At 39.8% G+C, this 141,208-nt stretch overlaps 2 protein-coding genes across 6 annotated transcripts in view; one reads left to right on the top strand and one right to left on the bottom strand.

Annotated features, from left to right (window-relative positions):
• SACS (sacsin molecular chaperone) overlaps nucleotides 1-20,983 on the bottom strand; it is a 65,011-nt gene extending 44,028 nt beyond the window's left edge. For both annotated transcript variants that reach the window (XM_074569210.1, XM_074569231.1), the window contains exons 1-2: nucleotides 20,763-20,983; nucleotides 426-980 (exon numbers count right to left, since the gene is read on the bottom strand). In XM_074569210.1, the coding sequence (XP_074425311.1) occupies nucleotides 426-448 (23 nt within the window). In that variant the 5' untranslated portion in view covers nucleotides 449-980; nucleotides 20,763-20,983. The remainder of the gene's footprint in view (nucleotides 1-425; nucleotides 981-20,762) is intronic.
• A 55,400-nt stretch (nucleotides 20,984-76,383) lies between these two features.
• TNFRSF19 (TNF receptor superfamily member 19) lies at nucleotides 76,384-136,646 on the top strand. Of its 4 annotated transcripts, XM_074569192.1 has the most exons (11): nucleotides 76,384-76,409; nucleotides 78,054-78,141; nucleotides 89,615-89,703; nucleotides 91,138-91,248; nucleotides 101,507-101,685; nucleotides 105,008-105,093; nucleotides 126,065-126,229; nucleotides 127,501-127,626; nucleotides 128,400-128,502; nucleotides 130,675-131,075; nucleotides 134,278-136,644. In XM_074569192.1, the coding sequence occupies exons 3-10, from the start codon at nucleotides 89,638-89,640 to the stop codon at nucleotides 131,066-131,068; spliced, it is 1,230 nt and encodes a 409-aa protein (XP_074425293.1). In that variant the 5' UTR covers nucleotides 76,384-76,409; nucleotides 78,054-78,141; nucleotides 89,615-89,637; the 3' UTR covers nucleotides 131,069-131,075; nucleotides 134,278-136,644. The 4 variants fall into 4 exon arrangements, with proteins under 4 accessions (XP_074425293.1, XP_074425284.1, XP_074425275.1 ...); XM_074569183.1 differs by lacking the exon at nucleotides 76,384-76,409 and having other exon boundaries at nucleotides 77,699-78,141; XM_074569174.1 differs by lacking the exons at nucleotides 76,384-76,409; nucleotides 78,054-78,141 and adding an exon at nucleotides 83,572-83,691 and having other exon boundaries at nucleotides 134,278-136,646.
• The last annotated feature ends 4,562 nt before the right edge of the window (nucleotides 136,647-141,208 follow it).

Genomic DNA, 141,208 nt, shown 5'->3' with positions numbered 1-141,208 from the left:
CATTGTTCACACAAGGAACTTGCTTTGCTTGCTGTTAGCAAGATTATACATTCTTCACAGTAAAACAGTATGTTGAGTTCAAAGTTAGGCAAGTGCAGGAAGAAAACTTGTTTTCAAAAAATGCTATAGTGAATGTAGACTGTGTAGGTAAATTGAAAGTCAGACTATGAATCCATTACTCACCGGAGTGATGAATTTTTTCAAGCAGTTCTCGTTAATTTCACAGACACCATTCACAAGTAAATGCAGCAGAACCTGGCACCTATGTATGATTTTATAACTTCACAAATGAATTTCACCATTAAAAGTAGCAATTTTCTACAAACGCTAGGCAAATTTCAGACTCAGTCTTTAACTTACTGACCATGGGCATTCGAGCAAGAACATGTCAGAAGATTCTTTCAGGAGTTAATTATTTTTTTTACCTGTTCTTATCCTCGATCTCCATTGTCTCTTTTTCTTTGATATCTTCCTGATAAGTACATGAAGCAGATATTGGATTTATAAATTAGCAAATAATTATTTAATCTTCTATGCTTGGTGGCTCATCATCTCTTCAGTGGACACTAGAAAGCCCAAGCATGTGAAGCTCAACTCAGTGTTCACTCCACCCCTGAAACACCAAAGAAGTCTGTGTGCCTCACCATCTGCTACTTCTCCAGTCTTCTTTTAAACCACTTGCTTAAGTGTTCACAGAAGTTCATTCTCTTACAGTCAGGAACAGACTTAATAGGACAGGTCTCAGAAAGCACGGAGGTCTTGTTTAGTTTCTTTAATGTAATTCAGGCTATATTCTTGTGCAATCGTTTTATATTTATCCTCTGGAGAAGGAGAGGAATTCTGGAAGCTGCTGTTTCTGCTTTGTCTTCCTTTTTTCTGGAAGCAGGCACAGTTGGAAGAGTATTTGTGAGGGCCAAATTCTGACTTGTCTTCTCCCTCACACCTGCTAGAAGCCACTTCTTAACATCAGCTCAGGAGTTCTGGAAGAAGAGACACAAGAGAAAAGGAGTGGGTCATTAATAAAAAACACAGTTGAACCGAAGGGTATGGAAAAGTCATTTCCTCTGAGGGCATAGTTGCAGTTACTAGTATTAAGTGAGTCATGATGCTAATTATAAACTGCCTTGTGCATTACAGTACTTGTATGCGCATGGAGAACTGAAAAAGAGCAGTGAGGCTTCCTGCTTCTCCTCCACTACAGTATCATTCTATCAGCAAAATAACTAACACATGTAGCTGTAAGTATGCTGAATAAATGGGCAAGTTTTCAGTTTCTTCCTTTGCTTCAGTATCTGCTTTAAAAAAAAAGGCTCTAGGATATATACTACATCCTTGACATAAAATTATGCCATCAAAGAAAATATCAGGCTGGGCAGAACATTTATGGAGAAGGATTTTGCCCTTCTACTCAAATGGCTTGCAGCTAGGGGAAGAGATTAACTAGCTTGCATGACTTTCCATAGGGAGAATTCGAAGTCTTCCCAGCTAATCCCCTCTCCCAGCTATATAGGACAATAACTACCCTATGCTGCATATACCTTCAGGAACTCTTTCCTTCAAGCTGACACAGAGAATTTTTGTAGCACCACAATCGTATTTAAGTGAGGCAAGGCGTGTGCTGTCAAGCAGCAGAAACCCTTTGATTCAATATACATGTTGTTACCCAAGGACGATATGTTTGAGAGAGCCGGGAGGATGACAGTGGCATTCCGTTATTGTTCTGTCTCTGTGCAAATGTAAATCCTTCTCTGAGCCCCTGACAGTGTTGGCAAGTCTTTTCATAATGTGCAGTTGTGGATGTCCCTCTTCAAACAGTAAGAGAGACATTCTTTCCTGACCCAGAAAGGGAAACAACTGTGGCTAAATTGCAAAAGGTGAATTAGTTTCCTGCATAAGTATGATACTGAAATACAAATGGTATGAAAGAAAGGAGGGTGGAATTTGTGGCTTGAATACCTTTTTTTAATATTTGGGAATTTACTTACTCAGTTAGTAAGTCAAAGTATATAGACTGAAGATGAATTCTGAATGCATGTTTACCGTGAAAAGCATCATTGAGAATTTAACTTTGCATACTTTGTTACTCAATGGCTTCAATATAAATTTTTCTTTCTACAGATGCTGAAATGTATATCTAGCAGGTAATCCAAAGAAAAGTTCCACACTGAAGTCATACTTAAGTAATACAGACTTAAGCAAACAGCCATGCCAATCCAGCCTCATTTGCCCAGCTATGAATGATTCCACAGGGGGTAAAACCAGCGCAGCCTTGCCGCACACTGGGTTGCAGCTGGGAGGGGAGCACTAAGGAAAAGCACCTTGCCTGCAGTGGAAAGCCAGGCTCAAGGGGGTCCTGGCACTCCGTGGTGCGGCCATAGTTGGAAGACCAGGCCAGTTTATACTGTTTCCCCTCAAAAATCATTAGTAAAACCAGACATGAAAAATATTTAAAGTTATTTGAGCAGCTTCAATTGTCTTGGGGAATTAAAAAGAAAAACTAGGTTTATAATAGAGAGCTAATTACGACTTTAAGATACAGCCTCTCCATAATTAGTGAGTGACACACTTTCTCGGACTGCATTCTATTTCTAGGCTTGGCCTTTCAAAGATTGCCCTTTATTATGTTGCCGTGGGGAAGCTTTTTAACTCATTGCAATTTTGTGCATGATTTCGCACATAGCACTGTACATGACTTGCCTGCTGACAAGACTCTAGCTAAATCCATTATCTCAGTAAGTCAGTAATTGCTGTGTTTCTCCCAGGACACTGAAAAGCCCCTTGTTTCAAAAGAATTGATATGTTACTTGCTCTTGGTACCTATACACCCTAGGAACATAGGAATATCTTATAGGATTTTCGACAATGACACCTTGTCCAGAAAATGGATAGGTCCAAAGTACCCAAAAGTGGCCTAAAAATTAATTCAATAAATAGTTTGCTTAGCAGAAGAGCAAGCTGTATCACAGCATGAAGTGACATCTCGACAGTGGCAAATCATTCTGATAGTCCTCGAAGGAGCTTGGTCTTGCCAGTATGGATGCGACCAAATGGGGTTGTCAGTTTGCTACCAGATCACGTTACAATCCTAGAGAGATTTTGACACGGTCATCTCTCTGTTGTCTCCCATGGTAAGAAAGAGAGCCAACTTGGCTCTCAGATACCAGATACAGACTGACCCTGGCACACTGACTTCCTGACCCTGGCACTTCTTCAATGCCTGATGTGGTCATACAGGTTACCTTATAGCTTTATATGATATTGAGCAGCAATATCTGAGAACGTACCGTCATTGAATTCATTGGTAAAGACACAACCATAAATCTCTCCTGGGGAAAAAAACAGTTACGACCATTGCCAATGCCAATTTTCTACTGTGGGATTTATTAGTTTATAAAGGAAACACCTTTTCCTGGAGGATTTTATATCTGTGTTTAATTGAATTTTGGTGGGGGAGGTTTAGTAGTCAATCTGTAAAAACAATCTTCAGTTTTGTGGGTGCCTGTGATTAGCTGTAGGTATGAAGCCACAGGCATGGGTGCTAGTGCGTAGCTATGCAAATACCTAATTTTGCCTGCAAGTCAGGTAGATACATATATATTAATACTATTCCAGAAATTTCTGGTGTGAAAATCATTGGTAGTTATCTGACTATCTATCTATTTGCACCTCATCCATCCTTTTAATATTGTGATCAGTCTAAATTTCACATACTATAAAAGTTTATTTCCTCAAGAATAACAACTAAATCAAAACTGCTAGTTTTGCTGCTAGATTTTCCAGCAGCATGGAAAGCATGCAAGAACCACCAGAATTACCACAGTCCAAAGTTCAATTTGCAGTAGCAAATCCTCAATTTGTGTTTCATACAGTTTAAAAGCACAATCTGATCACAGAACCGTTATTGGTTATGCTGACTTCTATGGGAATAAACAAGACCACAACAACAGGAGGTATATATATCCTTGAGCAGCAGAGCTATAGTGAGCAGCAGAGCACAAGAGCAAGCCACCTGCCCAGAGCTGCAGTGGGATGTGCCCAGCCAAAGGTACCCTGTCCATCTGCTGCATTCATCAGTAAATTTGCCCGTACTTAGCACTTGTTTTCAAGGTTCAAGGATACACCGTGGCACAATCGCCTCATGCTAATCACAGCTTCTTGTGGCATCACAGATACAAATAGTCCACGTGTAAAGGGGATGGGGGAAAAGCACTTTTTTGTTTTAGGACATTTCACTCTCCCCAAAATGCTTCCTTAGTAAAGAGTAAATTCAATGAAAATTTACAACTCATCTCATTAACATGACATCAGATTGGTTTTACCAGTAATGGTTTCACCAGCAAATACAGGGAGATGTTCTTTACGGCACATATTAAGAAATTGTATTCTTCTATATTAAACCCATGAGCATGAGAGAAACATCCCTTTAAAAGGGAAAAAGCAAGGATACCTGGCAAAACTGAAGGCTGACAAAGGAGTGCCAAAAGACGCAGAACAAACTAGAAACCAAGCATGCCTGAGGCCTAATCTTTGATCTCAAGCAGTAAGGGGTCACCTCAGGGCTCATTTGTAATCTCCTCTATACCCTTATAAATACAGAATGGTTCCACTCTTTCACTTAAATTCTGCCTTCTCCTGGATTTATGAGGCAGAGCATATGACAGGTTTAATTCTCACAATTAAAATCCCACTCCATGAATTAGCAGCAGTAGGTCTGAATGAGCCTAAACCACACTCGCTATGAATCCAGCAAGGACGGGTGAACAGAATGGACAGGCGATGCTTTGTGCTGCCACACCGTCAACTTTTAACACTGTTAATGTGAACTCTACTATTGCACATTATGACACAGTGCTCTATGTGTAGATGTGGAACAGGATACAGAAACTTGTATAGAAATGAACCTGTATATAACCGTTCAGCAAATTTAGACTCCAGTGTTTCAATCATACAGGCTTAAAGACAGCCTGAAATAGAGCTATCTGTATACAGCCTGCATTCCAGAAAAAGCAGATAAACCTCGAAAAAAAGACCATCCAGGGGTCAAAAACCTGAGGAGACAAATACCTCTTAAATACAAATTCTTCCTGTCAGTGCACAAGTATACTAGCTGGGTTCAAAATGCATTTCTATCAAAGGTTAAATTAAATTCAAGGCTATCACACAACTGCAAGTACCACACAAACGTAGTTGCTTCTCGGAGATAGCTGTTCTGCAGAAATTTGATATGGACCTGATACAGTGTAATAATGTGCCAGCAAACTAGAAATGCTGGAAGTAAAGTAGATATGTCTTTCATATGTTTATTGTCTAGACAGTTCTGGTGCAGCAAATTCAACTGAAATGTCTAGTCCAGGCCATCAGCAGATATAAATCAGTGCCATCAGCGAAGTATAAGGCTCTGCATTTATATTGTTATGCACTACATGAGCTTTCATGCTTTATCACATACAATTTTAAAATTAAAAGTAAACTAAAAGCTTTCAAAAATGCCAATACTTCAATACTATTAATACTATTGATAGTATTTTTACTATTGATGGTATTAATACTAAATTATTAATGCTATTAATGTTATCATGAATAAAAATGCTGCACTTGTTGGTTTTTATATGGAGGAGAGATTGATAGTAGCTGTACAAAAGTGCTTCTTTTTCTAGAGTGTGATGGTGTTGATGCATTTGGCAAGTAGGCATTGTTCCTTTGTGATGAAACATGATAAATATATGTACAAGGATAAAAATATTTAACACATAAAAAATGGGGAAAATTTTGTAGTCATTGCTTTTTTTGGACCAAATGTTGTTGTTTATGCCTACCCCTTCCAAGGCCACACCAGCAATAGAAAGAGCTGCAACTATCCCTCTTAGATCCCATAGAGGGGTATAATCACTGGCCATCAACTCCTTAATTGCCACAGGTGCCTAGAATAGCAGAAAGTTTGATAAACAAAGAAAATTCCTAGCTAAACCTGAGTCGATGACTATATACCACGTAGGGATTGAGGCGGGTAAAACCCACAGAAGACTCTGCCAAGCTAATCACAAATCTGGGAATGTATTTAACCTTGACTGCATTGAACCAGATACCCAACCAGGTATTTGAGAGACTGTAATGACATACAACGTACCACTGTATCTTCATTTCCAGTCTGTCTGTAGTAAATCATCTCCAGTGCCTCAAATTAAAGCTAAAAGAAAACCCCAAAATGCACAGTCAGAAATCGTATCACACACCAAAAGGATGAAGGGAAGGATCCATCCTTCCTGATCCCTGCAGGGACCAGCAGAAACTCAGAAGCACGGCTTCAGCCACAGTAAGCCCAATCTCCTCTAAAACTGACTTATCATATACCAAAGATATGCCTGTATATATTCATATATTAATCATAGAATCATAGAATCATAGGGTTGGAAGGGGCCTCTGGAGATCATCTAGTCCAACCCCCCTGCCAGAGCAGGGTCACCCAGAGCAGGTTGCACAGTAACGCGTCCAGGCGGGTTTTGAATGTCTCCAGAGTTGGAGACTCCACCACCTCTCTGGGCAGCCTGTGCCAGTGCTCTGCCACCCTCAGGGTAAAGAAGTTCCTCCTCATCAATGTCTCTGAATGTATTATTTTTGACTTCTCTATCTGCTCAAAGGAAAAATCCTGAGGCAAAATTATTAGAATCATAGAATGTGCTGGGTTGAAAGGGACCTTTAAAGGTCATCTTGTCCAACCCCCCTGCAGTAAGCAGGGACATCTTCAACTAGATCAGGTTGCTCAGAGCCTCATCAAGCCTGGCCTTGAATGTCTCCAGGGATGGGGCCTCCACCACCTCTCTGGGCAACCTGGGCCAGTGTCTCACCCCCCTCATTGTAAAGAACTTCTTCCTAATGTCTAATCTAAACCTGCCCTGCTCTAGTTTAAAGCCATTGCCCCTCGTCCTATCGCTCCATGCCCTTGCAAACAGCCCCTCCCCAGCTTTCTTGTAGGCCCCCTTCAGCTACTTAAGTATCTTTCACTTCATTTTGATGCCAAAAATGGATAAACCAGAGAGAGCAAAGCCAAAGCCCTTACAGGCAGCAGGCCTTGTTCAAAGCGCCAGCTGTCAGTGGGCAGTTTAAACAACATTACAGCACTGATCTGCAAGTCCATGAAAGCAGTGGTTCAGGCTGTTTCTCAAAGTCGTTAGACCCAGCTCCCTACCTCTTCAAAGGACAGTATCACTAATGCATTAAGTCAGGCAGGTATAGCGAGGCAGTCTGATCATGGCACAGAAAGTTCTGTATTCATGTCTGCCTACCTCCAGAGTGTGCTAAGACCCGTCCGCAGAAAGAGGAAGCGCTCCCCAAGATAAAAATCTCCAGCAAAGATTTGAGCGATGGGAGTTTTGTCATAGAACAAAACCAAAACAATTTAGCTCAGTGCTCACATTTCTGAGGAAGCGCAGAAAAGATTGATTTATGAAGGTGTTCTAGGAATTAATTGCAACTGGTTTACATTTAGGCAGCTTTAACACCTACTCAAACCACAAGACTTCGAAAAGAAAAAAAAGCTGCACCAGCAAGAGTGTGGGTGAGCGCAGAGACAGACACAGTGCTCATCAAAACATACACCAGGGTCCACAGCAAGTTCAAAGCAACGTTGAGGTCTGTTGTCTGCAAGGTGACATTAGCTCCCTTACAGCTGAGGGAACCCCTTCTCCGGCTCTTTGCATCACAGCACGGTGGTCATCCGACAGTCACTGAAATTTATTAATTGTTAAAACTTCTTTATTACTGAAAGACAGGTGACGATGTCCAGCAGCAGAAAGTGAAGTTAGCCCATAACAGTAAATAGTAGATTTGGTATGGATACATCTATAGCACGTACTGGAAAACAGTTGAGAGTTACCTGAGCAAATGGAGAAGCTGCTGCCTCCCAAACCTGAAGCAGTGGATCAATAACGATCCAGCGCTGCAATAAGCAGAGCTGACGCCCCGATGGGTCTCAAGATGAAGGCAGTATCTCCTCACAGTTCAACACTGCGAGAATACATCAGCTAAGTTCACTGCTATCCCAAGCCATGGAGTAGACGATATTTGTCTCAGGGGCCAAAGAAAAAGTACTATACTTATTCTCAAGAATAAGGCTAAGTTAACTGAAACCAAAAAATAGGTCCCGTGCCAACTTCATCTGTTTCTTTCTCAAAGGAACAAAGGAAATGCAATTCTCAACAAGTAAAAGTGCTTAACAGAAGATTTGCAATACTTTAGTTACGGAAAAGGTGACTCAGGAAGTATGACTACATGCAACAATATGAAAGCTCTAAAAATGATTTAATAAATATGACTTATTTACTGACAATATTTGATAAATATGACTAACTCACAGTTTGAATCTGTGGTACTCAAATGATCTTACAGTAACCATTTGGGAATGTGTGGTTGAATTATGTATAAAGGATCCTTTTATCAGAGTTTGATGAAGCAAACTTAAGATACCCAATGAAAATGGCTCGGTGATTTCTTAGCAATCCATAGCAGCTGGAGAAAAAGGCTTAAAAAAAACCCGAGGGAAAGAGCCACGTGGTTAAAACCTCACCAGAACTGCTGTTCTCCAGAAACCTGGGGATATTTAGACCTCTCCTCTGAAACTGAATGCAGTGGGTGCCACACAAAAGGACAAGCTGTGCTTAGCGTTAGTTCTGAACCATTTGATGGGTTTTCCAATGAGACAGGAAACCGAGGCTGTCTATGAACCGTAATACAGAAACCTAAAGAGCTCCACAGTCAAAAACATGAACAATGGGGCTATTAAGCTGAGGAAAAAAATAGCAGGAATATGGGTTATGACTTGGCTGCACAATATGATGCCATTTAGAGATGCCCAGCTTAATTGATAAGCTCTGCTTGCCCTAAAGCAGCGTACACGAAGTCCAACCTGAACACTGGGCTAAATGCAGCTGCATAATTTCTAGTATCTGAGCGAGGCTGGAGCGTCTACCACAGCGACACATGGCTCTGTGCAGACTTGCCAATACAAGAGTTTATGAATTATCTAACAGCGGGATGTCAGTCTCGCGAGTCCCTGATGAGAAACCAGATTAAGGACTGGGTAAGAACTGAGCCCTTGTACATAAAATACTAACATTTCAGAATAGTTATGCCAGCAGCAGTTTTTGTTAAAGTCTCTTTAAGTGGCACGGGGTTGGAAGGAAAAGTAGTTGGTCAAGTGTTCTGAAAATATGAGTCCGCGGGGGGGAGCGAGTACTTTTACAGATTTCTTTCTCTTTGTTTCTGTTTTAATTAGATTTTGTTTGGATTGCTAGAATGATTCTTTTAGCTACAGAAGTATCTCCCTTGAGCACTTCTCTAGATGAGTAACCTGGAAAACTCACAAATTGTTTTGCAATAGTGCTAGTGGCTGAACTACAAAGAAAGCCAAATATCCTTCATGTTTACGTAAAGGCCTTTTACAGCGCGGTACACAGAACACCGTTGTAACAGATACAGGAAGCCTAAGAGTGCACCTGAAGCGCACGTTGCAGAAATGCACTTAAGATGAAACAGTAAATGAACTTATGTTAAAGATGAACTTAGGAAGAATATTTCTTTACCATGAAGTCAGTTATGCTTGAAATTCTGAATACCTAATCTTAGCATCGGAATTCTTTATCTGTTTTGCCTCCTACCTTGTAAACTACTAACAGGCAGTTCAGGCTTAAGTATACTGAATCAGAATACAGCTTGTGTTGTTATTTGTTTTAGATGATCATAAATAATTAAGTCTTTGTCTATGTTCAAATGTCTAAAGCAGAAAAAAATATACTTAGGAAGATTTCTTATCTATTAAGTAAATCAAACTCCAAATAATTTTCATAAGTAATCCATACAGATGGAAAGTTATCCTTTCACACAATGTTTTTAAAATATTTTTTTTTATTTTACCTTCAAGTGAAGGGTTTAGCTATATTCAAATCTTCCTGCTGATCTTACTTCAACATTTAAATTAAGAGCGGATGGGTTCAGATTTTTTAAAAAATTATCTTCAATCAGTAAAATGAATTGATGTTTGGTTTAGGCATTCCCGTTCCCTGAACACTGTGTCACCTCAGCAATCAATACGATAGCTGGCCTCGCTCCCTTCTCTTGCAGCACAGATGGCCAGGAAGGAAGGATGTTAGCCTGCTGTTCGGAGCCGTTGTGTTCTTAGTTGGACTTTCTGTCTTCTAAGGACAGTTCAGGGTCTTTTTCATTGTTATGACTGCAATGAAGGTTGGAAAGAATTGCTTATAACAGTAATTTGAAACTCCTGAGAAGTAAAGCTGTTTCAAGTGCTGAATTATTTTTTTTTTCTCTCATTAAATGAGTCTTTATTATTATATGGAGGTTCCCCCTTTTGTTTACAGATATTTAGATTCAGGCAAGATTGACAGCCACAAAACACTAACCTGTATCAGATATACATAAATGGGATTTATTTATTTATTGTATGAATGTATTTTGCAGTATCTCCTTTTTTAAGGTTTGAGGTAGATTGAAATTCTCAGACCTACAACTCAGAAATCTGCATTTGACTGACAAAAACCTGGCAAGGAAATTTCAAGTCTTCAGTTACAGAATATTACAATACTTTGACGGAGGGTAAGATATTAGCGGCTCTCAAAGGAGCATTCAAGAAGCCAAGTCGCCTTCTAATACTTATCCTGTCCTCAATTACTATTGCCTGTGATGAGATAATCTTGATAACATCATAATCCTGACAAGTCATTCTCTCCTTCAGGAGGTATGAGATATGCAGACAGCCTTGGTTGGAGGGATCTCCAGGTGAAACAAGTGTGTATTGCTGACATAACTGCGTCTAGCAAAACTGAGCTCTGATTCATCGTGTCAGGGACCTTCACAGCAGTTTTGGACTGCAGATTGTGTGCAGTGTACCACTTCATCGAACGATGCATCTCTTGCTCTGCAAAAGCTTCCAAATGATTTCTGGGCACAATTTGAGATATGGCCTTTTTATTTATAAATGCCTCATGCATAACTTATAACAGAGGTAAGGTAACAGAGGCAAGGAGCGTTGCCATTTATTTTTAGAGTTCAGTATGGGGACCAAGACGACATGGCTAGTAGAAAAAAACATGCAGAAACTGAATTTCCGTAACTGAGATAGGAGTTAAAGCTAACTCAGTCTAGTTGGCAGAAACTAGATTATCTCTGTCCAAGAACCCTGGAACACAAAATTGCAGCTTTAGTAGGAAATACTTTTAATAAATCAAATGGTGGTTAGTACTACGTGACTGGGAAAAAGTGATCTGGGCAACTACAGATCCTTTGTGCAACATAAATAGCATGCAAAGCTTTAGAAAGTAAAGACTAATTAAAGATGTGAAAGGAAATGCAAAATAAGTTAAAAGACAACAACATATGCAAAGTCAACCTAATATCTTCTGTCGAAAAATTAGTTTCCAGAGAAAGGATTGACATAAATCTCATCTTCTGAAGTTTAGAAACACTGACCACATTGAAAACTATCAATTTAGCAGGAAAAGATGGAAATTATTACAGTAATGTTAGATACAGAACCAGCTCTGTGACAGATGGTTATAAGAAACTAATGAGAGTTCCCCAAAGACATGCCTTGAAACCACAGGGACAGCCAAGAAAATCAACAGCCTGTCCTCTCAGCAGAGACTGAGAGAAACTGGCCTTTTTTAGCCAACGAGAATGAAAGAAAAGATAGCAAAGAAAAAGTGAGATTATCCTTTCTAAAGCTATTAGACAAGTGAGCACAGGAAAAGAAGTCATCCTATTTAACCTGTAAGATCCTGGAGGCACAAAAATATAGAGGTTTAAATTATCCCAGAGTCAATTGAGCCTAGAGTGGGGAAAAATGAATCATAACAGTGGTGAGGTTCTCAGGCAGTCCTCCAAAAGGAGATATAAGCAGAGAAAAGTGTCAGCTTTGGAGACGGATCAGCTTTCTTCCAAAAAAGACTCTCGGAGCCTATGACATCAGAGCACTGCTCTCTTCCAGGAGATCCCTTCCAACCCCATGGAGCTCCTCTGTGCACAGCCAAGCCCTGGGAATCACTTGGGACATCTAAGCTGACAGTGTCTAAATTTGTGTATCTGGGAAATGGCAGCTGAGAAGGGGTGGGACGAGCTCTCAACTCCGAAATTCACATCTACCCTCTTACCTGAGAGCAGCTGAGTTCACTGGCCTGCGCGGCATGTTACCAGGTCACTGTATTCACTCCTAATTTCTCCAACAGAAACAGAACAACTTTCTCCAACTAGACAGAATTAAATGATCTTGTATTTATGGTTTGGGAATACTTTTCTGTTGTCAACAAAGCATTATTTTAACGAAAGCTCACTCATGCATCTCATATTTGCTAAATGTATGGGTCTAAACCAAAAATGAATTGATACATTACATCAAAAATTGCTTTTAGTGTAGTCTCCTAAAACAGAAGCTCACTCTGATGTTCAGTCAGCCAGCAGGGAATTTCAATGTTGATGCTGAAGATTTTGCTCTATTTGCTTGCACCTGGACATACCAAAAGACTGCCCGATTTAAGGCAGAAGAGGGAAACACATCCATTTTGCCTTGCACCCAGAAATACCACAGGACTGCCTCATTTAGGGCAGGAAGAAAAATATTTTGTAATAGCTGTTTGTTTGGTATAGTTGCATAATAGTATCAAATCTAGAATAAAGGTACTATCTGCAACTATTAGGAATCATGTAATCAGCAACCAATCTGCAAATACATAAACTACTTGAATGAACAGACCAGACCTGTGAGAACAGGAGGTATTACTTCAGACCAGACCGGTCCTGACCTATGGAAAAGTGTATATAAACACCAGCAGTACCCAGCGGCACTTGGGGAAAACAGAAGAAGCCTTTGTTAATTCCGTCTTCCTTCTTTGAATGGCTCTCGAGTCTGGCCAACTCAGCCTCAGGGACTAAGCAATCAAAGATTGTGGCCATCAGGGCCAACCAGGCAGCATCAGATTGACAGTATCTTATCACAGAATCACAGAATGGCAGGGGTTGGAAGGGGCCTTTGGAGATCATCTAATCCAACCCCCCTGCAAAAGCAGGTTCACCTAGAGCAGGTTACACAGGAACGCATCCAGGCGGGTTTTGAATGTCTCCAGAGAAGGAGACTCCAGACCTCTCTGGGCAGCTTGTTCAGCGCTCCATCACCCTCAAAGTAAAGAAGTTTTTCCTCACATTCAGATGGAACTTTCTGTGTTCCAGTTTGTGCCTGTTGCCCCTTGTCCTGTTGCTGGGCACCAATGAAGAGTCTGGACCCATTCTCTTGACACCCGCCCTTTAGATATTTATAAGCATTGATGAGATCCCCTCTCAGTCTTCTCTTCTCTTCTCCAGCCTAAACAGAGCCAGGTCTCTCAGCCTTTCCTCATAAGAGAGGTGCTCCATTCCCTTGATCATCTTCGTATCGTCATCTTATACCTTGGGCTTGACTGGCATGTGTGATTAATACTTGGTATTTAGTCGTTACAGTACTTGTGTAAAAAATGGCTTGCTTGAAGTGTGGAGACTTGCCTGGTGTCTCAGAAAACTTCCTTCACAGCAGTTCCCATTTCCCTAATAATAACAGTCCAAACATCCCAGTACCAACCCCAGAATAACAAACCTAGAAACAGAGCCTGCAGCACCCATTAGCAGGACCTGGTGTTGCCGTAACACCGAAGTAGCTGAAAGATTGTCCATTTTTAATACTTCATTACTAAAATAGAGTTCTAAAATATTCTTGGAAGAGGGCAGTAATGAGGAAAGGCAGGGAGGAGATAAAGGCAACTGCGATTTCCTTACTTCCCGTTAGCACGAGCTGGTAGGGACGTAGGGCCGCGTTATGCGATGTGGTTGCAGACACAAGCTGCACAGTGCTTCCTCATCATCCTCATGTGATTCGGATCAGCGTGTAGCAACCTCTGAACTTTTGTGGGAGAAAATACCGAGAGGTTCACTTGAAAAAATAACGTGGGAACATTACAGACTGTTATTACTAGCCAGTCAAAAAGGGAGGTCAGCTTCATGGTGCCGTAGCAGAGCATGAACGAGGGCTGTAAAGGCTTTGAAAGTGAGGATAGGCAGCTCATGCTTCATGATGAGGAAAAGAGAGGAATCGAGCAAAGCACTGAGCAGGGCAGCCTTACTCTAGTGGTTAGTCAGGAAAACCATTTGCACAACAGCATCTGGGTCAGTATCAGCAGAGCAAGACTGCACAGAAAAGGATGTTGTAATATTTAAGATCCAGGACTGACAGAAAATTCACTTTATGCAACAAGGTAAAGCCAGAGGCAGCCATATGGCAGAGCAGAAGGGTTAAGAGTTCCCATCCTACCCATAAAAGACCACCTACGTTTACAGAAATGTATATAGCCTTTAGACCAGCTGGACACCATCTCTCTTGCCATCTTGGAAACACATACAGCGCTTAGACTGTATCTACAGTACTACAGCCCTCTGCCCCAAAAGCAGGATGTGGTTCCCAGTCTAAATGGTGCCTCTGACTCACGTGTGCTCAAGGTCAGGACCAGGCTAGATCTGGGCCACAGGCCCGGTGTGTACCCCTGCTCCTGGGTCTCTGTTCCCCATGTGACATCCCTACAGTCTTGGCAGATTTGCAGGAGTTTTGAGGGAACAGTAGGGCTCTTTTTAGGTCAAAAGGTCTGAAATAATGACAGTTAGGTTGTATAAAAATGGTACTTTTATAGCATAAAGTCACTACCACAGAGTTGGTGCTGCGTGCCTCCATAACTCATGTCAAGGAGAGAGGCAGGTCCATAAGAAAGAAGTGGGGAATATCTTTCAGGCTGTCTTCTTTCTCCAGAACGATTCCATATAGCAGCCAGACAAATCTTCTTGCAAAGTACAGGGAGCTGTTTCAGAAACAGACTCGGAAGTGACACGAGCTCCAACGAGTACTGTTCATTTACCTGGCAAGAGGTGTTGTTCAGATCAACAGATAAATACTTCTGAAGTATTTGTTGCAAGGCCAAATTTTATTTTCGGTTGCTAATATTAATAAAAAATAAATACATTTTCTTTCTTCTCTTCTGTTCCACCAAGCCTAGTTTCTTATAAAAGCAGCAGGAAGAGGCTCTGAAGATCACTACATACTTATACAAGTATGGAGAGAGTTTGACAGACATGACCAGAAGTATTTTCACCTCTATGCCATTTGTCAGCCAAAATTGACGACAAATGGTATGGCATTTTCTGTCTACGACTAGCATGCTTTTAAGCAGGGAATTTATCTATATGAATTTCTTCTTCATAAGTAGGAGGGCTTGTCTCTAAATTGGGACACACTATGCTGAAAATTTTCATCTAGGAATGCCAAATGTTGCAGAAGCAAGATTAACACAGAGATTTGGCTTGATATAGCATGCCAAGACAGTGGGGAGAAAATCTTTTAAAAGCTGAGAATACTTAACTCCTTTGCTGATGCTGCAAAGCAGTGTGAACGCTCTGAAATGCAGCCTGTTTGTTTAGCAGGTGTCATTGGCAACAGCAACTGTCGTTGAAAAATATTCGTAGAAGAACACCACCAAGATTTGGTGCGTCCATGATTTGACATCTCTTCCTTTTCTTCTATTGCTTCACAACATATCTAATTCTAGATATTACTTTCTAAACAGGTGTTTCAGTGCTCTTTTTTTTTTCCTAATTAGAAAGGTTAAAAAGGCAGCTTAACGCTGAAAGCAAATGACCAAGGGGCTGAATATGGATGTTTCAGCATACAAAACAGAAATATCATTATCCACGAACAGCTATCTTAAGCAACAGGGGTATCATAAACTTGCAATCATGAGTGTTTGCAGAGTGTTTTGAACTACTTGATTGAACAGCACCTTATTAGTGAAAATTATGATTAATGAGAAGCTTACAACAACAAAGCTCTCTCTGCAAGCACTGCAATAGAAAGAAAGAAATGAGAAGCACATTTCAGATTGGAGTTTCATAAATTAATAATTAATAAATAAAGCTCCCCTGAAAAAGTATTTGGAAGATTTTTATATTATAAAGTTTACGTTGGCCAAAAAGAACATGCACTTTGTGCTGTCATTTCTAGGTTGTTTTTTTCTAAAACCTTAAGAGCTTATTGTTATTTCTCTTAATCCAAGTAATATTTTACAACGTGATGAGAGAGATGCCAGAGATCAAGATGAAGGGGCAAGCAGGAGCCCCTGGGATCAATACACTCAACTGAGTCTGAGCAATGTTGTTACTCCATTACGTTCCATAAAGCAAGCTTCTTTCTATCCAGCTATAACACTGATCCATTAGAGAAAGAGAAGACATGGTCCTTCTCATTTATTATTTATAAGACAGGGCATGCACAACTTGTCTGACATCATCCTTGTCACAGCTAATGAGAAACTGAAATAAATCTGGTTTTGTGGCATCACAAAAGAGATGAAAAAGCTCTTTCAGGTCCAATGATCCATTTTTCTGCAGTAAGGGAGTGCTCTCTAACATACGTAAACAAATTATGTATTGTCTATAATTGTATATGTCCCAAAGTGATGATCTTTCCACCCAACTACTGCTGTTTGGGGGAAGGCCCCGTGTACATATACATGCATTGTATAAACATCAAACAACCAGTATGATTTAGAGAGATGTGTTTAGCATTGACACAAGTAACGAAAGCAAACCAGAAAGCACTTTAAGTTATTCAACTCTTAAATCTAATTTGCCTTGGTGGATCAACACCGTTAGGCTGAGCTACTGCACGGCACAGGACCCCTGGGGTAACACCAGCCTATGCCAAGAGCCAGGGAAGCGTTTCCAATGCCAGTCCAACATGATCATGAAGGTAATGAGGTGAAAATTACTTGTTAGTGCCTGGAAAGAGACTCCACATCACTCTACAGTGCAAAAAAAAATTGCCCTCCAGTGCACAGCCCGCTCCATCCCCTGTCTGTGGACTGCTCTAGACAGAGAACCTGGCTCAGCACATGCTTGTCCTGGTCCATGCAGGCAGGAGCTGGGCTGCACCTCTGAGCACAAAGGGGAGTGCTAAGGACCTAAGCAGGTTTTTCTTCCCTAGCTCTCGTATTTAGGAGCACAGATACAGCCAGGGCCTCCAAACTCACATTTGGGTAGTAGGAGAAATGTGAGATGCTGTTGGTGGATTGGGGGCAAGCCAGGAACACCGCTGTTACAAAAAGACCTCATGAGAGTTGATCAGAAGTGATAATTCACATAGGAATTGGCCTGGGGCAGAGAAAAAGAACAATATAGAAGGACAAATTTGAGAAGGAAGGGGAAGGTTTACAGGGGGCTGTTTATGGGGAAGGCACAGGTAGCATAAGCGAGGATTGAGAGCCCAGTACTGCAATTCCCCTTCTCTCCCAATGGGCTTCCAGACATCTCCTGACATTAGCAATTTCTTTCATAGTGCAAATTTTATGGAACAGGATTCGGCGACAGCTGGTGCCTAGTTGTAAAGCACATCAGACCACTCTGAAGCTACTATCATGTTGCTCAAGATCTCAGCTTACATTAGTTAAAACCTGACAATAATTTTGCTGTTAGTGCTGCAAAGCTCCACCGTGTACCATATATAACTAATGAAGAGACAGACAGGTAAATTAGCCTGTCCTAAAACAAGGTACAAGCTGCTCCTTTTGCTTCACTGAAGCTTTAACTAAAACAGGTAATTTAAATACTAACATTATTATTTCTTTCTTCATGGGAGACCAGAGCGTTAAATCTCTGACCTTTACTATTTTCCACCAGCTGTCTTATCTCAAATAGGTGGTGATTGGGATATGCAACCAGCTGTATCGCTCTCCTGTAAGAAAAGAGGCTAAACCTTACCATTGAGAGGAGCCTGGGGCACATTCATGCCTTCCTGAGAGGTCACCAGAGGAGCTCAAAACACCTGCCCCATAGTGTCCTAAATGTAATCATCGCCTACCAGAAATGTAGCCTTTAATTTTGTTTTCACCTGGGTTGAGAAAATTTCTACAGGTAAGTTTAGGGAAGACAACTAAGCCTCATTTATTTCTAGTCTGACATTCATGGCTGCTCATTTCTTCGTGCGTAAACACATGTAGGTCTTCACTGGCAGTGTGAAACCTTCCTTCCTCACACAGCTCTGGTGTACCTCCATCACAACCAACAGCATACTTGCTAAGAATTCCAAGCAATGACTATCTTCTATTGAGCTGGTCAAAAAGGAGGAGAAAAATGCTAATAAACTAGACCATCCCATTTAAAGATTTAGTTCAAGACTGCTAAAATGCAAATATATCCGTTAAATACACGCTTCTAAGAAAAATCTGAATATGGTCTACAGAGAAAATCTACTGCACCAGATTAATGTGCAACTTGTTATATTTCTTAGCTGAGGCAGAAATAATTGCTGAATAATTGTGTGTATAGCAAAAAATATTGCTGAACTAATTAACACTTATTTCTAAAAAGATTAAATCTTCCAAAAGATCATATGCTTCAAAATCTGGCACGTATTTTTTCCATTCTGTGCATTAATCCAAGGGTTCATACAAACTGGGCAGCTAGACACCATTTAAACTCTTCAAGAAAATGCTCTTTTGGATTATAAAAACCTACAGTTTTGTATATTTTAACATAAAAACTGATCCAGTATTTTAGAAACCGTGCTTTTGAGCGTAGGGTCCAACTTGTCCCCCAAACATTGTGAAGCGCAATGATCACTGGCTAATTTTATCAGTTTTCCTGGAAGTGCCCCTGTGTTTTCATTGAGTTTACAGGGAGCCTCAGGCAAGCATGGTCCTAACTTGGGCATCTTACTTCCTCCATATTATCTTTTTTATGAATCTGGGCCTGTTGCCCTGGAGGCCATTAAAAACTCACGTCTGAGAAACAGGCAAACAATTAAGAAAGAAGGACAGAGAAGGAAAAGGTTTTCCAGTTGGCCCAAAAAATGCCAAATTCACCCCGGTGTAATTCTGCTGAAAACAATGGAAGTACACATGAGCTGAACTTTTCCCACTGTCTTCACACGACAGTAGGCAGCCTATGAAACAATTTTATCTAATTAAATTATATCATGGTCCTGCACATTTCCAGTATGGGAACAGAAATTCTCTATGTGGCATTGGGGTTTTGTACCCTTTTTGTATTCTTACAACGCTCACATGACAATGCAAATGATCACTCTCTTTGGAAATGCTGTTCCCAACCAGAGATGCTGCTTGGTGTTGGGAGGGTGACAATCCTGACGGGGGAGAGGAAGGGGCAAGAATGAACACTAACAATACCACAGCCTCTGCATTCACATTCCTTGCTGGAGCACTCCCTGGGTAACGGTATTTTGTTATAAGCTCATTAAGGGCTAAATTGGGCCTCTTTTAATTCAGTTTCTGGTAGCAAGCAATAAGAAACTAGTTTGCAAATAAACAGCTGATGGACCTGTAATACCTCTGAGAATATGAGGTGAAGGCAACTCCAAGAGCAACGATGGGAAAACTTCCCTGTGGGTTTCTCAGTGTAAGGGAGGCTCTGCCTTATGTTCCCACGGAGGTGACCAGCATGATAGGGCCATAAGTGTGGAGTGACCTGCAGCTACATCACCATCAGGAGCTGCAGTTCTGCCAAGTCCCAAAACAGGTGCACAAAAGAAGACTTCTCCTGGCATCACCTACTCACCCTCCTTAGCACGCCGGCGCAGGCTGCTCATCACAGCTGCCCTGCTGGTACCTCCCCTGCTGCTGGAGAGAGGTCTCCCAGGGGTTTCTGCAGTGGCTGGGTAAGTACCAAGGTACAACCACAGAGGCCATCGAATAGGGGATATTCTTTGTTTTAGAGTGAATCACCACAGTCTTATGCTTAGATGAAAGCAAAATTAATATTCTCATAAAATAAAAAGGGAAATACTCATTACTTACTTTTTTACTCTGCTGACACACATAGTTTAGCTACAATAAAAAACATTGCCTGATTACCAAAAAAAATTTACTGAGAAACCCAGTGCTGTGAACTTGCTTTAGCTCTGCTTTTTTACTTGGTTTTAAAGCTGTACTAGATCATTAGGGCATATGCAGAATAAAAAGCATCAAATCATTCGACGAAGAACAAGACACTGTATTTCCATATGAACAAATGTTTACATTTAAAAATACATACAGCTACTTCAGCTAGAAACAGGCCAAAGACAGGAAAATATTCATTCCTTTGAGTAATAAATCATACTTGGCACTCTCTTTGGGAGAGCTGTGTTAAGAACCAGTCTCCCAATGGCAACACACAAAGCTATTGGAATTTCATAAGTTTATGCAATTGCATCCATAAGAAAAAATTAAGAATAGAGCATTTGGCATGAAGTAAGCTTGTGTAACAAATAATTCTAGGATTTTTTTTTTAAATCAAGTCAGCCATTGTAGCGTGAAAATATGTATTGTGTATCCCAGTGCTTGAAGGCAGCGCTGACACTGAGCGAGAGGCCTTTGCACAGGGAGGGTGGTACTGCAGCAATCTGCGAGCACGTCTCCGGAGTGGAGCCCAGACAAGCCACCAGGAGGGGAGAACAAGCTCATGTGTAAAAGTCCTACGCTTCACCCACCCTGACAGCGCCCTGCAGCTCGTGAGTCACCCAAAAATCCTGTAGAGACACAGACAATACAGCTATTTGCCTAAATGCACTGTTAAACGTGACACAGTCGATGCTCTCTCCACCTGTGAGTGTTAAAAGCATCGGGACACCCATAAAACATCTCCCACAAACAACTGCAGTGACCACGGGATCTGCTTATTGAGCTCATACTTACAGCATCGGCCGGGACAAAGCTCGGTATTTAACTATTTCTCCATAAACTGCTTCCACATGCTTGTCTGCTCATTGTGCCAGTTCTTCCATTGGTTCCTTGTGGTTGACAGCATCTGGCCCACAGAACGATGCTTTTCCCCCCCCCTCTTTTGCAAAATCAGCAGGCTGCGGAGGGATGCGTGACCACTGCTGCAGCAGCGATGTATCCAAACAGCCCAATGCAGCAGAGGCTTTGGCTCCCCCTTCCCAGCCTGGGTTTTTCCTTCTTTGTCTGTGGTTGTTTTTTTTTTAAAGAGATATGGTCCTGACTAACCTCAGGTTTCAGAAGCACCATACAAACTGCAGGCACAGGGTAGCTGTTAGATAGAGAAGGATACCGAGACGGATAACACATTTTGAAGATATGCTATTCCTGGCATAACTTGTGTTTGAAGTAAATGTCTCCCGTAACAGATCTAGTTTTGTGGTTTGTTCTATTTCATTCAAATTTACTTCCTGGTGTTATGCTGCATTATTTCTTCACTTTTTGCATTTCTTTCAGCTTATACAATAGAAGTAGCAGGTTTTCTATCTATTTATTTCATGCTTGAACTATCCATCTGTGTCAAAGAATGTTTACATTTAAAATATTCACATTTTGAAGAAGTCCCCTCTGAAAACTTCTGTCTGTGTAGCAGCTTTAGTAAAAACCCTTACTGTTCTGCTTCTCTCCTTTACCAACAGTGTGCAATGCTCGCACTCTTTAGGACTGCCTTGGATTAATTTTATTGGTGCTGATTACATCAAGACTCAGAAGTCTGTGTGCTACCAATAGCATCCTGAGTTTGGTGTCTCTTTTCCAAGTTGGCACAGGTAGCTGTTAGCACTTGCTCATTTTAAAACTTAGCTCCTTATGTACTTCGCACTCGTACTCCTATTCATGAGATCAGCGTGGCATGAAGCAGAGCTCAGACGCATTGGGGATCTCAGGTACAACCTTGAACAGAAACAAAGATCAGACTGAACTGTTTAAGGCATTTCTAAGATTTTTAGAGCTAAGATCTCTCACCTTAGTCACCCATGTTAACCTGTCAGGTTGTCCTCCAAGGAAAACCAAGAAAACTTTCTTTTGAGAGCTCTTCTAATCTTGCCAGTCCTGCTGCTTTGAATTCCACGTGTCAGTGCAGGGTCCTCTCCGTCCCCATGGGGCAGCAACCCACTGCCAAAAACACACCCTTCCAACCTCTCTCAGTCTTCATTTAAAATGCTATAGTAATATAGAACTTCACAAGAGCTTCAGGGCTGGCCAAAAGAATGAGATCAGGGATTTCTAGGGAATGTGGAGCTCTCTTTTGCCTCTGTAGTCCTTGGCTGCACAGATGATGCACTAGAAATAGCTTGTCTACAGGGTAATGCCTGCAGAGGCAGAGAAAACAAATACTGACAGGAAGAAAACACAGTGCTATTGCAGCTTCGTACAGAGGATGACTCCTTAGAGAACTCCTGGACTTTACTATGACTTTGCTGCTTTTGGTTAAAAAAACCTGTTTTCCTCACAAGAAGCTGAGGCTGACTTCTCTCATGTTGAAGGTTAAAGTGGCACTGGAAACACTGAGGCATCTGCAGCATTGTATAAAAGGATATATTAATCTTCCAAGGAAAAGCAGCCTGTTTCATGTTAAAGTACATCTGCTAGTAACTGAAATTATTTGTGTTATCCCAAGCAATAGACGGGAGGAGGCCAGCATCCTTCTATTTAGAGTCCTGATCGTGAAAGGTCAAGAGGTACTGAGCATAAATAAGCAAGAAAGCTGGCCTTACAACATTGCTTTCTGTAGCACAGAGATCAGGGAAAACACATTTTTCTGGTGATCGCATCACAGCTTTTCTGAAGTTCACCATGGTCACTCAATCCTCGCCAAGTTCAAGTAAACAAAAAGACGTCGTAACCAGGCAGAGCGGACTGTTTGGCCAGGAAAACATGCGGTGCCAGTCTCCACAACGTTGCCCCGCTGGATGAGCTCCTGCAGGACAATGATCTCACGCAGCTGTCGTGCTGCTCCTAAGTTTAGCTGCCGACAGCGTGGGCTCCACGGCGGTGGCATGCTGAGAATGAGGGCTCGCTCCCCGCGCGGGGCACGCGTGTCGGCTGCGACTGCCCGGGGCCCTGCTGGCCACAGAGGTCAGTAGGATGGCATCGGGCCTGTTTATCAATGTCAGACCCTGAAAGCATGAAAAAAATCCATATTGGGGGGTGGGAATGAAGCCACAGATGACACACAGGGAGCATCGCAAGGATAGGAGGCAATGGGGGGACAGGACATTGAAAAGAGAGTACTTAGAAAATATTCTCTCGCAAAGTGCTCAAATCCTTTTTAAAACAGCAGGCATGAAGAGTCCTCCTTTGAAATTCCCTTCCTAGAGTAAAAAAATAGATTGGGAACTGCTAGCATTGTTAGCAATCTTCTTATGGAAGAACACGAGCTGAGGGCGGCCCTGTGTCTGGAAACTGAGCCGGAAAGAGCAGCTGGGCTTCCCGCGGGGGAGGCAGGTGAAGGGCCAGTTTCCCTCCAGGGACATCTTAAAACAAAGGCGAAAATAAGTAGTCGATTGATGAATTCACCATCCCAGCTGTGAAAATCAAGTAAAATTAGAAGGCTCGTTGTTGTTGCTGAGTTTGGTGTGACTTTCATGGGCGCTGACAGGGGTGAAGTGCAGCCAGCCACTCAAACGCGTCGCCCACGAGGCTGATGCCTTATGAAATTCACCCGCCTCCTCCCACAGCCAGGACCGTTCTTCTTACTTCTGTGTCACTTTTATTTCACCTCCCTCCTCCCCAGACAGGACACCCCCCGCATCCCCTGCTGCCCCTGGGGTGCTCATGGCAGGGTGGGGAGAGATGGGCTCCTACCGGGCAGCGCCGGGCTGGGGACAGACAAAACCATGTGCCATCACCAACCCCTGCAACGCACCCTCAGAAGTTATGAGGCAGCTTGAACTGCTTTCAACGTTGTGTAAAAATCTCACTAGAGGTGACCCAGACATTACAAGAAACATGAAACAAAATTCAAACTCTTAGCCACAGTTAATTTTTGTAAAGAGAGCTCCGATTCCTCAATAATTTGATTAAATTTTTCCAGGCATTGCAATATCGCACTCCTCAGCTGTTGGAGGAAAAACGGCAATTTCCTGTTTAATCCATCTCCCCAGCCCTCTGCATTCCCACCTCAAATTAATGGGGATTGAAAACAAAGCTTGGCCATAAAATCTTCCTGCCGAATCCATCTGTTAGTGACCGTCACTACGTAACAGCAAAGATGAAGTGCACTCTTTGAAGTCAATGAATCTTCAACAGATTACTAATTAGTGGCATTTAAAGATAAGCCGAGTTGTTTACAAACCGAACTATGTTCTTGAAATAGAGGGTTTTTATCGTGTGAGGTAAAATATCTGGGACTGCATTAGTTGGATGTTGTAGTAAGTTCCTTAGAACACTTAGAACAGCAAACACTCCGGCACAGCCCACTCCAGCTCTCTCAAGTGACTCACATGTGGTTTAAAGGGGCTGCAGGGAAAAGAAGTTTAAAAAAAAAGAAGAAAGGTGGGAAAGAGGTGATATAACTGAAAAGTGTCCACTACTGTGAGTGCCAAGACTCCCCAAGTTTGATTCTTTTTAAGTTAAAATAGTGATTTCTGCATTTTGTAATTGATCATAGCTGCAGTAGACCTCTTGTTAACCTTGATAAAAAGCCAGAAATGTTAAAAATTAACATTTCTAGGCTGTGATCCAGGATGATTAAAATACCATCTTGCCCAGGCTATTAGTGCCATGACAATTATAATGACAGCAAGGCATCTATTAGTGTTTGGTTGGTTAGAATACCAGCCTGGTCTTCTAGAGCCAGAGTAATTAGTGTGTTGCCAGCCCAGGCTATTAGTGTTAGCACCACCAATGGTGTGGAATTGTATAGTCCTTTGAGAATTTAATTTAGGCTCAGATTAGCTTGACATGCTGCTTTTTCATTAACTATACTTTTCATAATTGAAATATATATATGCATATTTCAAATATTCATGGAATCACAAGAAAAACATATTTTGGTGCATTTGTACCACCATGATAATGAAAATTTACCATATCGTCTGGGTGGGAGGAGTCACAAAAAGACTGGATTATCAAGTAAGAATTCCAAGTAGGGAAATTAAAACAATGATGATGATGATGTATTCACCCTCTAACTAAAATGTAAATGCCCGCTCTGTCAGTCCATGGCATGCAGCCCGGCCAGAACTGTGCAGCCTGACCAACCCCATTTGCCCAGGGCAGTGGAAGTATTAACTACGGCAGTGCACTGCAGCCCTCTCTGCTTCCTTGAGGCAGGTGGGAAACAGCTGATGCAAAGACCTGGCTGGATAAGGAGAGAGCAACAGACGTCATCTTCCTGGACTTGTGCAAAGCGTTTGACACTGTCCTGCATGACACCCTGGTCTCTAAATTGGAAAGACACGGATTTGATGAATGGACCACTCAGTGGGTAAGGAACTGGCTGGATGGCTGCACTCAAAGTGTTGCGGTCAACGGCTCGATGTCCAAGTGGAAACCAGTGACAAGTGGCATTCCTCAGGGGTCAGTACTGGGATCAGTGCTGTTTAACATCTTTGTCAGAGACATGGGCAGTGGGATAGAGTGCACCCTCAGCAAGTTTGCCGATGACACCAAGCTGTGTGGCGCGGTCGAGACGCTGGATGGAAGGGATGCCATCCAGAGGGAACTGGACGGGCCTGAGAGGTGGGCCTGTGCGAACCTCATGAAGTTCAACAAGTGCAAGGTCCTGCACCTGGGTCGTGGCAATCCCAAGCACAAATACAGGTTGGGCGGAGAATGGATTGAGAGCAGCCTTGAGGAGAAGGACTTGGAGGTATTGGTTGATGAGAAGCTCAACATGAGCCAGTAACACGTGCTTGCAGCCCAGAAAGCCAGTTGTATCCTGGGCTGCATCAAAAGCACCATGGCCAGCAGTCGAGGGAGGTGATTTTGCGCCTCTGCTCCACTTTGGTGAGACCCCACCTGGAGTACTGTATCCAGCTTTGGAATCTTCAGCACAAGAAGGACATGGGCCTGTTGGAACAGGTCCATAGGAGGGCCACAACGATGATCAGAGGGCTGGAGCACCTCTCCTGTGAAGACAGACTGAGAGAGTTGGGGTTGTTCAGCCTGGAGAAGAGAAGGCTCCGAAGAGACCTTATAGCAGCCTTGCAGTACCTGAAGGGGGCCTACAGGAAAGATGGGGAGGGATGTTTTACAAGGTCATATAGTAACAGGATGAGGGGTAATGGTTTCAAACTGAAAGAGGGGAGATTTAGATTAGATATCGGGAAGAAATTTTTCACTATGAGTGTGGTGAGACAGTGGAACAGGTTGCCCAGAGAAGCTGTGGATGCCCCATACCTGGAAGTGTTCTAGACCAGGCTGGATGGGGCTTTGAGCAGCCTGGTCTAGTGGGAGGTGTCCCTGCCCATGGCAGGGGGGTTGGAACTAGGTGATCTTCAAGGTCCCTTCCAACCTAAACCATTCTATGATTCTACGGTATATGTTCATATATGCATATTGACCATTTACTGTTACTTTTTATTTCCTGTCTTTTAATCAACTACCCAGATATCCATGTGGTATTATCCTGTGACCACTTACAATTTCTTAAAAACCTCTGGCAATGAACTCAAATGCCTTTGGAAATCTAGGTAGACAGGATTTCCAGGTACGTGAGGTATGATTTGCATTTACAAAATTCATGTTGACTTTAGCCCAATGTCATAGTTATTCATGTGTCCTCTAATTGTATTCTTCAGTAGAAATCTTGTGAAAGTGTCCTGTACAGATATTGAACATACCAGTCTGTTGTTCCTCAGCTCCCTCTTAGAACCCTTTCTGAAAAACTGTCTCATCAGTCGCTTTCCAGCCCTGTGGGAACCAAAGGAGTTTGAAACAGAAATTACAAGCATAGACAGTCATTCAGGTATTTAGTTCCTGAGTTCTCAAATTAACTTCTTTTTGAAAACGGCCAGGTGAAACATGTGACCCTGGCAATTTGTTACTCTTCATTTTATCTACTTTTCTACACATACATCCATGAGCCCCGATGGGATGCACCCGAGAGTGCTGAGGGAGCTGGCGGAAGTCATTGCTAGGCCGCTCTCCATCATCTTTGAAAGGTCCTGGAGAACAGGCGAGGTGCCTGAGGACTGGAGGAAAGCCAACGTCACTCCAGTCTTCAAAACAGGCAAGAAGGAGGAGTCGGGGAACTACAGGACAGTCAGCCTCACCTCCATCCCTGGAAAGATGACGGAACAGCTCATTCTGGGCGTCATCTCAAGGCATGTGGAGGAAAAGAAAGCTATCAGAAGTACTCAACATGGATTCACCAAGGGGAAATCATGTCTGACTAATCTGATAGCCTTCTATGATGGCATGACTGGATGGATAGATGAGGGGAGGGTGGTAGATGTGGTCTACCTTGACTTAAGCAAGGCGTTTGACATGGTCTCCCACAGCATCCTCATAGGGAAGCTCAGGAAGAGTGGGCTAGATGAATGGACAGGAAAGTGGATAGATAACTGGTTAAAAGACAGAGCTCAGAGGGTTGTGATTAGGGGCCCAGAGTCTAGTTGGAGGTCAGTGACAAGTGGTGTTCCCTAGGGGTCAGTACTGGGTCCAGTCCTCTTCAATATATTCATTAATGACCTGGATGAGGGGATAGAGCGCACCCTCAGCAAGTTTGCTGATGACACAAAGCTGGGGGGAGTGGCTGACACACCAGAAGGCTGTGCTGCCATACAGAGAGACCTGGATAGGCTGGAGATCTGGGCAAAGAGGAACCTTATGAAATTCAACAAGGGCAAGTGTAGGGTGCTGCACCTGGGGAGGAATAACCCCATGCACCAGCACAGGTTGGGCGCTGACCTGCTGGAGAGCAGCTCAGCTGAAAGAGACCTGGGAGTCCTGGTGGACAACAGGATGACCATGAGTCGGCAATGTGCCCTTGTGGCCAAGAAGGCCAATGGCATCCTGGGGTGCATCAAGAAGAGTGTGGCCAGCAGGTCGAGGGAGGTCATCCTCCCCCTCTACTCTGCCTTGGTGAGGCCGCACCTGGAGTACTGTGTCCAGTTCTGGGCTCCCCGGTTCAAGGAGGACAGGGAACTGCTGGGGAGGGTACAGCAAGGGGCTATGAAGATGATTAGGGGACTGGAACACCTCTCTGATGAAGAAAGGCTGAGGGAATTGGGTCTCTTCAGTCTGGAAAAAAAGACGACTGAGGGGGGATCTTATCAACACTTATAAATACTTAAAGGGTGGGTGTCAGGAGGATGGGGCCAGGCTCTTTTCAGTGGTGCCCGGGGACAGGACAAGAGGTAATGGGCACAAACTTGAGCATTGGAAGTTCCACCTAAACATGAGGAGGAACTTCTTTACCCTGAGGGTGGCAGAGCACTGGCACAGGCTGCCCAGAGAGGTGGTGGAGTCTCCAACTCTGGAGACATTCAAAACCCGCCTGGACACATTCCTGCGCAACCTGCTCTGGGTGACCCTGCTCTGGCAGGGGGGTTGGACTTGATGGTCTCCAGAGGTCCCTTCCAACCCTATGATTCTATGATTCTATGATTCTACTTCACTTCAAGGCAGCTACTCCATATAGTTTCCATCTGGAAGGATGCCAGCATGGAGACTTCCCTGTGCTCTATTGTGGTGAACATAGGTGCAAATCACAGATTCAGCTTTTCCTGCTATGGGCTTATTTTCTTTGTTTACCATGGAGATACTTCATGCAAAGTGTTTGAAAAATTTTGCAGGATTAGTTTTGTGCTTTTGCAGGTTGTTCTGCAGTAATCAGCTCAGAGCTGTTTCACTTGCAGTTTGGTTTATTTATGAAAGAGTATTTTCCTACATGAGAAGATGTTTCACCTGAGCAATGGTAGCTAATACCTTCTTAAACATGATATCACACAGAATGTAAGATGGGCATGAGCTAGCATTAATCATTATGTTCAACAGTCAGAGCAGAGTCTTGTTTAATATATTATTTACCATGATTTAAATGCCAAAGAAATATGCTCAGGAGAGAAAGGTGAAAAGACCCATATGTAACAACTTCCACACACCTCAGCAGATATAAGTAAAGCTGTGGGAAACATTTCAGGGATCTCTCATCTTTCTCTCTTGTACCTGCTCAGTGGGGATCGTGACAGAACAGAAGAGCTGGCTGTGTGAAATAAGGGGTGTTAAACAGGGTTTTGAAGACAAACCGGTGGCGTGAGTCAGACTGCAGTGTCAACAAGCCTGCACCCTGCCTCCATCTCGCAGTCAGAGAAAAGATTATTAATTACTATCATAAATAATAATAAAACAATATATCAAACATGAGTGTATTATATTATGTATGTGTTCTATATATAAATACATAGAATGTCATTTTATGTATTTTATTTATAAATATGTCTCAAAAATCTATAAAATCATTTGATAATCATAATCATTATCATCAAGGTTGTCGATAAACATTATCTGTTGGTGTGGTACAGACATGAAGAAAGAACATGTGATTTACAGGAGACAGAAAATGGGAAGTTATTAGTGAGTGAGAGCTATTCCCAAGAGTCTACATGATTCTGATTGGGGATGCTGAGAAGGTGCAGAGAATGGGTTCAGAGAAGCCCTAGCAATACAGTTAGAAAAACATGCACCTTGAAAGGAGAAATTAAACCTGCTTAATTGGTTTATCAAAGGAAGGTGAAGAAAAAATATGACTGATCATCAGCAATACCCATGGATAGCCAGGAAGCAGAAGATATTTTTAAGCTACCAGACGGTATTTTAAGCTACTAGACAGACCCTGGTTTGCATCAAAAGAAGCATGGCCGGCAGGTCGGAGGAAGTGATTCTGCCCCTCTACTCCGCTCTGGTGAGACCCCACTTGGAGTACTGGTGAGACCTCAGCACAGGAAGGACATGGACCTGTTGCAAGAGGTCCAGTGGAGGGCCACGAAGATGATCAGAGGGCTGGAGCACCTCTGCTATGAGGACAGTCTCAGAGAGCTGGGGTTGTTCAGCCTGGAGAAGAGAAGTCTCCGAGGGGGACCTTATAATGTCCTTTCAGTACCTGAAGGGGGCCTACAGGAAAGATGGGGAGGGACTCTTTACGAGAGAGTGTAGCAATAGGACAAGGCGTAACAGTTTTAAACTGAAAGAGGGGAGATTTAGAATAGACATTAGGAAGAAATTCTTTCCTGTGCGGGTGGTGAGACACTGGAACAGGTTGCCTAGGGAAGTTGTGGATGGAAGTGTTCAAGGCCAGGCTGGATGGGGCTTCAAGCAGCCTGGTCTAGTGGGAGGTGTCCCTGCCCCATGTCAACACCCCATCCCTGGAAGTGTTCAAGGCCAGGCTGGATGGGGCTTTGAGCAGCCTGGTCTAGTGGGAGGTGTCCCTGCCCAGGGCAGGGGGTTGGACTAGATGATCTTCAAGGCCCCTTCCAACCCAAACCATTCTATGATTCTATGATTCTATGACTCTCTTAAGGGGTTAGATTTTAGATGGAGCTCTCAAGTAATATAAATAATACAATAATGAATAAAACAATAAATAAAATAATGACCATAGCGGCACCCCTACCTCTGATGCTGTCACAGCCCTTAAGCTCAATGGTAGCACTCTACTCAGGTGCACTCTACAGGTGCTTCATGGTGTTTCCTAACAGCCTGTGATTTGACCCAATGTGAGCCTAGCAGGTCTACCCCATCAAAAATGTCAGACACAAAAGCTTCTTTTCTGTTAGGTAACTAAGATGGGTCTACAAGAAAAAAATGGTTTCATGGGGTGCCATCTCTAATAGCTGCTCTCATAGTTTCTTTCCATCAAAGGTACTTATCACTCCTGTGTCTCTCAGGCAGTGATTGTCTGATGGCTTTGTACCAGAGTTGTTTCTAGGTCTCTTCTAGCAGAACTGCACTGCATTTCTAGCTACACCTTATGTGAAACTTTAAGGCTATTGCTTGCTCTATTTGCTTAGATTTTTGACCCTTTACAGCATCAGCTGTTGAGTTTGATAACATCCACTCTTTATTATAAACTGCAGTGGCTGCAAGATAACAGTGAGCAGCAGTTATTGTACAGTTGTACAGTTAATCTGGTCATCCCTATAGACATAGAGACTGTGCATTTTGTTAGTCACCCTGGGTCTAACTAGAGATCTCTGGAAGCCAACAGGCATCTCTTCAGGGAGTATCAATTCACTCACCTTCTCTCCACCCTTGGGAGTAGCATCTGACTCCCAACACTGCACTCTGAATGCCTGTTTAGGTTATTGCACACTGGTATCAGGAGCCTGACATGCCTTTCCATGGCATATCCCTTTCTGAAACAAGGCTGCCATCAACCGCAATGCCAGCGGACTTGGAAGCTCTTTCGTGCACAGCTCTGCTGATGCCCATAAGCACTCACACAGCCCAAAGCCTGCCAAAAGCTAGGGGAGTTGTTGCTGGGTGGCTGGGAGGCATATTATTCAATATGCCTGAAATCATGTTGGAAATCGCAAACAGTGATGATGTTCTATCAGACAACTAGGATAACATGTCCTCAGTTTTGGTGATAGATAATGATTTCTTTTCAGCATTCTTCTAAGTGACTTCAGATTAATTAATATTCTCACTTTCGGTTTTCTTACCATCACTGGGTTCAGATCCATTTATCACGATGTTGCATCTTTCAGGCTTGTCAGTTTTCCTGATTCAGGAGCTCCACCAGAGCTAATGGAACATGCATTTTGGTGGACTTACATATTACACTCATACGGGACGTCAGAGCAGACACAGCTCAATTTTTCTGTGCTCTGAACCAAAAGCTATTTAGCTGGGATTAGCACAATCCTGATCCCAAACTATCACGCACTGCTGAGAGGCAAAGTATATTAGCTTAGGCTGTATGCCACATAAACACTTGGAGCAGGGAAAGAGCGAGCTCATGGTGGTCTGCAAAAAAATCATGTAGCCATATCTATTGCCTACATGCATGGATTTACTTCTCATTAAATTTTGAAGATGACACCACATGTGAATGTGAATGAGTGAATACACTTGAGAACAGGCCATTCAGAGGGATCTAGAGAGACTGGAGGAATGGTCCAACCTTATGAAATTCAAGGACAAATGCAAAGTACTGCTCCTGGAAAGGAAGAGCCCCTGGCCCCAGCACATGCTGGGATTGCCTGGCTGGGGACAGCTCTGCGGAGAAGGCCCTGGGGGTTGGTTGGCAGCAAACTGAGCATGAGACAGCAGTGACCCTGGCAGCAACAAAGGCCAATGGCATCCTGGGCTGCATGACAAGGGCAGAGCCAAAGACCAAGGGATGTGATTAACCCCTTCTACTGAGCACTCATTAGATCACATCTAGGTTACTGCATCCAAATTTGTGGCCCCAAATACAGGAGAGTCATTGACTAACTGGATCAAGTTCAGCAGAGGGCACCAAGGCAGTGGGTGCTGGAGCACTGCCCCTGTGAGGAGAGGCTGGAGGACTGGGCTTGTTCAGCCTGGGCAGAGACAGCTTCAAGGAACCTAACAGCAGCTCCCAGTGCTGACAAGGAGGTCACTGAGGAGAAGGAGCCGGGCTCTTCACAGCAGTGCAGGACAGGAGGATGAGAGACAGCAGGTGTAAGTTGAAACAAAAGAGGTTAAAATTGGTGTACTGCTTTTAGCTGGGATAGCGTTAAGCTTGGTGTCATCCACAAACTTGCTGAGGGTCCACTCAATCTCACTGTTTATGTCATTGATGAAGATATTGAACAGAACTGGTACCAATACAGACCCCTGAGGTACACCACTTGTCACTGATTTCCATCTGTTGACCACTACCCTCTTGATGCAACCATCCAACAAATTCCTCATCCACCCAGTGGTCCACACATCAAATCCATATGTCTCCAATTTAGAGAGAAGGATGTTGTGGGGGACTGTGCCAAAGGCCTTACAGAAGTCCAGACAGATGGCATCCATAGCTCTTCCTTTGTCCACTGATGTCATCACTCCATCATAGAGGGCTACTAGGCTGGCCAGGCTGGACTTGCTGTTGGTGAAGCCATGCTGGCAGTCTCAAATCACCTCCCTGTCCTGCATCTGGGAGGATCTGTTCCATGATCTTCCCAGGCACAGAGGTGAGGCTTCCCAGGCACAGACAGGTTGGTAGTTCCCAGGATCCTCCTTTCTACCCTTTTTAAAAATGGGTGCAATGTTTCCCTTTGTGCCGTCACCAGGGACTTCACCTGACTGCCATGACTTTTCAAATATCATGGAGAGTGGCTTGGCAACTACATCAGCCAATTCCGTCAGGACTCTGGGATGCATCTCATCAGGCCCCATAGACTTTTGTGTGTTCAGGTTCCTCAGGTGGTTGCAAACTTGATCTTCATTTACAGTGGGAGGGACTTTCCTCCCCCAGTCCCTGCCTTGTGGTCCATTCACTCAAGAGGTGGGGGAAGAGAGGTTGCCAGTGAAGACTGAAGCAAAAAGTTGCTGAGTGCCTCAGCCTTCTCCTTGTACGTTGTTTACCAGTTTGCCAGTCTTGCTCATCTTGCTTTCTTTGACCTTCCTTTTCTGGCTGACATCTGTAGAAACCCTTCTTATTATTCTTTGTGTCCCTTGACAAGTTCAGCTCCAGCTGTGCCTTGGCCTTCCTGATCCCATCCCTACACAACCAGGCAGCATCGCTATACTCTTCCCAGGATACCTGTCCCTGCTTCCACTGCCTGTACATTTCCTTCTTGACCTTTAGTTTGACCAGCAGGTCTCGACTCAGCCATGTTGACCTCTTGCCCTCCTTTCCTGATTTCTTACAGGTAGGGATCGAGCACTCATGCACTCTGTGGAAAGCATCTTTAAAGATCTGCCATCTCTGTTCTGCTCTCTTGTCCCTGAGGGCAGTTTCCCAGGGGGTCCAATTCACTAACTTGTTGAAGAGTTGCAAGTTTGCTTTCCTAAAATTCAGAATCCTGACTTTACTCTCCCCCTGACCTTTGTCCCTCAGGACTGTGAACTCCACCAGTACATGGTCACTGCAGCCCAGGCTGCCTCCAATCTTGATGTCACCAATTAGCTCACTTGTGTTGGTGACCAACAGGTCCAGCATTGCATCCTCTCTGGTGGGGCTGTCTATTACCTGGCTTAAGAAGTTATCTTCAATGCATTCCAGGAGTCTCCTGGATTGCCTACAGCACGCCATGCTACTTTTCCAGCAGATGTCGGGGTGGTTCAAGTCCCCCAGCAGGATGAGTGCCTGCAAGCGTGATGCCTCCTGTAGCTGGAGTAAGAAGGCTTCGTCAATAGGCTCCCCTTGATTGGGACGCCTGTAGTAGGCAAGAACAGAAGGTTCCCTTTGTTGCCTTGGTCTCTTATTCTTACACATAAGCTTTCAACCTGCTCGTGGCTATTCTTCAGAGACAGCTCATCACACTCTATCCATTTCTTGATGTAGAGGGCAATGCCTCCACCCCTCCTTCCTTGCCTGTCCCTTCTGAACAGCCTGTAGCCATCGATAGCCGCACTTCAGTCATGGGATTCGTCCCACCAGGTTTCAATAATGGCAACTAGGCCATAGCTTTCTAGCAGCATGGTGGTTTCCAACTCCTGTTTGTTGCCCATCCTGTGAGCATTGCTTTAGAGGCACTTCAGCTGGGCTGTCGGCCATATCACCTTCTTAGAAAACACCCCAAGCAGAGGCACAGGTATTTTATTCTAAGTACTTCAAATGTTGTTCTTCAAACTCATAGTTCAGGTATTTTTGAGGGCAAAAAAATCCAGAATGCAGTGAAGAAAACAAGAAATATTAAATGATATAAGCATAAAACCACTTTTTTTTTTTTTTTTTTTAACTCCACAAAACTAGTATTACAGGGAGAGACAGAGATAAAGAAATGCAGCATTGCTGTCTGAGGAAGCAGGTCCCTCAAACTGGCGTGGAAAATCTCTTCTGTTGGGAATGCGTGTCACCGAAAGGACTGAAAATTTTATATATACAATGAATATAGGCACCAATTACTCATAAAAGTATGATTTTTCATGCAATATGTTTTTAAAATACGGCCAGGTACCCAAGTGTAAACCAGCAATGCCGTCAAGTAGTAATCACAGCGGTTTTTTAATTTCTTCTCGCCATTTCGCACTTCGCGTTGGCTTTCTCGTTTCCGCGGGGCTTCACCCGTGGGCAGAGCTCTGGGGTCCGTGTGCGGGAGAAGAGGACGCAGCGTCGCTCCCTCGGTTTCCACCACGAGAGGTCCCCCCAGCCCCGTCCGGGGGCCGCCGCGCCGTGCCGTGCCGTGCCGGGGCTGGGCGGCGGGTGCGGGGCTGCACCTCCGGCCGGCGGGGCACGGCGCCCAGCGCGGCTCGGCTTCAGCGCGGCGCTCCGTCAAACTCGGGTGTCAAACTAAGCACATGGGACTTGATTTATTCCACCCCCCCCGCCTCAATGTATTCCGCTGGAATTCTCCCCCCCACCGCCCCAAATGAATTCCATTCCAGGCTGCAGGATAACATCCAGCAGAGAGCAGAGTCCGCTCGCAGTTTGTCCACCGTAAGCGCGTGATTGCGCTTGGGGTTCCTTTACGTGAGAAGGTATTTTAAATGATGGTACTTGCAAATTCCTGCCTCGTTGTCTCATGTTTGCAGTTCTAAGTCCCCGTGTTGCAAAGACTGATGTTATATACGTTCTTCTTTTAATAGATAGTAAGTTTACAAAACTAACAAAACCAGAACTAGAAAAGATGGCATTGACCAAATATTCAGAATAATTCATAAAAATATTCTGTCTCTGCTAAGACTTCAAATAAACTCGATTACTGTCAGTTCCCTCCAAAGTTACTTTTAAAATTGTAATGGAAGTGCAAATTTTTGGGTGCCAGCGGGGGCCCCGGGGAAATGGACGTGCACTGTACCTTCTTTTCACACACTGCTTTCCATATGCTTTCACTGAAGCATATTCTGAGCTGCATTTTGGTAGGCATCCAGATGACTTCAGGCAGGGGTGTGCTCCAGCCAAATTGCTAATGTGAAATAATGATTCACGGTAGTGAAAGCGACACATATCTGTGCAATATTCATCAACATGAAAGGAAGGCGCAGGTGGCAGCATATTAGCCTCCCTGTTATTTTTGGTCAATGCTGCATCTCAACGGTTGTCACATACCTTTTTTTAAAAAAAAAATTTAAAAGACATCTGAGAGACCAACTCGTTGCACATTAATCACCATTGCAGAAGGGAATGGCGAGGAACAGGTTGGCCTAGTTGTACAGTTAGAAAGAACCAGGGGCTAAATTTGGCAAGACTGTGCCCTAGCCTTAATCCAACAAAGCATGTGTTTAATTTTGAGTTCATAAGCGATTCATTGACATCAGTATGGTTGTTCTCATGTTTGAAATTAAGCACCTGTAAAAATACCGTACAGGATTGGACCTCTCCCTTCAATACCCTCGGAGTGTTCACACAATAGTGCCCTTTGTAGCGTCTGAAAATCTGGTTCCTCAGCTTCCTCTGCCTGCAGTGATACTGCATAATATGAGAAGCAGGTCCTTTGGGGCCCAGTCCTGCTGTGAGCTCCACTTCAGCAGACGTCAAAGCCACAGAGAGACTCTGTAGCCCAAGCCTCTTACAGCCCGTTCGCACCAACTGGGGTGGTGAATCCAGGCTCCTGTTGCATCTTCGCCCATCAAACTGAGTCTCAAACTACGGAAAAACAACTTCAGCCTGGCAATTCAAGATCGTCGTTGCACCAGGGGAACAGCTTTGGCTTGCACAAAACTTACATAGTGCCTCGTCATGACATGTTGACTTACAGCCTCCAAAATTCTGTAAGTGACTTCTGATTAGGACACTGTGAGAAATATAGTCAGTAGACTTAAATGTTTCTTTTCCTAAGCTTCCTAAAAAATCTTGCTTAATTCCCAGATAGGAAATGTTCTGTAAGTCCCTAGCGTTGTTACCAAGTGAAACTGCTGAATTGGCCAGAATGTGAATGTAGGATGCCGCAGTAACATACCTCAGCCATGTGCTGCAATACACAAAGCAGGGTGCATGTATTTGCATGCAGCTAGTCATAAACGCTTATGCTTTAGCACTAGATGACCTAGGGGGGAAATGAAGTAACCTTGTAAGTGGCTGATTAGAAGGGAAAAATGTTATCCTGTCATTAAAGAGTGACTGAAGAGGGGAATAAATTTCCAGACCAAAGACATGAACTAAAAGAATTTGAATTACTTTCTGATGCTAAGTATATCAGGCATTTGGACCGTGGCCATCACTGCAAAACTACCGTGCGGTGAGCCAGGAGTCATGTTCGTGGTGTAACTGTCACCGCGACGGAGTGGGCGAGGAGTGCCCTTCCCAAAGGGCGACAGCAGCTCGGCTGCATGGGCTCAGGCCAGGCAGTGAGTTACAACCTGTATGAAGTGCCAGCCTGATGCCTTACAGTAGTGCCGTTAGCCCTGGCACCGGCCTGTTGTCTTGATATCAAAGAGATAGGAAAGATATTTGTGTGCATGTGTACCTGTACAGGCATTAAATCCCTGGCCTGCATCAGGAATAGCGTGGTGGGTAGGACTAGGGCAGTGATCATTCTCCTATACTCGGCACTGGTGAGGCCCCACCTCCAGTACTGTGTCCAGTTTTGGGTCCCTCACCACAAAAAAAACATTGAGGTGCTGGAGCGTGTCCAGAGAAGGGCAACAAAGCTGGTGAGGGGTCTGGAGAACATGTTGACTTACAGCCTCCAAAATTCTGTAAGTGACTTCTGATTAGGACACTGTGAGAAATATGTTTCTTTTCCTAAGCTTCCTAAAAAATCTTGCTTAATTCCCAGATAGGGAGTTAAGGGTTGTTCAGCCTGGAGAAGAGGAGGCTGAGGGGAGACCTTATCGCTCTCTACAACTACCTGAAAGGAGGCTGTAGAGAGGTGGGAGTCGGTCTCTTCTCCCAAGTAACAGGTGATAGAATGAGAGGAAATGGCCTCAAGTTGCACCAGGGGAGGTTTAAATTAGATACTAGGAAAAGTTTTTACACTGAAAGGGTTATCAAGCATTGGAGCAGGCTGCCCAGGGAAGTGGTTGAGTCGCCATCCCTGGAGGTATTTAAAAGACGGGTAGATGTGGTGCTGAGGGACATGGTTTAGTGATGGTTTTGTCAGAGTTGGGTTGATGGTTGGACTCAATGATCTGAAAGGTCCCTTCCAACCTATACGATTCTATGATGATTCTATGATTCCACTTATAGAAAATAGAAACTGCCCCTTAAAAAGAGCTATTGCAGAGGTTAGAGCAAAAAATTCAGAAGCAGATGCCTTGAGTCAGGCCGCTTTGTACTTAAACGATTCATTTAAATTTTTTAAAATTGTGAGTGTCTAGTGGATCTTTCTAATGCAAATGGAAAGTGCAACAGAGGGCTTATATACAACCTCGAATTGGGTTTTGAAGACTAGCCTTTTCTAAAAATCTTAGCAATCATATAGAAAGAACTTGAGCAAACTCATATGTTTACATCTGCTTCAAAGAAAGAAAAGCATATGAAAACATTCTTCATAGGGCACACATTTCTACTTGTTGTGAAACTATTTGTGATCACCCGTATTTGTATAGAGGGGCGTATTTTTTTCATATTTCAGTATCTTACCTTACACTGGTTACACTGGCTTACCTTACACCAGCTGAAGTCTCGGCAACCGAATGTGTTTAGTATGCAAAGATCACCACTGCTTTTGCGTTTGGGTATTAACATCTTTCTCACCTGCCACTTTATTTGCTCTTTTTTTTCCCTTCTCTTCCGTAACGTGTAGACAGTGGTTCCAACACCCAGGTGCTGCCATGGGGTACAGAAGGTGCCTTCTGCCCTCTCTTTTCACCTTCTGCACACCTTTGGCTTTACATTCGGCAATGACCCTCGTGCTGCCTTATCACCCAAGGGCAGGACTTCCTTCTCCAAAACAGACGTGTCCAGAAATGCCCCATTACCTGCAAAAAGCAACAAGTCCCTGAATATGGTTTTTCACTTCATTGATATTAAATCTGCAGTACAAATTACAGCAGAATTTGGCCTTTGCTGGCTTTGAAGCAGTAAGAGAAAACATGTGCGTAACCATTAACATCTGCGAATTTACACATTTCGAGGCGCGATTTTAAATTAATGTGCTCTCCAAAGATGTGATTAGTTGAGTAGGCATAAATCCTACAGCTATATTGAAGTCTGAGGTGCAAATAACAGTAAAGTTTTGGCTTCGAATGGTCATGAGATTTTTCATAAAATATTTTACATCGGGCAGTAGCTTTATCATAGTTTTTTTTAGGAAAAGCTATAGACCATTATGCTAAAAGTAGTACAGATCAAAAATAATTACATAAAGACAGCAATTGTGGGAAGAGGTAATAAAGACCATATTTGGATAATATGGACCATATTACCTCTATTCATAAACTTTATATTGCTTATGTCCTTAAATGGTCCCTGCCCGTAGCACTAAAGGAAGACAATGCTAACAAGCAGGATTCTCAGTTCAAAGCATCCATTCATTTTTCTTCTTTAATACACTCAACGAGTTTTAAAACATCTCGCACTTCATCAGTAACCCACCCATGATGCAGCAGACATTTGATTTTTTAAAATAAACATCGCGGGTTCCAAAATGCCTAATGAATCCGCCCTGTGCCTCTGCGTATTGAAAAGGGAGGCTGCACGGAAGTGCTGTTCCCAGGATCCAGCAAATGGCTCTGGACAATAGTGGAACTATTCCAACCATTTCCCCATCACCCTATTTAAAAACTGTTCCTGCACACTGAGAACCATTTGAACGTTTTAATCCTGATAAATGTTTGGGCCCACAGAGGACAGATTTGCACCTGAGCACTGCCGTTAGCATTGTAAAGGTGGGATTTTTTTATTTTTATTTTATGTGGCTCTGCCTGAGGCACACCTAACTGCCAAGGTGCTCCACCATCTGCATCCAGCTCCCTGCCCGGCCAGGCTGGGCATCTCTTGCGGCTGACTGTAGCTCCAGCCTGGCTCACATCCCCAGGTGTCCTTCCTATGGAAACCAGGGATCTGGGGAGGGATGGCTGGTATGCACATGGGCTTCACCCCAAAATGGGATCCAGACATGGCCTTTGTGCACATCCTGAGTCAGAAACTCAGATGTTTCCCAGGTTATGGTGTCTAGACATAGGCTTAGTGCTTCTGGGACAACAATTTACGTTTTCCTGCACATAGATTTCTCATCTGCACAGTGGAGGTATTCATGCCACCACTGTGCTGTTCGTGTGGCTTGCTACCGCTTTGGAGTAAGACCGGTCTCCTGGCTTCCTTGGTGAGGGTTAAGACGTGAACATCCTCATTTCTGTTAAGATCTCTGGCCAGTATTATAATTAATACATGCACAATAATTAGTTGCAAAGTGTTAGGGCTTCTATATAGAGCATCTCATACTATCAGAAATCAAAAGAGCAGATAGAATAGAAATTGAATCTCTCAAGGATACATAATGGATGCTTCTCTGCTACACACCTGACTGTGGCGATGACTACGATGCCACACACCACATAAATCCAGAGAGCTTATAAAAAAAGCATATGTCACACCACCTGTTCTCATCCCGCTTCTTTTCTATTCTCAACAAAACAACTGCAAGTGAAACGCAGACTTTCAAGCCAAAGAAACACTTCAGGCAGCGTCCAATTTCAAAGGGTTCATATTAAAATTGTATGAAGAGAAATCCAACAGGAATAACTTTGGGAATTCAAAAGCATAAAAACTGGCAGTTTCAAATTCCATATTGGAAGATGACCTATTTTTAGCGTCAAATGAGCATTTCTGCTTCACTTTAGACCTGTTCTATTTCTGGAGATCCAGCCAGCTGCCTTCCCAATAAAAAATGAATAATAATAATAACAACTACAACATGTGAATATCTGCCTTCTCACAAGGGCTTGCAACTTTAAAAAAACATTGTGGACAGTCGTTTTCCGTTGCTGCAGCGATCGCATCCCCAGTGAGCCACACTCACCTTCTGTGAGTGCCAACATTTGGCAGCAAATTTTGAGTTAGGAATTATTTTAGGTAAATAAATGCAATGCAGGCTATGAGGAAAATGCGTATCTGGAAACCTGTTTTTCATTTATAATATTGGATTAAGTTCATCTCATCCTCAAGGCAGGAAAAGTATCATCTGAATCCGTCTGCGAGAAGCTGAATAAATGATAACTTATGCAAGAATGCAGAAATTCCCTTTCAACTAGAAGTAAGCAAAATGGGTCACTGGTAATTAAATTATTGATTAACTTGGCCTGCCGCCCATTTCACAATGCGAACCGATGTTTATTCATTTAGACAACACATCTCAGCACCCTTTTGAATACAGGAGCCCTGACTGTTTGAACTGGTAGTAGCCTCCCAGTTAATGTGTGAATATTGTTTTCAAAGCTTAATACTTACTGGGCTGGAAGGAAAAAGGACACATATGGTGGGTTTTAATGCTGTAAATAGGAGGACTCTGTGGCCGTCTAAAGCATAAAGTCTTTTCTACCTGCGAATTCTCTGAATTGGTGGCTTTTGTAGCATATGCTCAATCTGTCATTCGTTTTCTCAGCAAGCAAATGAGAACTGAACTGTGTGCTGGGCAGGGACAGGTGAGATCTCTTTGATCACTTACCGTATGTAAGGGGCATACAGGGCATGGGCTCCTTGCATGATGATAAATGAAGATGTGGAATATATATAAAATACAGCATTAGAGCCTTTAACTTTGGGAAACACCTTATCCACTACCCTAATAAAGCCCAATTTGCTCTGCAATTCAGAAAGGCTTTATTACAACGTATATTTGCATGTATAAAAGAAGATGCAAAGAGTGGGTGCGAGGTTAGCACGCACATAGGTGCACGCACACACACGCGTACATGCACAAAGGCGTGTGACAATTTTTCGTCTTTCACTGTATGAACAGCCCATAGTTATTCCCTTCAGTTAACATGCAGCATTTATATTATGCTGATGTCCATAATTTATGGCTGATGAACGTGCCTTCAACCAGGAAGTTTGTCAAAAATAAGCAAATACGTACATAAATACCTCCAAATTAATATCAGTTTTGCCCAGAAGTATAATAAATTACATTCTTAAAACAGCAGCGGAGTAGCAGAATATCATGACTGCTAAATCACCGTTTTTCAACAAAGGGTTACAACTTTCAACTGAAAAATCATTATCATACAAGACGACACAAATGTCTCCAAAAACAAAAATGAAAATACGAATTAAGGCAAATCCATCTTTATGCAATTAGATATGTATTTCCTTAAATAGTTCCATTTGTGCAGAAAACGTTAATTCTGTTCATGCACAAAAATATCCTCAAACAAACAAAAAGGAACAGGAATCCAAAGGGCAAATATAAAACATTCTGGACTAATAATTTGCCTCTGTTTCACTGTGTTTGCAATTATACTAATCCTTTATTTCCTCACAAGTTTCTGTATTGTTAATTGCCAGTGCAGCCACTCATTTTCATTACAGAAATCTAAACTACGAAACAAGGGGAATATAATAGTTAATCAAATACTATACAAATAGAAGCACTTGTATCATGGCCTTAAGGGCATTGGCTGATTTTAGATTGCAGGTTTATCTTGCACATCATATTATATAGTGTAAAATTTGAATATAAATAATGAGAAAGAGATTTAGGTTAGTAATACCAAAGCAACTTCAGCAGCACCTCAAGTGTCTTACTTTTGCAAATCAGCTGCATATAAGGCCACTATTTTTTTCATTTATACACCCTAATCTTACCTGGATGTCTTGGCTGACTTACCCAGTTCTAGGCGCTTGTTCCAATTCTTTTTTTGGGAATATATCAAAGTGAGAAGCCAAATACAACTTCTGACAAGTATAACTCGGTCAGACTGTTTTCAGAGAGAGACCCTTAGATGGGTTCATTATTTCAGCCAAAGCAAAATTTGCAGCTGCTGGGAGCTGACTGAAGATCTTCCAAATTTTTCCTTTTTGTTGTGGATCCTTAGATATCATTGTTTTTGTAGATATCTGCCCAACATGTCTTGACAGCTACTTGATCTCATATTATCTGATAAGAAAATGTAGAATAATTTACTGTTATTAATAATAAACTCTCTTAAGTGCTACTTTGCAAACACAGAAGCAAAGCGTACTCACATGAAATGAGCAACGTATGAGTATGCCCCGACAAGTTTACCATCTAGTACTGGGAGCCTCGGGAAGAGAACAGCATGAGCTCTTCTTATGCCCCAAACCAGAGCATACAAGCAAGACAAGAAATCAGGCAACTGCTGTGGGAAAGAACAGTGGAGATTAAAAATATTGGGAGGAAGGCAGCTATAACAAATGGGTTTTAAGAATGGTTATAAAAGAAAAAAAACAACAACAGTGTACTGTTTCATTTGTACTTTTTTGCAGTTTTGCTTTCATTTCCAGGATAAACTGTATTCCTTGTGGCTTCACTGGCTGGTTCTGGGGAAGGCAAGATAAAAGGGTGCTGGGCTTTGCAGCACACACTGTGCTGAGCCATCGGCACCTCTCCTCTGAGCTCTCCCAAACCACGCGTGCCACCTGGCTGTCTGCCTGCTCCAGGCTCTCTCTGCCTCTTGGCATCGTGCTTCGCGGCACCCACAGGGCTGGGAGCATCCTCTGAGGTGCACACTGGTCTAGGAGTACGGATAAAAGAATAAAAGGGGTGAAAATTTTTTATTTTTAAATGTAATCATGAAAAAGTCAAGAGAAAGCTGAGTCCATCACTCTTCCTACAGCTGTACGGAGGCTGGTGGGCATGTCTACGTACTTGGGTACCAACGGTTGCACACCTGCCATACCTATCTCCCAAGCCTGGCAAACCATGAAGCCGTCTGTCTTAACAGAGTAAGAAATTTTGCTGGGAAGCGGTATTCAGTAGCTCGTACTACACTAGCATGTTTGCATGGAAGTTAGTCCTGAGCTGCCCCTTGTCTTGCAAGTTCAGAGACACAAGTGCCCACGCTTACGCATAGAGATACAGCAGAAAAGTCTGTATTTTTCCGTTCTCCATATGTATGTAGATGCATTCCTTCTCAGTCTCTCAGAACTATTTTTCCAATGAATTTAACGTAGCTAGCTCTAAGATAAAGCCTTAGCTTTTTTCTTTTTCATTAAAACAAATTCTCTCATGATGAATATGGATATAAACCTGCAAACCATTATTTCTTTCCCTAGTCTTTACGGATGAAATTCAGTTCTGGCACAGATGGCTGTATACATCATCCTGTACTAGATAAAAAGATTGCAGGAAAAGGGGCTGCGGGACCTTGCGTTCAGAGCAGCTTACACACTTACTAGAAAGGTCCCAGCTCCGGAGCCCAGCTCACTGCACAGCGCTGCGGCCGCAAGCAGCGGCCTTTGGGGTGCGTGTTTCTGTGAAGCCAGGGACCCCCCCAGCTAGGCAGCTTGCCCGGCAGGCTGAAGCAGCAGATGGGAAGGTCTAAGTCTGCAAATGCTGAACTGCTGCTCTCCCCTAAACTCTCTGTGCTGTACCTCCAACATTGCTGCCGGAGTATTTGCGATCTTCATGCTCCCTGACACCTTGGTCCTTGGACTCCAGTAACACTGCTCATAGGAGCAGAAGCTTACAAGACAAAAAAAAACGCAGTTAGTGGGGGATTTTATGATATAATATTTCAATTTATTCATGGATTAAACTGACGAAGTGGAAGCAAAAGGGGTGTTTGCTGCAAAGCCACTTCAGCGATGAGGTTCCTGCAATTCGGCGCTAAGGAGGGTTATCAAACCCCCTGTTAATACACTACAGTTCTGGGTCCCAAGCTAAGACTGACGGAATGAAATAACTTGTGATCGTGGAGCACATTTCCAAAGGAAGCCATAAGTGCCTAATTTTTTGCCTTAAGATTATATCTAAACATTTTTTACAGATCTCAAACCCTTTGAACTTTAAAACTTTACAATAGCATAATTGATTTTAATCTTTTCTAAGCACTTATCTGGTATATGAAAGCAGATACTCTATATTGTGATTGGGCCCTCAGGCTTTAAAAATTGTGAATACAGTTCCTTTGGAAAAAAAAAATAGAATCAAATACAATATCTCTAATGACAGTATTAAGCTTCTCAGTTTATGGTTTTATTACTGTGATTGATATACAGTCCCTGTGCTTGAGGTAAAAGGAGCCCACGATTGTGAGAAGAACACTTGTCCAACATAACACAAAGCAATACTAATAACTGACAACTGAAAAATCATATTGGCAACGCTAAGTGGCAAACTCAGCTAAGCAGGACTGTTTATAATACACTTAATTAAGATCTTTGGCACTTCTGTCATGACTATGTCATTTTAATACCCATCAATGTCAAACTCCACACAAGAGCTAAATGCCTGAAGCACTGCTATGGAGCGATGCCACATGAATGTTTTGGTGCTGGGGCACAAATCAAATTCATAATCCAGAATTAGATGTTAAAGTGTTCACACTACTAGTGGGATATGAAGCATCTACAAATGGGAACTTTACATGGCAGCGCACCGACTATGTACCCAAACACACAAACCAGCAGGAAACGCAGAGAGAAGAATCATAGAATGTGTTGGGTTGGAAGGGACTTTTAAAGGTCGTCTAGTCCAACCCCGCTGCAGTGAGCAGGGACATCTTTAACTAGATCAGGTTGCTCAGAGCCTCATCCAGCCTGGCCTTGAATGTCTCCAGGGATGGAGCCTCCACCACCTCTCTGGGCAACCTGGGCCAGGGCTTCACCACCCTCATTGTAAAGAACTTCTTCCTAATGTCTAATCTAAACCTACCCTGCTCTAGTTTAAAACCACTGCCCCTCGTCCTATCGCTACATGCCCTTGCAAACAGCCCCTCCCCAGCTTTCTTGTAGGCCCCCTTCAGGTACTGGAAGGTCACTATAAGGTCTCCCTGGAGCCTTCTCTTCTTCCAAGAGTAGGTCCCTGTGTCTTCCCTGGGGGTCTGAGGGTGCAGCACCTCGCTGCAGGATCTGTTTGCGTCCCACTCCAACTCAGAGCCAGCCAGCACAGGCTTAAATCTCTCCTTGATGTGCCATCTCAAAACCACAGTGAAACCTCCAAAAAAATCCACCAAATGAAGCCTACTGCACAGTAACAGAGCACCAGAGAACTCCTCCAAAAAGTACAAGAGCTTTTTGATTCCTTTTTTTGCCTGGTGTTATTTATGTCCCTCGCCCCATGGCCCTATCTCACAATTTTGGAGTAAAGCGTACTCCTCTGCTGAAGAGCATACCCAAGTCTTCCACAGTGTAACGATTTTAGCAAAATAAACCTCCTAGGTGACGATACACAGCTTTTGAAAAATAAAGCTGTTATGTATTTATGTGTTTATGCTTTATGTAAATGCTGCTATTATGTCCATTTCATTCAGTTTTGTATCATATGATAAAATTACCGATGCAATCCTTAGGAGGTGTGAGACCCATCTGCCAAGTCTCCACCAGTCTGAGGGCATTTGAACACACTTATCTCACAGGAAAAGCTGCACCCCCAGACTACACGTCTGGTGAATGGGGTGTTCCCATGACCAGTACCAAAAATGTATGTGGATGCCCTTCTATTAAAAAACAGTCGTTTGAATTTCATGAGAATGTTGGGCTAGATTATCCCATCTTTTGAGCAAAAGGATTAAAAGCTGGCATGGGCATCCTGGGCCAGACTCACTGCTCCACCTACCATCAGTGAAGAAGAGCAGGAGGCTTTGGGAAAAGACTTACAGCTCTTTGATTCTCTGCCTAAATTTAGGCTGCTTAGGGAGGCCTGGAGACCGGCTCGCCCTTGCTGGAGAACAACCATTTCTCGTGAGATCCTCTACTACGGCTATGATGAGGGTGTTGGTGGGGGGGCTGGAAAGCAAGAGGCTTAGCCCTTTCCTCACTCTGTATTCAGTGGAGGGATGTTAAAGGAGTTTTCATCAAATACTGCTGCTCCGCTCATCCAGAAATTTCGAAGGTGGGAAGGCAGCGGGAGCTCTCAGGTGAATCCCCCCAGGGCTCACCTGGTCCGTGCTGGCACAAGTAGGTGTAATTTCCATCTCGTGGCTCAGTAGAGGTGAAGTGGGGAAAGGATGTCTCTTCTGCTTTTAGGGCAGGAAAAAACATAACCTATAAACTGAGTGTAATGTCTAGAAAAAGCTAGTGCAGGTATCTTCACATGATTTCCGTGTTGCAGACCTTAAAGCTGTGCCTTAAAACTGATTGAAAATGGAGACAATGCATTCCTCATAAGAAGCAATTGGAGCCAAACATAGAAAATATGCTGAAACACCTTTTTGTTTGTTTGTTTTCTCCACATTTTTCTTTTTTTCTATATTACTCATTTTATGGTTGCAAGAGTGGGATGAAAGGATACAAAAATAAAGCTGCAGTTTATGCGTTTAAGGACTCAGGTGGCACCCTAACGTGAGTTATTGTAGTTATGACTACAAAGCATCTCACAGGCTTTAGGACATCGAAAATAAACAGTACCAAGCACAAACACTACGAAGACTAATTTTATCCCTTAGCCTCTTATTTCACTGGTTTGAATTGGAACACAAACTGCAGCAAAAATTCCTGAGAGCTGAATTCAACCTCCATCTCGGATACATGGCTATTTCTCTATGTTATACGACACTCTCCAACCTGTCATGTACTGCTATCACTCAAAACCGTTTATAACTTGTTAACAAGGTGGTGAAAGGGAGCTGAATATTTTCCCAGAATGGTAGTTACATGTTTTAATAAAGATTAATATCTTGATCATTTTAAGGACACATTAAATAGTGGGGCAAAATAACCGCCTTTGACACCTGGAAACAAGTTCATTTGCTAGAAGGTGGTGCAAAATTCATGCATAAATTATTTTAACCAAAATGAGGCTGACAATTGACAGCATCAAGAAATATGTCACATATTTCTTGATAATTTCATAGCTATTATTATTATAATAGAGAGAATATTTTCTCTCTATTATAATAGAGAGAAAATTATAAAATTATAATGTCATGTCCCACATGACATCCTGGTCTCCAAGATGATAAAATAGGGCTTTGATGGACTGACAATTCAGTGGATAAAGAACTGGCTTGACGGCCGCACCCAAAGGGTGGCTGTCAATGGGTCTGTGTCCAAGTGGAGGCCAGCGACAAGTGGAGTCCCTCAAGGATCAGTACTGGGACCGGTCTCGTTTAACATCTTCATCAGCGACATGGACAGTGGCATAGAGTGCACCCTCAGCAAGCCTGCTGACGACACCACGCTGTGTGGGGCGGCTGACACGCTGGAGGGAACGGATGCCATCCAGAGGGACTTTGACAGGCTGGAGAGGTGGGCCCATGCCAACCTCATGAAGTTCAACAGGACCAAGTGCAAGGTCCTCCATCTGGGTCGGGGCAATCCCAAGCACCGATACAGGCTGGGCAGTGACTGGCTTGAGAGCAGCCCTGAAGAAAAGGACTTGGGGGTGCTGGTGGACGAGAGGCTCAACATGAGCCGTCAGTGTGCACTAGCAGCCCAGAAAGCCAATCGTATCCTGGGCTGCATCAGGAGAAGCGTGGCCAGCAGGTCAAGGGAGGTGATTCTCCCCCTCTACTCCACTCTCGTGAGACCCCACCTGTACTGTACTGAGTCCAGTTCTGGAGCCCCTACTACAAGAGAGAGATGGACGTGCTGGAACGTGTCCAGAGAAGGGCCACAAGGATGGTCAGAGGGCTGGAGCACCTCTCCTATGAGGACAGACTGAGAGAGTTGGGGTTGTTCAGTCTGGAGAAAAGAAGGCTCCGAGGAGACCTTATAGTGGCCTACCAGTATCTTAAGGGGGCCTACAAGAAAGCTGGTGAGGGACTTTTTAGGATGTCGGGTAATGGTAGGACTAGAGGGAATGGATTAAAACTAGAGATGGGACGATTCAGACTGGACGTTAGGAAGAAGTTCTTCACCATGAGGGTGGTGAGACCCTGGAACAGGTTGCCCAGAGAGGTGGTGGAAGCCCCATCCCTGGAAGTTTTTAAGGCCAGGCTGGACGGGGCTTTGAGCAGCCTGGTCTAGTGGGAGGTGTCCCTGCCCATGGCAGGGGGGCTGGAACTAGACGATCTTTAATGTCCCTTCCAACCCTAGCAATTCTATGATTCTATGATTTTAGGACAAACTCAGTGAGAGCTAGAGAAAGCTCAGGCCAGGGAAGAATAAACTACCGCTGTCTTGACACAGATTTCTCCTAGGGAACATGCGTTGCTTAGATTCTGAAGGGAAATCCAATTATGATTTTTATAACCCTCACAGATTTCTTTTAGCAGAAAGTGGGTCATCTGCAGCAGCCTGTGGTGCATACAACACTCAGTTTTCACCTTTTGTCAACAAAGCCCGTTCCCCAGGCTTCACAGACCATTTCCATGTGCTCTCCTCTTCCCTCTCAGTACACAGGGAGCTTTCTGCGGGAAGCAGAAGAAACCGGCTCCAGACATAGGGACAATGCCACTGAGGTGGCTCCTCCATGCACCAGAGGACTCCCACATCTGGATCGCAGTGGGACAAAGACTTGAAGTTTGCATTTCCCAGATTCCTTCACAATTTTTGTTTATATTTTTGCCCATAACTTAATGTCATCTCTTCTTAGATCAAGGTCTCCTACTATTTCATCTTCCTTTTGGGAAACTGATCCGAATTATGCTATGCAGTGATCAGATTTATATGTCAGTGATTGAAGAAGGCAGATTTGGTATGTCTAAGTGAACTACCACAGATGCAAGTCCTGTCACCATGCATAAAAACTGGTAACAAAAGGAAAGATGGAATTAATAAAGGATCTGTGAAGTGTAATGAGAGAAATATAAGGTGTAATGAAAAATATAATGAATGTTAACTTCATCTCTGCAGTCCAGGAAGGAAAAAACAATCCTCCTTAAGAGCTTAGCAATGCATCTATAAAAGACTCAGTCCTGAAGCCCTGAATTAGAAGAAACTTGGCATCTGCGTCAACATTTGCAGAATCAAAGTTCACACTGAAATGAGGTTTCCCTCTCAGATTTTCAGTTTTCTTTTTTTCTTTCAGCCCTCCTTTCCCCTGCACCCACCACCACAAAGTCTCTTTTTTATCTTGTTTGTTGCCAGAATGCAGAAAAGCTCTTTAAGGATTTTTTTTCCCAGCCCCGTCTGATGAAAAACCATCAAACTGAGTGAGATGCAAATAAAAATGTCATCTGGTTTCACATGTTTTTAAGTGTCTGACTTTTTGTGTTTATAATTTTTAAAATTACTTCATTTTAAAACCTCAGACTTTAAAGGATATCTTCGTTATGCCCTGAAAACTAGCACAAAGGCAAAGGATAAAGAAAACAGGTTTTTAAATTAAGATTTATTACTTTTTTTTTTTTTTCTCTGACAAGCTTTTACACAAGCAGCTGCAATAGCAAAATAGCTAATCAGCTGTATGGTACTTAACCCTTTGGATGTCAACTTCAATCTACATTTTTAAAAGGAATCAACATTTTTGATGCCCTTGCCCTACTTGCCTCCCAAGTTATGCTTTTGGGATAAGTACATTCTCCTCTCCTCAGCTGCCCACCAAGTGATACCTCTGTGCTTTCATTTTGCATGTTTTCTGCTCGTTATGCTGCTGTCCCAGAAGAATAACTGAGAAAAGTGATGACCACTGAGTCACTGGCACTCCTGTGTCCAAAAATGCAATCTTTGGGAGAAAATAAATGCCTGCAGGCACAACTGAGCACTATAAAAAAAAATAGGGTTTCATGAGTTGGGTCCGTAACATTCACTGAGGTACAATCTTGAGATGATGAGTGTGTGTGTAAGTGTATAAAAACTAGGCTGGAGAATGGTCCATTTGGTACAGAGGAGACACGGGTGTAGAAAATGGGTATCAGCCACTTCTCCAGTCCCTTTATCCCAGGCGTCTTCGTGGCCAGATTAACCCTCAGTACCACATATGAGCAAGTCTAACTCTACAGCATTAGAGCAAAACCACAAGGACAGGTGCCGCTCAGGCTGTCCTGTGAAACTGGGACCCCTGCCCCAAGGGGCACACACTTCTCCATGCTACAGAGGTCCTCGGGTAGCTTTACTTTATTTTTTTTTCCCTTTACTTAGGAAGAAATTCTTTACTGTGAGGATGGTGAGGCAGTGGAACAGGTTGCCCAGAGAAGCTGTGGATGCCCCATCCCTGGAAGTGTTCAAGGCCAGGCTGGATGGGGCTTTGAGCAGCCTGGTCTAGTGGGAGGTGTCCCTGCCCATGGCAGGGCGTTGGAACTCGATGATCTTTAAGGTCCCTTCCAACCGGAACCATTCTATGCTTCTATCTTGAGTACCACGTGCTACCTGCTAATTCACAAAGGCTGAAGTAAAGACGAAAGGAATTAACCCTGATTTGGGCTTACATCACTTACGCTCCCATCTGATTTCTTTAGGAGAAAGAAGCTGCACGTGCCTCGAGGCAGAGCACGGCTGGGGCGTGAAGAGGGAAGTGGCAGTGACAACCAGCCACAACCCTCCCCGGCTGCCACCTCCCTGCAGGGGTGACGCAGCTGCAGGAGCCGCAGACCGCTCTGGGAGCTCGGGTCCCTACTGCTGCATGGGACTCTCAGGGCAGAACAAAAGCTACCCCTCCTCAGTTAACAGCCAGCCTGGTCGTCTCCTGGGGCTACGTTTCCTGCCGCAGCAGGGTGCAACCTACCGGTCTGCCTATCATGCAGAGACATAATTTGCTCTCCTTTGCAAAGCAGAAGTGCCTTTGATCCAGAGCCTGGATTAAAATCCAACTTTGAAGATTTGCTAAGTGGCGCTACATTTAAAACTTTCTTATAAATTAATTTAAAGACTCAACAATTATCTTAGAAAGAGAATTTCCAGCTCTGCAGCTGCCTTGCTGTGACCTCCTTTCACAGAAGCTTGGGCTGGAGGAGGATCCCGTTGCAACCTCCAAACACAGGATATCATAGAATCATAGAATCGTATAGGTTGGAAGGGACCTTTAAGATCATCTAATCCAACCTAACACTGACAAAACCGCCACTAAACCATGTCCCTCAGCACCACATCTACCCACCTTCTAAATACCTCCAGGGATGGCGACTCCACCACTTCCCTGGGCAGCCTGTTCCAATGCTTGACAACCCTTTTGGTGAAGAAATTCTTCCTAATATCCACCCTAAACCTTCCCTGGCACAACTTGAGGCCATTTCCTCTTGTTCTATCGCCTGTTGCTTGGGAGAAGAGACCAACAAAAGGATATCCTCATATCCTCATTTTACCTTGGGATACCTCAGGTATGTCCCAGAATATAGACTGAAAATTATTTCCTCAAATGAATCCCCCCCTGCAAGAAGAAGTGGGATCAGATGGGAAACATGCAGCCACAATCAGGCTACCACCAGGGGTTCTCTCACACAAGCCTGGTGTCAGTGGGATGGGCTAATCCCACCCCTCCTTGAGTGCCAAATACAGCCCAGGGTCCCAAGCAGCTCTTTTACAGAACAGTGCAATTAACAAATTCTATAGAAAACTTGATCCTTTGTGCTACTTTGGAGTATTGGTTTGCAGTCTTTTTGGTTACAGACACTTTTAAAACAGTTTAGGCTGCCTTATTTCATTGCTATGCAGCTCTGTATATCCTTGTGACTGACAAATGTTACGTTAATGGCAATCGCTGGGAAGCAACATGTCAAATTAGAATAAGGCCGTTACAATTTACACCTAATAAATACAGGCGGATGCAAGAAAACGTATTAAACTCCATTCTCAGGAACACGCATTATTAAAAATAAAAGGGTGGCACAGAAGATAATTCCATGGTTGTATAACCTTAACAATCTAACCAAGTACATACTCACTAAAAAGTCTGATGTGCTGATGAGCTAAGGAACCGTTCAAGCAAGAATTTTACCAGTTTTTAAAAACACGTTACTGTTATCTGTTAGTTGTCCGTAAATACCATTTGCAGTAGTTTATAGACATCAGTGACTTGTGCTGAGCAAAAGATCATTACCGGTCAAATATGTATCATTTAGTCCTCTATGTGTTTCAACAGAGGTGCAACTGATTTTCACTTTACTCAGACAGAGGGAGTGTGATTTTGGAGATTAGTATTCTGATCTTTCCCCATTGCCACATATCATAAATAATCTCTGACCATGCTATCTCCATGTGTTTTATATATACATTTATCCTCTTCCTTCCAATCATTCCTTATAAGCATGTCAAAAATTACGGTTTTTTTTCCAGAAGATAAATGTTTTTACTGCTTTCCATTTTCAGGCTGTTTAATTGGCTATTTTACATCCCTGGTTCCTTTTACATCTTTAACTATTAGTTTTGCAATATCCTCAGCTACCTGTCCAGCCCCTGCTCCCTCTCGGAGGCTGCCTTTTGTTTGAAATAGTTTGCGGCGTATTATTTGTTTCTGATTATAGCTAATTCTTCTCATTCTACATAGACAAAGTGTTTTTTGTTAGATTAATATTTAACCAGGCCAGAAACTACTGAGATCATCTAACCTAACTCTCTGAATAATAATGGCCACAGGACTGCCTTGAATTAACTCCCCTTTCAACTGGAGGAGACCTCTAGAAACACATATGAACTTGATTTAAATGATTCCAGTGATGGTAAATCTACCACAACCCATGATAAACTGTTCCAGAGTTTAATTAACATCTCTATTAAAAATGTGCGCTTTATTTGTAGTTTACATTTATCTGCTTCATCTTGCAACAACTGGATGTTATTAAAGCCTAGTTTGTTTCGGAGTTCAAAAAGCCTTTTCATAGCGAGTTTCTGGTTTTGATATAGGTACTTACACGTTTGTTGACTCTCTCACCCCGAGGCAAGTTTTTGAGGACTCTGGTCATTCCTACAGCCCTTCACCTTCTTGACATGTAGACATGAGACCCTGGAACTATTTTTTTTCTCCAAGTTCCATCTGGAGCCACAGCCAATATTTCAGTCTAAACTTTTAGTCTGTATTCTCTTATTCACACATCTGAAGGTGGAAATGGTCTTTTTCACCAAAACATCATTTTCAGTTGATTATCCTCTTGAAAACTTCCTGCATGGGGACTGAGACAGGGAGAGACACATCACAACCAACATCTATCAGGAACCCGGTTATGAATTTAACTGTTACAACTGGTAGCATCAAGCCGTTATTATTAATAGCAGATAATGGTACATTCACATATTCAGGCGCGTGCTGGTGATCGCTCCTTGCTGCCTGGCTGGAGCAGACGTTGGGGAGGCCAGTCCTGGTGGTTTGCTCGGAAGTGGAGGGTTGTGCTGAGGTTATGGAGGCTTCAGGTGGGTGCTCAGCAAGTCCCTCATGGTCCTGCGCTTCGTCAGGCTGCGTGCAGTAATCACCGCCTTCCTCAGTACAGTCCGAGTCGTACTACCTTTGTAGGTGTCAGCATATGCTGATAGTCTTGCACAGATTCTTGGTGGACTGAGTTTATCCATTCTTATGTATTCACCAGAACCAGGAGTCTCCAGAGCTTGTCAGCCCCGACAGACTTTCATACGCTACTTCCAGCACATCATTTTTTTTTCTTCAGACCACTGTTTTCAGGTCACTATTTCTGCATCCACAGGCAGAGGCCCCACATCCACACAAACTCACCAAGGAGAGGTGTTCGTGGCATCCCTTTGAGGTGCTCAAGCCTTCTCCAGAGTCTCTCCTTCCCAGGCCCCTCACCTGTAACGATGGCCTGAACGCTCCTTTCAGCATATGGACATTTCAGTGTGCACAAACATTTCTTTATAGTAAATTTCCCGAATTATTCAGATGATCCTGTGTTCACAATCTGTCCTTATCATAATTTACTTTTCCCCAGGCATCTCAATATCAGAACAAAATTTCATATATGAGCACTGAGAATCATTTTTACATTATCTTTCAGACAGGCGATCTTGATGCTAAATATTCAAATATGCCTAACAGCAGCATAGAAAAATAAACTATTGTTTCAGTATTTAAAGATAAGTTTTTGTTTTAAATGTTTTTCCTTCCACCAAAAGAAGTTGAAGTGAGCTTTGCATATTTCTGAGTCTCTTACAGGTGTTTTATCTCCTTTCATTTTCATCTATTAAGATAATCATGGGTGTAAAAAAAAGCACATTTGTCTACAGTTCCTTGGAACTTCTAAAAACTTTGACATTTGAAATGTATCAAAACTGTCTTTAAATAGTGTATCATGGGTTTTTGAACTGAAAAATAACACTGGTTCATAACACACTCTGTAGAATATTTTTGATTCTATTCTTTTATATCTGTACATCAAAGCAATTTTAAATTTAGAAACAAGAACATAAATATCCCCAGCAGTAACTTTCTTCTACTTTCATGAATTTAAAACACTTTAGACAGGAGCAAGTTAAGACAAACTAATCACATCCTCAAACAAAACCTACTGAAATCCGCAAAAGGACTACCTCTGACTTCAATGCCTTTGAGTCAGTCCCTTACAACTAGGACTGGATTGCTTCATTCACAGGTTTTAAAAGAATTTAAAATAAGTGAACAAAATAATGCACTGTTGTACAAACCAGCTGTTTTGCCTGTCAATCGGAAATTTTGTTTAAAAAAAAAACAACACAAAAAAACCCCACAAAAAACCCTGAAACAGAACAGCTGAGCTTGGCAAATAGAGGCCAAAAAGTTTACTTAGCAGCTGTCATCTAAAAAATAATAGTTCTTTCGTGAGGATTTAAAAACTCTCATGGAAGTGAGATAACCAAATCAGAACTGCCCCTCTGAAAATGAACAAGTAAATAAACAAATAGTGGCCCTTGATCTCATTAAACTCTTTAGAACAGAACAAGTAGAACAGAAGCATTCAAATTTGTCGTAAGAGGTTATTAAAAGGGGCTAAGTAGTTAAATATGTATTGCGTGGTTATGGCTAGGTTCTCTGTAAGCAGAGCAGCAGTATTTGGAAAACCTGCTCCAGAGCGAGTAAATGTCCTGGTGATACCCTTCAGACATGTGATTCCCTTCTCCCTGTTTCTGATTTATAGTGGATTGGATTTGGGTTATCCAGGATTTATTTTCAAGTACCAGTACTTCCAAAGGCAGGAAAAGTGTCTGAGATAGGTATCATTGCCATTAAAATTTTAAAAATTACTACTGAACCATATAATATACATTTGCAGAAAACAAATGACAAACAAAACAAAAAAAAAAAAAGAAAAAAGAAGCGAAAAAGACAATTTTTAGCAGGCAGGACCCCACTATTCTGCACTAAGACCTATGCTGCCGAGGGTGTTGCAGGCAGACAGCTTGTTAGACTGGTTTAGACTGTCAGGACATAGTCATTTAACCTCATCAAAGCTATCTGGGAGTTTGGTGCCTTGGGTGTCTACACTGGTCATCCCTACGCCCCACGTGCAGGCAGTGGACAAAGTACCGCTGGAGGCTGGGTCGCCCCACCTGTCTCGGGCATCTTGTTGAAGGCAGGATGAAACCCTCCCTGAAAGCCCTTATTTGTCTCCTCAGGCTACTAAGAAAGTGTAAGTAACTGCTTTCGCCTCCAACTTTGGATAGCTGAAGCCAGGTGAGATGAATCCTGCCAACAAGAGCCAATCATGCCAGTGTTCAAAAAGGAGCTATTTGAAGGTAGACAGCTGGCAATAGGATAGCAAATGGCATTCCTGCAGGTATTTATGAATAATGTCCTTTGGAAAAAAAAAAACCTACTTTTTCAATATTCATATATTTCGATGTGAATTTAATTTTAACTTTCCACAATAAGGTTTTCATGACAGTTGGACACCACATTTGAGATCAATATGTACGCAATATATAGAAGAAATCAAACACACTAGAAGATTCTAGCACTGATTTTTAAAGAATAAAATAAAATACCCATAGATGAGACAATGGCTCATGTAGTATTTGAGGGATGGATTATATTTTACTTATCTACCTAAAAAAATATACTGGTCAGGGAAAAAAGAATGAACCTAGAGACAGCATTAAAAATTCTAAATCAAGCATGTTACAAAAATTAAGACTCATTTTTTAAAAAAGAAGCAAGTAGAGTGAACATGAGGGAGTTTATAAAAGAGAACACGGTGTGAAAAACATGAGTTGGATACCATTCTTAGAGACCGCGGATTCCCCATCCCACAGATCAGAATCGATTCTACTAGTAAATCACTATTGCCCACCTCAATACACTAAGCTCTTTTTTATAACTTCTCCCATATGTGCACATGTTTAAACACAATTTACCTCACTGAAGTAGAAGAGGAATTAATAATATTTCTGGAAACTATGTGATGCCAATATAATATAAATTCCACATCCTCAGGTGCTCTGTGGAATTGACCAGTGTTTCTCCTCATACCTAACTGACCCTGCATGAGCGTGTCACCTTTATCAAGACTTATTCACATCTGAGTGTTCGCAGGGTACAAGGTTCCTATACGGAGCTATAGCAGTTTGAATTTGAAAGCATGTGTAGTTTTATCCAGTAAGATAGAAGATAAGGCCTCCTACTGAGGCCTCAAGAAGTGCAACTCACAAGGCGTTGCTTCTGTTGGAGCCTTCATGTCCTCTGCAGAAAGCTGGGTATTATTTATTTTTTTTCAGGAAGGACCCCAGATTTTACAGTATGTGAGTGTAAATTGCCAGAAATCTATGATTTCATGAAGCCTTAAAATTCTGGTCACTGTTTTAATATGAAGTACACATTCAATAATGCTACTTCTGCGCTATCTGATAGTGAACTGTTTTTATTTCATCTTTCAGTCTACATTTCATCTTCACTGCGCTGTGGACTTGCCTTTTTAAGTTCAAACAAGCCTGGTACAGGGCAGATCCCATCTCTCAACATTATTATTTCTGGCTTTCTCTGTGACCTCAGGAAGACAACTCTATTTCCATACAACCATACAAATAAACCCACATATTTTCTCAAACACCAGGGCCAGAAACATTTTAAAACTAGGGCTGGGAGCTTCTCTGGAAATTTGCCAAACGATTCTGGAATAATTATTTCAATAAATTCCAGTAGCTTCACAAGTGCAGACACACCCTCGGAATGGAGACAACAATTCTGCAGCAAGGGGTGAATTCCGTAACAAATGCTCTCCAGCAAGGATATAGCAATTCCTCTGCATCTACACACCTGGTCTTGCTTCTTCTATATGCCAACAGATTTTGAATGTATATTTTTTATCTGAGGGGGTTTTGTCCTCCTTTGTTGTTCCTAGGATAATAATTCTGACCTATTCCTTTGTAAAACTATCTGAGAATCCTCACCTGCAAAGGTTCACCAATTCGAAGCATTATTATCATAATTACTCCTGTATTTCATTGGGAAGTTCTGTTTGCTGTTTGCATACCAGTAAGAACAAATAGGTGCTCTTTGCTATTTTTATATCAATAGGGATGTGTGCTCTTGTTCTATGATAATTATGTTACTTTTCATCACTTTTATTACTTTGGAAATAGTTTAGCTATCTTCTGCTAACCGGTTGCATCCCACACCCAGTGTGCTCACCTATCATAACATTAATTTCTGCTCTCATTCTTGATGTTTTTCTAAGCCTCTTCAGCAGATTAATGAAAAAAAAACCAAACCAGACACAACCCTTTTTTTTCTGAAATTGGCATAAGCATATACAAACAGAATAATGTGATAAATATGCAGCGGAATAAAGGATAGTAATATTCTGCAACATAGTATTTTTGTCTGGAAGCGTGCACGTGTCTGTATGTGCCTGTGTGCATTTTCCAGTGTATACACTGTCAATTTTGACATTTTACCATCCCAGAGTCACAAATGTTAGTTTCAAGGAAGCTGTGCAGGTACAGAATGCCTCAAGAATATTTTCCTTTGAACAGACTTGATATTTCAGTCACCCACTGGACCGAATGAAAATAATTTATGCAGGGGGTGACTTAAGAGCCGTGAAACAAGTGAAACGTGGTGTTATTAAAATATGATTGAAAGGAAAAAGTCTTTGTAGTGCATTTAAGGAAAACACGACAAGATAGCGCTTTATTCCTCTATGTAAAAGCATTTTGAGGATTTGCCATCAGGGTGGGTGTCCTTTTCCTGTCAGCATTTAAAATCTTCACAGATCAAAGGCCATAGGACACATGCCACATACCCTGAGATCTGTAGAGGGGGGGAAGCTCTAGGGATAATTCAGAGGATGAAGGTGACAACAGCGCAATGGAAATTCATCTATCCTGCCGTGATTTGGGAGAGCGCAGAGCACAGGGCTTGGCGTTAGGTTTCCTGCTGATGTTGGGTCTCCCCATCTCCTGCCTGTTCATCTGCTGCAGCCAGAGGCCACGCCATCCATCTGTCCCACGCCAGGACAGCACTGCTGACAGCCGTGTGCTCTAGTCTTGGCATGAGAACTGCATCTGAATTGCCTGCAAGTCGCAGCTGAAAGGCTACAAGCTTTCTCACCCCAGGCTACGAGATATATGGCAGTGTTTAAACAAATCTGGTTTCAAAGGGCAGATGTCATTTTTGGTCCCGATCCTTTTGGCTTTAGTGCAGCTCTAGAGAGCTGAGAAGCCATAAAGTGCAAGTTGTATAATGCATTTCATATATCCAGTTTCACCACTTAAAGCAGTAAAATTAAAAAGCAATCAGCCAAAAAATAGTTCTTAATCACTACTCCTTGGTAGGGTGGGAAAGGGCAAGAGAAATGAAACTACTATGAATATCGAACTAGCCAAGATCTCATTAAATGAATATGATCTCCTACAATGCTTAAACTATTGGCCCACCTCAATGCCTTCAGGGAACTCCTCACATGTGGCCCTCGTCACTCCACACCCAAAGCATTTGCTGCCTCCTCTGGAAAGAGACATTTGAGGGCATCTCTGCCACTAACCCCTCTCTCAGGCACCCCCAGGAGAACGTGTCGCAGGTGGCAGAAGCGCTGACACAGCAAGAGTCAGGACTAAGGGAGCACGCTGGGCTTCCTCCACAGGCCGAGGAGCATCCCCCAAAAAGATGCAGTAGAGCTGCAGGTGGTTCTCCTTTGCACAGAGCCAGGATGCCCTTATGTCTCAGTGGATAGTGGTACACCGGCACTGCAGACTGCTGTGGAAAATAAAGATAACCTGTCTTGCTTGCAGATAACTCCTTTGGACCTCAACAGCAGCACAGGATGACAGCACGGTGCTCAGTCCAGGCTAATTCATCCTGCTCCCTTGCAGCAGGCTCCACATTCAGGCTGTTTCTAGTCCCTGATCTAACTGGCACCTTTCTGCACTTACTGCAGGGTCGGCACTTGGTTGGACCCTGGAATAAACACCAATGGTAGGAACTGAAGTGATTCCCAATGAACCAGGGAGGATATGGGACATCTGCCCAGCTTGAGAGGGAGTCTCTGCGCTAACAGAAGGGCAAACAAAGTATTATTCACCTTCACAGGCTTTTTTTAGGAGATTTTCACACACATTTCCTAACCAAGAATATCTCACATCATAAGTTTTACCATGGGAAGGAGAAACCTAGGGCATTTTGATAACCTGGAAAAACCTGCTTAAGACTTCTGAGCTTAGGGCACCTGCGTGTGCATATAAAATATTCTTAAAAGGTAGGTGTATGCGTGGAACAACTATATCAGATTATATGCACTTCCACCTTCTAAGAAACTATATATGCATGCAAAAGAGGGAGGCTACATGTAAAAGAGACAACTACAATTGTCTGCATCAAGATAGACACAAGTTTCAGGAAATTATTTTGGCACGAGACTTGGAATAGTAAATTAAAATATAAAGATAAGACATGGAACCATGACACATCTTCAGCTTAGATAAGGCTGCATACATAAGATACTGTAGAAAACTGTATTTACGCCATGACAGGTGGCTACAAATTCCTGCCAGACGGATGACAGCTAACAGACAGCAGCACTTAGTGAACATAAATCACACAAATCAATTGTAATATTCAGAAATTCTAACTCCTAAGAGCTCAAGTTACACTATGGGTGGGCAGAACAAGATAGACTTTGAAATCCATCAGGAAGTACAAGACTTAAAATATGGGAACGAGCCTGATTGTTCATACTAATTGAAGAGCCCTCTAATTCTGCTTACAGTATCTTCTATCTTGCCCTCCTACTGAGAGGAGCAGTTACTTACTGGGAAACAAGTGAAACGTGCTTCAGTACACTGCGCACGTAATACTTTGAAGTTAAAATTTACATTAGGAAATCTACAATTTAAAGCAGGTAAATAAAAAGCTTCTTTCCAGTAAAGGGAATAGTTCTTTTTACTTCAGCCAGCATATGCGGCAAGAAAAAAACGGAAATTAAAAGATCCCTATATTTTCTATCTTTTGTAACTTCAATATTTTACAACGTCTTAAGTCATTAATTTTAAAACACTTATAATACGTATTTTACTTTCCAACACCTGTGTTGCTTGTTCAATGCTAACATTTTGTCAACTGAGTAATAAAAAAATTTTAAAAAATAGGCATCTTCATTTTCTTTTGTTTTCAGTCTATGACCTCCACTGGCTCTCATTTCTGAAAAGAAGCGCTTAATCCAAGTAACAATTTCTACTGTTATTACAACCTGTGGGGAAAAAAGAAAAATTAAACTGAGGGATCAAAATTAACTCAGAATTTACAACATACTGTATCTTTTGTTTGAGCAAATGCATTTTTACAAAAGAAGTCCCCAGGCATAATCCCTGCATTTAGTGAAAATATCTAGAGATTCTACATTAGACAGAATTTACTGTTTTATCTGTGAATTATAAAACTGTTAGAATGTCAAGCACAAGTCAACTTGTGGTTTTCAGGAATTTTTGTGCTGTTTTTTTTTCCACCGTGAGCTGTTACGGGGTTTCACGTTTTCTTTTGAAGCATCTGACACCAGCGGATGTCAGGCAGGAGGCAGTGGGCTGCGCACCTCAGCAGGACCTTGTATACATCAGGGCATACGAAGACCAATTCAATGAGAAAGGAAGTATCAGACTGCTAACAATTTTGGGTAAGGGGTTGTTTTAGTTACCCCCTGTTTACACTCAGTGAATAGTTAGAAGTCAGAGAAAGGAACTCCTCAAAGAAAACTCAGTAGTCTTATCGCTGTGAGTACAGTGGGAGAGTTCACAGGATAATTTGCTGAGAAATGTGGAAAATAAGTCCTCCAGCAAAATCACACGAGTCCAGACTTTGCAGAACTTGTATTTATTTTTGCAAGTAGAAGGAGTTTTCAGATATCAGAATCTTTTTTTTTTTTTCCAAGTAAAAATGACAAAAGGGACAGTAAGGCAACTTTAGAAGTAGGTTTTTAAATTCATTATCCTTTAGATAAGTCACTATGTCTCCACCTTCTATGCTATTTGTAAAAATAACAAAATCATCATCGTATGAGGAGACTCTCTTGTTCTCTTTCTTCCTATTGTACTGAAGATGATTCCCAGGTAGCAAAACCAGAATATACTTCATATTATCATCAACATACAATATGTATATATTGCTATACCTACTAACTAGTTTTGACAGTTGCCCACTTCTTTCAGGTAAAGAATTTATTAAGTAGATCTAGGTGTTTCGTTGATACAAAAAATGGGCAAGTTCTCAGTTCCCTGACATGACACCATTGCAGCAACAGGAAGTGTAGTTGCAAGTCCTGCCCAGTCAGCCCCTAGCCTGAAAGCTTTTTACCAACAGTTGTACCACAGTGTTCTTTATTCTGTTCTGGCTTTCTGCTACTTATTTAGAGTTGCTTCAGTCCTTCTTTTTTGGTCTCTCTTCTTTCATTCTTCACTGAATAGGTGGTCACTCCCTGGAACAGGGATCCCAGGGAAGCGATCATGACACCAAGCCTGTCAGAGTTCGAGGAGTGTCTGGATGATGCTCTTAGTCATATGGTTTAGTTTTAGGGAGTCCTGCGAGGAGCAGGAAGGTGGACTCAGTGGTCCTTATGGGTCCTTTCCAACTTCAGAGATATGATTCTGTGATGCTCTTGTACCTGTCATCAAAACATACACTCTCCTGTACATCCCCAGTGTTCTTCCCATTGGGGAATATCTGGAAGATGCTTCCTACTCTTTCAGCTGACCCAAACAAGTTTATTTTTCTTCTATGCTTATCTTAAAAGAAGGATCTCGTTATACCAGGGGTTGAGAGATGAGAGCTAAGCTGTTGTAGCTGCTCGTGCCACCTGTAAATGCAAACTTCAACAAAACAAAATAAAGTGAGTCAAAGTATGCCATAATGCTCTAATCTAGGAGCGTGTGCAGTGAAAATTATTCTGTTTCAACTGTTAATGTAGTAAATTGAAATGTCCAAGCCACTGGCTTCAAATAGACTTAACCCATTACAGTTACTATAGCTGTCCCTGTTAAATAAAAGCGCAGCAGCAGCAATTTGACACATTAAATGTGATTAACAGTAAAAAAAGGATTTTTAATTACTTGGAGGACCACAAGCATTAAATACAAATACCGGCACTTTACAGAGGAGACCTTGTGGCAATTAAAGCTGGTCCTACCCTCAACATGGCATGAAGAGGAAATGGGTCTCTGCAACGCCTGCAGCAGTCTCCATTCTGTCGGTGGAAATGGTTCAGCTGGAAATATGTGGAAAGCCTTTGCGGGCTGTGCCCTCTAAAATTCTCAGGGCATTTTTATCCATTACAGCAATTCACTGAGATGCACATAAGGTTCTTTGCAGCTGCCAGAAAGAGAAGAGATGGGTCTGTGCTTAAGTCTTCTGCCAGATAACGTTGAATAACAGCATTGTCTAAGACCAACACAGATATTTAAAAGTGTTTTCATGGCTATGCTACATACAGAATGAACGCTATTTACTTAGCCCCTATTTAAAACTTCAATTCACTACTTTTTGCAGTGTTAGGAACGCTTCATCTGCAGCAATGTCCAATTATAGCCTACATAAGCAGAGCCTGGATAGCTTTAATTTCTCAGTTTGGGGAGCAACATCAGTAAAGATGTGGCAGCACTGACTTCGGCAAAATCTAGAAAACCAAGTACTTACGTATCTTTATATAGCCTGGTGTAAAGCAAGGGCCGCTAAAGACTCGCTGATATAGCTACCTGAGCTTGTTGTTAGCTAGATGACAGTTATCCCCGGATGCCCACGCATATTGCAGTCACACCTTCCAATGGCAACATATGCACCACCTCACTTCTTATATTATTAAAGACCCTTTTATTTTGTAAAGGGACTGCCCATGGGCTGATATTACTTACAGTGCAGTTTTCCTGCACTGAGGATGGCAGAGCTGTGGCGTAGCCTCACAGGAATCCCGAAAAGCATTTTCTAGCTGATTCTGCTGGGGCAAAGCCACATCAAAGAAGAGGATCTGACCTTTTCAGATAAGGTGTTATTTGAGTTCCGTTGCCCTCTCCAGTCTCTCTGGAGTCAGTGTGCAATTGTAGTTTTCTTGTTCTTTGTATTCAGGGAACTTAAAGAATGTAGGTAATTATGACTAATGGCCCCATTCCCCGACCTGAAAGCATTCACAAAGGACCAGCCACATCTGTCAAAAATGTTTAAAAAGCAAGGCAGAGAATATTACAAATATGAGTTTAAATGTGATCCCAGCTGTAAACTTTATTGCCTTCTAAAATAGCTAACATCTGTAGATAAAACAATGCTGTAGCAGATTTTTTACAGATTTACAATGTCCCATAAAGCAATATCTTTAGAAAATAAATAATTGAGTCTTTCAAACTCAACAAAAGTTACTCAGTCTTCAGTATATCCCACAAGTTCAGCAAATGACATACTTAACCCACATACCCCAAACAGACTGATTTGCATTCATTCTTTACAGCTGTGTAAAAGAACTTTTCTGCCATTCTTGTGTTGTCTCCCACATATGTCAGCATACTGCAAATGTAAAAAGAACTCCATCAAGATGGATTAACTCCTGCATGAGATTATTACTAATACATACACATACGAAGCAGGAAGGAGATGAAATAGCAGCAAATTTCAAAATGCCAGTTCAGGTTTATCCTCCTCTAAGTAGGTAGGGAAGGAAAGTCATCCTTATGCACAGTCTTTTATGGTCTGGAATTTAAAACCTCCCGAGGGATATACAACTTAGCTACATTGCTGAGCATTCATGGTCTGAAAAATCAGGAATGTCTGAGGTACATTTTTTGCTTATGTGGTAGGGGGATATATTGTCTTTTCAATACAGTGATAATTAGCTGTGAATCAGCGTATGAGTATATACTACAATGGCGCTCATTTGTTTCATTTCTTCCCCTTCTGTGAAGACATAATTAGCAAAGATACAGAAAAGTTTAATTATACTTGAATATCTGACATAAAACAATCTCTGCAATAGATATTCAAGCTTGACAAACCTCTGATTTATTAACAATCCTCACATATACACATTTTCTGTAATAATATGGACTTGACTCACAAGGATGCAAAGCTGTCATTCAGCAGTGGCCCTTTCTATTTAAGAGTGCTGACAAGGCACTTCTGTATATTGCTGTGGTGACTTAACTAAATTAGGAGCTCCAACTGTCTCTTCCACCTCTTTGAAAGAAGTTCCTGCATAGAGGAGTCCTTCAAGTGAACCTGCAACAAAGCCTTGGCCACTTTTATGCCAAGTCCGGCATCTTCACACAACCCATTTTTACATGCAGCTTAAGTTGGTGGATCTGGCCTAAACCCCTGATGCCCCTTTTCTGCTGCCTCCATTGGGAGGACGCAAGCAGTTAGGTAGGGGTGGTGACCTCCTGAAGGTGGGCCTCAAAATCTACATGAGCTCATTTCTGTGCTTTCCATGGTCCCTGTCTTCTCTTGCATGAGGTGGATCTACAACTGCTACTGTCCTGTGTTTGGTTTACATACCAAATTTGCCAGGGGCTTATTATCTTCTTCTCCATTCCAGGAGAGAGAGAAAAAAAAAAAAGAAACTTCTGCTGTCTTTGCCACCCTCCTTTCTGCAGCTCCTTGGTCATGGAATATTTAAAGTTCTTCCCACAAGGTATCAAACAACGTTATCATTATCTTTAATTACAAACTAACCTGATGTATTTTTATAATTAAAGGGAAGTAAATAACATTTAGAGTTTAATTCTGAGCTTCTGCAGAAGGCAGTGGTTAAGTTAAATCACTTATTGGAAGTACAAAATGCTACTCACAAAAGAGGAAGATGAAATAGACTTAACGACAGGCAAATGTGAATCATATCCGCAATACCTTGTCTTTCAAAATAAGTATCTGCATCATCTCAGTGAGAAGAGAAAAAGCCTAGCTGTAAAGAGTGGTTGGGGTAATCACATCATGCCATAGAAGGACAGCTTTGAACAGAAATATATTTCTTGTGAAATAGGGATGAAAATTGCTGTTTGCAGATCCTTAATTAAAAGGTAGCTATCAAAGCCATCAAAGACTTTTAAGCCAGAGAGATTACCGGTTCCCAAAGTGTTAAGCTTATACTGTCCTTCTATACGGTCTTATTCCAACACGCGTTTCTATTTTCAGAGCACGTATGCTGAGGAAGAGGCATGTCAAAGCTGTGAATCTTGACAAATCTGCTTTTTGACTGAGTGGGGACCACTGGCCCACCAGACAGCCCAGACCAAAGACAGCCAACGCTCACTGACCCAACGACTCAGGGGCAACACCAGCACTGCTGGGCAGGATGTCAAGGAGCCTGCACAGATTGTGGCTTGGGGTGGACGGATGAAGACCTTCCTGCTGAGCACGACATGCAGGCAAGCTGTTCCCTGGCAAAGGAGCCAGCACCCCCACAAAACCCCTGGTGTGGTCTTGGCCAGGCAACAGTGAGCTTTGACTGGAGCTGAACTAGCAGGGCTGCAGGAACAGCAGATATGCAGAGTTAATCTACATGCCATGTTAGTACAGCCCAGAACTGCTGAAAATTAAGTCACTTTTCCATAGCTGCCTCAAATATAAGCTTTTAACACAGTGTGAAAAAGCTGCAGTAAATTACAGTACCGATAACACACACTGCTATTTACAGCACTAAGCATCTTGAGGGATTCTTGAAACGTCGGAAGCTTTCATTTTATGTTGCAAAAGACAGAGTATTTATCATAGCACTTATTATTTGTAATTCTCTCTTTGAATACCTTTAACTCTGGGCAAGGTCTTATAGATACTTTTCAAGGTTGCTCTGCTGCAAATTTTGCATGAAAATGTAGCACTAATTTGTAAACCTCTGTGCATTTTCATAAATACCGCAGTATACCTCTTAAGTGCAGGTTATCATCACCTTCATGCACGTTTCAACACATGTTCGTTTGTGTTCACCTGCCATTCTGCCCACTGACTTCCTCTGTGCTAGAGGTTTTCACCAGCAATTAAACATCTACCACTGGCATTCGTTCTTAAAATGAGGACTATCATCAGGAAAAAGAGCTTTCTTGAAACTAAACACTCTATGTAATGGCTTTTGGCCCGTGTCTGCCCATTCCCGTCAACATAGAGTCTAGGAAATAAGAGCTTATTTGAAATCATATAAAACCGCCTCAAATAATTAGTATTTGATACTTCCATCCCATCTCCCCCGCTATTTCTTCACAGAAAGCACCTTCCACTCCTCCAGGTACTAATAGCGTCCTGAGGGTTCCTGAAGCCATACCTGTTGTCAGGTCCTATCTTGAATCCACTTCTGGTTAAAGCTCTTCCTGGCAGCACGAATAGCATGAATAGTTCTAGACACATCACCATTCAGATGGGTTTACAGAACAAAACCTTTTTGTTTTAGTCAGCCAAAATTCTAACACCGTTGAGCAAATAATCTTTGAGAAATTAGATCTTCCGCCTGGTACAGCATAGAGCTTTGTGAGGTAGGGCACTAGAAAACAAGTTGGGTTCTCTGAATTAACAATGAACAGTTGTCCTGTACGTTTATCTGGAGGTAGTAAGATCCCCCCTTGTGCCTCAGATAGATGAGTCTCAGAGATATCAGATGTCCTATCATTGCATCCTTACCAGTATTCACTCACCCTTTTCTGTGGCCGATGAAGAGGCATAAAATGAAAGAATAACCATTCTTTCTTTTTGAATTATTGATATATATATTTACCAAGTAGAGCTAGGAAGGGAAACAAAGAGTGCATATATAAAATTGATTGTTCTAGCTGTTCCCTTGTCCCAGTCAGGTGCTTGTTCATCAGCAGTGCTCATGCAGGTTGGATAAATCATGGGAATAATCGCCTTGCAAATGCCCAGCAACACAGATTTTCCTTCTCCAACCAGGATACTTCCAGGTAGTTCTTGACAGCCCTGTTCTGCAAGGCAGAACTGATGGCTGCCTGCATGTAGTCTGGCAACTCGGTATCAGCAAACCTGCTTCCGATTACTGTTTAGTACAGGACATTATAAAGCTATTAAAATCAGCACCTGGTGTCGATATAATGCCAAGTTCATACACAATCTGCATGTTCTCCTGTCAGCCACTCACTCCATCCTCTGGAGGGGAACCCAAAGCTCTTGCCATTGCTTCTGGCCCTTCTGCCTCCTGCCAAAAGAAACGCTGCAGGAAAGTGCTGCTCCTCAGCACCGGCTGTAACTCAGGTCATGGAGTCAAGTGAGACTGGGCATAGCCTTATGTGCTTTATTTAACTTCACATGTTGGCATGTTACAGTTTCCAGCATGTGCAAGGGAAGGTCAAACAGGTTCTTCTGTAAGACTCTGTGAAAAAATTTGAACAGTGGCACAATTTTGTTTGGCACTTCAGACCAAAAGATAGAGCTGTAGGAAGCCTAGTGCCTAACCAGCGTTGCAGAAGTCAGCATAGCTGCAGTTTATCAGAAGATGAGTACAGCATAGCTGTGCAGAGCAGGTACTTATAGCTGGTTTGACTCATTTAGTTTTCCTTCTCTGAACAAACACTATAGTGGGGACAGACATACAGAAGCTGATGAAATAACAGACTTTCTTCACTTTAAGTAAATAAATATGGTAAAGATCAGTAAGAAATAAGAGGAAACCATTCTCAGAGATCCCTTCATACGTGTTTTTCCTGTAGTAGTGATAAGTGATACTTTTTGAATCTTTCAGTGATACCAGTACCAACTAGTTATCAAGAAGTCATAAGTGTTTCAGTCTTACTAAATCTTTTGCACAAATAGTGCCATTCCAGAGTCATCGCTTTGGTCTCATGGAGGAACCAGGACCTCTCCTTCAAAATAATTTCTGACAGTAGATGCTTCAAAGTAGACTGGTTCTCAGTGCACTGAGATCTCCTCTACATTTACCGCCTTTGGCTCTCCTGTCCCACAGCACCTCATTTGGTCATCCTCTCCCCTTCTGGGACATACAGATTCCCTACTAAATACTCCAGTTTGCTCTGAGAAGAAGCAGGTGTTTCGAAGGATGTGAGAACACAGGGAGCTTCTAGCGTCTGCTCCTTCTTCTGCTGGAGAAGGAAGATTGTGCAAGTAACATCTGTTCTGGGTTGCAGGAGAAAGGCTGGGGGAGTGTAGGGCCAGATGCTGCAGAGTCAGGAGCTGAACACAAGATCTGTGTTGTGATTGCTGCAAACTGTTAACTGTCATAGCAGTGGCGCCTAAAATTTCTGAAAACGCGTGCTACTGAGATATTATGGTGTTCTCACTATATAACCCATCATCACCCTATATTCCCATTCTGCAGTCTCTTGTAGACTGCATCTCCACACAGTTCCTGCTTACCAAATATGCAGGCGCCCAAATAACTGATTTTCCCTTTGCAGGAGACTGCCAGGCTGCTATCTTCGACCTACTGATGCTTCCCACACAGGCCTCTGATTCCTCTGAACCTCATCCCTTTGATACCTCAATTTTTTTACAACTACCTATGTCTCTTCCTTCCAGATGATTTTCTTTCAGATCAACACTGCTGCATGAACATGCAATTGGGCAGGAGTCCAATGGGGCTTAGTCCAGGCATTTGCTCTGATCTTGTGGAACATACCAGGGACCCAATGTCTCATAGAACACGGAGCCCTTCAATTGCTAGGTATTAATACTAAATACAAAATGAAAGAGTAGTTTCATAACAGTATTTTCTAGAGTGCAAAAGCAAAGATTATTGAAAACTTAAAATAAAATCCCAAATGTTGATATGGAACAAATATTCCCTGTATATTTTATTACAGGAACTTGTGGCTATCAAATGAAACGAGTCACCAGGTCCAGAATAAACAAAAGGAGGAACTGCTTCATAGAGCACGATGTTAAGTTGCAGAACAATAGAGGCATTATCATGTTTCTGATGGTTTTGGCCATTCTGTAAAGTTCAGTTCATTCCTTGATAAAAGTATGTGTTTAACACCAAAGTACATAGAATAGGTCAGAAGCTGGAATATATCACATAAATAATGAGGCCACATTTCTATAGCTCAACAATTTGAGAGAAAGCAAGCATATCGCACAAAAGCAAATCAAGAAATAAAACACTTTTTCATGCAAGGTCATGCTCTACAGAATAAACTGGCTTTTAAGAAGTGATTTTCCTGTGGAATTTCAGTAAGGAATTAATGTGCGTTATGTGAGAGTCACCAATCTTGACTATGATTTTTTTTTGTTACCTTTCCTAAGATAAACTGCTGTCACAGTATTTTCTTGATTAAAAAAATCTGTTATACCTTCATAACTCTTTCCAACCAAATCTTAAAGCTGTCCTTTCATCACTTATATTATTACTTTGAAGATATTATTAGCACCCATGATTGCTTTTCCTGAGTCATCTTCATTCAGTCTTTATAGTCTCTTGGGTTTAGGTCGTTTTAAACTATTTTTTCATAGCCCTTTGTTTTTTAGAAGAACATAGAGTTTTAAGGTGAGGAAAAGCGCAACAATGTAGCTAAGGAAAATATACGAAAGCTTTACAAATCATGAGCTAGGGAATGTGTGTCAAACTAGATACACAACTCTAGACTAAAAACAGATGAATGTCAGAAGAAGAACATCTGCTTTAAAAAAGCTGGCAGCAAGCATCAGCTGAGCCTGATCCTTTTTATAACTTCTGCTCTTTTGTTTTTCTTTATTCTTTTGGCATTGTATGGCTATAACTAATATGGAAGATTTTGTATAGACAGTAGGATGCAGCTGCTATCACATCATACAGGGAAAGTATAGTTTATCACCTATAACCAGGGGAAAAAAAAAGAAAAATAATAAAATCTGTCAACTCTTTCAAAGTAGAATATGTGAAAAAATGATGTATTGCAACTGGGGCTGCAGACAACTGCTTAGGGATTAGATCTAGTTACTATTTCTTCTAAGACATTGATTTTGTTCGGATGTCTTCTTAATGATAGTGCTATTTATCAAAGCTGCCTGTTTAAGAGCGGTGACAATCTGTACATATTCTTGTCTTTAATTTCTTCGAATAAACCTATTTTTCTCTAGGAGGTGAAACTCATCCAAAAATTACGCTAATGCTGCTCTACAAGTCAGTTACAATATCATTGTCTGAGGAAAGCCTCTTTATGCCTCAATGTCCAAAAATAACACGCGGGCTAGGCCCCAGTTCAGAAATATGCATATGATTAAGTACTATAGACTGTCTCTTCCTTAAAAATATGGACATGCAAGTGCTTTGCTATAAGGATGGAATTAAAGACACCTCAACTCTCTACTCCTTTTGCACTTTTCAAGATGATTATCAACTTCTAAGTGACTAAGTTCTGGCTCTTAGGATCCTAACTGCAGAGGGAATAAGTACCCACAGGTTGCAGTCATTCCATAAGGAACTGAAATTGCTCAGCACAGAAACTTGGATTTGTGTTTACAGTATGTGTACTGTGGAGTATAGGATTTGATATAGGCAGTAAGGGATGTTACATTTGAACTGCTGAAGTGAGCTCCCAAATGCCAAAGTAATTACAAATCAGAGAAAGCAGAACTGTATCGTTAGCAAGTCTGTACTGACAGAACTCAAAGGAAACTACAAGTATTAGCTCTTGACTACTACATTTCTACAAGTTTATACCTTAACTAAATAGGCCACTGAATCAAAGCTCTGGCAAAAAAATAGTATTTTAGAAAACAATTTAAAATGAAGCACTGATTGAAAAAAGTAAGTAAACTTGTTCTCGGTTCTTGATTACACGCAGGGGAAAAAAAGATTGGGAAAGAGGGCCAATTCTGGTTAAGATTGACAGAAAAAAGGGAAGAGGAAGGGAGAAGTGGTATAAGATCTATCAGATAGGCTGCGGGTGTTTTATTTAAATGGGGAAAATTCTGAACTACAAAGTGAAAATAAAGGGCAAAACTGAGCAAATGTTGGAAGACAGAAGTGTAGTCATGTGACTACAGTCGCTCTATGATCAGACATAAGTATTTATAAACATCATTTTGTCTAAAATAAGAACTTTCTTTTTAGTTGAAACTAACTTCACAATCTTTTAGGAATTGTTTTGCTGGAGTTGCCTTAAGGGAATACTTCTAAACATGTGTTTTGATAACAACTAGGCAGGTGGCCAGCTGTGATCTCTACTTCTGATCAGTTAATTGCACATATCAGATTTGTTTCTCCATTCCCTTTCTTCCCACTTAGCCTGCTTTCTTTACCACTTCTATAGAACAGTTAGATATGGATTAGGATTGTTGGGGTTTTTTTATGCTGTTTTTTGCAACATCTAGCAAAACATGGTAAAACCTGATTGAGACCTTAGCATGCTTTAAGAGTAAAGATTGGATAATAAAATGTTCTGAAGAGAAGGGCATGCTACTATCTACATACATTTTTTAAAAGATGGCTGAAAACATAGTGCCTCAAAAACATCTGTTGGCTTCAGAAATACAAATTACAAAATCATGGGTCTATCGAATCTCCTTTTCTAGCTACATGAACAATATAGCTGATCAAGCTCCAACAGCCTTGGGGGAAGTCAGTTCATTGACACAACTCCACCAGCACCTCTGGAAAGAATGCTATGTTATTAAAGTTTGCATGCTGGGGCAGTGCTTCAGCCACACTAACAGGTAGAAAAACTCGATGTAAAAGAGGGAAGAAACTTTATATTTTCATTCAATGAAACAAGGAACAATTACAAAGACACAACTCTGTCGCTGTTGATTCACTGCTCTGATGTGTGTGAGGACAGCTAAGGGCTGTGAAACTTCAGTGCACAGTAAAGTAAGAAACGCAATAGTGCCCTAGGGATGCTTATTATTCTTACTCTTCAAAAACACTTTAAATACAGAAACTTTTGAAGTTTCAGAACCAGGTTATTTTGCTTTGGAATTCACACAGAATTGCTTTGCATTATCTCAAGTACAATATTACAGACAATTATCTTTACATTATTTTTAAAGAGATACAAAAACATACTGGGGGGGGACTGGATGGCTGTATAGCATAAAATGCCATTGCTCCTTCGATTTCATTTTGGCTATAACTTATACAACTGAGGATCTAACCCAGTGAGAAAAAGTAACTTGCCTCCAGTCATACCCATGTGATAGAACCAGGAATAAAACCACAACTTCTGACTCCCAATCACAAGTGAATTAACTAATACTTCCTACAGGGTGCATCTACATTATCCTTGAGGACAACCTCAAAGCCAAATTCCCAACCTTCCACATTATCTAGATGCGGGAATGCCCTTGAGGCTTCCCTTAGAGTGATTCACCTGGTGAGCCAAGAACCAAAAATCTCCATTTTGCTTAGATCATAGGGCACCTATAAGGGAACCAGTCAAAGCTGGGTCCTACGAAGAGGTACGGGGAAAAAACACAGACAAACAGCAATAAAAATTCACGACCAAAGAGAAGCAAACCAAAGCTGTTTTCTCCTCATAAGTCAGGAGGTCAAAGATGTGACAGTGCAGCACGTATAAATGCAGACAGAGCTTTTTCCCTGAAAGTGAAATACTGCTGGGGCTACATTCAAAGCTAGTGTTAACTAGAACAAGTTGCTCTGCAATGACTGTGTAGAGTGCTGCAGATTATGGTAAGTCTGGTGACATACACTGTGATAACAGTGAGCCAGTCTTTCAGGAAATACCAAAGGGTCTTGATTTTTCTGCCTAAAGGTGCTGTAGTTGAAGTTATTATGAACCTTATGACTACCAAGGAGATTGTAAGCACTGCAGCAGAGTGGGAGTAGGTATCAGCAATACCTGGACTGATAACAAAGGTGTGATAAGGCAGAAACAGTGTGTTAGCAATGCAGATCATGCAGGAGGATGGATTTGGGTATTCTAAAGCATCTCCCCTGACCACAGGCCTGACCAGTATCATGGAACGATATCCCCCTAATGCTTTAGAAGAGTGATGATCAGGCCTTCTGACTACAGTGGGCGCCTAGACCAACAACTACTCCTTCAGAGCCAGTGCTGACCTGCCACAAAAGGCTCTGAAAATTGTCTCTATAAATCAGCAGGCCATCAATGATCACCAGGACACATCTGTCCCAGTACATGTGTATGATGAAAGCTTGCAACTGCACTGATGTTTCTAGCGTGACATTTTTAATAGGATATCCTGTATTTATGCCACACTTGGAAAGGCTGTGGTTAGCACAAACAACGGTTGCATGGCCAGTGAGTGGGCTATAATGATGGCACTGCATTTCCTGTGATGATTCCTGACTTCTTTCTGAACCTCTGTTGGAGTGCCTATAGACTGAAGTAGAGGAAAGGTGAAAGAATAGGTACAGTGAAGAGATGCAGACAGCATGTATATAAAGCAACATGGTAAATTGTTTGATGTATATGATACAAGTATGTTAGGCACAGCGTGAATACTAGAAGATCCTTGTTAAGCATGGGGCAGGGATTTGTATAACCACTGTCAATTGTTTGATAGGTTTGATTGTTTCTTCTAAGAAACATGTCCACAAAGTTGTCATTTCTATCAGCTGACTATCCTTTATGGCTTTACCCAATGAAGTACTTTGGGCATGAATAGCAGCTCTGAGCTTTGTTCTGTTTCCCTAAACATTCCTAAAATGGGATCTAACCTGCCTAACATAGTGCCTTCTCTAATACTTGCCTAACATTTAGGAGAAAAATGAAGCAACCTCCTTAAGAGCTTGAGGTTCTCACATAGTAAAAAGAGAATGGTAAACCTACCAAATATTTCTCAAGAAAGATTGTTTCCAAGTTCAGAAAAGTTTAAGCAATGAATTGGGAAGACAGCATCTCCCTCTGCAGGACTTCAGAGACACCTCTCTCTCTGGTTTCATACAGGAAACACAAGCACTTCTTCTAGAAAAGCTTTTTCGATACCTAAAAAGTGAATATAAACTGCATACCCAGTTCCAGTAATTTCAGGTCAGATTCTACCCCAGTAATTTCAGTGATTAGAATCAAACGTCTAGTGAGTAGTCTAATGGATTTTAATCAGACCACTTGTGCTTGAATGCTTTGCTGGATTAGTGACTACAAGAGGAAGCATGAGCTGATGATCAGAAGGTGTAAGTGAAGTGTCACATTACATAGGTTCTATTTCTGGCTCTGGTACTAGTCTGTTCTGTGCCTTATACAAATCACAATATATATGTATTATCCTCATTTTATATACGGAGGAAATATTATTATCAACCTCTGGAAAAATACTGAATTATATAGACAATTGTGGTAATTATTACATACTTCTGATCAAATTTTGAGAAAGCTGTAGAATAGGAAATGGCAGATTGTTCAGGCTTCCAGGCTCCACAGTTAAAAATAGTGTCATAAATGCAAAATGCAAGGCCTAAGCTTTAGAAGGTTAAATTGGTAATAATTAACCTTACTTCTCTTTTTCATATGTACAAAAGAAAGATCAAAGACCTCTAATAGACCTTCAGGACTTGCTTTTGCTTAAAATCCAGAGAACTAAAAGGTGCTTTCTGTGAACAGCATTGTTCTTAAAGAAAAGCACCTTTGAAATTAACAGAAAAGTGTTATTTCAGGGCTAGACAGCTCATCTGTAAATTTTATTTCAACATAAGCATTTCCAGGAAATTTCCAAAGGAAATTTCCAGTTTTACCATGAAAGCGACAAATGGACTGTTATCAAAAAATCTCCTAGTGAGTAGGGGGAAGGTGTATGTCAGAAGAGTGCAAATTAATGTTAAAATAGAAGTAAGCAGCCTGGATAATTTTCTTTTATTTATAATAGATGGAAGTGGAAATTAGAGAAAGAGAGAAATTTATGGTTTGTTTACATATTTTTCCAGCAGTGTATTCCTGAAAGTCGGATTCATTACCTGCATGATACTCCTTTGTACCTGCAACACCTCTCCATCTCAATTACCAGAACATCCCCCAAAGGCCTACCTGGATAGATGATCCAAAACAGTATTTAAACTATGTCCAACTAACAACAAAATTACATTCTCTAGTACCCCTTATAAGGATCTCAAAGCTTTCTGGAAACGTTAATTACCATCACTATGAAGCACAGTGCTCACTACCGTGCCAGTGCTGCCCACAGTACATCATCCCACCAGCAGAAGGCTCCCTAATCTACCGAGTGCAGCCGGAGCACCCCGGAGGGGCGGCGGGCAGCGAGCTGGGGCGGGCTGGGCGGCGAGGGCCCGGCTCACCCCGGGCTGCCGAAGGCGGGGAGCCCGCCCTGTGGCTGGCAGGGGACAGCGGCGACAAGGAGGAGGCTGCAGCCCCCAAACGAGGTACAGAATGCGGAATATCAACAGGACACTTACTTTATCGCGCTGGCACTCGACTATGCAGTACCCATTATCTGCTGATTGTTTACTTTTGGTTTTAATGCTCAAGGCAACCGTGACTAGCATATTTCCTCTTTTTACTTTTGCCTCTTAAATGAATTCTCAGTTACTCAGTGTGGAAATATTTGCAGGAGTCTACCAATGGCTACCAGTTGACATGCTTCTATCACTTTCATCTGCACTTGTGGTATGCCCAAAGTATGGGGTATACAGTTATGAGAACTTCAGTGATATCTTCAATATGGCTGATTATCCTAAAAGCCATCCTGCTTGATATTTGTACGTTTTATTAACAGCTGAAGTATAGACGGATGAATTAATCTTTGTGCCAAAAGCTAACCTTGCTTCAGATCAGAGAAAAAGAAATTGTTACGTTTCTTCTGCATTTCCTCTGTACTGAAACAGTGCAAGTCCCAGAGCCTTGAGAATTCCCTTGCTTTCCAGGGCTGCGCAGGACCCTCCAACAATTCTTGTGTCTCTGAACTGCAGCAGCATGGAGAATGTCTGTCAATATACTTTTACTCCCCCAAAAGCCTCCCTCTGCTGACAGCTCAATGAAAACCACTCTGAATCTACCCCAGCTAAAAAATGCCTTTACACTAAAAAGCTTCTGAGAGTTCCTTGTGGCAGCTTTACAGCTCATTTACGTAAAGGAATCATGAGCCACAGATGAATCAGGCTCAAATAAAATGATTTGCAAAAGGCCACCACACAGAAAGTAGCAAGACATGAATCAGGGACTGAGAGCATGCTCCATTGTGCTTGATTTTGCCAGTGCAAAAAACCAATTCCAGTGCACAAAATACATCATTTCCTCGTCTCCAAATCTCAATGAAGAGAGAAACAAAAGTAGTTTTCTGTCATGTATTACAGCTGCCTTGCAAACTGACCCAGAACTTTATGGAAAATTGCAACTTCCTGTTGCAGGCAAAATTATAAAGCATCTTTTTAAGAAAATCTTATAGCTACACTATTCTCCCTTCTTGGGAGGAAACTTTAATGTAAGGAAAACTTTGAAGTGAGCCTTGGGTTTGTTACAATGGACTAACCCGATTAGAAATCATGCAAACTCTTGTTGCTCTTTAGCTGTATTCCCCCACAGGCTGTATTATAGCTCTCTAACCAGTCCCACAGCATCGAATGATGTCATGGGATCTGCAGCTCAGCGAGATGAAAGGGATAAAGCGGAACCCGCTGGCACTGGGGAAAGCTTCCAACACACAATCCACAACACAGCTTGGGAACTCAAAAGCTACAGATCCAGCCACTCAACTCCAAGCGTTTCAGAATCGTGCGCGTTCTCCCAGCACAAGCAAGGAAAGGGGGAAAAAAGGCTAGGGATCGATTTTTAACAAAAGAACCAGAGTACTGAAAGGCAGAATTTAAGAGTGCAACTACCTGCTGGAAAAGGAGCTTTTTTTTCCTCTCCAAAGCACTGCCTTTGATGTATGGCAACTGATCACTGATCAGATTACAGGCATTTGGTCTCAGTGCTCGTCTGCCTTTGATCTGCATGGTTAATTTTATTTTCCCGGATTTGGAGTTTCGTCTGGGCTTGTGCTGACATACTTTTTTTTTTTTTTTAAGGAGGTAAAAGCATTTAATACAGAAGCTCTGGCAGAGTGAAATTAAGCTGCAGAAAGCCTGGGCACTGGAAAACATCATCAGATAACAGGTACTGGATTTTGTATTTTTTTCAGTTTTGTTTGCAAGATTTTAAGAAATTATAAAGCTCACATAAACAGTAATACTACACATCACTGTGTGTACAAAAATTGAAAGATTATATATAATTTACGCAGCATTTTATTTGCAACTCAGAATTATGTTGAGAGTAGACTGTCTAGAATATATAGACAATTGAAAACTGAAGAAAAATCAAATTTTTTTTCAATATTTTTGGGGTATATAAGATTTTGGTGTGCACTGCTCATACCTACTGCCTGTAGTTTTGTGAAGTTATGTTCGAATACAAGCGTTACGTGACTTAGGGGAGCATTTATTTTCTAAGAAAAGACCAACTGTATTTCTTTCACACTGTACATACTTTATTTGCTCTCAGTGCTTTTATTAAACTGTGACTTCTTCAAGTAACACTTTTAATCCTAATAGTTCCATACTTGAGATGAAAAAAATCTCCTCTTCCACAAGTTATTAGAACTAAACTTATACCATCCTTACATACAAAAGGGAAATAGTTTCGTTTCAAGATTGAAGAGATGATAGTTCAACCATGCCATCTGAAAAGAAATCTTGATAATAAAGTACCATTTTAATCTGATTATAGAAGATTCCTTTAAGACATTTTAATAAAGAAATTAAAGAAATCTTAAGCTTATTCAGAGCGAACACCTGGTTTTGCTGAACTTCATGGAAGTTTTGCTCCTTTTTCAGTGAAGCAATTTTCATTCACACTATTTTGTATTCTGTTCCTCAAATTCAAATTTATGAACACGTACCGTGTTTAAAAAAATGTAAGACATCTACTCCAGAAATTCATTATAAAGGAACAATCATTAGAACATTAGGATTATTCACTATACATTTGCAGTTTTAAAGGGCCAGGTTTTTGGGCGAGTTTGGGCCAAATCCATGAGCGTTCCGTGCCTGCAGCTGGAGCCAGTCTGTTAAAATAAGACTCGAGCTCCTTCTGTAGGTATTTAAATATAATTTAGATTTTCAGAAGAACTTAGAACCCATAATTGGGGCCAGACTTGCAAAGAAGTTCAACATTCCAGGCACTGAGCTCTTTGAAAATCTATTCTTAATGGTGGATAGTGAGTTCTTCTGAAATACTGACTTTAGACATATATTCTTAAATCTACATTTAAGTGTATATAAATTTTAAGTACATCTGTTTATTAACAAATTGCAACTAAAAGTCAACATAACTGATAGCTGTTAAGCATTGTTTGAAAGCTATTCTTTAAGAGGTTTAATCAGTCCATAGGACCCTCAAGATGTTCATATTTCAGTATGCATGACAGTAACATGCAAACTCAAATTTTAACAGTCTGCTTGCATCTGAATAAGATTAAGTTATCAACACTTCCAGATAAATGTAGTCAGCTTTCATTAGTCAGTCTGCAAACTTTGCTTCTTCTAATTAAAAGTATATTTGTATATATAAATTTTAAATTTACTGAATATCAAGAGATAGTATGCCAGACAGAGATTAAGTAGGCCTGACTTGGTATCATTTACTTTTCTATGCCACCAATTAATTCATATTCTGACTTAACAAGTCAATTACATTATAAGGAAAGTAATTAGCACTGCATGAATAATATGCATATAGCTGTCAAGGAAGAATATTGTTTAAGGCATAGCCAACACAAAATTCAGTATTTTTTCTGAAATGACAATGATGTACTAAAACATGTTTCTGTAACCCTGAAAAGATGGGTTTATTTATTAATTCTATACTTCCTCGATGATCTTCTCTACCTTTCCAGTCTTCTCTTGCTTGTTGCTAGTTTTCTAACATGTACATTTATTTTCTGAGGAAAATTATTTCTAAACCATGCCTCTGTTTGCTGTAAAGAAGAGAGAGAAGCAATTTTAAAAAATAATGTAAGGATTCTTTTTCCTCAGAAGTCAAAATAAGTATGTGAGTCTAATACAATTAAACTATAAGGATCTGACCCTTCACACAAATGGGTAAAGCTGCACACAGAAGTAACACTGATTAATCAGATAGATTACACTTATGAGTAGGACTTCCATATAAAAATATTTGCAATATTTAGTCCCTAGAAATGCATTCCAGAAATAAAAGATTTTTTTTTCATTTTGTAGAAAGTCCTTAAGATTTTGGATAATCATCCCACATATTTAAACACAGATGGGTATTAACCCATTTAAACTGAAAAAATATCTTTGCTTGTCTGTATGTGAGACTGAAATGAAAGCACAGTGGGACATATATAGGCCAACAGCATCCTGGCCTGTATCAGGAATAGTGTGGTGAGCCGGACTAGGGAAGTGATCATCCCCCTGTACTCGGCACTGGTGAGGCCCCACCTCGAGTACTGCGTTCAGTTTTGGGCCCCTCGCTACAAGAGGGACATTGAGGTGTTGGAGCGTGTCCAGAGAAGGGCTACAAAGCTGGTGAGGGGCCTGGAGGACAAACCTTATGAGGAACGACTGAGGGAGCTGGGGTTGTTTAGCCTGGAGAAGAGGAGGCTGAGGGGAGACCTTATCACCCTCTACAACTACCTGAAAGGAGGTTGTAGAGAGATGGGGGCTGACCTCTTCTCCCTGGTGACAAGTGATAGGACGAGGGGAAACGGGTTCAAGTTACGTCAGGGGAGGTTTAGATTAGATATTAGGAGACATTTTTTCACTGAAAGGGTTATTAAACATTGGAATAGGCTGCCCAGGGAGGTGGTGGATTCACCATCTCTGGAGGTGTTTAAAAAAAGGGTAGATGGGGCACTGAGGGACACGGTTTAGAAGTGGCTCTTGTCAGGGTAGGCTAAAGGTTGGACTCGATGATCTTAAAGGTCCCTTCCAACCTCAACAATTCTATGATTCTATGATTCTATGATATTTAAGGGGTGGGGAGAGGATTTTCAGCATTTTTGTTATTTTAAATAGCACTTCTCTGACAGTTTAGTCTTTCATTGATCTGATTTTTAAAGATTAAATAATAATAATTCTTGGCACTTGCAACTTTGCTTTTACAAAGTGCTGTATAAACATTAATTAATCCTCAGGCTTAAGTCTTCAGAAAGAAAAAAATTCACAATGCTTTTTCAAGCAAATCAGACTAGGAAACTCACAAGTATATTATTTATTTATTAAAATAGCTTGAGCAATTTCTGATTATAAATAGAACCATTTCCAAACAGTGTGCCTTAGATAACATCATAAGCATATTTTAAGGTTTGTAATAGTTAAGACTATCAAAAGATACTGCACAGTTATACTGACATTAGTTTCCAACAGCTGTCATAACAAGACTAGATCTATCTCACAGTTGACTGGGGAAACTGTGTTAGCATTTGAGATATGGAGATAACAACTTCCTATTGCTGTACAATTTCTGCTTCCACATCAGATATGTCACGCAACTTAGTCTTATCAAAGGGGTCAGCTGAAACTACTTTCCAAATATTTCTTTTCTGCTTTCTCTACTGTAGTGAGAATCTTGCATCTATACTAGTTGCTCTAACAGTTCACTTCTTCCATTTCCTTAGAAGAAGCATCATGATTTAAAACAAAAGAAACCCTGGCATTTCCAACATCTTTCAATGATGAAGGGAATTAACTCATACATTTTACCTTTAGAGAAAATATTTTACATGCTACAACAGGGAGTTAAACGTTTAAGTTTCAGTGTTACAGACTACACATTGCTCTTAATTCATTGGCATAGTAACCCCCTGTCTGATGAGAAAGTCTTAACGTTTCTTTATATGGTAATCGCCAGTGTTTAGTCAACACTTTAAGAACTCTGGTATGTTTTAATACATCTATTATGTCTAACTATACTACTTTAAAACGAGTATCTGAAACACACGTGATGACTCTAAGAAAAACTCAGGCAATGCATTTCACTGGTGTCTACAGAAAACAGATAACATACAAAACAGTTGTCTGTAAACAGCAAGAGGATGTAGCATGCTCAGTGCTGTGCAGCAGCTGCCTTTCACAACAGATGCGCCGCCGTTGCGCTGCAGCATGCCATTCCTCACAGAAATTCCAGGCTCTTGCAGAGCTCCTTCTGGCAAGGGTCCTGAAGCAAAACTCTCCTTTGAAGGCCCTTTATAAGATAGTTACAAGAAAATCCCTGTAAATTCTGAGTTAGTTAATTTTTTTTAAAATTGAAAACAACTAATTTTGCAGCAACCATTTGTCTCTTCACAGACATCTTGCTGTATTGCAGTAAGCGCTACTTGTTTTTATACAAGTCCACATGGTTGGTGAACTCCAAAATTTTATCTGTGAGAAGCTCACAAAAATTCTGTTTACTTGAAAATGCTTTACTGACAAGTATAGCCATTGGTTCATTCTCTTCAGAACCTGACTCAGTTCCCAGTGTATGCATACAATTGTCTAGACTGTAGTGGTATCATTAACCTTTTCATTAGAGGTAAAAATAATGACCTGAAATCCCTGTGATAGCAGTTCTTTCACCAGGGTCTCCAAGATTGGTTTTACCAATGTCGGAGCATCACTGACTTCAGGAAAACTCCGCATTTATGTCACACTACGTAGCAGTAAAGTACACCCTTTCTAATGACTGAACAATTTATTCTCTGTGAAGAGCTGGATTTCTAAACTCCCATTTGATATTGACTCTATGCTTATAGCTGGGTAACTTGTTACCTGCAGAACTGAAAAACATTTCAGATTCTGAGCTAGCAGGAAAAAAAGCTACTCAAGTACTTTGGAGAGAATTTTGCAGTGCATTGTCATCCTCCATCATGCTCTTTGGGTGGAATAGGCAGAAAGGAGTTTGGTGAGTTACAAGGACTCCTTTTACACTCATTCTCTGAATGGCAGCAAAGGGTTTTGGCCAAGCCATTTAACAGCAGCCCAAATGTCTGTGGCTAGGCAGCCATAAGCACTTATAAGCCTGGGCTCCTACTGAGGGAGATCAGCCACACCAAGGCTGCAGCCCCCCAAGCCCAGGCTGCCTCCGGAGACAGCGTGGCAGCCGCAGCCCACAATGAACCACCTAGGTGTGCACAGCGAGTCTCCACCACCCTCCTGGTAGGATAAAAGGGACCCGAGTGCCTCATTTGCGGTTCACCCTGGCTCGCACCACTAGTACAAGACACACCCCACCACTCACCACCAGGCGCGATCTGCCGGCAGGGAGGAGAGCTAAGGGCGGAGGCGGGCAGCCCCTCACAGAGGACGAGGCCTCTCCCGCCCCCTGAGGCGGCGGCCAATAACGGCCGCTCCCGCCGCGGGTCCCGCGCGACGCCCAACCGCCCTCGGCCGCGCGGCCCCTCCCTCCCGCGGCTGCCTCCGCGGGCGTGCGTCTCCTGGCCACGGGGCACGTGGGCCGGAGGCTCCGCCGATTGGCTGCCTGCGGTCACCTGAGCCCGGCCCCCCCAGCGGAGGAGGGCGGGGCGCGGCGCGGCGCGGCGTTGCCGGGGTGACGGGGCGAGCCGCAGCCGCAGCCGGGGGAGCTGAAGGAGGGAGCGGGCGCCGGGCGAGCGCTGCTCGGCGGCGAGCGGCCGGGGGCGGCCAGCAGGCCGCGGCGTGGCAGGTGGGTGCGTGGGAGATCCGGACGGGCGCGATCCCCTCCGCCTCGCAGCGTGCCTGGCCCTCCCCTTCCCTCAGAGGGGCGCCCCTTCCTCGGGCAGGAGGGAGGCTCTGAGGCGCGGGTGCGCGGCGCGGGGCGGCCACGGAGGGGAAAGCAAAGGCGCCTCCTCTCCCCGGGGATCCGCGCAGCTTCCTCCCGGGGCACCGGCCTGGCTGGGCGCTGACCTGACAGTGGCCGTAGCCCTGCCGGGCACCGACCCGCTCTGCCTTGCCGTTGCGCGTAGGGAGCGGCGGGAGAGATGATGGGAACGACCCTCCGCGGAAAGCGGAGGCTGCGGGGGAGGAGGGAGGGGAGGCGGAGGGGGGGGTTCCGCTGGGTCCCTTCCTCTCCGGGATGGCTCCAGCTCTGCTGTTCTCTAACCGTCCCCGAGGCGTCCCACGGTGGGTACGAGGGGCACCGCGCAGTCAGAGAGACTCGCAGCTGATGTTGCTGGGTTTTGCAGATCTCGACAGCCCGAGAGTAACTCCCTCCTCCCCGGTCCCGAGTGCCGCGAACAAAAAGCCCTTGAAAGTCGGTCTTTCTTGTTCTCAAGCTCTTCTCGTGTCTACTGCATAAATAAGTTGCTGTTCGCTCCAAACAATTTTGGAGCTGGAGTTGAAGGAACAGGAGCTAGTAACTTTTTCTCTTGACTGGTAAGGGGTTGAAAAGACACAGTTATGGTTCTGTTGAAAAGCCTTTGGTTGTTTGACTTCCTTTTCTGATGTCTGTCTCCATTGACCTGACCTTGGACTGAAAGCTTTACCTGATATTCTTGAAATATCTTGATACTTAATACCTATTTACCGCCTTTATACTTACAACTACCTTAAATGAATGCTTTTATCAAATTAACAAAGGAGTTCAATAGCATTTAGTATAAGCAAAAATGGCATATTGATTCAATTGGTAGGTAGATTTGTTTTTGTTAACTACTGCATAATCTCCTTCAAGCACACCTTCACCATCACATGTAAAACAAGTTAGGTTTATTAACTGGAAGCTTTTTACCATATAAGCAAAGGTGGGGTTTTTTTTTAGAAGTAGAAGTAAACTTCTTTATTAGTTCAGTAATAACATGTTGAAATTGTCAGTTAAGGAGATAATAAATTACCTTTATATCAGTTTCCACAACTTGCAGTTGCAATCCTAATAAAAGAGAATGCTGAGAATTAAGACATTGCATGCTGTCCAAAACCGCTAAAGGGTGGCTTGATAAATGTAACACATTGTCATTGCACCATTGCAATAGTTACGTGTTAATGCTTTATAATTTATGATTCTTAAAAATTACTTTGAAGAAAGACACACAGTGTATTTTGTTATAAATGAAATATGAATCTAATATTGGCATTCTCATTTTGTTTTATTCACATCTCTAAGTACAAATATGTAAAAACATAGCTCTATGCTGAGGTTTCATCTAGCAAACTAGTGTCTCCTAGAAGTTGTGATGAGTGAGATGTATTTAAAAGGAGCAACATTTTTTTTACCACAGTTTTGATGTTGAAACAGAGAATTATTCATTATTTGTATGAATAGTCACATCAACTTCAATGGGATTAGGAGTTCTCGTGTGAATCACAGGTTCTGATCCTGTAAAAAGCTTTATTTAAGTGTAGGAAAAATGTCACCACATTGCACCTTTGTTATGGTGCTTCACTCTAGTTTCTAATTAATGATAGTCTGGATATGTTGAAGAACATGGATGATAAACTATTTTACATAATTTTACTGGCATGGATTTGGAACATCGCTTGTCAGTAGCAAAACCAGGGATGAATTATGTGGTTCATTCTCAAGTTCTGCTTATTATACCCTTTTTGAGGCACTGGGATATAATGCATTTTGTAAATGCTGTATATGATAGTGAGGACACTGTAGAGATGCTTCTTTGGGGTGTTAAATTATTATCACCATTATTCCTGTAAAGTCAGGTACTTCAGCTAACATAACGCAAAGCATATGGTACTCAGAAGGAGCACAAATATTTCCTGGCTATGTGTAAATCTCCTTTCTCTCCTCTCTCAGCCCCTAAAATAGATATAAATATTTTTTATTACCAGCAATGTTCCAACTTTAATCTTCTATCTCTGTCTTTACAAGTCTAGAAATAAATTCATAGCTGCCTAATTTTGTACAAATTTAACGTATGGCAGCTTCTGAAAGATATGGATTTATTCAACACAATATTTAATGTGATGAATGCTGCCTAGCTGACAGTATTATTATTTTTTTCCCCACATAGACCCTTGGAGTGGCCCATGAGCAGTTGGAGCAAATGTGGTCAGGCAAGATCTCATTTACTTCACAAAGTGGAAGAGTACAAGGGTTTCAGGCAAGGTGTAAAGGGGAGGTATTCTAGAAGTATGAGACAGAATAACAGTGTGTAAGTTCTGTAGTGGAGGTTGTTGTCCCTGACTTTTTCCCTTTGTCTTTATTATTGCAGCAGTGTAAGTACTTTCCCTTCTCTTGTTTCTTGCCTGTGGGGCACTGACTCTGCCAAAGCCATCTGCCACTCCTTGTCATTTTATTGCATGCAGTTGACAGCTGCAGGTGGGAAACAGAGTGGTTAGTAGGGAGCTGAGATCCTATTTGTTGGATATTAGAGACCTCTGTTGGCAAGATAAAATTATTATATTTTCATCCCTCTTTTTCTCATCCAGAACTTCTCAGAGTACTCTTTGCCGGTATTATGGACAGCATGAAAAGTCGTTAAGTATGAATGTCAAGTCAAATAGGGGAAACTAATAAGATCTAGGAAAGTTAAGTGAATTTGAAGTTGGGACCCTTCACCTCTTCTGAAGTTTCCCTTGGAAGATGGATGACATTGACTTCAAATTTCGATGATTATATGTATGAGAAACCTGCTAGTAGGCCATGATTTAATCATGCTGCCTCGAGTCTTGAGGTGATTTGTCGTTCATGGTGAAACTTTATTTTTTTGGAGAGGAGGAAGCAATATTTTTCTGACTCTGAAATAGACCCTGAAATAGAGTGATGAGTACTACCCAGGAGAGCAAGTAAACATAGGAGTAAATGTTGGAGGACAGTGGATTCTAGGACCCTGGAAGGTTGGAAGTTCTTACTTCCACACTACATTTAGTACATGTTCCCAATTTTCTGTTTGATGTTGCCCTCTTTATACATATGCATAGTAGGCCCCACACAACCTTAAAACTATGCAACCGCATTTCTTAATGGAAGTTCTGTATCTTGAGTTTAGTACGTTACCAATGATGATTGCTTTTCAGTGAGTATTTTGGGCAAGCGCATTACTGTTAACCTAAAAAGATGCATTTGGAATGATTTACTGATCTCAAGAATCTGTGTCCACGGTTTTCTTTCATTTAATAAAAATGAGGATAATGCAACTCAGCATTGTAAATATCAGTATCCAAATAAGAACAAATAATGTTTAAATGTATTGAACTTCTGTTTTGTCTATTTTCCTCTACTTTAGCGGCAAAAAATTCTTATAGTTACTTCTTACTTGAATGCATATGAGGTGAATGGCATGTGTCCAACAGACATCAGTGTAATGCCACTTGATATAAAGAGAGAACAAATTTGCCCAATGGCAACCTATTATTAAGTGCTGCAGTGCCTGCTTTTTAAGCAGGGCTTGTGACCAAATTGGAGACAGAAACAGGAAACAAGCAGCTGGCACAGTTATCTCTTCTTCGGGACTTGCTTTGAATATGACGAGTTATTAATGTGCCTTAACCATTCCCATTATTTTTATCAAAATGTCATGAAAATAAACCTTTTGCTTATATATTCAACTTAATCATAAGTTAATTTTTTATTGTACACCAGTTAATGTCTTCCTCGTATGTTATAGTCGTTGGGGTTTTTTTGGTAGGAACTGAGATGGTAAGCACAATGATTGCATGATACAATACCACAGGCATTTACAGATGTCTACTGAAATGATTGGAACATGTTTTGGTGCTACTAAACCTACTGAAGATCTGATGATTATAAAAGACAAATTACCTAGAAGATATCTTGTATTACATCATAGACCTAAAGGCATGAGATTGCATCATACACACAATGGTCAGTCTACAAATTTGAAGCACAGTAAAATGTGTAGACGAGTTGGAGAAGACTGTAATAGTTTGATGGCAATTCTAAAATACCTGATTTGGGAAATTTACTCTGGATTTTGGAAGTCCTGATGTTTGAAGGTATTGAATTTGGCAAGAGTATAAAAAGGCAGCAGATTTTCTTTTAAATAGAAAATATTTCACAGGTGCAAGAAAATGTCCACACCTAAGTCAACAAAATGTGTTTTAATACAGCATGCTTCTCCATGTGCTTTCTATGTTCTAAAAATCTTTGAGGTCCATGCTATAAGATCAACGTGTAACAGATATGGTGACTCCAAAAGCTGAGATACGAGTTATCAGCATGACCAGCAACATTTTTAATACTGCTTGTTATTCTGTACTGCTTTCTGTTAAGAGCTGGTATTTGGTTTTTTTAATCCAATTGTAACTAGAATATTACAAACATAAAAATACATCATTAGCTTTGTTTCAATATTGATTGATTTAAATAAATTCTTTATATGCTAAGTTTTTTACAATATTAAGTCTACCAGTTATTGCATATTGAAAAAATGTATATGATGAATGTGGCTTCATTGCATAAAGCTAATATAGTTTTATTGCAATAAGATGGCAAGTACTGAATCTGCTGGCCAGTTAATCAGGCTGTTCTTAATTTTCATTATTTTTCCATACTTCAGGTGACCTGCTCAGAAAAATGAAGACTGTTTAGATTGTGCCACAGCTCCATATTTTAGATCATTAGGCTTAGTACAGCTCATCGATATTGTTTGTATTGATAATTCTACATGAAATGACATAAAAATATACAATTATTATGATATTCAGTTTCTTTTTTGATATGTCACACATCTATTTTCACAAGCAAAAGTAAATATTAAAATTTAAAATAAAACATACATTTAAACTTATAAAGAATCCTATAGATGGTCATAATTATGTTAGAACTGTGCTATGTTCCATTTTAACAATAATATTAGTAAGGAATATAATGATTATAAATTGATATGACTTAGAATTGTTACTTGACATTCAGTTCTAAGCAACTCAGTTACATTTGCGTCTTTATTTCACTTGCACGTTTATGTAAAGTTTTGTCTCCTATAGCGATTTAGAAAGTATATAAATTATTTTATTTTTTCCACTGAATACCATTATATGAAACCAAGAAGGCAATGGGGATTTTTTTCTCCCAGATCCCTTTCATTTCAGCATGACTATTTCAATTAATATTTAATCAGTTTGTATCACTTAGCTTTTAGACTTTTAGCTTTATTGTTTTGTCTTCTCTGAATCAAACGAAGTCAACTTTGATTTGCAGGACTCCTTTTCTCTCATATTGCATAGAGAGATGTTTGTTGTATTACTGTTCTCTCTTAATCTTTTCATAACATTACGGGTCTTAAATTTCTGTAGCATTCAAAATATAAAAATTGAACAGCAGCAAGCTTAATTCTTTCCTGATACTCTTTTTTTCGAGGCTACTGAGGTGCAAAGTCTCAAAACTTCTGTCTAATCTGTGGGTTTTTTTATTGATCTCTAATCTAGACTGATAGCAGTCTCTTCTCCTTTTGAGAATTAAGGCTATAGAAATTTTGTGTATGTTGCCTTGTCATCTAAAAAAGAACATGATTTTTAAAGTGTATGTTTGTTGTTTAGCTTCCAGGAGTCCATCTGAAATATTTTAATGTCATTAACAGATACATATTTTGACATGCTGAATGACATGAAGTACTATGGACTTGTGACTTTTGCAATTTAAACAAGATTGTGAAATATAATGATTTTTTCTTTTTTCCTTTTTTTTTGTCTAGGGAGAAAGATTTAATTGTAAGAAATGGATGCTAAAGGATTACAAGGAGAAGACAAACTGAAGATGCTCGTAATTTTACTAGCATATTTGGTAAGTTAAATTATTCCCCCCTCCCCTCCCCCCGGATGAATGTTGAAAAAAACTGTATTAGACTTAGGAATAGTTTCTTTTGTTTTCTGCATTACTGCTAACACTAAAAGTCTCAAACACGTGTATGCAGACAATTACATATGCATTTTGTCAGTTTAAAAGTGAGCTTGGTCAACTGATTTATATAATTTCTTGCTACTTCTCACATGGAATTAAAAACATTTTACCTTGTGAGCCTCTTCATGGAAGAAGAACTGGACTAGGGCAAAAAATATAGGTGAATATAGTGCTGTAAAGGTAATACTGCTTCACTTCAGAGAGATGGCAGGAATTCTAGGCAATTTGCAGTGGCCTTCTGTTAGTACAGTATGCTAATATATTTAGTTTAAGAGTTTGGAGTATTCAATTTATCCACAGAACATAGCATAGCACACAATTACATTGCCTACTAAGCGTACTTCAGCACTGGCTTGCAGAGACAAGCTCTAGAACTAAGGGTAATTAACGCTTCATAGCTATCAAAAAAGCTTTGGTCTTTCTGAAAAGACTAATACACAAAGTAAGAATTTAGTAGCAGTTGTGGAGAGCTCTTTCTGTGATGGAAGCCTGTATGTAAGCATTTAATTTAAAATTCTATTGAGGGACCTCACAGGGTTTGCTAATGTTCCTGGTTAGGATTCCAGTGATTATTCTGAGACTTTGCATGGCTGATATTACTGCTTATGGTATTTCTCATAACCTTAGTTTCTGGTTTTGTCAGATAATGTACTTAAATGCCTTTGAAGGCAGAAATTGGATTCTCTCATTGGGCCCATTAAATATAAAGTGATAATGAAATTTAGAATAAATAGTATTCATACAGGTTTGGGGTGCTTTTTACGTTTCCAAAAGGTTTGAGTGACCTTTTAAAATCTCTAAATACTTCTGTTTAAAGGAATAGATTTTAGTTAATTTATTCAATTGTAATAGCATCATTAAAAACAATTTTAAAATCACAAATAAATGAAACACGGCAGTAAAATGTAATGTGACGTACCTTAGTGTCATGAAAAGTGTAGCTTTAGGAAATGGTCATATATATTTTTCATAATGTTGAGTAAGGTGAGAAACCTAAACTCATGTTCAAACAATTAAGTGTTTTGACATTACACAAGTGCCAAATATCAAGCATGTCTTCTAAAAACTGTAAAATTATTGCAAGTCACTGAGTACTGAGAACCTTTAAAATTCAAGCCACTTATCCATACTTGGAGTTAGATTTTTAACTTTCATTGCCATATTTAAAGTTTTTTTTATAATGCAGAAAGTTAATTTTAAGATAGAAATATGAATTTATTCCTTAGATTTAGAGTTCGTATAAATTATATGTTAATCACAGATTAATTGATTAATTATATTTTATTGAATTTACTTTTTTGGGTTTTTTTTTTTTAGCTGAGTAGGGTAATTTGTGAGACTGGAGATTGCAGAGAGCAAGAATTTAGGGACCACACTGGAAACTGTATCCTCTGCAAACAGTGTGGACCTGGAATGGAACTCTCAAAGGTAAGCAAATCATACTTTCTCGAATTTACTTTCTCTCCAATAAATGCATTTACATATGTGGTTAAAATAATAGATACGTGTATTTATATGGCAATACTTTTTTATGATTTTGGCATTTGAACAGGTTTTCTTGTTGTTTGGGTTTTTTTTATAGAATGTGTTGGGTTGGAAGGGACCTTTAAAGGTCGTCTAGTCCAACCCCCCTGCAGTGAGCAGGGACATCTTTAACTAGGTCAGATTGCTCAGAGCCTCATCAAGCCTGGCCTTGAATGTCTCCAGGGATGGGGCCTCCACCACTTCTCTGAGCAACCAGTTCCAGGGTTTGCTGGTTCTCTTTATATAAAATACTTAGTTCAGAAAATGATGATGCCATTAATAAAGTAGTCAGTACTATTAGAGGATCTTGGTATGGGCTCTCAAATTAAAATGATTTTTTTTTTTTAAAGGTAAGTTAGCACTACAAAAAAGGGGGAAAAAAACTAAAGGGAATTAAGACTGAATAACCTCACTGTGTAGAGGAGAGTATGAAAAAGGAATTTCAAATTAGTGATTGGTGCAGACCACTGAAATGGGGGGTGCTTGGTTTTTACAATGTGACTTTCAGAGTCAGTTCTGGATTTTAGGTGAAATTGCCACTATAGGCAATGTTTAAATATTTTCTCTACAACAGCATATTTTAAAGAATGGCTTATAATAAAAATAAGATCATAAGCACATAAATACAGAATATGATTCAAGTGGGAACTGACATATTTCCTTAGAACAGCTGGGAGAGAGGGGATTGTTCTGTTTTCACTAGCTCAGTGGTTGGAGCACTTTGTGTTGGGAAGCTAGATTCAAGTGAGGCTCAGTTTCTTCATTTTACAACTTACTGAAAATGCTATAAACCTAATCCATATCTTTATGCTGTGTAATGTAATTGAGAAGGTTGAGGCCAGAAAAATACACGGTAATATGTAGAAAGCACATAAAAAGTCCTCGTTAATATCACAGAGAAGAAAAGATTGTTATCGTCAGCCTTATGTAAATGTTTTTTCTTTTGGAACAACTGCATCTGTTCCAAAAGAAAAACTCCATAAAAGTTTTGGAAACAGCAGTCTTTTTAGGAGTGCAGAAGTGAATCAATGGAGATGAATGGTGACTGAGGTTATGGACTGTGATTCAGTAGAGCTAGGAAGTTAACTTGGCAAAGCTTCCAGGAAAACTCCAAGTCTGAATGCAAGTCATGAGGGGGATCTTCGTTGCTTTCAGCACAGAGAAAGTAGGTGCTGTGTCTAAGCAAGAATAGATAACAATAAAGAAGATATAGTTGAAACGAGAGGGCGGGAGGGAGGGATGTGGTGGAATTCACTAACTCAATCACCGGAGATTAAAGAGATAACAGAGGCACGGGGAGACTGGATGTTTTGGAGGAGCAGGTGTGTCATGCTAGAGGTGTGAAGATGGTCAGGCAAAAAAGAGAGGGTGCAAGCTGGTATCATGAAAGGTGAGCAGACTTGTCAAGTCTCGTGCATAAGCTACTATACCTACCCATTGTGCCCATTGTGAGAGTGTAAAACTGTGGCCCAGGCGTAACTGTGCAGTCTGATGGTTACGTGATAGGTGGGGCCATAAAATCTGAGAGAAGTAGCTGCCCTGCCCAGTGTCTTTGCATATCGAAGGGCAAACTCTGTTTTGTACTCTTACTGGTGGTGTAAAAAGGATGATAAAGGTAGAATTTAGCATATTATTTAGGAGGAGTGAAATTTAATTTTCAGGGTTGCTTTTGTAGGCAAGTAGGTTATGTAGATCCAAGTGGGAATTTGAAATGTTATTTTTGAAAAATTTTTAACATGAAACGTTACGAAGTCTAGTGTGTATGTGTTTTTAAACAACAGGGAAAAAGAAGCTTTCAGTTTGTGCCTTCAGATTTCTTACTATATTCAGTTCTGCAAAAAGCACAAGTATTGTGGTTTGTGGGTAGTTTGAAGAGATTTACTGAAATTGAGTGACACGTTTTCCCAGTCTCTCCACCCCCTGGAGCTAGTGTTCAGTGCGTTAACAGAAAACTTAAGTTTCACACTTCAGTGAAGATTGCTTTCTATGTTAGGTGCTGTTAGTTAAGGTTTAGTCATACAAACAATGCTGTTCAGTGGAGATTTGTAGATGACTAACGGTATGCATGTGGTTTTGTTTGGATGTTTTGTTGTTTTTTTTTTCAGATTGACCTTAAATTTGAGGACTGAAAGGTTCTGGGGGGTGTTTTAATTTATAAAGGCACCTGTAAATATGGCACTTCTTACCAGTGGTCCTACTAAAGCAGTATTATATGCATTGATGTAGCATACTTATCTAGGTGGCAAATAAAAACCAGAAGCATAAAAACTAATGCCTTACAGTTTTCTTTCAATTTAATAAAGAAATGCTAAACTAAAATAGAAAGGTCATAACTTGAATAGTGTACTATTGCAAGCAGTGTTTTTACTTCAACTATTTTTGTTTAAACTCGGATAGTCCCGATTCTTAGGACTAGATTTTTCTGAAAATATGAATGCTTAATCAATTTCAGTGTGTAAGCAATGACTTCTCCAAGACATGAATAGGCTTTCAACTACTATTTTTTTTGCTACTACACTAGAACTGAAATAACTAAATAGATTTTTCTCAAACCTAAATGTGAGAGGAAGCATCATTTCCTTTGTAAATAGAGGTACAATTTTCTGTGAATCATAGTGAAGGATGTGATGCTGCGGCTGTTACTGAAACGCAGTTGAGCATAGTCTTGCTGAACTACAGCTTGAAGCAACAAAGTGTGTTAAGTCAAAGGTCAGAACACAAAGGGAAAGGGGATTTAATGATATACTTGGAGTAATTTGCAGCACAGGGGGAGTTTTGTTTGCTTGGTTATTTTACATGTGAGAAAGCAGTAATGTAATTATGCTGTAGTTTAATAACAGTTTCTTAATAACAAATAGTGTGTTTGTTTTCCTATCAAATATTTAGTGCTCATGGATAAAACTAGATATGCTGCTGGGTGTGTGAGCATGACTGTATGTCTAAGTATATAGTAAAATACACTGTTATCAGTGAGTGTTTTTGTTCGGTTCCCCCCTGAAGTGTTTTAAGCAATTGACTGACAGGTTTCTTTTTTATGTTAGTAACAAAAAAACCTCAGCCTATATTGTTGAATACAAAAGGTCAGCTATTGGGTCATGCAGCAGTGGACCATGTGAATGGCTGATGTAAACATACGTCCCTATTTCCTTCCCTCAAAACTCAGTTCAGGTCGAGCTTCTACTGCTGAGTAAGCTGAAGGAGACAGGTCCAATATCAAGGACTGTAGAGCCATCGCTTCGCTTTTATTTATGAGAAACTACTTCATCTTAGTTACAATCTAAATCTGTAGATTCCTTTCTCGTTATTACTAACTAGACAAAAATAGCAACTGCCTTCCTTTCAAAAGACAAGTAGAGTTGGTAGTCTAAACACTGTGAAAGAAAAACCGCAGCTCTCAAGATAAAAACGGTAAGTACGGTGGTACAGATGGGTACTATGACTTAAATACAGTGCCACTGAATTGATCAGCAACCAGTTTAGAGCGTAAGTACACTTGTGCAAGTACTTTCTTCCTTTTGCCTTTGTTAAACTGAGCACATGATGTTATAGAAATAAAAACTAATACATCGTTACCTAATTGTGATATCTGGGGTTTTTTTTTAAACTTCAGTGGGGTTTTTATTGTGGCTTTATAAAACCCAGTGAAGTCAACAGTCATTAGTTGTCCCTACACTTAAGGGAAGACACAGTGGCACCTGAAGATCAGACTTACTAACACAGGCTGCGTAGGTGACCTAAGGTATGGTTAAAGCCTAATCTGGTACTGTGTGACAGTCCAGTCTGTTCCCATGTTGACGGATACACTCAGATATACCACAGTCTTGCATCAACAGTATGGATAAGCGTGCTTGGCAAAATACCACCTGGGTGCGTATATATCCATATATGTATATACACATGTGTGTATATATACTTATTTTTACAGCTATTAACTTGAGCTATTTATGTGACCTTTGTTGCTATACTGCGTGAGCATTTCATATCGCCTTTCTAAGTTTGGGAAATCCTGTTGCCTTTTCTTGATTTCTATGCTAGTGTCTCATGTAAAAATTAGCTTGACTGTGGTAACGCAGGAAGTTTTTCGTGGAACAGAGAAGCCAGAGGCCGCAGAGTGGAAAAAGAGAATGGAGGCTCTCTCTTTACAAGGCACCACATGGACAAGACAAGGGGCAACGGGTACAAATTTTATGAGAGAGGTATTATCTCTATATAAGAAAGAAATTTTTTACAGGGAGCACAATCATTCCCTGGAACAACCTCCCCGGGACTCCATCACTTGCAAAGATGCAACTGTACATGGTGCTAGATCATCTCATCTCGGCTCCCTGTCCCATGAAGGATTGGACCAGATATTCTTTCAAGGTTCCTTCTGACCTGGGCTGTTCTGTGATTCTATGATGAGTGTTTAATTTTAGTTGCAAACTGGTGCTCAATCTATTGGATTGACCTTCCTGTCTGCATAGATAAGCAACTTCAGGCACCCTTTATAGCATGAAAAAACAAAACAACCCCAGCCTTATCTCATATAACTAGTTCTGAATCTAGACTATTCTTTACAGCTTTTGCTGTCGCAGTTTAGTGGGGCTCTCTTTTTCAGGAACATTTTTGAAGTAATTCTTTATTCCTTAAAATAAGAAAAAAGAGTACACCCTCAACTTTTCCTTTCTGATTCCCTATCAACTGTTCTAACAGGGCGCTACAGATGTTGCATTAACTTAGAACTAAAATCCACTGATGTCTTCTGTTGATTGCATTTTTTATAAAGTACTTTTAACATATTGTCATCATAAGAAAGCCAGCTTTGTTATTTTATCAACAATTAAGCATTGATGAATGAAAGCTGCTTCTCCTGTTTGTTTGCTTCTATTCGTTCATTTAAAAAAATAATGTAGCCTTTTCTCATTAACGTGAGTCCTTGGTAATGTTTGTGAAGCCTCTGAACCACTAAAATAGCTTGATTTTAAGCATGTGGGGTTTTTGTTTGGGGTTGTTCTTTGGGTTTTGGGTGGTTTTTTTAAGCAGTGCTTTCTTCTAGGGTAGGAGACTGAAATGATTGTGTCGATTCAGAAGGAAGTGTTTGCTTCGTGTGGCTCAGCATTATTTCATTTCTCATTCATTTAGTAGGAAACAAAGCATCATGTGGTTAAGCAAGTGATTTGATATCTTTCATTCTTTAAGTGGCTGCAAGTTGCCAGTACCTGAATAGTCATTGGTGTGGCTTGATAGTAACAGCCTTTTTTGTCCTATCTTACCAGTAACGTGTTTCTGTATAAATCAAACCTTATATATGATTCAAATTTATATAAATCACAATTAATGCAGAAAAAAATAAACTGGGATAGTTAGGGCATACAATGGAACGGATCACGAAACTGATCACTTTTAACCTGGATCACTCCCGTGGTCAGATTTACAGCTGAGCCTCCTAATCAGTTGTATCAGTACAGTTGAGGACAGTGTATGACAAAGAAGAAAAAGCAGAGGTGAAAGGGAGAGAGTGCCTTAAGCCAGCATTGCCACCAAATACGTGATGATAAATAGTGTCACCAAGAGACTGCTGCTGTGCAGAGAGCTTATGGGGCAGAGGGAGCTTGATGGTTGCTGAGGCAGGGCGACATGTCATAGGTTGCTTCCTTGCACCAGATGTATGATGAAGGAAAAGGAGACCTACATCTTGGCTCAGAAAAGGAAATGTGAATTAAACAGGAAGGTACTGTTTCTACTCCTGAATGCAACAGTCCTCATACACAACATGAGAGGTGGTGTGCTGTGTCTGACATGTCCCAGTGAAGTTATTGAGAGCAGCTGCTACCATGTTTAGCAGTCACTTAGTAACTTTTCAAAGCAAGATGTGAAGAAGCCTGCCATATCTCAGGTCAGGAGAGGCTAACATGTGTTTCTGGATCAGTCTCCTGGAAGCTAGAGCAGCTGCATGTGGCATGTCAAATCTTACTCACTGAGCATGAAACTTTTCTGGCACTAACTTTGCCACAGCAGCTAAATTTGACATGTTTGGAGCACAGTCTTGCAGCCTGTCCTGCTCAAGAGATTTCTGCTGATAGATATGGCTGATTATTGGATTCTAGATGAGGCTAATCCAAAGCCTAAGATACTCTTGGGAGCTAAAACTGTGCTATTTGACAAGGCCATATACTCAAAGATATTACTAAAAACTTCATTTCCCAGTGCCAGTGTAGTGCTGCAACCTGTTATATGACCTGACATCAGTTAATAGCGTCTCAATGACTGGAAGGCTTTTTCTTGAGAATACCCAAATATTATTGTAATCATCGTGGCCTAAGTGGAACTTCTCTGTGCTGTACTATCTAGGGACTTACGTAGGTTGTGGATAATCAGTGGAACTAGAAACAAATTCTAAAATGTGCTTGCAGATTACGATCTTAATAATGCCTGAAAGCATTTTTTTAATGAAATTTGAGGTTATTTTAATTGAAAGAAGTTTAAAATCTAATTTATTCTTCATTTACTTTCTGCATTGCATTCAACTTTTAGGGAAAACCCATACCACTTAACTCCATTACCCTTTATGGTCTGCTGTAGTTCTGGTGGTTCTGTCTGAGTCAGTGTTTGGGTAGTATATACCAAAAGAACATGTTAACACTGCCAAGGTAATACTTTAAGAGGTGTCTGTATTATTGTATGCTTTTAATATTTTTTAGCTTGAACCTAAGTTATGAGTTTAGTTAACTAGCTTGCTACGGATTCCTACATGGTCTTGACTAGTCATCTTAATACCTTAGTGAAACTCACTTCTGAAAAAAGTTCTTCTGGGGATACATACAAAAAGGTAATGAGATGTCATGATACTTTGGTAGTGAAATCTGTATAAATACCCAGAAAGTATAATTGCATTTGAATTTTGAGGATTTTTTTTTATTAATTTTAATGCAGTTTTCTAAATTAGTTTGGGGGTTTCATGGCTTTTACTGTGTATTATTTTAGAGAGAAATTTTTCATTAATGTTACCTGGTACCATTGATAGTAGCATTGAAAAGGGGAAGTGGAAAGGGAAAAGTGGGCTAAGTGTTCTTCACAATAAGCTTCACAATAGGAGAAATAAATATAGTGTATATTTACCTGCTCTTTTTTTTTTTTCTAGCACAGAAATAAAAAGAAAAAGGTTTTTTGAAATCTGGCTAAATGAGGTTACCAGTCATATTTCTCTTTTCTGCAGTCCTGAGGTGAACTGCCACAGGAGATGAGCCCTCTTTTAAAAATATGAGTGGGAGGATAGAAAGGATGAGGGGAGCTTGACAGCTTAATAAATAGAGCACTAATAAAATTGGTGCACATCAGTTTTGCACATGTACTGATAAAAGATGAACAGTTGATTTTTTTATATCTTTGCTGGACTGTTAAATTATAAAGTCCAAGATTTCAAAGGATTTGAATCCATCATCTAAATCATATCCTTCAGTTTTGGGAATGTGGTTAATTATGAGTGCAGATCTGTTTGAAGTTCTGCCTGGTTTACAAGCTTAAATATTTATTTGCACCTGCCAGGCAGTTAACTACCTCAAATATTATGTGAACATAAAAAGCACGTACATAAAGCTGTAGTTGTTATGGATTATATCTGCAGAATTTCTGGCAAGGAGTTAGAAGCCATCTTTGAAAAGACTGGAGACTGTAAATTCCTTGGGCAGAAGATTTCTTTATATTGCATCCACCATTTTTATAGCTTTAAAGTAAACCATTCCACGTTACAAAGGACCACTAAGATGTATCCATACATCCAACTATGGCAAAGCAGATCTGATAGAGCTAGAAACAATTTACTCAAGCTTTGGTGGTTTGGGCCAGTGAGTTGAAGGCATTTCGTTCTAACTTTATTTCCTGGTGTTTGTTTGTTTTTAATCTGAAACTTCAAAGGTAGTCTGGAAAGGAAAACTTATAATTAAGTTAATTTAAGCCTTATATTTGAAAGTTTACTAGGACTGGGGAGGGACTCATTCCAAATGATTTATCAAAAGATAAGAATATGTATGGTTTGACTGAGCTATATAATAAATCCTATAACATTAGTATTTGGCTGATCTAAACAGAAAGAGTAAAGAGTAGGTATTTAGAAATAATGTGTTGAGGAATAATGAGATTCAATGAAAAATTTTATTTAGGCTTAGGAAGAGCAAAATCTCCTGACAGAAGTTAGTCTGGTTCCAGTCCTTGGTGTTACATCATGTAGCTTTGTATACAGTCTCACAATTGCATAAGTGAAATTGAGTGTAAAACTGAACACAGTAAGATATTTTTAGGTGACATAAAATAGAACTGCTTGAATCTTCATTGTTTTGGCACTGATTCCTAGCAGAAACTGGTAGGTTTGAAATAAAATGGTAGAAAATGTTCTATGGCTGAAGTAAATTTTTAAAAACACTGAAATATTTTTATCCCCTTTTGCCTACGAGCTTTATTTAGGGTCAATATCTCACAGGAGGAATGTGCTGTACAGTGTATGAAACTGTAGTATGCTTCTTTGTTAGTACTAACTGCAATGATTTTTCTGTCTGCTCCTTAATCTGAATAATAGTCAATAGTAAGAAACTACATTTCAGCTAAAAAACAAACCAAAAATTAAAACTTATTTTTAAAATTCCTGGGTCTAGAGACAGAGGAAGAAGACTATTTTTAGTGACCATTTGTAGTTGCTTTCTTAGAATTGTTCATTTTCTGTGTACTTGAGTGCTTGTTCTTCTTCAGAGGATAGTAAAGATATTCTTAACATAAAGGAAAATTGAAAATTCTTAGGATGTCCAGTAAAATGAATCTGAAGTTGTTTATTATTACTTTATCATTGCAAATTAGAGGCAATGTAAAATACATATTGGCCAACTATATCACAGAGCTTGTTCCATAGATGCTTTCTCAGTGCAAAACCTTGGAGAATCCTGAGTCTGTTTATAAGGCTCAAAACTTTTTTACTGCAGCAGATTTACATAGGTAGGTGACTGTGGAATAAGTTATTTATATGCATCGAACATGCATGTGTTGTGGACAAAACTGGTGGAAACCTTCTCTTAAGTTGCCACAGCTGAAGATTTCCTACAGTTTTCTCACTGGGAAGATGCCCTATTCTTCCTCTGAGACGACATACTGGAGGAGGTGATCCCCACATTGTGCCTTTCCCACCTACTTCTTTCCCAGTAAGTCCTTTCCAGCAATTTGTTGTATTCCTCTAGCTGTTTTGTGGTGTGTCACTAAATACATCAAATCTAACTCCAAGGTACTGCAAAAAAAAAAAATAAATAGGATATTCAGATGAGAAAAGAGAATAGCAACTCTTAGCAATTTGATAACTCTAAGAAATAGTGACATAAAAATGCAATAGATTGATAGTTCTTGATGATCAGTTCATAGAATGCAGCCCCCAAACTATTACATATTTTTGTGTGAAGCATTTATCTTTGCAGCCTGTCATTTGTCTTAGGTGTCCTTTTGCAAATGAATGGAAATAATGTCTTTAAACAGCTAAATTTGGGGTAAATAACCAACCATAACAATGTTTCTTGTATAGTAAAATGTCATGCCTCCCTGTGATCTGCAGCGCAGTTTAAGAACCGTTGAAACTGGAGCAGATTGAGTTTCTGAAATTCTTAGTGGCTAAGCAACGTTTTGTGCCTAGCTGATGGTCATTAACCAGTTCTGTTTTATTTGGTAACAGAAATTCTAAGCCTTTGAAGATCAGTGCACTCTCTTCGGCAATTAACTTTGTTCACCTTAGCTATGAACCTTAATATCAAAGTGCTTCTTTGCTGTTTTTGTAACTGAGTAAGTGCCTTTATACTTCACTTGTCCCAGTTTCTGCACTTTCACATGACTGACCTAATTAAAAAACAGACAGCTCAATAATTCTACCATAAGCTAGTAATAATGAAACTGTGGGAGTCCTTGAAGCCCTTTATCATTCAAATACACAGTGGTTTCATGAATAAAGTGGATGACTAAGTATTACTTATAGAAGTAAGGGAGATTATTAGCAGTGGAAGACACATTTGAACTTGCTGAAAGGATGGCTTTTGTCTTTAGAAAGACCTACTCTCTCAGTAATAATTACACTAGGTCTTCATTTTATCCCAGCATTATCTTCTTGTTCACGCTTTCAGAGACTGAATAGCTTGCTATTGCTTGTTAATCCCTACAGGAATGCGGCTTTGGATATGGGGAGGATGCACAGTGCATGACATGCAGACCAAACAGATTCAAGGAAGACTGGGGCTTTCAGAAGTGTAAGCCTTGTCTGGATTGTGCATTAGTTAACCGGTTTCAGAAGGCTAACTGTTCTGCCACCAGCAATGCGCTATGTGGAGACTGTTTACCAGGGTAAGTCCATTTCTGAAGATAAGACTTGAATAAATTCAAAACTAATTTGTATTGACAGTTGCTTGTTCATGTTTTCCAGATAAGTGTATGTATGAAGGTCCTAGGTTCTAATCTTGGCCTTGACAACAATTTACATTTCAGAATTGCAGTCTTAATTATCTCATCTATAAAAATGGTTTGATAATTACCTATGCGATCTATGAGAGTATTGTCTATACAGCGCATGAGCAAAATACTTCAAAATATTGAGTGTTACTTGTGGCTTACTTCATTGTTATAAAGAATTAAATGTTTGGAAACATACACAGTTGCCTTCTTGAAGACTGATCACATTATTTGCTTGCTTTTTTCTCCCTCCTTAGGTCAATGCCTAGTAATTCTTATGCATGTATATTTTTATATATTGGTGGTTGTGGTTTATGCTCCTGAATTTCCTTTACTATATTGGTAAATTCATAGAGTGTTATCCTGGCTGAGAATCATAAATGGATCTGAAAGAATTGTTTTGGAACAAATCATAACACTCTGTAGACTCACTGAAACTGCTGTTATAAATCAAGATGTGTGCTTAGTTTGTTGTCCAGTCATCCCAGATTGCGGTTGCTAATCTTCCCTGTTTGTAGTATTAAGTGTTAAGATCTCTAAAAGGCTATTCTTTTACATTGTGTCCAAGTTCTTCTATTATAAATGCCTGCCATGAATTTGTTAAAAGGCATTTATGATGTTTTTTTGAACTATGGATTGGTAGTTTAATCGATAGGAGTAGGTTATGAAAACTGATTTGCAATTGTAACAGCCTTTGTATTTTCGGGATGCGTATCTCAGAGATGCTTAAAATTCATACATTTGTTTCCTATATATATCTCAGCAATTTTATTTTTTTTATTGTTATATACTTTTTTTTTAATACTAGCTATCAAATACCTGAAGGCTGTTAAGTTCCTACAGTTATTCTTCTCAAGATAGAAATGAGGTCTTTTAATTTAAAAACACATAGTAAAGCTTTCATAACTAATGTTAGTTTAAGTCATGGTATAAGAAGGTGCAACTCCAGGCATCAGATCTTACTCACAACCACTTTTGATACTGCCTGCAGCCACACGGCGGATTGATTTATGCTCTTATTGCCGATTAATACATATATGTATTGTAGGGCTTATTTGGCTGTCAGCAGGAAGATTTTCTTCTTATGGTGTAAACAATATAAGCTAAATTTTGGAAGAGGAGAAAGGAACAAAAAAGAAACCAGAATAAAACAAGAATTAAGGGTAACTCTAAACTGGAGGACCTGGGAATGCTTCTCAATATTCTGGTCTAGAATGTGTTCTAGATACGTGTGTCGGGTACGTGTTAAAATGAGAGCTGTTTCCACAACCTGCTTTTACTGGCAGCAAGGTTGGAAACAGGAGGGAGGGAGTCATGGCTGGGGGAGTCAGAGGTCATCTGGTCTGGATGTTTTTGGGAACAGAACTGTAGAACACACCACCACTCTTACCTGTCCATCGGTCTAGATGCTGTCTATGTGAATGGAGGATATAGCTAGCCAAACCGAATGGTTTAGCTAATGTTTTACCTCTCAGCAATCATATTTATTTCTGTTTTGCATGGGTTTCCAACATGCCATTCCCTATGATTCAGGTTCAAAACACTACAGTCATCATGTCAGCTAAAAACAAATACTAACACATTTAATTCAGAGTAAATGATCACAGTAGCCCCTTCAGTCTTACAGCCTATGAATCTTTTTCTGTTCACATTGTTAAAGCATGAGTTTCTTGAGCAGTTGGAAAGCTGTTTGTTTTAGCTGATACAGTCTTCATACTTTAATGGCATTTACAATATTAATAATTCAACATCAGTAGAGTTAGTACCTTTTATTTAATGTGCCACTACCACTACAAAAAACACTTAATTCACATACTCATCTTGAACAGACCACAGCTGTTGATTCTAGCTTAGTACTAATGACTGGTTGAAAGACAGACTGACCTACTTGATTAAGGAGCTGTTGTAGATAAGTTCTTTAGAGGATGTCATACTCTCATACAAATTTGAGATATAACACTCTGAAGTTCTGGTTTTTAATTTGGTGCTATTCTTGTTCCCTGGTTTAGAATGTAGGCTTTTTCCTGTCACTGTAGTCAGTAAGCTCTTCAAACATAAACTCAATAGTAAAGTTCTTGAAGGGTCTTTAGAATAAAAAGTCTCCTTGAGTACGATAGCCATTATTTATATTTTTTAACGTCTTTGCATTAATTTCTTTAAAAATTAGTAGTTTGGTTAGGAATGGTTAGTTTGCTTTAGAGTTTTGTTCTATTGTTTTCCTGTTACTGCCTGTGGCCTTCCATTGCTATTATTTATCTAAACCATCTGACTGATACTTCTGTTTGCAATATCTATTTTTTCATACCTTGAAATGCTTGCTATCTAGAATTTTTCAAGTATACATTTAAGTGAAATATGGAAACAAAGTGGAGAATTGGATAATGTAGATTGGGACTTGTGGTCACTTCATTGATTTGCACTCACAGTGCGTGCACGTTGTGATTTTCGTTGGTGGTGAAGATCTTCCTAGAGGAGAAGGAAGAGCCAGGGAGGGATTGTTGGTTTGTTAAAATATAGTTCTAAAAAGCCATTTTTACTGTTCTGCTGTACTACAAAATGATCAGAATAATCTTATTTTCTGAAGATTTTGTCACACAGGATGTTAAAACTTCTTTTTTTTTGGGAGGGAGGATGACACCCGTCTGTACAAGTACATAAATAAACAAATTTATGAGTGATTTTTCCTTCTCTGAGCTAGAGGATATCTTAAGGATTTTAACTAGAAAGCATTGATGTCTGGTCCATTGTATACTGTTAGTGGTGATAATAACCTTGCAATATCTTGTTTCTTTCAGAAGAGTTATATAGATTAATCAGTTCACTTTTACATTTAAATGTGTAAATAAGCTTGCATAATGTGAGTTCATCATACTTGTCTTGCATGCTGTGATCTATGAGAAAAACGGGAAGTTGATTTCTGTCTGAAATCGCCAGAATTCTTTATTTCTTATGTGAATATAAGATTATAGTGACTATGCATTTGGTCTAACAGGTTTAGAATTTTTCGGCAATTTACTTTAGATCTACTGATGTACTATTAATATCTACTGTACTTTTGTTTGCTTTTATTTTCTTCTATTTCTTGATAGTTTGCATTGGGACACAGATTGACAAAAGCTTGCAGTTATAGAGGATTCTGTTAAAACACCTGATCAATTTTGTGAGGCAAAATATCTGGTTTTGATTAACTGTTTTTTTTCATTCCTATATCTTCTAGATTTTATAGGAAGACTAAGCTTGGAGGCTTTCAAGACATGGAGTGTGTTCCTTGTGGTGATCCTCCTCCTCCCTATGAGCCTCACTGTAAGTGCTCTTTTCCTCCTGTTGGAGTGGGATTTGGCTTCAGAATGTTTTTTGTTTTAACTTGAAATCTTGGCAAAAAATGACAGTCACAGTTCTGAAGAATTCTTTTAAAGGCTTGTTTTCTGGTTAGTAAATGATTTTGTTAATACATTTCAGCAGGTCCAGCACTATTATTGCAAGGTTCCCTCATATGACCAGTCACTTGAGGATAAACATTTTCGTAATACCACGTGTTTAGGCAGCCTTGACTCTGCTTCTGATGTTGTCATATTCATTTTAATTTCTTGTTTGTGTTAATGCCGAAAGAAAGCCAGTCTTCCTAGACCCTCTGCCTGCTATCTGGTAGGCCTCAGTGAGTATGAATTCTTTCCTGACACCCAAAAGAGGTAATTTGTTGATACCTTTGAAAATAACTTTTGTATTAAGGTTACAGCGAGAGAGAACAATATAGATAAATATCTATATATGAAGAAGGCAATGAGTAATCAGTTTTTCTATTTGTTTTTGTCCAATGAGAGGATCAGAATCTCTTTAATAGGAGAGGCCCTCTTTACTCTGCAACAGAAGCCTTTTTACTACTTCTTCCAAGGCTGTTGATGGTCTACATCCTATTAAGTTTTTAATTTAATAAAAGGAGTGAATTATTCATGTTTCCTTTATTGCTGTCTGCTTTATAATATGAAAAATAAAATTGATTCAACATAATCTTGTGGAAAACCTTGGGTTTACTTGTCGCTTCTGTAACTGTGAAGTTATGTTTTGGGTTGTTTTTTTTCTCTATTCCAAACAATTGTTTATAGGGAGAATGAATTGTCAAGTTCCTGAAATGCCTCATGCTACTTTAATAAGGATACATTGTTTCATATAAACATTCTTTCTTTTTTAATTGTGCTAAATTAAAATATAATCAAGTATATGCTATTGTGCATTAAAATCATACGTTTAAATAGCTTTGTATTGTATTAAATTTAATGAAATAAGGATTCTTCAGCATTTCATATATTGCTTAGGTAGCCTTTTTTCAAATGAGCCAAACCTCCTTGTTATGCTTGCATTCTAGTTTTAGTGTCTTTTGGGGAATAGATTTACAAAACCAGATTCTCAGACAGTATCTTTAATAGTAAAACTTTTTATAAATGTGACTTCCTGTCCACTTCTCTTACAGTTTGAGAGAATTTCATTATATACCTCTGCATCATAATAATTTAATTTTCATTAAAGATGGCAACATTAAAGACTAGTAAATCAGACTTCTATAAAAAGAATAAGTCAAATAAGTTACAGTGTTTGCAGCCGTAACTCCTGCCCAAGTATGATGTAAGCCTAGAAAGGAAATTAAAAAATTTTCAACTATTTTTGTAGTGTAGACAACATATCTTAAAATTGTTTGGAGAAAGTTATTTTCCTCATAGAAAACACTATGAGGTTTGATGCCAAGAATGAAATGCTGATCTTGATTTACTGCAGCGAATCACCTCAAATGCAAGGAGTTGCAAAAGGTATTTCCAGACAGAGTTTGAACCCAAACAGGCAATTGCATATGTACGTTTATTGTAATCCTCCCAATTGATCAAATTAAGTATTACTCCCTTCATTTGTTTTTATTCTCTCTTTATCTACAAAAAGAGAAAGTTAGTGAAATCTGAAGTGCAATGGTATTATTCTGATCTAGGATAGCTAATGCATGAGTTCATTTTATGCATTTTTCCCTCTATTCTTGTTTTTCCCTTCTTCTAAGAAGGCATGCTATTCAAACGTGAGTTCTACTCTCTGGCACAAAGACAGGGAAGAAGAAGAAATTCCCTCCCTTATATCTTTCCGCTTTGCCTGCAGTTAGTGACTCATATGGATATTTCCATCTTTTCCAAAATCACAAATCTTGTTTTTTAAAAGATGTTGAAAGAATGGTTACTAAGTCTTCTGAAATAACTCAGAACTTTTCAGTTTATAGTGCTTTGGCTTTTGTAATTGAGACCAAGCTTGGATTCTAAATTGAACCATTAAGAAGCTACTACTAATTTTAAGTGGGCAACAGACAGCCCTAGGGAGAAGAGCATTTTCTCTGTCATAAATTGTAGAGGTAAATCCAGATTAGAGACTTTTTTTGTTCCCTAATCTCATGGCTAGCTGTGACAAAACCTTTGACTAAGTAACATAAGGAATTGCTTGTTTTTCATAGTTCTGGTGGCAAGTTGTGAGAATCGGCAAGCATTTCCAGCTTTTACAGAAGAAATAATAAAAAGTTTGAAATCATTAAAATGTTTTTTATTTACATACTAACCAACCATTAAAATCTTAAGTGAAGGAAATCCTTCCATGATTACCGTATGTCACTGGTTTTCAGAAGGCTTTTGTTCAGAATTTGTACATTGGTTCTTCAGGTCTCTAATATAAGCTGTCTCAGTTCAGGAGAGTGTATGTGCCTTCCTCAGAGTAGCCTAGGAAGTTATTCTTACAATAGTAGGTAAATGAACTGAAATCTCTTTGAGTTTTACTTAACATCAAATAGGCGGAAAATCTCAGTTTTAAGACTAAGTCAAAAACATGATTCTTCAAGGAAGTATAAATAATGGTGTGTGAAAGCAAGCTTTTTCCACCTAATGCTGAAAATGTTTGCTGTTTATTTCAATAATGAATATATTTTGATAGTTAAGATGTTTAAGACTGCATTACTTGAAGTTAAATAGAGGCAGACCATTAGGTGTATGGGGCAGGTTCTCAATGATCAGAGACTAAGTTCTAATTCTCTGCCTTTCTTATCCTTCTTTCTTTCTACTGTGAAACAGAAAGTCAAATATTAGTGCAGCTAACTCTTATATTACAGATGAAAAGGAAAAGTTTAAATGTCCTGTTTCAATGAATTAATTGTCCTGTGAGGTGTGTGGCAATCTTTTGTTTGCTTAAGAACATTACAATAAGGGCACAAAGGCTCACAGCCCCCTACCTGAGCTAAAGGTTCATGTTAAAGCTGAGACATGGATGAAGTTCTTTCAGCACTAGTAGCAGTTGATTATTACCCAGTTAGCTATAAATCTAAATACTTGCTTTTATCTTCTTTCTTTCTGTAGACATTTTAAAACAGATCTGGTTTAAATATTTACTGACGAAAAAATGAGTTTGTGAATTGCTAGAGGCAAGGTTGAAAGGATTCTATAATGAATAAGTAAAGAGAGTATTAGAGGCCGGGAGAATTGCTATCACCTTTGTGTAAACTTTAAAGGGGACACAATGACTTATGTGTGTTTTTAGGATGTCAGAAAATTAAATACACAATGATATAGTTATATTTTAATTTGCTTAGTTCAGGTAAATAAACTGTAAATACCAATCCTATATATAGGGTCAGCATCTAAACATTAGATAAGAAATGAAAGCATGTTTTTAAAATTACTATTTGTGTTCACTTTGTAAACTGAAGACATTTTTCTCACCTGAAGACATTTTTTTTCTCAACTGAATTACAGAAAAGGAGTCCTTTGAACTGGGAACTAGGCTGAAAACCCAATCAATCAGAGATGTAATTTCTGAAATGGAAGGTAGCATAGACTGTCCCAAACTGGTATCTGTTCAGCAGTGAAACATCAACATAGATACAGTTCAATGATTCTTTTTTCTTGGCACTAATTTAGGCTTGCAGAGTTCACTCTCCTGTCTGCTCAGGCCAGTGTTGTGCTGCCCCAATGGTTATGCTTCAACTGTTAATGAAACTCTTCAGTAAGCTAGATAGTGGATCCATCCATGATATTAAAAGAGTTAAAATAATCCCTTCTTAAGGTTATTTTTAAAACTAATGAGTTTGTTAACCCCGAAACACTTGTGGTGGTACAAGTGAAGGAGAGATGTGGGAAAGGCTGGGGTAAGAAGCAGAAGGTTTTCCAAAGATACCATTGCTTTCTTTGAGCAAGCATTATGTTTTCAGATAGTCTGTCTTAGCAAATAAGCAAAAAACATGAGAAACCATACTTTTGGTCATAAGAAGGTGGCAGATGAAAATTAAAGTGATGGAATTATTTTATCAATTTGGCTGTATCAGCAGTTCTTACAAGAGTTTACTGTTGTATTGTTCAATTCACAATGCAGAACAGCACCAGAGTCACCAGAATCCTTTAGCTTCTAGGCAGGGTTTCTGCTAAGCAGAAGAACCTGTGACATTGAACTTTTTCGAACTGTATTAAAAAAAAAAAAAAATAGTTCATCGCACTTCCACACTACTGTTCCTTTCTGGACCAATCTGCAGTCAGTGGTGTTCCCCTGTTATGTGTAAATTCAGTCTAGAATTTGGCTGCACAAACAGTTAAATTGGAATAAATTGTGAGAGTCAAGGAAGAGAGGAAATGAACACCTAGGCTCCAAGAGCATTTTACAGCCAAAACACCACCAAAGGAGCAGCCTTGTCCTTTCCTTGTCCTTTCTTTTTTCTTTTTCTTTTTTTTTTTTTAATTATCTGTACTATTATATTTTTTAAAAAATAAGTTTTTGCACAGTATGTCCACCCAAAGTCATTCTTCCTTCTCCAGGACTACTTCTGCTTGTCTTCATGACACAAAGCAAAGAGCATGGAGAGCTGGGGGGGATAAGGATGGGGGTGGGATACCATTCTGTGTGGAGCTTGGGAAACTAGCCTCTACATGTTCCAGGAAGTAAATGCATTCTTTGCTTCAGTGAAGCAGAAATGTTTTGTTGAATAAGTCACAGCGGTGGAAATGTCTATAGTTTGATTGTAACATCATGTGCCTTTGAAATAAACCTGCAATCAGGTCTAAAATTACCTCTTTTTTTGCCATGAGGCATTTTTTGAGATAGTGATTTCAGTGATAGTGGTTTCAAATATAAAGAATATCTCAAACTAGAAAACATTTTTTACTAAGATGAGGAATAAAAATACAGACTACAGCTTGTTGGTACAAAATACATATAGCAGATCATAGTGAAAATATTACATTTTCATGTGAGACACCTATATTTTACTTGCTTTACATTTTGTTTCTTTAAGGAACTTCTACAACACTTTGACTACCTCCACTAAGATTGATCGCAAAGCTTCCTGTACAGTTTTCTTCTGTAGGTTTTTTTTTTTTGTAGTTTGCTTCTGTATATTTACAGAATTGTTTTTCTGAGAATTATATGCAAGTGTCCTAAACTGCAGCTGAGTCTCACTCTTTAGATCTACAAGGTATATTGTTTCACTAATGAAAGGTGCTATTTAAGGGATAAAATATGGTGGTATTTCCTGGTGTTAAAAGTAGCTAGTACAGGAAAAGTAGGATTTGGTTTAAATCTATTTATTTACATTTACAAGATTAGGATCTGTGATTTTTGTAAACTTTCATGTGAGGGTAATGGATATTTGGGGTATGCAAGGACTAAACTTCAGAACAAAGAAGATAAAACCCTAGAAATTACAGTGTGCAGAGGAATATTGTAGGGTGACAAAACACAAGATTAAAAGTAAGTGTGGGGCTGGGAGCTTGCTGGTTACATGTGTATTCTCTAACCATACACATGGTTACATGTGTATTCTCTAAAATCCTTTACCTGGTGGTAAAAGAGAAAAATTACCACTGTCTCATCTTTGCTGGAGTTTTTTACATTATTTCATTAAACATAAATATAGCATTTTAACTGGTTTTGGATTATATTCAATTCCACATTAGTTCCTCTGTTTACGTAGTGGAATTTTAATTTACTTATATCACTTTCTTCTTTCTGTTTACAGAATTTTGTGATTTAAAAGCTCTCGGAATCTAGATAATGTTTTTCCAGCTATTAAGTTTTTCTGTAATTTTTATTTGGTTGCTTTATACAGTAAACTTTGTATTACTAATGCAAAGCAGCCTTTGAAAGTAGACTGCTTATGTGCATATGAGGCAACTGGCAGCTGAAAATATATAACGAGTGAAACCATTCTTAATTATTTGGTTTATTCCAACATATATGTCTATCTTATTTCAGTATTCTTTCCGATTTGGGGTTACCTCACAGCATCTCTCATAATCCCCTTTGCCATGTTGGACACGGTGATAGAAAGCAGCTGGAATATTATATAAACCTTTCATAAAAGTCATAAGGAGTGACAGCCGATTTAGGTATAGCTAATAGCATCCCTAGCTTATAAATATCAGTACTGGTTTATTACAGAGACATTAGCTTTCCATTGTCTCATAACTGAAATGTACACTTTTGTAAAAATGTAATAAGTCAGTATGATATTTTCCATATGTGACCTGATGGTAGAGTAACTTATCTTCAGGAAGTCTGAAATAAATTTGACTAGGTGTTTCAGAGAGATGAGAATTGCTATTCATGTCTTACAAAGTTTTATTACAATTTTATTTCTTTCACTCATCATAGATCAAAGAGAGTTAACCTAGAAAACCTGAATGTTTTCAGTTCCTTGTCCTTGATAATTGTGATGCTTCTGACCCATTGGGGAATGACTTAGAGTCAAACAGCTTCTTCCTGTTCTGAATGTACTTTACATGTTGGGCTTCCCTCCTAAAACAAAAAGTTGCAAACAAAGAGGGGGCAGATCTTTCCTTCTTTTAATAACAGAGATGTTACAACTAAAATTACTTATAATAGTTCTGAAATGTTACTGTTTAGATTCAGATTCATTGCGTAGTTTAATCATGTTCCAAAACTTTCTCCTTGCCTATCTTTTTTTTTTGCATATACATTGCCAACTGACTGTCACTAGCTCCTGTTTTCTGTACCTCTCATTTCTGTGCCTGTATCTATGAAAGTACTTCATTATGTAGCTTGTTATTACTAAATAGGTATTACAGTTAGTAGACAGAACTGGTCAGAAGTGTTTCCCCTCATTTCTGTCCACCATCCCCTCTACTCCTGTTCCTCCTCCAAAAACAAAAAACCTGCGGCATGCTCCAAAATGCAATGGAAAAAAACAAAACAAAACATCAAATTTTCTACAGAAGAAAATTTAGCTTAAAAGTATTGAAATGACATTGCAAGGAGGTGCTACTCCCAAACCCAACAGAATTTCTTTGTAGCCAGCCAGACACTTTACCAAGGAATCAAAATTTGGAAACCAAAACTCTCAGGGCTTCTAGTCAGTCTGAACGGTTAGACTTCTGTCCGCTTTCTTGCACTGTCCTTAAATGTTTTGTTCCATGCCGTTTACTTTTTACAGAAGAAAATTTGTTCTATCAGAAAGACTTACAATCGCATGTAATATAGCTTAGTACTGCAAAACTGTAGGTGTGAGGGCTGTTCTAATGAATTGATTTGCTTACTAGTAACTTCTGTAGAACAGAAGTACTCAGTGTAGCATGTGTGCTCTGTTATGAAAGATTTATTGTTTGAGTCTATAGTAAAAGGATAGTAACCTGAACAACTTCAGCAATTCTAATGAGTCTTAGAAATTTCCTGATCTTCATTGAAGCTGTTATTGATTACATGTATGTTGCCATAATTAAGGCTATGTGAGACGGATTGTGAAACTTTCTTCTGGATCAAAATGTAGATAGAAAGTTCCACGGGGAAAAGGTTTTTGTATGTGAAATCTGTCTGTTAGAGGTGTTACTTAATGGAAGAAGGAAGCCCAAACTGATACACCAATAGTGCAAACCATCCATCTTTCAGTAAATAAACAATATTGTAACCTCACTTTGTCCTGGCAAAAGTAAAGGTTAAGTTTTTTTATGTGAGTCTGAAAATAATACTCTTTCCTTTGATTCAAGGGCAGTCATATGTATACATTTTATGCAAAATGCTGTTGATGCTAGTAAGTGATAAATAAGGTGGTAGAATACTCATTTTATCTCAACATGCCAATTAAGACATTTGTACTTTTTAAGGATTCACAGTTTACTGTCTCTCTGATGGTAGAGACTCATGAATATCACTACTTCTGTTGCTAGCTGACGAATGAAGGAATGCTGTAGCTCTTCCAACAGAGCAAAAATACCAAACCAAAACAACCCTTTCTAGTTCTTTCCTGCTGTTACTTTGTGCAAGCTTGTGATGTAACGTAGGTGGGATGCTGCCATAAAGTTTCTTCTCAGAATTTGTGGGGTTGTGCCCCACCCTTGTGCTGGTTGACCCTCACAGCTGTGCCTGAGGCTGTAAAAGGCTATCAATAGGAAGTGCTTTCTTGCTAACTGTCAAACATTTCCTGCCATTCTGCACCGGTATCATTTAAGTTCTGGATTTATCTGGATTGAGCTGAATTGGGTTTGTTGACTGAATGCTGATCAGAGTGTTTGGTGATTATCATTGAGCATGTGGATCATTTCTTTAATGCCTGCATCATACTAGTCTCTGGATCTGCGAAAGAATTTTCCTTCCTGGCAATTTAGCATTCTCTGGGGGGGAAAACTCCTTTTCCCTTCCTGGCCACTGAAGGCCAGGTTTCTGAGAACAGGGAATTTGTCTTTAATTGTTCTTAACTATGATGTGTTTGAAACATAAGGGATGTTGCCAGTCTCCCATAGGTGTGACAGTTATCATTTCTGGCTGCTAAAAATAATTTCAGAATTGTAAATTATCTCTTTTAAATCCTTTTGACCCTGATAACTAATTTCTGTCCATGCTGACAGAGTAACAGAGACCTCAGACAAGGAATTTTCTGATTTTATAAAAACAAGTGACCTAGTAGTGAATAGGGAGCTATACTAATGCACTCAGTGAGAAGGTTGTAGCATAAGCTCCTACTGCACTCTTCAACAACATAAAATCTACTTAAAGGAAAATAATGTAAAACAAATGGTAATTTCTAAGCCTCCTGAAGGTGTTCGTTTATTATGATTGTGGAGAGGAACAGGAAAATTGGAATAAAAGAAGCTTTACTCCCTAAAAAAATAATATAAAATACAGAAGATTACAATTAACCGTCCCTACTATAGAAAGCTGTTAGCAATATAATTATTAAATTATTTTCAGAGTACGCAGATGTAATGTAAATGGCTTCCATCATACAATGGAAATCAGAGAATAAATTACAAATGGAAATGTTGTTTTTAAACATTATTTTTTATAATCCCTGAAAACTTAATACCTAAAATATGTATGGTCATAATCCAGTAAAGTTTTAAGCAGGTAGTATGAAGTTTAAGTGATATTTGACAAAGGTCAATTGCACTGAAAGGCATTGGCTTTCTGGTTTCAGCATGAGAATTGCACTACTTATGTGCAGTCCATTTTTATATACTAAAGCATGTATTAACATATTTCATAAAAAGCACAAAATACCAGCATAAATCTCTTCAAAAATACATTCCTCATTGCTTACTATAATATGATGAAAAATATATAGCTTGAGAGGGAAATGTCAATTTATGATTTTAGAATAAATTGAATTAAATTTCATTTATTTAATGGATTCACATCATGATCTCATGCAACTGTCAGTAGGACTTCACATAAGTGGTGCCCATCTGGCATTCAGATGGTTATATTGAATCAGTACACAGTAACGTATAGGGCAGATTTCGTATCTTTGTTCTAACTCACAGCTGGCAACCCTATCTGCTAATCCCAGTGAAAGCTTCAGTTTGAAATACAAAACTACTTTTGAACTTGCATATCCTTCCCCACAGATGTCTGGAGCCTTGGTGATGTGTTTCTTTTATGATTCCTTTTAAATCAGGGAGTGAATTGTTGCATTAAGAGTGAAGTTAGGAGTTTATTGCCTGAAAATGCAATGAATCCTTAAATAACCATTTAAGAGCATGTTTTATATAACAAAAAAAAAGCTGAGAGTGACCAAAATACTTAGTTTTGCATGTTTTTGCTTTGTTACTAGGTTAGTTTTTTACTTTGTTATTAGGTTAAAAAATTCCTTAGTCTATAGAATGATGAAGTTTGCAACTGCAGTATTTACTTCTAGTTCGTTCATCTAAAGTATGAACTAGCAGTTTGCAGGCATATTTAGTTTTGTTTCTTGACACTGTTAAGTACAGTTAGAAAATGAAATTCTCATCTTAACTGCAGAGTATGAGAATTTCAATATGTTTTTTCAAACCAGTTTACCCTACTTTTGTTTCTAGTAGTAACTTGTGCAACCTTTCATCTTATGAGTCAATCCTATAATTAGTATCCTTCTTTGCCAGAGGCATACTGCATGTTTGTTTTAGGTACAGAATGTCTGCAAGAAATTTAACTTAATCATTACTTTTTAATGTAAGAGCTGGTTAGCTCAATTACACTAGATTAAAGTGAATTTGAAGTTCCTGAGTTACAGAGAAGGGGCTAATCTTGACCTGTACTGAATAAGTACTATTTCCTATGGCTTTTTTGTTTTGGTTTTTTTTTTTTCTTCTTATGTGCACTTACTAATGTGGCTACCCCTTTAGCCCAATCTTGCAGTGGCTATAAGCAATTATCTGTTTGTTGTATGGAGTGGGTTTACAACGTTGTTATTTAACTTGCCCATTAGGTTGATCAAAACTATTCCAGTATTGCATACATTGCAGTAAAGCTGCAAAACATTTTTTCAGTTAATTTTTACTTTATTGTGTTCAGTGGTAACCTGAAAAAAATAAGTAGTTACAGCTTTTCAGTAACTTCATTAAGATTTCTTTTTTTTTTTTTTAGACAATTTCTACTTACAGAAGCATTAGACTATTTTAAATACATTAATTTAATAACATGCTTTTAAGGTATGTTCAGACTGAAAATGCTAGTTTAAATTTATCTCTTACAATGACCCATCTAATTCTGGAAATGGTTGCATTAGCACCACTTCAACAAAACTGAGTTTTGGTGCCTACTGTATAAATATATGATGACTGTTATGGATTTTGCGTACAGAAAGTCCAAGTTGCAACTGACCTGCAAGTATAAAATACTGCTAAACAAACACATGATAGTGGTTGGGTTTTTTTACTCTGCTTTGTACTGGTGGATGCTATTGGCTCTGTTGCTTGGCTACAAAATGCTTAGGCTGCATTTCTCTTAAATTCTTGAACCAAAACAAAAAACAAAACAGCAGAAAATGGGGAATCCATGTAGATTGAAACTTAACATATTGCCAACTTTCTATGAATAAGAAAATAATTGAAAAGCAAAAGAACACCGAAATATTTCTGCAGAGGAATGGAATTACCTGGAAGACTGGAATGTATTGGAAACAGGATAAAATGCAGTAGCCTTAAAACAGGAGTCATGCGCTAACGGCCTCAGCGATTCATTATAAAATAACACCTCATGAGCTGGAAACAACCTAATAGAGGAAAGACCTAACAGCCCTACCGATCACTTGGGTCATTCCAGTTGTTGCTCTCTACTTTGTTCCCCTCTAATTTTTTGGTGATAGGCTTCACACGTTCTCACTCTTGCTGGTTCACTTGTGCTAAAGCAGTGTGCTGACAACCTCCTTTTTTACAAAGATCGAAGAGCGATCTTGCGTGTTATTCTGGACAATGACACGTACCTTTGAGGTATAGGCTGTGACTGTTTCTTAAAAAGATTAGCTGTTTGTTACAGCTTTCTTAAATAAAGGGCTGCATCCACCAGTTTTAATAATGTTTCATTTAAGTGCATTTAAGTGGTATAACTGTATGTGCATACTAGTGAATGTACGTATACTTGTAGTTACCATAGCTATATGTGGAAATTTAGGATGGAATTAATGCACCCTAATTTAGGCACATAAAAGTTAATGTGTAACACTGAAATTGTCAGCCCAAACTCACAGTGTTAATCAGCAGAGAGAATTGGGTACCTCAAGAGTTCAGGCAAGCCAGATAAGGTAAGCATCAATAACTAACACTAGACGGTCTTTTAAGACATTTCAGATTAATTACTTCTCTAGAGATTTTTATTTCTGCCTCTGTTTTAGAAAGAGAGCCCAAGGTGAGTAGTTCTGACTTCATCTTTAGACCTTTAGGCTTCTGAAGTTAGAGTTTCATCTAGTTGCCAGTATCAGGTTAAATGAAAACTGAAAATTCAATATTGAATGACTGTGTGTCTTAAAAGCTGATCTTCCTCTTACTTTTTTTAAGGAGGGAAATGGAGTTTTTAGACTATAGGTTATTTTTATGGTTTTTTTACTCCCACTGAGTAAATAAAAACATAAGTAAGAAATAAATAAAAGAAAGTTTTCTTATTCTTTGATGAAATGTTTCTTACAAACCAAAGCCCCCATTCTAAGAAAACTTGCCAAAGTTAGAATGTGCCAGAATTGAGGCTTGCAACCATAATTAGATTCCTTCGTATATAGTCACTCTGATACAGGTTTTATTTACATTGTTGCATATGCTGTTTCCCACTGGACCTTTGTTCATCTAAAGCACAGGGTAGGCAAAACCTGTAATTCTATGTCTGGCCTTATTTGCCACCCACTCTTTTATATTCTGTACAGAATGCGAGTTACTAATTCCTGCTGGGCTTTTCTGTGGTTCTGTCACTGTAAAGCAGTTGTTACAAATTTTGCAGTTGTTATTGACTTTTATCTTTACAACAGAAGTGATGTAAAACGTATAGTGACTGTTACACAGTTAATGAACTGAAACAGAATCCAAGTCAAAATAGTCAAAGGCGTCCAAATCCCTGCATTCTTACTTGACAAACCCGGAGTAGGATGCCTCCTTCTTGACTGTGGAAATCTGTAATGGCTACATCTCTAAGCTGCTGACTTTAGGCTCACTCTGTATTTGGTGGAGAGAAATCATCAAAGGAGCTGTTTAAAACAAATCAGGTTAATTGCACCCTAAAAGAGCGTTTCTCCGCCCCACCGCCACTGTGTAGAGAAACTTCAGGTGAGTCCCACAGAAGCAGATGTTTGCTTTGGTCAGATAGATCTCGCCAATAGAGCTTGACTTTTCAAAGATAACCTCTCAGAGCGTCTTCTGTATTCTATGACTAATTCCTATTGACTTCTGTTAAAGAGGGGAGATGTTATGTTTCAGATTAGGTAATATAACAAAGCAAAGATCTTGTATGCAGCAGCCTTTTGTTCTCTGTGACTTGACTTTATCCCCAAAGCTTTAAGTGGTGAATTAAAAACTACTTTTTATAAGCTATTATTATTTCTGACTTCAAAGCTACAGCTTTTTCGTCTGTACTGAAGTTTTTATGTGCGTGCTTACTATTGCACAGTAGGTAACTTTCTTTGCAGTAAATCTGGACATTTACTTTCATATTTGCAGTATTACAGTAAGCTGGTGATAAATGTTCAGCTTTCAAAGGTGTTAAGGCTGTATGTTATGACATTATGAAAATTTATGTTTAATCCCATGTATTTCAGAATACTTACCCAAAGAAGCATTTTTTTAAAAGATGCTGAGGTTGCAAAGTTGAACATTTAAAAAGTTAGAAAATACTAGTAGGGTTGGTTATGCAACTCCTAGCTTCCACTTTAATTCAAAATCATAATTCAGCCCAGTTGTGTGTAAGTATTATGAAACAGTCTTAATTACATAAACACACTCTGTGTTTTCCATCGTACAGACATATTTACCCCCAATAAGTGAAAATGGCTAGCGGTTATGTTTTTAAAAAATAAAAAACCAACCCCACCCTACCCCCACTCTCCCCCCTCACAAAAAAAATAAAAAACCAACAACCCTACATTCAGAATTAGTTCCTTACCTGGAGAATTTAACCTATGTCAATGATCTTTTAACATAATTATAAATAAGAAAAAAAAAAAAAAAACAAACCTGGTGGACAACCCGAAGTATGATTTACTTAGTTTTGTTCATTCCACAAATGTATTTCACGTGACTGTTGGCTACACAAAGAGGGGTCCTTACTACCTCTGCTGAAGATCTACCACTCGGCAAATTCAACTGGAGAGATTAAATACACTTTTACCCTGCTCAGTTTATAGCCTAGTGGCTAAAATAGTCTCCATGAAGGTGGCAGAGGAGGCAGCTTGGCCAATTCAAGAACTTCCTTTTTCAGCAAAATAAGTAAATAATTCTGCAAATAATTTGATGTACAAGTATAGTAGGTCTTATCGTAGCACTCATTTATAGAAAGTTTTTGTTTGAATATCTAATCTCTACTGTCTAAAGCTATAAAAACTTTGTGACTGAAAATTACCACAGTGTACCCTGTGATTCTGATGACAAAACAGGTATCCAGTCTGCAGACAGAAGTGAGGTAGCTGAGTACTGTTGTTACCTTTACAAACCATTTTAAAGCAAGGAAAAACTGTAACTCTTGAAGATGTCCTGCATAGACTATTAGTGATGTTTATCAAAGTTTGTATTAACAAATTTAAGATACAGGCTTACAATCGTCATGCAAGCTTTTGCTCTGCTCCCTGGGTTTTGCCACAGCTGAACCAGGACTAAGAGGTAAAACAAATGAGGTAGAAAGTGCAGCGTTAGAAATTACTTTTCACTGTGTCAGAAGGAGACAAGAACTCTTTTGTGACTTATTTACAATTTACTTCTTGCTTTACTGGGATACACACAAATATATTTAATTGTGTGTTCATTTCAGTGATTGTGGGTTTAGATCATAGATTGAATCACAGAATAGCAGTAAATATACAATGAGATTCTAAAGGGTATAGGATCTTCCTCACCTCTTTCACAAAACGTGTAATGGCTGTAGTTACCCACTTGAAAATGGTGTGGATTTAGGCAATAAAATTCTTCTTCTGCTGGTGTGGGCAATGCCTTGTATAAGCGTTTTGGAACTGAGAGTGATAGAGTGTGTCTACAAGCAATAACTGTCATAAACAGACTTAATTGACTTAAGTACTGCACCAAGTTGTTTTTATTCTATAACTGGGTAGTCCTAAAGATGAAGAGGGACTGCACATAGAGAATACAAAACAGATCCTTTCTACTTTCATCTTCTGTTGAAGAGACAAAGCAACTTTCATAGCTCGGGTAGGATGCGTGCATTCTGTAGTTGGATTTGAACAAGAGAATATCCTGAAATATTGCATTCTTCTTCCCAAAACACATCTGGAAAAGAATTTGGTTAAAAATACAAGTTAGAAGTGAAGCAGGGAATAGGTTTTCTTCTGTACCTAGTGATCTCCTATGTTCTGACACAAATGTTATTTGATACTGATTCAACACATGAGAAGACCTGGGAAAGAAATTGCATTTTCTGCAAAATAGATGTTAGACACCCTCAACTGTCAGAGGTGCAAAGTGAGCTGCTAGAAGCAAAAGTCAGAAAGGTAATTGCTGACAATATCACAATCATATTAGCAGCAATATATACTTTGTGTTACCAGATCATGCTAAGTATTTCCAATTTATGGAGGAGAGACATACTGTCTTTTCACATTGATAAGCAATTATGTTGGGGGGGTGCGTGGGGGAGAATATGTAGTTAAGCAGTGACACAGATTTTTATCCCACTTCCTCTGATTTTTTTGCTTGCTCTCAGGTTTCTTTCAGGTTATTTGAGGGTACCAGTGATTTGAGGCTTTATTCTCATGTAGTATTTTTAAAAGGCTAGACGGTTCTCAAAGGTGAAAGTTCTGTGTATGAAACAATGTTACTTTTGAGCCCATATATCAGTTCAATTTAGATGACTATGGTAGTACCAAGAATTAATATCTCTTAATTACTAAAAGAAAAATGTTGGCTATGCTTTACAGACATAACGGTGTGTATCTAGTACTGTGGAGTTCATATATATTTTAAATTCACATACACAGTGTATTTGTTCTACCATTTTAAGCATAAAAGGCTGTCAGCGGTTGTGAAAACACGCAATGCAAGAGAAATGGTCTTGGAAATGAATAAATCAAATTCCAGAGATTTTAATTTATAAGCACATTTCTCAGCATTTCCAAACAATGGATAAATGCTTGAATAGTCATTTTCTCCCCTAGGGCTTTTTGGTACATTTATTTAAAAAATAACAAACCCAACAAAATAGTTAAAAAAAAAAAAAAAAAAAAAAGTTATAGGGTATAACTTGGAAAATAAAGGCTTTAAAGTCAGCACTTGGAGTACATTTGAAAAATGTGGTTTGACATGATGAGCTTTTGGGTGTAGGCCATGCACACAAATGGCTGTCCTTTAACAGATGTTGGGAGACTCTCTCCAATGTTTACCACAGTCTCCAGCAGTAATGTGTAATAAAGTTTCTTACCTCCCACTTGAAAGATCAGGAAAAGGGAGGCAATCTGCTGCTTCGTAAGGACTCAGAAATATACTCAGGACAACTTACTTTCCACTGATGTTAATGCTCAGTAGTATATATTACCCATGTATTTTTTATATATACGTATATGATACATGTAGTATGTGAATTATATACACACACACCATGTTTATACATAATACATTATTTTGCTTATTGGGGACTAGGTAGATTTTTAACTGAACATAAGCATATTTTAAACTTTTTTCAAAACAAAGGAGTTTCAAGATAAGTCACATTGCCTTGCATTTTCCATAGATCAAGAGCGCACACACAGATAGCCAATGCAGTTCAGCTGAGAGGCAGTGACTCGTTAAATTATCATAACCTGAGGGTATGTCTGAGCCCTTGGTTCTTGTCAAATTAAGGTTGATACCACTAACTTGGGCCAATCCATGTAAAGGTAACGGGCAAAGACTTTTTATAATAGGCAAATGGTTGTTTCCCCTCTCTTGACCAGAAATACCCATATTCCAGGAATTAACAACATTTTAATTTACTTTTGTATCTTATTTTCAATCCTGATCGTAAAAGTGTTACCATGTGTACTTCACTAAGTGACGTTTTCATTACTGAGTAAGCCCTCTTTGGGTTACCATTGACTTGACATGCTAAGAAAGAAAACCCAAACATAATATTCCACATTTTTTCTTCTTCAACTTTTATAAGTAATATTATTATATTATTATTTATTATAACCGTGGAAGAAACATAAAACATTGCAAGTTCTGTTTTCACATGGTTAATCTACCACTGAAAGCTTTCTTTTAGGCATGCTGGTTCCAGTAGTGACTGTAACTAATCATAGTTCTGAAAAAAAATCTGAGAAAATAAACATGAAATAAGTGAAGTCTTTTTACATTTTGTCCTTTCTCTGGTTGTTTTGTATAATAGGCTGAAAATTCAACTATTCTGTTTATTGGCAGAAGTTGGAGTGATACAGCTGGGATTCATATGTTCCATATTAGTTGAGTTACTGCTATTTAACCATCTTGGATTAACAGAAAATTCACTTGCTTTTAAGAACCACACCTTTGCATATACTAACATTACGATGTACTATTGGTTAATTAAGGGAAGAATGTGTGTTTAGGCTTACTGCTCAAAATTATGCAGGAGACAGCTCGGTATTTTGGGTACTACTTCTTCACCACTAGCCCATTTCCAGAATATGTTGGAACTAAGACTTAGAAAAAGAAATCTATTTCTTAAATGAAACATATTTTCTGTTTTATTTTGTGATGCATAATAGGCGCATATTTTCCAGAATCATACAACAGTGTGCATCTCCTCCCTCCTTTCTTAATGTGTCATGTCCAATTTACAGAGTGTTTAATTACACATCTAAATTTAATCATGTAGTCATTTAATAGACGTAAGAACAAGTTTAAAGTTTAAAATGCAGCTCCTTGCTTTACTGAAATGGGACCATTAAGTCTGTGAGCCTGAAAAGAAAGAGAGAGTTTATGAAAATGCATACATATCTGAGTAACACTGAAAGCAAAGTTCAGCAATGCCCAACGGGCCGCTTCTACAATAGCAATCCACTTCTGAAATGTTGGGCTCTGCAGGGAAGATCACTATCATTATAATTAGAGCTACACTACAATGGACTGCTCACAGTAGCTATTCCAAAAAGTTCTTTGAAGGTGAAGATGAGTGGTAGGCATTCTCAGGAACAGAAAATTGCTTTCTCGGGTTAAAAAAAAAAAAAATCAACCAAATAAAATGAATCTTAAATAACTAGGTGGCTAAAATAAATTTAAACTTTTGCCATCCCTATCTAAAATAAAATGGCTGTATTTCCAGTTTGGATATTGCTGATGGACACTAAAGAAATATGTATCGTTTATAATTTCCCAGAATATGTAATATGTAATTATACTTGCAAAGAGATATATTTTGTGAGCAAATGAAGAGAGACAGAAATACAGCAGCTCCACCTCCAGTGCTCTTGTTCTATTTTTACTTTCAGAATTAACAATTCCTTTTTCTAATAATTATAAAGACCTAATTTCTAAGAACTGTTTAGTGCTTTTAGGTAGGTACATTTATACAAGTAGGTACATTGATATGAAAAATATTTTAAGCCATTCTGATCAGTTTTTTATTGTGTTGTTTTTACATACTTGTCCAGGCCGTCTTTAACCTTCTAAAGACTAGATCAGGCAGTTGACTAAAATTGAAAATCTGATATCAAAGCACAGTCCTTGATTTTCATGACAAAGACAGTACACATTGCTGTATAGACAACTTTTTTTTTTTTTAATATAGTTTTACGCCTTCTCACAGAATTATATCCTGGAACTTTAAATACCATGCAGACATTTCTGCAGTCTGTTAAAACTATAAACTTAAAACTATAGCTGTGAGAATCCTAGAAACTGAGCGAAAAGTTTTCTCTGTGGAAGATTGCAATGCTCCTGCCAAGAGCATTCAAGTTATGACAAAAAGATTATGACAGTGGTTGGTTTTTCTTTTAAATAACAATGAAGATCTGTGAAAGAGGTCATAGAACTTAGCTCTTTGAGTAATAGGAATCATAGAAGAACATAAAGAGAAAGACAGTTAATAATTATTTGAGAGGAAAAGTACCTGAGACCCTGAATTGAAATTTTGTTCTGTTATCTGGAACACAAATAACATATAGACCATCTGCTATGATAATGAAAATGATAACATTTCAGTACAAGGACAGAGTTTCAAAATGTGTTTCTAGTTCATCTAGTTCAGCCTCTATATTGACTCGAGTTTTGAGATATTTTAATAACTCGGAATCACAGAACGGTTGAGGTAGAAAGGGACCTGTGGAGATCATCTGGTTCAACCCCTCTGCTCAAGCAGGGCCACCTAGAGCTAGTTGCCCAGATCCATGTCCAGATGGCTTGTAAGCATCTCCAAGGAGGGAGACTCCACAACGACTCTGGTCGACCTGTGCCAGCGCTCAGTCACCCTCACAGTTAAAAAAGCATTTCGCAATATTCAGAGGGAACTGTCTGTGTTTCAGTTTGTGCTCATTGGCTCTGGTCCACTGAAAAGAGCCTGGCTGTGTTCTCTTTGCACCCTTCAAGGATTTATACACATAGACGAGATTCCCCTGAGCCTTCTCTTCTCCGGGCTGAGCAGTCCCAGCTCTCTCAGCCTTTCATCATAGGAGAGAGGCTCCAGTTCCTCAATCATTTTTGTGGCCCTTCGTTGGACTCTCTCCAGCAGTTCCACTCTGTCCAATTTGGCAAGTTAAAGGTATATAGAAAAGATCTGTTAGAAATGTGCTATTCATGCCTTTGATGTGACAGTGAAACATAATAGTACAAATCAAAGGTAAATAGAAATATTTGAGCAGATGTAAATGCAGTAATACTTGCTTCTCTGCACATTGAAATCAGGAAATGAACAATTAAACATTCTTTCTTCTGAATAATAGCCATGATCTGACCTCTCCACATTTTTATATTCCCTCATTTACCAGCAACTACAAGATACTATAATCCACAGAAACGGTTTTTATTTAATATGTTGTGTGTCTTTTTTTAAATTTGGGGTTCTTTATTTCCTAGAAGTTAATATTTTCTTTTTTGTTAAGTGGTCTGAAGATTTAGGATGGGATGGAATTAAGTTAATTTTCAAAATACCTAGCTTTTTGGCAATTTGTCCATTGTAACAAAGCAATATGGTATTGTAAATGCTTTGGTGCCCACGTTTGATGCGTGTAGAGGAAATACCATAATTATTTCAGAAAATTATTCCTGAGTAATACAATACCATTGGTTGCACTAACTAAGCTAGTAAGTAAGTTCTTTTCTGCTATTATTACATTGCAGTTAAGATATCAAACAATTGTATGACTCTGGCAGACATTTATCTCCCAATTTAAACTTAGAACTGCATGGACCATTACTTAGGAAATTATAGTCTTTAGGTTTTACCCAAAGATTTTCTGGGGTAAATAGGCACATTTAACTTATTTTTATAAATTAATAAAATATGGTTTGTGGTTTTTTAAAAAATTTGCTGTCAGAGAAATACTCAATGTTTTGTTCCTTTTTCTCATAATATATTATTGAATTGATGTGGTCTTCAAAGTAGATTGAAATAGATGAGCTATCAAAATTCATAAATTGTTAAAAAATAATTTAATTTTAAAAGACCATTTGTAATTTAAGATGGCTTCAAGAGTGTAGTTAAAGTTTTGATACTTTTAAAATCTTTTTCACTTTCCACCTAAAAATAACAATGTTCGTCAAAGCTAAAAATGTTGCTTAAGTCTTTACTAATATGGACATAAAGTCAATCTGTTGAATTTTTACTAGAGGTATTATCTGTATTAAAAAACTATCACCGAATAAAAAAAGTTAGCACAGTTGAAGTCCTAGGTTTGATCCTAGAAATGACCATGGTGTCATGACACACGCAACCAAGCAAATGATACCTTTGACAGCATTTGAACTTCTGTGGGTGTCTCAGTTCTCAGAAAGTTTCCTTATTAAGGGAAGTTCATGTATTTGTGACTCCCTCTAGTGGATACATTTCTCAACTATACACTAGAAAATGCTCTCCATATTAAAATCATCTGACATTAAAAATTGAGGGGTCTTTGTTTTCATGGTGAAGATCTGATTCCATTCTCCTGGATAGTCAGAATGTGGTTTTGTACACATCTCCACTCATTATCGCTCATTTTGCAATATACTTTTTTAAAGATTTTTGTCATAATGTGGTCGCTGGTAATCATATCTATTTATATACGCAACTAATGTTTATACATTAGCAGAGGGAACATCCCTTTTTTCCTGTGCTACAAACCTCTTCTGTTTCCCAGACTCATTTTCATTACTGTATTCCTGAAATGTTTACAGTTCACCTTAGTTATTATTTAATTTTATTTCAGGTACCACCAAAGTAAATCTTGTGAAGATCCCTTCAACTGCTTCCAGTCCTCGAGACACTGCTCTGGCAGCTGTTATATGCAGTGCACTTGCCACAGTGCTCTTGGCTCTTCTTATTCTTTGTGTTATCTACTGTAAGAGGCAGTTTATGGAGAAGAAACCAAGCTGTGAGTCTTCAATTGTTACTGTTTCTTTGTAATATTTATATAATGGTATTAGTTTGGCAGATCTCTCTGTAGATAAATAAATGAAACATCTACAGCATTCAAGCAAGTTTAGTGTTGAGATGAACAAGCTAGCAGAAGCCCAAGACCCCATACAGGGTTGCCAGCTCAGTGTGGATGTTCCAGCTTCCACTGAGAAAATGCTGTGCAGATGCCCAGAAATAGTCCAATGGCATTAATTCTGAGCGGTGCCCTGTTAGATGCTGCACAGATATATTTGGACCATTTGAGTTCCAAGCTGGGACGTCATTATAGAGTTGCAACGCCAATTTGGAAATACCAGCTTCGAGGATCTGTGCATCACATACTATTATGAAACACAGATTAGCTCATCAAGGTAATGAATGTGGTAGTGTAGATAGAAGATTTGTCATTAACAATTTTGGGTTTATGAGCATATTCAAGACAAATTAAATGCCTAAGCCGGTTAGATTTGTAAATTTTAAAGAAACTCCATAACACTTCATTGGTGTAATTCCATTTGTTTATAATAAACATTTTTCACCCCTTAATTTAAATTAAGGAAAAGTCAAAAGGACTCTAGTTCCCATTTACAATTGTAAAGAACTTTTATTAAAATATGTTTATAGCATCTAATGGACCCTGGATGTGAAACAAGAATAATATCTAGGAAGAATTTACGTTATCACATATGTTACAGCACAAGCAAAAATAAAAAGATTGAATCATTGAAAGAGTTGTTCCTCACCTGGAAGATGCTTTAGAATGTAAGTTTTGAGAAATTCAGACATAGTGAATTCAAACCTCAGTTAGTGACGTTTAGTAAGTCATTTGCCTTGGCCTACAATTATAAAGATTAAAGGAAGTCTGCTGTTAATGTAAAGCTCTTTAAGATAATATAAACAAAATCCCAGTGGCTGAAAGCTGAATGTGGAAAATTTCAGGTGGGAATCGCTGAGAATCGTTAAACACTGAGAGAATATAACAGTGAATAAGATATACTCTCAAATCATAAAAATAAGAGCAGATGTCTTCCTAGAAGAGGCTGTAGTTGAACCAGCTGTTCTAGGGTTTGTTGCAAAATCTGTGGTTTGCATTATATGAAACCACATGATCATTGTGGATCCTCCAGTTGGAAAATTTATGGAAATACTGTACAGTATGACATTTAAGCATTCTCTGAAGATAGGAGGCTCTGAACAGGAAAAAGAGTATAATTTACTAATACATATTTTTATTCATTTTGTCCAAAGGGTCTCTGAGATCACAAGACATTCACTACAATGGCTCTGAATTGTCATGTTTTGATAGACCACGGCTAAATGAATATGACCACAGAACACGTTGCCAGTGCCAGAGAAGCACATCACAGACATGTGGTATGTTAGTCTACTAAAAGGTGACTTCATGGCATGATGAACATTTATCTAACGTTTATCTTAACATTTGAGTTGTGACATTTAATTGTAACTACAAAGCTAACATTGTCAAACTATCCTTTGTCCCAGGCTAATTTCTCAACAAGCAGATAGAATTTCTAAGTAGCTGTTTGGTTATGATTTTTTTTCCTGTTTTCATTCCAATGACCCTTCACTTAAAAAAAAAAATCTTTAAATGTCTACCTCATTTTTTTCTGATAAAAATAGCACTGCACCTGGCTTTGAGACTTAAATTAGTGTGAAGGATTTACCAGACAGTATCTAAGAATGTGATGTAAATGCTAAAGGACATTAACAACCTGAACAATTCAAATCATTGGGATTTTGTGAAGTCATGTCAGAACAGATGCATTTATGACGTTAACAAATATGTAATTTAACACAAGCACACAGGCTTAAATATCAGCCTTAACTCAGAAGGGGGTACTTCCTCTCATGCATATCTAATTGAAAAGCAAATTAATTTAAAAAGTAGATACTCATGACTGGCATCTATATTACTCCTGGAGGAAGGGCTTGGCTTTTATAAGTAAAACTTCGATTTTCAAGTAATAAATTAAAGAACCCATTTTTTGCAGTAAGAAATCTCTTTCCTTAACCCGTATATTATGATGTATCTGGCAAATAATACTCAAATTTGAAAGAGTATGGAGACTAAGTTTATACAGAGTTTTAACACTTTAAACGTTATTAAATTATTTTTCATTCCTTAGGACCAGTTCACTTGATTCCATCACTGTGCTGTGATGAAACCTGTAGCTTGGAGCACAGCAGTCACAGTTGTGCATTCCACTCACAGACTACACTTAATGAAAGGTAACTTAGTTTTATACATGTCTATTAGACATTAAATTTTTTTTATGCAGTCAAATTAATATTTGTACAGGTACAATAGCTTTTTGGAGCGGAATTAAGGATTTTGATGAACTGTATCCATATCCTCCCATTTTGTGCAAAACCAAGTTTATGGTGAAAAATTGATTTTAAGTATCATTTAATAAATGCTGACTTGATATATCAGTTTCTCTGACGAAGAAGTGACTGACTTCTCTTCCAAGCAGATAGTCTTCCTCTTACTCTATGATACCTAAGAGGTACCTAAGGTGACCTAAGTGACCCCCTCTGCTGCTATGGGTTAGCAAGGTACTGCATAAACCTGTGAATGTGGGGGGGTTAAGGTACAGTTTAGAAGTGTCATGAAGATTTTCTTTTTTAGAAACTCCTAATGTCTATGAGATTTGAAATTTCTAGTATTACTGAATTTCTACCAGATTGGAACCATTCTTTACTCCTGATCATCTGAATATAAATACAGTAGTAGAGTGGTCATTTCTACAGCAGTGCCATGAGCTAAATATATAAAATTTATGCTGTCTTTCAGTGTTTCCTGGTTACAGATTTTAACACAGGATGTATTTATTTCTTTTAGCTAGAATCATTTTCCATATAAGGTTTAAATTGGTCTCCAGCTGTTTTGTTCTTATGGCCAAATGTAGCTAAAAATGTAGAGGCGGCTTCTTCATAGGTATTGTTTATGCAAGATGACTTAGTGACCTAAGTACGAGATACAAAATACCTAAATGTTCTATAACAACTTGTTTAAATACCAGCAAGCTTGAGTCATCCTTTTATACCACCAAGGCGGACAAATTGAGAGTTGTGTACTTTGTGGGGATCTTTTGGTTTAGGCTTTAAAAATAAATGTCATATCCATGCTATGTGGACATCAAAGATCCCATGGTTCCTTCCAGTAGAAATGGAATTTGCTCCAATTTCCTTTGCCAAAATAATGTATTTCCTTCAATTGTGGTGCTATGTCCTGACTTTTGGCCTCATCTATAAAAATGCTTTGTGTGTATATCAAAGCTATTAAAGCATCATGTTTTGGAAATGAGTAAGGCTACTTAAAACTGGTTATAGGCAATGTTAACGTGGGATGAGTTCTGTCACACAATTTATTACTGTATATCAAACTTAGTATAGCCTTTACAGTTTTATAAATCTGTAGACAGTTTTTGGAAATAAAACATATTAGTATATCTTTTTCATTTTGTTAATACTTACTTTGGTATACTATCGTAAAAAACATTACTGGGCTTTCAACAGAGATAGGCATGTGTAGTGCACTCAGACGTGTCAGTGTCATCATGCACCTTAACTACGCTTGAGACAGATAATACTGAGTTTCTGCTTCCACTTTCTTCCATTTTCTATAAAATAGAAATAATCCTTGTGAGAGTTAAAAACCCTTGCCCTTCATTAATATTCTGTCCTTTCCACGTGAAAGAGTATAGGAGAAAAACTTTTTTTTTTCACGTTTTGAAGGCTAGTCAGAAGAAACTGGAAAATCTAAAGTGAATGTATGTTCAGTATGCAATCGTGCAGCTAGGAGGAGTTTCAAGCAGTGTTGTTGTCTATTCCCTTCTCCCACTGAATCCACTACTTCTGCTAGATATACGTCTAGCCTGTTGTTTTGGGGAAAAAAACCTAGTGCTGGAGATTCCCCAGTCTTTCCAAACATATTTCTCGCTGCAACTTCAGCTTGTTATATCTTGTCTTAACACACACACGCACACACACACATATTGTGCATGCATTGAGAGCAAATAAATTCCTTCCTCTTTGAAGCAGTCATTGTATCCAAACAGTACTATAGTATTTTTTATCATATTTCTGTTCTTTAGACTATAAACAACGCCAACTGTCGTTTATGTTTTCTAAAACCCTGAATTCACAGTGTGAAGGGATCTAGGCATCCTCTTTACCTTTAGTAGTGTTCTCCAGAGCTTTCCTCATTTCCAGATGAGGAATATACTGTATTACTTTTAAAAAAAAATTGTTTGTACAGGATGCCTCTAGAGTATTAGCTTAATATAACCCTGTTAAACCTTCTTGAAATACCTGTAATTATTAATGACAATAGTTACAATACTGATAATATTTTTCTGGAATGCTTTTGGAACCATGTATCCTTTTATCCTTTTGCAGGGCTTCTGATTCTGTTGGAGAAATGATTCCTACTTTCCTTGGTTCTCTTTCACGCTCTACCTGTGGAGACATTTCAGATGCTTGGCCTCTTATGCAAAACTCAGCTTGTTGTGACAGCGTTTCTTTCTGTGAATCATATTCAGAACTGGCTGGAGGATCTGCAAAATCCTGCAGTCCTGAGACTGAAAATGCAGCCTCTGTTGAGTCGGATAATAACCAGGATCTAAGTGAAGTACTTATTTCAGCTAAGTCTCTTGATGGAGACATTGCAAAGTCCTTTGAAATCTCCAAACATAGAACATGCATAGAAGTTTCATCACTTCAGAACTCAGTGGCTGCTGAAACCCAGCCAAAGTCAAAGCGTAATGGAACAGCAAATGACTCTACAGACTGATAAAGAGGTAAGAAACATAACTACAAAGGAGTGAGAATGAGTACCCAAGGCACGTAGAGCTAGCTAAAAAAAGAATTGTAAAACATTGTAGCGTTATGTTTTTCCATAGGCTACACCTAGCTATTGCTGAAAAAAATTAAAACTCTGTAAGAGGTCCACATTTTTAAATCATTGACTGAATTTGAAAGGTGTACTTACTCAAACTGTAATGTTGAGATAACGTGAACCAGAATACGGGGGTAAGTCTGTATACCAGTCAGCTTTTATCAGTTTGGTTTTTTCCATTAAATGTCAGGGGAAAAGAAGTTTTAATGGCCTTATGACCCAACTATTATGTGAGGCTAGTCCTTGTTTCTGAGGGAAGAATTGAGGGGACTTATCTTTGCTCGTTGTAAACAAAGCATGGAAGACATGCAAGTGTTCATCAAAAAATACTTATAAAGCTGTCTCTGCGAAGTTACTACAGCAGTAGCAGAAACAGAAGAGAGAATCTCAAATGCTTTTTAATGCCATTCATGTTCCCATGTCATCAGATAAAACATTCCGTAAGTTTGTCCATAAAATATAATTTAATCTATAAAATCTCAGTGTTCTAATTTGCAGAGAAAATGCAGGTCTGAGGTCAAAATGAGAAGAGGTGATAATCATCTCTATCACATAAAAATGTAACCATCACAAAAAGTCACTCTGCCACTGCTTGATCATTATGTCTTATTTAATATTAGCTGTGCTCTGTATTTTTAAAATGGCATTTTCTACTATTGGAAGTAACTTGGAGCAACAAGTAGCTTGTCTGTGAAAGGATCCCAAAGGCAGATGGACTGGTGTTGTTACTCAATGGTTATGCAGGCTGTGGCTGGAAAGCTGAAATAGCCTCCTCTGCATGTACACAGAGGCAGTAACAGAAGCAGTTGCCACTAATATTAATGATCCACCAAACTTAATTAAGAAAATTATGCTATCTGTAATTATGAAAATTTTGGATCATCTGCAGAAATAATACTGCCTTCCTTTGATCCTCTGCCATTTGGTTTACATGCCACTTTCATATTGTTCTTAAATAAGAAGTAGAAAGTAATTAGTATTTAACAAAAAAATATGCATATTCTGAAAACATGTAAGTGCAATAGTTAATTCTTTGTAAATCAAGCCATAATTCTTTAGGTGACGTTTTTAAGAGGAGGAAAGGGAGGTAAACAGACTGCTAAGTCAAGAATTTTTTTGTCATTGACTTAAATGGAACTCGTATATCACCCTGAAAATCTACTGCTGTCACTAAAAGTTTCAACCTTGTCTAGGTCACACATTTTTCTCAATATTTTTTACAATATATAATTTTGTCTGTAGCACTGGAAGATGAATAGTCATTAATATCTGGCACTAACTCCCAGAGGTCAGTACTGGGTCCAGTCCTGTTCAGTATATTCATCAATGACCTGGATGAAGGGATAGAGTGCACCCTCAGCAAGTTTGCTGCGTCAAGAAGAGTGTGGCCAGCAGGTCGAGGGAGGTCATCCTCCCCCTCTACTCTGCCTTGGTGAGGCCGCACCTGGAGTACTGTGTCCAGTTCTGGGCTCCCCGGTTCAAGAAGGACAGGGAACTGCTGGAGAGGGTACAGCAAAGGGCTACCAAGATGATTAGGGGACTGGAACACCTCTCTTATGAAGAAAGGCTGAGGGATTTGGGTCTCTCCAGTCTGGAACAAAGACGGCTGAGGGCAGACCTTATCAACACTTATAAATACTTAAAGGGTGGGTGTCAGGAGGATGGGGCCAGGCTCTTTTCAGTGGTGCCCAGGGACAGGACAAGAGGTAACGGGCACAAACTTGAGCATAGGAAGTTCCACCTAAACATGAGGAGGAACTTCTTTACCCTGAGGGTGGCAGAGCACTGGCACAGGCTGCCCAGAGAGGTGGTGGAGTCTCCAACTCTGGAGACACTCAAAACCCGCCTGGACGCGTTCCTGTGCAACCTGCTCTGGGTGACCCTGCTCTGGCAGGGGGGTTGGACTAGATGACCTCCAGAGGCCCCTTCCAGCCCCTACCATTCTGTGATTCTGTGTAACTGCCCACATGTCAGATAGCATAGTTTCATTTTGACATATGATAATACCATTAGGTGATAGTTCTCTAGGTATATATAGAAAGGGACAACAACATGGCTGTGACTGCAAATCTTGATGCTGCTAGTTCCTAGTTTTCTGCGGTTATCAATGGAACTGAAATGCTCTCTCAGTGTTTTAAGGGAATATATTTTCATACTAACAAGATTTTAAAAAATCAGAAATTCATTTGTGGGTTCTTCTGCCCACTAAACCAAGTATCAACTTAAGAGATAGGCGATTAATGTTATTCAGAGGTTTTCTAGGTGAAAGGAACCACAGAATTTCAAAATATTGCTATAAAAATTAACTTTTCACCATATTTGTTATAATACATAAATTGTAAATTTTATTATTGATTCATATGTATGTGTATAAATCTTCTCTGACATTTCAAAATCCTATATTTGATGGGTTTGTATTTTTATGTATTACTGTTGAGATTTGTGTATAATTCTGAATAAGCAAGATTGTTTGGGTGGGTTAGGTTTTTCTTCTTTTTTTTCTTTAATAGACTTTACTGATTCATTTTGTACAATTTCTCCGTATTCATACTCTACACTGCATCATTATATATGCATCTCTGATGGAGAAATTTAAGCAGCATTTGAGGGTCAGGATGAGGAATAGGCTTACCTGAGATGTATTTTCAGGCTTAACTCTCACCAACTGTACAACTCCGGAATTATTTCATCTCAGTCTACCTCATTTTCTCCAATTTGCCCTTCATCTTTCTTGTCTTTTTGAAATATTTGGAGGAAAGTATGGTCTTTTAGTACATGTGGATGCATTACTACTATATGGGCCATACTTTTATTACACTGAATGTACTAATGGGCTGTGCTTTTATTATATTGAAAAATAAATAATAACATAATAAAATCAGAAGATGGCATATTTTTATTTCTGTGCACATAAATGTAAGGTTTTTAATAGGTATTTTAATACGGGTACAGTCATCAGGTTTAGGTGAATTTTTACAGCAAGCAGTAAGTATAGCTGTGTTTTTTTAGTGTTTAGTCAAGTACAGAAGTAGGTTTTTTATAAAAAACCTTATAGAAGGTTTTTTATGAGTTTATGTAACCACTGTTCTATCGCTTTCTTTTAGGAAGCCAAGCTATTTCTCTCAGCGCTGAAGCTGAATGCTTCCCTAATGCTCCTCTGCTCATTCTCATCAAACATAGTCTGCTCTTCAATGTTGCATGGTTTCAAAATCAGCTGGAAAAAAATGGGATCATTTCACACCTCCTGAGCAGTTGCATCTGAGCCACAACAGCTGTGAAGTGAAACTTCAAGGAGCATCCTGGGAGAACCGTGAAAGTGGATTTATGACCTTTTGCATCTCTTTTTTAAAAAGAACCTTCTATTCCTTCAGCTTCCCAAAAAGTCTAATAGAGTGAGTTTAAAAGTGTGTGTAAATACAGTGAGAAATATGAATACTTCAGTGTATTTAGGGTGGGTATCTTAAATATGGCTACAGATGACAGAAGGCGCGGGACAAGACTTTGCCAGTTATTCTGCTTGCAGATTTGTGCATGCATTAGGATTTTTTTGGCTGGTTCTAGTTTTAACTCAGTTTCCTGCTGTTGAAGGACTTAAACATTTCTATTTATGCAAGGGTCATCTATGGATAAACCGAAGCTTTTATTATATATTACAACAATATAGTCAATAAGCTAGTTTGGGGAGTTAAAGAATTTGCATGTTACAATATATATGGTTGAAGTCCCCTCCATCCAATTATTACATTTGTGGGAGGGGGCATTGTTTTGTTAAATATAGCAGGAGATTAGCTTTAAATTAGATTTAGTTTAATGAAAGTCAGACGTATAGATAGGGATGTTATGTTTAATTGGTAGTCTCAGTATTGGAATACAGCACTTGTTGTTATAGCGTGTAATTTTTGGATGTTGAAATAAATGTAATCAACGGTCACATCAAAATGCCAAACTATGGCAGGTGTGCCATGAAAGTATTCATACAATGAGACTATTACTAATATTTTTTAGTAACTCATTATCTTTAACAGTCAAGCTTCATGGTGACCTAAGTTGTTCATTTAGCAGGCCTGTTCATTCATGTCACTCTGTCCTTCTCCCTGTAGTATTATGTAAATTCAATTTTTCCACACAAAATATAAAAATTAACTCATAACATTTTTTTATAAAAATACCTCTGAATTGAATCCTCAAAGTAAATTATCAACTCTCTGCCCCCATTGCTGTTCTTTAAGATTTTTTTGACTGCAGTTTGTTGTACCACATCCCGTAATACCATTTATTCTGCAGCCATTTTTATCCCTAAAATAGTTTTCACTTCTGTGAGTAATCGCAGTAACCCCTACTGATTCATTACCTTCAACAGGCTCAAACCTGTCAGTGATGAACTCTAGCAATTATTCTTTAAAGTACCCAATGTGCCTTGACAAAAGCAAAGCAATCAGCAAAACCAATGCAAATTTGCAATAAATATTACTCATCTTTCCACACATGGTTTGTGTGGCAATGGAAATGTTGAGACAGTATTCCTATTCCATAAGGGAAAACGACTTCTGCTTTGAAGCACCCAGTAGAAGGTTGAACCTGCACAAGAATAGCTAAAGCCAGTGTAGGCAGCCAAGGCAGTAAGATGCTTCAGCTAAAACCAGTGAGATTATTCGTGTGTGCAAAAATCATGAATAACAGTAATCAAATTCAAACCAAAGTAAGTGAAGAAATTACGTAGGTGTAATTTTTTTTTCAAAGTAAAGCCCACCATTTGGTCATTGACAGAGTAATAGGCAGTTATACAGGGAGTACAATTACTCAGCTAAATACTTTAAAGTATGTATTCAAATAAGAGTAGTTTTGAATAATTTCTTTGGATACTTTCATACATTTAAGTGACTGAATGTTATTTTTCACTATGTGTGCATGAAGAGATGTGTGCTTCTTTGTATATACTTTGTAAATAGAAAAAATCCCATGTGCATTTCAATATATGGCAAGATATTTTTAGAACATATGGAGATTTAACTTTTCACTAATAACAGTTCTTTAAAAAGAGCTATGTTCAAAAGTTTTGCCAGCATCTGCCACAGTAAGTATGTTTTCCCATTGGAATTTACACTTTGAATAATTGTTTTTGTCCGGCAACTCTAGAAAAAAATACTCATTTCTTTAAATGAGTGACAGATAGCTTGAGAGAAAATTGGGAGGAAAAAATGAAGAGTGCGCTCTTTAAATATATGTGTATATTGTGTATATACTTTTTTCCTTAATTTAACCAAATTGGTCTTTTTTATATTGCCTGTGGCAAGCAATGTTGTACATGCCAATAGAAAACATACACTACCACTGCATTTAGACTGCCCACGTATCATGTCTAGGGACTTATAGTGCTGTTTTAAATACTCCTTTAAGGAATGTAAATTAAAATCTTGTATAAATCATTTTGTAATACTTTTTCTACTTGTGAATAAAACGTTACATGAACCAGTCTTGGTTTCTTGATCTCAAATTAATAATAGCGTTCTGTACAAAGTTAGTGATCAATTCTTTTCTTATTTTTAGAATTCCGTAATGGTTTAATTGTATTAAAATTATGGTATAATTTGGTACATCTTTGTCTTGAGATGCTTGCTGTTTAACGGTAGTGTCATTCTTCAAGCTGGACGACCTCGAAAAAGCAGTAAGTTAACATCAGTCCTTAAAATCATAGCCCTTCAAAATGTTGCTTCTCAAGAAAGGAAAAAGAAAAGCTGGTAAGCACCACAGATTGCTGTCTCTGTAATGTCTTTGAAAAGAAAACGATGTACTCCACGCAGTAGACTGTTTCAGACAAGATAGATACGTAAGTAATGAGCAGCTGTATTTTTGAACCAGAAAAAGACGCCTTAATCATGGCCCCTAATCAGCACCAGCGGAGCCCGCGCTTGTGTTGCACTGCAGCAGCCAAGAGTGGTTTCAAACCTTGGCTGAAGAGAGAATTAGAGAATACCAATAGAGAAGACGAATTGCCCGTGATTATTTAGGGCATTTTTCAAACATCGTCCAGAAGGTTTATATGTTGAAAAGATTCAGGAAAATGTTAGTCAAATGGGATGCCCTAGAATTTAAATGATTAAGAAAGGGATGGCTGACAGGAGTAGAGGACTGAGAAGAAAGGGTAATTTGATAATTGCATATAATTGCATGGCTTCTTATGTTAAATACATAAGCCGCAGTGACTGGAAACTGAATCCAGATGAGGATGGTAGGTAACATAAAGCCAGGTTGTTTCTGGTGGAGAATTTGTAGCATCATTGGTTTTTGTGGGAAAGTTTGAGAGAAATTGAAAACTGCTCTGTCCCTGTCTCTGGTTTAGTCTGGCAAATTTCGCATTGCTTCCTGTCTGTGTGTTGCTCTTCTTTCTCCAGTCTTTTAAGTACCTAATCCAGGGTTTACCCAGCGAGCGCCTTCCCAGACTAGCAAGGTCTCCTTATACGACTGCGCCCGCGTGCTGCCCTCCTGAGCGGTCTTCTGCTGGTCTTCTGCTGGTCCCAAACCCACCTGATCATCCTCCTAGTTTCCTTAAAAGTTTGCAAGTCTGCAAAGCAGCGTGTGGCCCGTGTGGTAGTTCACTCCTAGCCCTTTGTGTCAATAAAGGCAGCTCGGTGACTCGCAGCACCGCTAGGGTCGCAGTGGTGTGCCTCTGCCAAAAATAAAAATGAAAAAAAATCAAGAAAAAACCAGGAATTTAAAAACAGGTGTTTATTCTATTTTGTCTGGAAACAAAATACAATTCAAAACACATTATGTATGTGATCATAAAACTCGCATAGATATTTGATCATATCAGGTATTGCGGAAATGCCATTAGCAAGGCTACGCTTTTCTAGCCAACTATCTTCCTAAAAGAGGTATACAGAAAAAAAATACCTACCTCAAAATCTTTTCCCTGCTCGCGTTGCTTTTCAGTACAACAGCGTTTCCTGCCTTTTCTACAGGGTAGACCAAGCTCTTAATCCAACGCTCCTCGTCCTACCGGGAGTCTGAGATTGTGTGGCTTTTCCCTTTGTTGCGGGCTCTTTGAGGGCCTTTGGTTTGCAGTCCTGTGAAGTCCCGCCAAGCAACAACCTTCCTGCATGGAATTAATCCTCTCGCTGACTTCGGCGATGGAGGTTTAGCTCGCTACCTGCAGCACATTCCAGCGCAGACACTGCTGCTTTGTTTTGCCCTTTTAAAAAAAAGGGGGTATTGAAAGGAGCGCGTGGTGTTTTATCAGGCAGGGAGCAAGCCGAGGTTGGGCGCTGCGGAGCAAAGCCGCACAATGCCTGCTTTGTGCCGGCAGGGTGCAATTTCATCCACATTTAGTTTTGGCACGAGTGTTGGTAAAACCCACTTGCTCTTCACGTTGCACGTGGGCCATTTTGATTATGTCCGATAAGGTGGAGCTTTCAATAGGATAAGAATAATAGTGGGTGGATTTGCTCACGAGCCTGCTGGTTTCCACCGCAGCAGGGAATGATGGGATCAGTGGAAAAGTTTTCTACTGGCGTCCTGACAGAGAGGGTGGCTCGCTGGGGGCACACTGAGGCTTCTAGCAAGCGCCACAGCTTCAACGGCAGGGTCAGTCGAGTAAGACTGAGGCTTTTTTCCCATCATTTGATTTTCTAAATCCTTCCTTATCACAGTTGGATTTTTTTTTTTTGTTTGTTTGACCTGACAAAAGGAGATTTGGCTTGTCCAAGAGTTTATACCTTTTTCTAAAGCATTGGTGGAAAAGAAGCATCTTTTAGGAAGTGCTTTCTCTGAGCCTCAGTCCCTGTGAAGTTCTCCATTTCTTCTGCCCAGGTCCCAGCTTCAGTTTGTGGAGAGACAATTCACGTGCTACTCAGCATGCAAAAATTCTCATAAGTATAGGAGATATTAGACCAAAACCAAGTCTGCAATCAACAGTTTAAGGGAGAGCACTGATTTAAAGCTTGGAAAAATTAAAACACTGGAATCCAAGAAATCACCTTGCTTTGCCCAAGGTCTATATCGGACAGTTCATTGGAACATAACAATAAACATATGATAAGTACAGAATGTATATGTTGCATGCTCTAGTGGCAGAGATTGTAGGTTGTTTGTCTGTGGGGGGAGTTTTGGGGGGGTTTTTTGGTGTGTGTATGGTTGGACTCGATGATCTCAAAGGTCCTTTCCAACCATGAAGATTCTATGATTCTATGTGTACATGAAGATATTTTTTAAAAAAAACAACTATCAATCATTTTGTATGTGATGTGAGGCAGGGCATTGCCCTGGCCAGTTATAGTAATTTTATGCCGAAGTCCTTAAACATGAGGAAATCACAGAACATGATGGACCAATTCGGGTGCGACCTTTACACATGCCAAGCATGTGGTGGAGGTTACAAAATGAACTGAGAACTTTTAAAAAAAAATAGTGAAGGCTCTATTTCAATTTTTTAAAATGCCTTTCAGCCCAGAAATCCAAGTGCCCTATATGTTTCATCGGTCAATATGGGAGCCTTAGGAAACAAAAAAAAATTACTATAATGAACAAAATAAAACATTTAGGACATACAGCCAGTACTCTATGGCTCCCTTCCAGGATTTTTGGAGCTGCAATTTCTTGCTTTTCAAAAGCAACAAACTGGAAGAGTCAGTGAGTGAATGCAATTTCTCCGCCAGGGTCGGTAGCATCTGAAGGAGGAGCTGGGAGCGCAGCGGCTGCTCCAGCATTGTCAGCTGGTGGGATCTCGGCAGGGTGTTCTGTAATGGGGACGCTCTGGGCATGTGCACGCGCTTGCATACAATGGATGTTGAAGAGAACAATATCGAACAAAACAAGAATCGTAGAGGTTCTTCGTGATGAAAATTACAATAATAAAATTAGAAAAGGACATCTGGCTGTTAGTGTACCAAAAAAGAGCAAAACCAGCCATTGCACTGCAAAGTAATCATATTTTAAAAGCCGAAGTGAAGATCTAGTTTACAGCCGCCTAACTTCTCCAACTTCATGTTCACATAAACTCTGCACCTGGCCAAAGGAAAATGAGGAAGATCTGGACTCAGCAGAATAACAGCATTTACTGCACCAGTTCTGTTCGTGTATTGCAAATGTGCTTTCGTGTAGCTTTGTGTCTGCTCCTGCCACACACCGTAGCTGAGTTTAACCTGAGGAAATTCAACAGCAAGAATCAGTTTGCCCATTCGGTTCACTTCGGAACCCACTTCGGTTCCAAGGGAAAAAAGACAGCTGTTGATCAACGTGGTGCCCTTTTATGTCGTTAGACACAACAGTGGTTGTGTTCCTTTATCGTTAGTAACTCGTAGCTTCGGCTTTATTAAACCTTGCTCCTAAGGTTATACAGAGAGAAAATTAGGAAGGCAAAAGCCCAGCTGGAGCTCAATTTGGCCACTAACATTAAGGACACAAAAAAAGCTTTTATAAATACATCAAGAAAAAGAAAGCCAGGGAGAATCTCCATCCCTTACTGGATGCAGGGGGGAAAGTTGCAATCAATGATGAGGAGAAGGCTGAGATACTTCATGCCTACTTTGCTTCAGTCTTCAGTAGTCAGACCAGCAATCCCCAGGGTGCTCAGCCTCCTGAGCTGGAAGATAAGGATGGAGAGCAGAACAACCCACCCATAATCCAGGAGGAAGCAGTCAATGATCTGCTTCTGCACCTAGACGCACATAAGTCTATGGGGCCAGATGGGATTCACCCAAGAGTACTCAGGGAGCTGGCGGGAGAGCTCACCAAGCCTCTCTCCATCATTTATCAACAAACCTGGTCAACAGGGCAGGTACCAGATGACTGGAGGGTGGCTAATGTGACGCCCATCTACAAGAAGGGTCGGAAGGAGGATCTGGGGAACTACAGGCCTGTCAGCCTGACCTTGGTACCAGGAAAGATCACGGAGAGGATCATCTTGAGTGAGCTCTCACGGCAAGTGCAGGGCAGCCAAGGGATCAGGGCCAGCCAGCACGGGTTTAGGAAGGGGAGGTCCTGCTTAACCAACCTGATCTCTTTCTATGACCATGTGACCCACCTTCTGGATGCGGG

The sequence above is a fragment of the Larus michahellis genome, chromosome 1, assembly GCF_964199755.1.
Source record: "Larus michahellis chromosome 1, bLarMic1.1, whole genome shotgun sequence".
NCBI classification, from domain to species: domain Eukaryota; kingdom Metazoa; phylum Chordata; class Aves; order Charadriiformes; family Laridae; genus Larus; species Larus michahellis.
This window is presented reverse-complemented; position numbering and strand designations above follow the sequence as displayed.

Bases quoted from the DNA above. Each gene is read 5' to 3' on its own strand.
- TNFRSF19 (XM_074569174.1), top strand. From the start codon at position 89,638: ATGGATGCTAAAGGATTACAAGGAGAAGACAAACTGAAGATGCTCGTA. The intron at 91,249-101,506 runs GTAAGCAAATCA...TAATCCCTACAG, and splicing joins CTGGAATGGAACTCTCAAAG to GAATGCGGCTTTGGATATGG. The intron at 126,230-127,500 runs GTGAGTCTTCAA...TTTTGTCCAAAG, and splicing joins TATGGAGAAGAAACCAAGCT to GGTCTCTGAGATCACAAGAC.